The sequence below is a fragment of the Lutjanus erythropterus genome, chromosome 12 (genome assembly GCF_056507025.1).
Source record: "Lutjanus erythropterus isolate fLutEry1 chromosome 12, fLutEry1.hap2, whole genome shotgun sequence".
NCBI lineage: Eukaryota > Metazoa > Chordata > Actinopteri > Lutjaniformes > Lutjanidae > Lutjanus > Lutjanus erythropterus.
The window spans coordinates 39,523,369-39,667,547 of NC_139328.1; the positions used below are offsets into that span (position 1 = coordinate 39,523,369).

Genomic DNA, 144,179 nt, shown 5'->3' on the forward strand with positions numbered 1-144,179 from the left:
ATTAAAAGAACATTAAAATTGCATCATAAAAACAACAGCTAAAAACAAACTAATAAATAGTTAAACATTACAGAAATTGCATTTAAAAGAGATAATATACATATATATATATATATATATATATATATATATATATATATATATATATATATATATATATATATATAAAGCTACAGGTTATCTTAACAAGAAGTTCTGTATGTACTTCACTGGAACAAACAGGCATGTTTTAAGACCTGATTTAAACGAGCTGACAGTTTCAGGTATACAGGAAGTTTGTTCCACAGGTGGGGAGCAGAGTCAAGTTGAGGAGGTCAGGCTCGGTCAAGTCAAGTTCAAGCAATTCAGACAAAGGTACATTCACAGATTTCTTCAACAGACCAGGGCCCCGTTTCCCAGAGCCTTCGTAGCGCTACGTGCGTCGTAAGTTTTTCAGCACCGTGGCGAAGGACAGCTCCAACTTACGATGTGCTCTTAGGAGGAGCTGTTAAGGTACATCTTAAGTTGGAGCTGTCCTTCGCCACGGTGCTGAAAGTGTATTAATCGATGCTGCATGCATCGATTGATCACTTATAAAGGTAAATAAATGATGTTGTAATATTACAAGCCTTGCCACAATAATTTTACCTCCATCAAATATTATATCATAAATGCGGCTATGCCTTCCAGAGATCATCTGCTAAACTATTTGAAACCTAGTCCACACATACACAGGTATATATATATATTTTTTTTTTTTTTTTAAAAACTGCGTTTTAAGACCAAATCTCCGTCCAGCCGAGTGTTTTGGCACCGTTTTATGCAAAATCCCCGTCCTACTTATGTTCTACATCATGTTATCCCCTCTCTCTATATATATATATGTGATAGCTATATATATATATATGGTAAAACTGATAACGGTGGACTTGTTGTGGGGAGAAATGAGGTTGCTTGTGTAGTATAAACATTTTGAAGTTGCGGTAAAAACCATGCCGCTTTTCATTGTTAAAATGAAGGGCAACGTTTGATATGTGATTACATCTTTGCAACTTTTCATTTATTTAAAACTTAACTTTAGAGACTGGGAACAAAGGGGTATGGGGGGTCTCTTGAGCGCGCTTCTGTAGTCTCCCAGAGACAAAGCTGAGCTGCAGAAGCGCACTAAGTGCGCTCAAGAGATTCACTCATGTCCATATGAGGAAAGGTGTCCCTATAAGGAAAGGTCTGTCACACAGCAAGTTTTGGCTATGTTGGCCTATTTATTGGCTAATTGTTTTAAAAATGAATTTGGGTGCCACACTTTATGATAGTGGGCTTATTGTGGGGAGAAATAAAGGGTCATTGTGATGCTTTGGTGACTGTGGGACATGGACCGTTTGCACAGAAAAAGTGGAGGAGAAAAATCAGGAACTTCAGGCAAAAATGTTTATGATGTCTTGTCTTATTTGAAAACCGGCATTGTACAGTGCTGCACGACGTTCGTTCATTCTCCTCCGGAGGAAGACGTGCTCGCGCACGAACAGCAACGCTGTGTGACAACGATGACAGCAGGTAGCTTCAGAGCGGGTAGCCACTATCCCCGAGGAAAAAACAGGAGCATCTTGTCCCACAGGCGAGTCGGCCCAGATTTAACTGTCGTGCGTGCTGCCGGGCCACTTGGCAACAACATCCCCGAAGAGCCCTCTGTGGTCCACCACCACGTGGGTGTTGATGGTGGAATCTCCCTTACGCAGGATGAAAATATGAAGGCCTGGCCGTTAATGGACGGGTTGGACATGAGGATTAGGGTCTCATCCAACAGTCCAATCACCTGGGGAATGCCAGCCATAACGTGGAAGCTCTGGTGTGCCTCTATGATGCCCTCTCTCCTCGCAGGCATCTTGACGTCCCCTTGTGCATGACGCACAAGGACCCTGGTCACAGCCTCCACACTCCATGAAACCGATGCCTTGCTCAGCCCGAATCCGACTCCCACCACCTCCAAGAAACTACCCACTGCGTAAAAACGCAAAGCTGCCAGAAGCTGTTCCTCTGGGCTGAAAGCGAAGTTGCATTTGGTAGCTCTAAATGTACGGTGTAAGCAGATTCAGGATCTCCTCACGTGGAAGCCGGTACTTGGGACAGGATTGCACTGTCCGAGAGGACATCAAGCGGACTGAAGTTTGTCCTTATAAAATGGTTGACATGAACCAAATGACTATGCGGACGGCGACGCCTTTGGTTCATTTGATTGAGCGCAACGATACGCTGTATTACAGCCATAATCTAGTCCACAATGAAGCAAACAGAGGCGATGCGCATGGTCACTTATAGCTGGTGATGCCCGTTTGATTAGTTTCCAGCCGGCCTCATTAGACGAATCAATTTGTCAAAGTGGTGGGGAACAGACTGTAGCCTAGTCAGAAAAAACATATCGTCACTTAGTCAGCTCCATTAAACGAATAATTAAATAAATAAATAAATAAATAATTTTTTTTCTTCATAATATTCATTATTCATTATTATTTTTCATGAGGTTAATTTTAAACTAATTATGTAATTTGCGCAAGGAGTCTAGATGTGAATTATACTGCAACTGTCCATTTAAAAAGCATAATTTTGGCCTAATAAAACTAAAACTCTGTTAGGATGAACAGAGCGCATCACTAAGAGACATCTTACGAGTGGTTCAGACCGCCCTTCTTAAGATATACCTTCAGAAGATATATCTTAGCTAAGGAGACTCTGGGAAACAGCCCGTAAGCTTAAGGGAGACCTTAAGATGCAACTTACGACGCACGTAGCGCTACGAAGGCTCTGGGAAACGGGGCCCAGGTTGATCACAGATTTACTGATGCTGACATGGAGAAGATGCGTACTTTACACCCAGTGAGCAGCAGATACTAATGAAAGAGAGGGAGGACGCAGAGCATATTATATGTATAAAATGAAATGCAGACGCTGTAAGGCAAGGCAACGTTATTTCTATGGCATCATTCAGACACAAGGCAATTTAAAGTGCTTCACAAGAGCATAGAAATACATTAAAATAAAACATTAAAAGAACATTAAAATTGCATCATAAAAACAACAGCTAAAAACAAACTAATAAATAGTTAAACATTACAGAAATTGCATTTAAAAGAGATAATATACATATATATATATATATATATATATATATATATATATATATATATATATATATATATATATATATATAAAGCTACAGGTTATCTTAACAAGAAGTTCTGTATGTACTTCACTGGAACAAACAGGCATGTTTTAAGACCTGATTTAAACGAGCTGACAGTTTCAGGTATACAGGAAGTTTGTTCCACAGGTGGGGAGCAGAGTCAAGTTGAGGAGGTCAGGCTCGGTCAAGTCAAGTTCAAGCAATTCAGACAAAGGTACATTCACAGATTTCTTCAACAGACCAGGGCCCCGTTTCCCAGAGCCTTCGTAGCGCTACGTGCGTCGTAAGTTTTTCAGCACCGTGGCGAAGGACAGCTCCAACTTACGATGTGCTCTTAGGAGGAGCTGTTAAGGTACATCTTAAGTTGGAGCTGTCCTTCGCCACGGTGCTGAAAGTGTATTAATCGATGCTGCATGCATCGATTGATCACTTATAAAGGTAAATAAATGATGTTGTAATATTACAAGCCTTGCCACAATAATTTTACCTCCATCAAATATTATATCATAAATGCGGCTATGCCTTCCAGAGATCATCTGCTAAACTATTTGAAACCTAGTCCACACATACACAGGTATATATATATATTTTTTTTTTTTTTTTAAAAACTGCGTTTTAAGACCAAATCTCCGTCCAGACGAGTGTTTTGGCACCGTTTTATGCAAAATCCCCGTCCTACTTATGTTCTACATCATGTTATCCCCTCTCTCTATATATATATATGTGATAGCTATATATATATATATGGTAAAACTGATAACGGTGGACTTGTTGTGGGGAGAAATGAGGTTGCTTGTGTAGTATAAACATTTTGAAGTTGCGGTAAAAACCATGCCGCTTTTCATTGTTAAAATGAAGGGCAACGTTTGATATGTGATTACATCTTTGCAACTTTTCATTTATTTAAAACTTAACTTTAGAGACTGGGAACAAAGGGGTATGGGGGGTCTCTTGAGCGCGCTTCTGTAGTCTCCCAGAGACAAAGCTGAGCTGCAGAAGCGCACTAAGTGCGCTCAAGAGATTCACTCATGTCCATATGAGGAAAGGTGTCCCTATAAGGAAAGGTCTGTCACACAGCAAGTTTTGGCTATGTTGGCCTATTTATTGGCTAATTGTTTTAAAAATGAATTTGGGTGCCACACTTTATGATAGTGGGCTTATTGTGGGGAGAAATAAAGGGTCATTGTGATGCTTTGGTGACTGTGGGACATGGACCGTTTGCACAGAAAAAGTGGAGGAGAAAAATCAGGAACTTCAGGCAAAAATGTTTATGATGTCTTGTCTTATTTGAAAACCGGCATTGTACAGTGCTGCACGACGTTCGTTCATTCTCCTCCGGAGGAAGACGTGCTCGCGCACGAACAGCAACGCTGTGTGACAACGATGACAGCAGGTAGCTTCAGAGCGGGTAGCCACTATCCCCGAGGAAAAAACAGGAGCATCTTGTCCCACAGGCGAGTCGGCCCAGATTTAACTGTCGTGCGTGCTGCCGGGCCACTTGGCAACAACATCCCCGAAGAGCCCTCTGTGGTCCACCACCACGTGGGTGTTGATGGTGGAATCTCCCTTACGCAGGATGAAAATATGAAGGCCTGGCCGTTAATGGACGGGTTGGACATGAGGATTAGGGTCTCATCCAACAGTCCAATCACCTGGGGAATGCCAGCCATAACGTGGAAGCTCTGGTGTGCCTCTATGATGCCCTCTCTCCTCGCAGGCATCTTGACGTCCCCTTGTGCATGACGCACAAGGACCCTGGTCACAGCCTCCACACTCCATGAAACCGATGCCTTGCTCAGCCCGAATCCGACTCCCACCACCTCCAAGAAACTACCCACTGCGTAAAAACGCAAAGCTGCCAGAAGCTGTTCCTCTGGGCTGAAAGCGAAGTTGCATTTGGTAGCTCTAAATGTACGGTGTAAGCAGATTCAGGATCTCCTCACGTGGAAGCCGGTACTTGGGACAGGATTGCACTGTCCGAGAGGACATCAAGCGGACTGAAGTTTGTCCTTATAAAATGGTTGACATGAACCAAATGACTATGCGGACGGCGACGCCTTTGGTTCATTTGATTGAGCGCAACGATACGCTGTATTACAGCCATAATCTAGTCCACAATGAAGCAAACAGAGGCGATGCGCATGGTCACTTATAGCTGGTGATGCCCGTTTGATTAGTTTCCAGCCGGCCTCATTAGACGAATCAATTTGTCAAAGTGGTGGGGAACAGACTGTAGCCTAGTCAGAAAAAACATATCGTCACTTAGTCAGCTCCATTAAACGAATAATTAAATAAATAAATAAATAAATAATTTTTTTTCTTCATAATATTCATTATTCATTATTATTTTTCATGAGGTTAATTTTAAACTAATTATGTAATTTGCGCAAGGAGTCTAGATGTGAATTATACTGCAACTGTCCATTTAAAAAGCATAATTTTGGCCTAATAAAACTAAAACTCTGTTAGGATGAACAGAGCGCATCACTAAGAGACATCTTACGAGTGGTTCAGACCGCCCTTCTTAAGATATACCTTCAGAAGATATATCTTAGCTAAGGAGACTCTGGGAAACAGCCCGTAAGCTTAAGGGAGACCTTAAGATGCAACTTACGACGCACGTAGCGCTACGAAGGCTCTGGGAAACGGGGCCCAGGTTGATCACAGATTTACTGATGCTGACATGGAGAAGATGCGTACTTTACACCCAGTGAGCAGCAGATACTAATGAAAGAGAGGGAGGACGCAGAGCATATTATATGTATAAAATGAAATGCAGACGCTGTAAGGCAAGGCAACGTTATTTCTATGGCATCATTCAGACACAAGGCAATTTAAAGTGCTTCACAAGAGCATAGAAATACATTAAAATAAAACATTAAAAGAACATTAAAATTGCATCATAAAAACAACAGCTAAAAACAAACTAATAAATAGTTAAACATTACAGAAATTGCATTTAAAAGAGATAATATACATATATATATATATATATATATATATAAAGCTACAGGTTATCTTAACAAGAAGTTCTGTATGTACTTCACTGGAACAAACAGGCATGTTTTAAGACCTGATTTAAACGAGCTGACAGTTTCAGGTATACAGGAAGTTTGTTCCACAGGTGGGGAGCAGAGTCAAGTTGAGGAGGTCAGGCTCGGTCAAGTCAAGTTCAAGCAATTCAGACAAAGGTACATTCACAGATTTCTTCAACAGACCAGGGCCCCGTTTCCCAGAGCCTTCGTAGCGCTACGTGCGTCGTAAGTTTTTCAGCACCGTGGCGAAGGACAGCTCCAACTTACGATGTGCTCTTAGGAGGAGCTGTTAAGGTACATCTTAAGTTGGAGCTGTCCTTCGCCACGGTGCTGAAAGTGTATTAATCGATGCTGCATGCATCGATTGATCACTTATAAAGGTAAATAAATGATGTTGTAATATTACAAGCCTTGCCACAATAATTTTACCTCCATCAAATATTATATCATAAATGCGGCTATGCCTTCCAGAGATCATCTGCTAAACTATTTGAAACCTAGTCCACACATACACAGGTATATATATATATTTTTTTTTTTTTTTTAAAAACTGCGTTTTAAGACCAAATCTCCGTCCAGACGAGTGTTTTGGCACCGTTTTATGCAAAATCCCCGTCCTACTTATGTTCTACATCATGTTATCCCCTCTCTCTATATATATATATGTGATAGCTATATATATATATATGGTAAAACTGATAACGGTGGACTTGTTGTGGGGAGAAATGAGGTTGCTTGTGTAGTATAAACATTTTGAAGTTGCGGTAAAAACCATGCCGCTTTTCATTGTTAAAATGAAGGGCAACGTTTGATATGTGATTACATCTTTGCAACTTTTCATTTATTTAAAACTTAACTTTAGAGACTGGGAACAAAGGGGTATGGGGGGTCTCTTGAGCGCGCTTCTGTAGTCTCCCAGAGACAAAGCTGAGCTGCAGAAGCGCACTAAGTGCGCTCAAGAGATTCACTCATGTCCATATGAGGAAAGGTGTCCCTATAAGGAAAGGTCTGTCACACAGCAAGTTTTGGCTATGTTGGCCTATTTATTGGCTAATTGTTTTAAAAATGAATTTGGGTGCCACACTTTATGATAGTGGGCTTATTGTGGGGAGAAATAAAGGGTCATTGTGATGCTTTGGTGACTGTGGGACATGGACCGTTTGCACAGAAAAAGTGGAGGAGAAAAATCAGGAACTTCAGGCAAAAATGTTTATGATGTCTTGTCTTATTTGAAAACCGGCATTGTACAGTGCTGCACGACGTTCGTTCATTCTCCTCCGGAGGAAGACGTGCTCGCGCACGAACAGCAACGCTGTGTGACAACGATGACAGCAGGTAGCTTCAGAGCGGGTAGCCACTATCCCCGAGGAAAAAACAGGAGCATCTTGTCCCACAGGCGAGTCGGCCCAGATTTAACTGTCGTGCGTGCTGCCGGGCCACTTGGCAACAACATCCCCGAAGAGCCCTCTGTGGTCCACCACCACGTGGGTGTTGATGGTGGAATCTCCCTTACGCAGGATGAAAATATGAAGGCCTGGCCGTTAATGGACGGGTTGGACATGAGGATTAGGGTCTCATCCAACAGTCCAATCACCTGGGGAATGCCAGCCATAACGTGGAAGCTCTGGTGTGCCTCTATGATGCCCTCTCTCCTCGCAGGCATCTTGACGTCCCCTTGTGCATGACGCACAAGGACCCTGGTCACAGCCTCCACACTCCATGAAACCGATGCCTTGCTCAGCCCGAATCCGACTCCCACCACCTCCAAGAAACTACCCACTGCGTAAAAACGCAAAGCTGCCAGAAGCTGTTCCTCTGGGCTGAAAGCGAAGTTGCATTTGGTAGCTCTAAATGTACGGTGTAAGCAGATTCAGGATCTCCTCACGTGGAAGCCGGTACTTGGGACAGGATTGCACTGTCCGAGAGGACATCAAGCGGACTGAAGTTTGTCCTTATAAAATGGTTGACATGAACCAAATGACTATGCGGACGGCGACGCCTTTGGTTCATTTGATTGAGCGCAACGATACGCTGTATTACAGCCATAATCTAGTCCACAATGAAGCAAACAGAGGCGATGCGCATGGTCACTTATAGCTGGTGATGCCCGTTTGATTAGTTTCCAGCCGGCCTCATTAGACGAATCAATTTGTCAAAGTGGTGGGGAACAGACTGTAGCCTAGTCAGAAAAAACATATCGTCACTTAGTCAGCTCCATTAAACGAATAATTAAATAAATAAATAAATAAATAATTTTTTTTCTTCATAATATTCATTATTCATTATTATTTTTCATGAGGTTAATTTTAAACTAATTATGTAATTTGCGCAAGGAGTCTAGATGTGAATTATACTGCAACTGTCCATTTAAAAAGCATAATTTTGGCCTAATAAAACTAAAACTCTGTTAGGATGAACAGAGCGCATCACTAAGAGACATCTTACGAGTGGTTCAGACCGCCCTTCTTAAGATATACCTTCAGAAGATATATCTTAGCTAAGGAGACTCTGGGAAACAGCCCGTAAGCTTAAGGGAGACCTTAAGATGCAACTTACGACGCACGTAGCGCTACGAAGGCTCTGGGAAACGGGGCCCAGGTTGATCACAGATTTACTGATGCTGACATGGAGAAGATGCGTACTTTACACCCAGTGAGCAGCAGATACTAATGAAAGAGAGGGAGGACGCAGAGCATATTATATGTATAAAATGAAATGCAGACGCTGTAAGGCAAGGCAACGTTATTTCTATGGCATCATTCAGACACAAGGCAATTTAAAGTGCTTCACAAGAGCATAGAAATACATTAAAATAAAACATTAAAAGAACATTAAAATTGCATCATAAAAACAACAGCTAAAAACAAACTAATAAATAGTTAAACATTACAGAAATTGCATTTAAAAGAGATAATATACATATATATATATATATATATATATATATATATATATATATATATATATATATATATATATATATATATATATATATATATATATAAGCTACAGGTTATCTTAACAAGAAGTTCTGTATGTACTTCACTGGAACAAACAGGCATGTTTTAAGACCTGATTTAAACGAGCTGACAGTTTCAGGTATACAGGAAGTTTGTTCCACAGGTGGGGAGCAGAGAAACTAAAGTTTGCTTCACCTTGCTTGGTTTTAATTTGGTGAACACTGAGTAAACCTGTTCCAGATGATCTGAAGGGTCTGACTGCTTCATAATGTTCAAGTATATCAGAAATGTATTTAGGCCCAAGACATGTAGTGCTTTATAGATGAGTAATAGGATTTTAAAATCTGAGTTTAGTTTTTTCAGTGCAGTGATTTAAGCACTGGTGTAATGTGCTCCACTCTTTTGGTGTTGGTCTGATTGATTATTTACTCAGACCTGTGAAGACACTGTTACAATAGTCCAGCCTGCTGAAAATGAAAGCATGAACAAGTTTTTCTGTATCTTGTTTAGTAAGAAATCCTTTAATTCTCGCTATGTTTTTAAGGTGGTAGTAGGCTGATTTAGTCATTGTCTTTATGTGACTGTTGAAATTTAGGTCACAGTGGGTCCAGAACTACAAGATTTCTGGCTTGATTTTTTAGATTTTAGTGTGATGGATTTTTTGGGGGGCCAAAAACAAATTTCTAAGTTTTTTCTGTGTTTGGTTTTAGAAAATTCTGGCACATCCACTTATTGATTCCTTCACTTCAATTATTTAGCAAATGTATGGAACTGTACTCATGCGGTGACACTGTTGTGTGGAATGAATTAGTCCACTGTTGTACACGCAGACAACAGTGGACTGGGAAGGCTTAAGTAACCTAAAAATATACATTAACTACTGCTCTTTGCTAATCCATCATCATTATCATAGTCCTACCATTGAATGAGCTCATGGTGGTACGTTTCACAAATTAGAGCTGCACTTGAAAGTGAGTAGTGGAATATGTTGTTACCATGGACTAATAAAGGACTAATTACAACCATTATGACACGTTGGCCTAAAATAAGCTTTTGTGGCTGTGAATATTTATCTTAAATGCTTTTATAAAGTTTTACAGATGTCACTATATGTTCCAACTAAGTTATGAGTTATGAGTTAAGCCTGTAAAGCCTGACACATGAAATAATTGACAGAAAATTCAAATATTCTGAAATTAAAGTGTTTATTGGACCTTTTGACAAAATAAAAAATATATAGATTCTTTTCATTTACATATATATTTTGTTTGTAGCATATTTGATATATCAAGCAGTTCTAAAAAAAAATCTGATTGCAATAAGTTTGATTTTTAGAAACAATGGTTTGTCAATTTGTCAATATAACATGTAATAATTTAATTTTTTCTTCTTTTTTTGTGTGTGAAAATCAGTTAAAAACACAATTACTGGAATGATGACTCAATGAAATATTTGGGTGTATGTTTACCAAAAACGTACCAAAAAGGTTTGCTCCGACATAAACTTCAGACCTCTGAACTTCAAATTAAAGATGGATATAAGGAGATGGAATGTTATCCTATTCCTGAATTAAAGTTCTGGAGTTGAATCAGTTAAAATTAATATTCTGCCATGACTGCTGTAACTCTTTCAAACATTGCCGGTAGAAGTGACAACAGTTTGTGGAATGAGATAAACTCATATGGAGGTATATATGGAATGGCAGAAAGCTGAAAATTAAATATAAAACCTTAAAACTCACAAAAGAGTATGAGAGAATGGGGCTTCCATGCTGATTAGAGTATTCTTATGCAGCCCAGTGGAGGCCATTAATAGGTGGTGCAATCCTGGTTATTTGGCTAGATGGAAGGAGCAAGAGCTATCAATGGCTGATAAGATTCTATCTTTTATCTATTTCTAGATAAATCTGTTTATTAACTTGTCCCTTAAGATTTGGAAGGAGTCTCAAAAACTGTGCAGAATACAGAAAGCAGCTAAATTATTAAGGTGGCATGCTTTTGATAGTGACTTACCCCCTAATATGACTAACAAAAAAGGCAAAAAAAAAAAAAAAAAAGGTACTTCAGCTTATTGTCCTCTGGTACACAAGGGGGGAAAACTAAACTAAACTAAACTAAACTAGACTAAACTAAACTAAATAGTTTTCAGACAATGGGGGAAGAATATAAATTGGAACAGCAGGACGTTTACAGATTCCTCCACATGCAACACTTTTCAAAAATTTTTGAAATGGAATAATGACATTTTTTATATCTGCCCATAACTATGAATCTGAATACTGAAATAATTTCTAGGATATACAACTGTTTTTTTAAACAGAACATCAGAAGAAGTCCAGTATATTAAGGACAAATGGGACAGGGAAGTAGGGTTCTCTCTGGGGAAGAGTGGCACATGGTCTAGAGTACAGTGGAAAACTACAACCTCTCTTATTTGGAGGGAACTTTGTTGGAAGAGTTTGGTTCAATTCTTCATTTCACCTCTGCAGAAGTGGCACAGAGCCAACAACTCTGATTACTGGAGACAATGCCAGGTCAACAATTTGAATCATCATCAAATGCTTTGGTCCTGCCCTGTTCTAGCTGCTTACTGGAAGAATATCACTCAGATGTTAAATGAGGTATTCAGAACAACTATCCCTTTTGGATTCAATGTTTATATCTATGCAATATCACATGAAAGCTTTACTCAAAGAGAGAGCCCTCATGATAATCCTCCTGGCTATGTGTGAAAAAAAAGCTATGACCTGGAAGTGGCTGAAGCCCCAAGCTCCCTTGTTTGAGGACTGGATAAACATAGTTCATCAAATATATACAATGGAGAAACTGACATGTTCCCTCAGACTATGCCAAGATAAATTTACCAGGATATGGTCAAGGTGGATTGAATTTATCCAGCCCTTAAGACAAGACTTTATGTGAGATGTATGTATTACTTTAATATTACCATTCCTCCCACTTGCTTTGTTTTGTGCGATACTTATATTTTGCACCAGAAGCTACCAACTGTATGACTAATCTTTTGCCTCACAATCCAAAACATATAAGGGTAAATATTCATAAATCTGCTATTCTTATTACCTTTTTTATTTATTTATTTTTCCTATTTATTTGCCATCAAATGGCCGCATCTCTCTGAGAGTGTAAAGGAAAGATAAAGACTCTGATACTGAAATGACCCGGTTGATGATGAATCTAATGTAAACCTGGGTGCTCACCCGGGTACACGGCTGCTACATATTCCTCTCCTGTCCACCCCTGTGTCTTCTGGGAAACCCCAACAGTCCATGCTTGGTCCTGTATACGTAGTGTTCATTCTATCAGCTTTTTATTATCTATTGATTTTCTTACTGATGATATCAAGTATCCCCATCACCATGTTGTCTGTTTGTTTTCATGTCAATCCTGCTGAGTACAAACTGCAAGACCTTTGCTGTTTCACTATCAGCTCTAATCTACACATAGAATAGTTAACCCTAACCCTAACAAATACATATTTCATGACATTATCACATTACATTATTATGTTTCATCTTCTACGTGATACACACTTATATGTCTAGAGTCCTCAAACTTAACAGGGCTTTTTCAAGTGTAACCCTTAACTATAAAACAGTGTCCCACATCATGTTAAATTTGATAAATCTCAGTTGAGGACTTGTTTGTATAGTTTGCTCATATTTTATACTTACCCTTTATTTCTGTAGCCCCTTTTTCTATTCTTTATCTTAATTAGTTCTTAATGAGTTGTTTTTTCCCTCCTGTAATTTTAAAGTGTTTATGCCAACATATACCATTCACATACTGTTTCCTGCATTTTCAGATTTGCATACATTTTGATGTTTAATGAAATACCCAGAGAACTTCTTAGCTGTGAATTTAGTTTTACATTCTTTACTAAACATCATTATATACAGGACAAACTATACTGTAACAAACTTATGTTCAGTTGACAAATGACACAGATAAAATACAGCAATCACAAATAAGAAAGGATTCTCAAATTTATTTGATTACTTGTTTCTGGAAAACAGTTTAATACTTTACTACACAGACACTTCAATAGCGTACGTTTTCTGTTAATGCAAAAAAAGTGTTGCACAGGATATATACGTAATGTCTATATGTTTGAATCCAATCATGTGATTAATATTGAAGAGGTGTGTATTCAATATGTGAAACATGAATCAAAATGGAGGTGTGAGGAGCTTGTTTGGGCTCATCAGTATTCTGGTGTGTCTCTACTGCCCTCTAATGGCACAACAGTGCAATGTACTGTGAAATAATGCAGGACAACAGGAGCAGCAGATGTTTCAACACTCTGGAAGCCCTTTATTAGTTCTCCAACCTCCCAGGAAGCTGAAGTCTATGAGAGTCAACAGCTCACAAAAAGAGAAAACACACTTATTTACAGCCATATAAACTCATTTCAAAGTGACAGAGACACTGCTGCAAGCATGCACATGGTCACAACCAAACAGCAAAACAAGAAATGAAAGAAAATTTGCATACAAGTGAAGGCCTATATTAAACTGTGCCTTCAGGTTTCAATAAAAAACATTCAAAAGGTTTCAATTTTTAAATTCACAGAAAACAGTAAAAGGTCCACACATTTAAATCACATCATCAAACCTGACACAGCAATGTTTTCAAGCTCATGTTGGAAAAAGAAAAAAATCTGTAAAAGAACTGGCTGATGTGTTCAGAAGTATAACTACAGTCAGAGTCAGACAAGAAGATGAAACAATCAGTTCATCTCATTCAGGATGTGTTTTCTCTGACCTGAAAGCCCCAGCTGGATCCAAACGTCAAACTCCCCAAAAGGTTTTATTAGCATTTTAGTTCTGAGTGTTTCACACATACACAGAATAGAAGACACTGCAAAAGCCTAAGCACTTATTTTAGCACATATTATGTCATCAGTGTGTGTAACAAAAAAACATCTTGAACTTTTGTTTCCTCTTGCCTCCACTCGCCAGTGTAACCTCATTCGGCATTAGCTGGTGTGTTATACATACACACATACATACATACATACATACATACATACATACTATATATACATATTATCATTATGTAAATATGGTGAAAAGGTTTTGGAGAAAGCATAATTTCTGATCACTGTTCAATGTTTTATCCAGTGAACAAACTACGTTTTAATAACAAAATGTTACAGGAAGGTAGAGATTGAGATCTGTGCCTGAACCTGACGGGACCCAATGAGACCCGACCTGACCTGACAGTTTTGGGTCATGTCAGGTTGGGCCTTATTTCTCACATATTTCACGGGCTCATGTTTGGGTCATGCTAAATTTATTTATTTATTTATTTGTTTTTATTTTTCTCCTCAATTTAGTTGTTGCCAATTCCAATTCCCTGCATATATTGTCCCTGTCACTGAAAACTCCTACTGTTTGGTACATAGAGGGAAGCTTGTTAGGAGAACTGTCCGACTATAATAGGGTTTGGGCTGAAATATGCTAACGAGGGTCGCGTTTTGGTTGGTTTTGAACAGAATTTGTTGCGATTGGGCCTCAATGGGCTCAACTTTTTAGGCCCAATTAGATAGCTACATGGAGGTGAGGCAGTGTGGATGGTGTTTGTACACCTGTCATGTTCTTTGTGCCACATGTGGTTTAGCAACTAAAAGACTGTTTAATGTCAGGTAAAATAAAGTTTATCAGGACAGTTGATGTTTTTTAATATTTAACCAAGCTCTAAATCTTTCTGTAATCTAAACCAGCAAATTAGCATTTTTGCAAAGCTTGGCTCAAGCATGGTTTTGGCCTGATATCCAACTTCTCATCTGACTCTGACAAGCAGATTTCTCACAATGTTCCTTTACTGTTGATGAATTCAGCCTTTCACACTGTCTCAAAGTGTCTGTGAAAATAAACTAACTCAGCAGTGCAAAGAAACTTGACAAAAGACTTGGCAATATTCACTTCAAACAACTCACTACAAGTGGAATTTCACAATAACCAACAGCTATGTTAAAAGAAGCTACATATGTCTAATATGTCTGTGTCATTTCTATATTATATTTCATCTACATAAAAACTATACACTGACAGATTTGACGTTTACAGAATATATAAAAGTTTAGTTTGTCTAGGATGTTTTCATTTAAATTGTTAAATTAAAGCACACGAACTGTATCTCATAATCCAAAACCAACTGTTCTACTGCATCAAATAGGACTGCACATAATCAAACCTGGAAAATGAACTTTGTTCACCAATCAATTAAGATGTATTCATATTACTATACTATATCCTGACCTGTGACATAGTGAAGCAACAATGAAGAAATTCCATGACACACTGTTTCTGATTGTCTACAAACAGTCCCTGTTCAGATCATCTAAAAGCATCCACTCCAAAATATCAAAACACACACCTAAAGGTGCTCTCTGGGTCCACCAGGTGAGACCTCTGAGAAGCTGACAGGGAGATCTTTCACCCTGATAGAGAGGTTCAAAGTTGGTTTGGGGAAGGGTTGTGGAAAGGATTTCTGGGAAATATGTAGGAAAATGTTTAAGTAGAGGCAAACCAAGCAGGTGTGTAACAACAACAACAATAATAATAACAATCACCATCATCATCATCTTCATTATCATCATCATCATCTCAACTGTAGCTCACAAGCCAATGTTTGAATAAATCTGATGTTTGTAAAGGTGGGGCTGTTGGTTATGGAGTTGCTGTCAGCTCACAGCAGGTAGTTAAGGTGTGGCTTCACTAACCTAATGATGGGGAACTAGAGCCCGAGCAGTACTGAGACAGATTGACATTAAATGTTTTGATGACATATCAGCTGATATTCATTATATATTTTTTTTATATAAACACATAAAATACACATTAGGGTTGTCATTTTTTAGAGGCCTAACACATCTGTGTACACCCACACCTGTGTTTTTTTTATTATGCTGCTCAGAGAACAACTCAGGACTGTGTGGGAGTGTACACACTGCATGATCTCCTCGACTTGCTACACCTGTTTAACTGGTTCAGTACAGCCTGCACCTTTATCATTCTTGTTGGTGCATGTAATTTGATGAGCTCACATAATTCCCAGCACCCACCTTTAACCTGAGTACAGCGAGAACATGTGACGGTGTGCAGGGCATTTTCAAAGATGAAATATTCTAATTAACAAGAACTTAAACCAAACTGATTTGAACGTACCCATGTAGCATAATCCTACACTGTTCTTAAGACATGACTTGACTCTGTTTTGGTGGTGCTTCCACTGCCTCACAGAAGCTGTCTTCAGACCTACTGTGATTACTTTTTTTTATTATATTCTTTTTGTTCTTATTTTCATCATCATCTATTCAGTATAACTCACTAGATTGACTGAGACTGAGACTGACTTGAGAACAGTGTGTTTTACAAATGGCTCTTGCTTTAGTGCAAGACACTGCCTGTTGTGCTTTCATTACTATCAATATTGTATTCTGACAGACTGAACACTTCTTTGAATATTCCATTAAAAAAAGCAACAATCCTAATAAAAAATTCCTCAAGGTAGACAAGATAGTTAAAAAAAATCTTTGTGGGGGTTTGTTATGTTTTGACAGACATATAGACTGATAATAGAGAAACATCTGTGATAAGCTAAAACTGGTCAATTATTGCAACCATGCCACTGTATCAGTCGGGCTCTAGATCTCTGTGGTTTGACACTGGCATGATTTGGACTTAAAAGAATATATCAGGCCTCACTTTGTTGTTTCTAAAGTTTAACAAGCCTTCTTTTTGTCCATAACTGATAAAAAATGTTGAAAAGTAAACATCATGCATTATTGCTGTAGGAACACAGTGAAATTTAGCTTTATTCACAAGCACATCAGTTATGCCCTGTACATTTCCATCTGTTACTAAAGCCTGAACGATAGATGAAAACATCATGCCGCGTCCTTTGAGACCGCAGACACTGAGCGTACAAGACGACCAGCTTGGCCACCGCTGCGTTTCTTGCCCCGGCCAAGAGAGCTGGAGCTGGACCCTGATGTTCGGACACTCCTTGGCCCACAGCTGACCATGGTGGGTAGGAGGGAGGAGGACGGGGAGGGAGGGGAGGAAGAAGAGGAGGTAGGGGACAGGGAGGAGGAGGTGGAGGAGGAGGGTGAGGATGAAGAGTAGGATGATGAAGAGTAGTAGCTGTGTTGGGAGGTGGAGGAGGAGGCAAGGACGAGGCGGTGCTGACTTTTGCTGCTGCGAGGCCCGTGGTGGGTGGGGTTGATGTTAGCGTGAGATGGCAACAGGATGTGGCTAGAGGAGGGGAGGAGATGACTCAGATTCAGAGAAGGGATGAAACTGTTCTGAGGGACAGAGGACAGAGAGGGGTCAAGAGGGGCGTCTGACTGACAAACTGAGCAGTTTTTCACCAAGGAAGAAGAGGAATGGGGACACAAGAAAGCCTTGTGTCTGGAGCGCTGGACTGAGGAAGGTGGAGATGAATGGGAAGGAGGAGACAGAAGAGAGTGTTTCCCAGAGGAAGAGGCTGAAGCGGAAAAGGTGGGGAAGGAGGAGGAGAGGTTTTGGAGACTGTCTGAGCAGTGAGGAGTGGACAGAGAGGCAGACAGTTGTTTCCCAGAGCTATGGCACAAGGCTGGGATCTTAGAGGCACGCAAAGCAACGACAGAATGGTTACTATCCCCGGCAGATCTACTGCTTCTGCTGCCAGCCTGCAAACACACACCATGGAATACGGCAAATCAACATGAAAGGAGAGGAACACTCAATCTCAGCACTCATGCATGTTAGTCCTATGACTTTGGCCAGCCAGTCTCTTCCTCAGGACTACAATCGATACAGATAAGTACACTACTCATCTCATCTCATGAAATTCATCTGTGCATCGATACAAAATACATGATGCTCTGTCGCTCAGCTGACAGTAACACCCCATTTACACCTCTCTCAACTTTTGGATTACCTCAATATGTTGATATTGTTGAGCCTAATACAGCTGAAACTAATGATTATTTTCATCATCATCATTAATCAGTCAGTTATTTTTATTATTTTTATTTATTTTATTTTATTATTAGTTTTCTGTCAGAAAGAGTAAAGAAATCAGAGAAATTTTACTTTTTATTACAACATGAAATGAATGAATGAAATGAATCGAGTAATTCATCCTGTCATAATCTTGTCACTTGAAAAATAGGTCCAAACATGTTCCTATTTCCAAGTCTTTCATGTAATCATTATTTTCATTGTCAATTAATCTGTTGACCATTTTCTCCATCAATCAAATAGTTATTAGGCTCATAAAATGACAGAAAATTGTGAAAAATGTTATTCAGTGTTTCCAAAAGCCAAAAAGCTTCAAATGTCTTGTTTTGTCCACAGGGAATTTTTTTATTTAAAAACTACTCAAAACATTTAATCGATTGTCGAATAGATGCAGATTAATTTAATATGGTTAACAGGTATTATTGGCAAAAATGATTTAAAACATCGAAAGTAAACGCAGTTAATTCAGAAAAATGTTCTCTCTGGGTATATGTATTATTATTGGATTCATATTTACAGGGCTGGAAGTAACTAATTATAAATGAGTAATTACTCAATTTACTGTAATTATGTAGCTTTTTTTTTTGCATAGTTTTGCTTTTATGAGTATATTTATTTATTTCAAAATATAATTGTGTACTGAGTACAATTTACAGTACAAATCCAAACCTTTCATCTGCATTTTTGCCATAAGGCTCGCAGACGGGCCAATGAGATTCATGATATGCAGATGAAAAAAAAACAAATGCTGACAGAGATTTAGAGAGATGAGCATCACCACTGAGCAGAACAGAGCAGGATTTGGGAATAATTTACTGAAACAGACAGAAACTCCTTTGATGGAACACTGCTATTGATGATGTATTAAACATCAAAAAGTAACTAATACTTTTTTGTAAATAATCTGACTTGAGTATTTTTAACAGTAGCAGTTTTATTTCTAAGTGAGTAATATTCTAGCGATGTAACAGTACTTGTATTTGAGTACAGATTTTGAGTACTCCTTCCACCACTTGTTATTTGTAATGTGTAACTACTGATGCAATTGTGTGTTAAGCAGCCATTTTACTCTTGTTGGTTTTAGGTGCAGCTAATTTATGTCATATGCACTGCATTTTATGATCTCATTAGATACTTTATATGTAGAATGCATAAAGTAAGTAACAAGTGTAGCACAGTACTGTCTCTTCAGAAGCACTCATAGTGGGGTCCTGAGTTGTTCAAATAAAAAGAGATGAAAATACTTGTATAGCCAATCACTCCATAAAGGGTGTGGTCTCGGAAAGTTACAAAACCTGTTGGACACAGTTCCCTTAAATTCCCCACTAGAGAAAATGGAGTGGAGGGTGGCTTTCAGAAGCTATGTGATGCATTTATTTGCCCCATCAACTCCTGTCTCAGGACAAGCAGCAAACTGTGGTATATTTCTTTTTTCAAACAATCTGGTGGAGTAATGTTATATAAAGCTGCATTACAAAAAAGCTTATAATAGCTTCCTTAATTTTGTATTCTCCTGCTTAGAGCTGCCTCCTAGCTGTAAACTGAGACCCAGCTTCTTCACCCTTGGTTCTGCCCGCTCTGGCAAAGCCATGTCATAAATATGTTGCATGAAGGAAGCTCCTTTTAGATGTGTTGCTTACCTCCTGACTTCCAGGATAAACAGCTTGCATGGCATTAGGCCATGGAGACATTGTGTATTCTGAAAAAGGTCGTAAGGATAATCCACATTTTATTTTTACTGGGGGAGGGTGGCTATATTTCAGTCACTGGCAGTACAAAAACAACATAAGTACTGTCATATTTTCTGTTTTTGAATATCTGAATTGTATTTTTGATTTCCATCACATAAGACAGAAGCACATCTCTGTTTCAGGCTAAATGCTGCAGGTTAATTTATTTAATTTATTTACTGGCCAAAGGCATAGTAGTAACATATATGATTGACATATTCAGTGCTAATCCTCTTAAATTCATCAGAACCGGTTTAGAAAAAGTAAATGTACAAAATAAAGTGACTATGACAGAAAATATTTTTTCTTTTTTCAGAATAACTTGGAATCTTTTAGTAATCACTTCAACATGTCATTAAAGATTGGACATTGTGATTTAATGAATTTCACTGACAGTGGTGCCCTCAACCACAACATACATGCAGTACTTAGAGGATGATGTGCTGTTTAATGACATAAATGTGAAGCTAATCAATGATGGATGTTTCAACTGGACTATTCATATCTCTGAATGATGGCTTCCATGTGTCTTTGTTGCAGCATTTTTGACATCCAAATAACATTTCCACAACTCACTGCCAGATGAAGACCGGTTGTACATAGTTGAACATGCAGGCCACATGCAGGTGAAGACCCACTCTGATCAACAGACTCAACTGTCAACTGTGTGGAAAACAGCTAAGTTTACATATGGGGGCATTAATGGGTTATACCTCAAAATCAAGCAGTGCATATTAAAAAAAAAAGTGTGCCACAGAGAAGAGAAAGGTGAACACAGTCATAAACAGACAGACATAATTTGAGGAAAACCCACATCTCCACAAAATAAGACAGATAAGCACCACCACAGAAACAAGGTCAGTATACTTAAAACTCACTGCAAACACAGTAAAATCGGTAAGACAACAACATTCACTCTTTTGCCAAGCTACTGTCATGTGTTGCATGCAGCACTTTCTGAAAAAATCAACTGTTGCTATTCTATAAAACAAATAATAGATGGAATCTCATTCACTCTCATTTAAGCTCCTCTTTAGTAAACAGTCTTCTAGGTGCTTACCTAAAAATCATGCAGGCTTTTTTCAAATTTAAAATGTTTATTTTTCTAAATTCATTACAACATTCAGCTATAATTTCAGTAGAGTGAATCTGTAGTAGGATATAAGAAGGGAAAAATAATTGATAACTAAAAAAAGAAGTGGGAAGAGGCTTATTTTGGTTCCACCTCTGATCAGCTCAGTGGAGGTACTTAACAAAAAAAGGTGAAATAACTGAAAACATGTTTTATATTCTAGTTTCTTCAAAATAGCCACCCTTTGCTCTGATTACTGCTTTGCACACTCTTGGCATTCTCTCGATGAGCTTGAAGAGGTAGTCACCTGAAATGGTTTTCCAACAGTCTTGAAGGAGTTCCCAGAGGTGTTTAGCACTTGTTGGCCCCTTTGCCTTCACTCTGCGGTCCAGCTCACCCCAAACCATCTCGATTGGGTTCAGTCCCGGTGACTGTGGAGGCCAGGTCATCTGCCGCAGCACTCCATCACTCTCCTTCTTGGTCAAATAGCCCTTACACAGCCTGGAGGTGTGTTTGGGGTCATTGTCCTGTTGAAAAATAAATGATTGTGGGATGGCATGTCGCTGCAGGATGCTGTGGTAGCCATGCTGGTTCAGTGTGCCTTCAATTTTGAATAAATCCCCAACAGTGTCACCAGCAAAACACCCCCACACCATCACACCTCCTCCTCCATGCTTCACTGTGGGAACCAGGCATGTGGAATCCATCCGTTCACCTTTTCTGCGTCTCACAATGACACAGCGGTTGGAACCAAAGATCTCAAATTTGGACTCATCAGACCAAAGCACAGATTTCCACTGGTCTAATGTCCATTCCTTGTGTTTCTTGGCCCAAACAAATCTCTTCTGCTTGTTGCCTCTCCTTAGCAGTGGTTTCCTAGCAGCTATTTGACCATGAAGGCCTGATTCGCGCAGTCTCCTCTTAACAGTTGTTCTAGAGATGGGTCTGCTGCTAGAACTCTGTGTGGCATTCATCTGGTCTCTGATCTGAACTGCTGTTAACTTGCGATTTCTGAGGCTGGTGACTCGGATGAACTTATCCTCAGAAGCAGAGGTGACTCATGGTCTTCCTTTCCTGGGTTGGTCCTCATGTGTGCCAGCGCTTGATGGTTTTTGCGACACCACTTGGGGACACATTTAAAGTTTTTGCAATTTTCCGGACTGACTGACCTTCATTTCTTTAAGTAATGATGGCCACTCGTTTTTCTTTAGTTAGCTGATTGGTTCTTGCCATAATATGAATTTTAACAGTTGTCCAATAGGGCTGTCAGCTGTGTATTAACCTGACTTCTGCACAACACAACTGATGGTCCCAACCCCATTGATAAAGCAAGAAATTCCACTAATTAACCCTGATAAGGCACACCTGTGAAGTGAAAACCATCTCAGGTGACTACCTCTTGAAGCTCATCGAGAGAATGCCAAGAGTGTGCAAAACAGTAATAAGAGCAAAGGGTGGCTATTTTGAAGAAACTAGAATATAAAACATGTTTTCAGTTATTTCACCTTTGTTTGTTACACATAACACATAACTCCACATGTGTTCATTCATAGTTTTGATGCCTTCAGTGAGAATCTACAATGTAAATAGTCATGAAAATAAAGAAAACACATCGAATGAGAAGGTGTGTCCAAACCTTTGGCCTGTACTGTAGATATGTTATATATTAGAAAAGAGCACAGGAACAGAATCACTTGTTTACTGGTACATTGCTAGATTACATCATGCCTCTGGCATTCTGTATAAGGTCACACAGGGGTGTCTTTCTTGTGCCAAGGTTGGGTTTTAGTGTGAAAAAAAGGTGGTGTAGGGGCAAGAATTCATTGGACCAGAAATGTTGTAGATATTGTGCGATTTCTGTGTAAAAATGGCTGGGAACAGAAATGGTGCCCACAGCCAGAATTTTTTCACATCTAACTTGGTGAATTAAGGGTTTATTAAGGGTTCAACCAAACCACAGCTGGTAATTGTTGGAACAGTGGAAAGATGAACCAAGAGGGATTTGGTGAGTTTTATTTTGTTTCTGTCAAGTTTGAATGAAATGTTTTACAATAATAAAAAATGACTATTTTACTTAAAGGGAGTCTGGTTGGTTTGAAAAGAACAAACTGTTTCTGGTTAACAAAGATGATTTCTACTCCTTAACAGAAAAAAGTCTGTTTCTGTAGGGATCATTTTTATAATGCTGTCAGACACTTGGAATAACAATATGTGCCTGTCAGTGGCAAAAGAAACCTTTTTGTGGGTGGACAGTCGCCCAGGAGGATTACATTGCAGCCAAATTCATTGCAGCCCAGCCCAGTACTGGATTAGTTTCAAAAACTTGTTCCCATAGGCACTTGGACACAAAAACAGGGTCCAAGTTGAAAAATACCTAAGTTACCCTGCAATATCAGTTACCATTTGGTGGAGCTTTACTGTAATTCTTTTTCAGTCAGCACTGATTCAGAGCTGATAACGCTGGGATAATTTACCTGGCTGGGCTGCTTCTGGGTAGCCTGCTTCTGGCCCTTAGGTGTCTTCTCTGGTGAGGAAGAGGAGGATGAATGGCGAGACTTGATGTGAGATCGCTGGGCAGAAGAGCTGGGGCTGCTGCTGGAGGTCTAGCAAGGAGATGTAAAGACAAAAGGTCAATTAGTACAGACTGATGGGGGCTACGTGTGGCATTCAAGCAGCAAATTAAGATCAAAGATGAAATTGAACATTGTATTCCAAGTTAGATACCTACAATAGCATATGGATTGAAATGTACATTTGAATAGTCTATGAACAGTATTGTATTGTACTGTATTTCAGACATTAGTGCAGTTAAAATGGGCAAACAGTAAGATAAAGTTGTAAGATACTTTGATGATATCTGACAATATTAATTAATAATATTTAGATTATATTAAACAACATCATCACATGCATGACTGGATGTAAATGGGTGTTAATTTGCACTTTGCAGGGTGAAATGAGGAACTTAAAACAAGAGGAAAGAGAGAGGGATCTAAAGGAAAATCACAGAAACAATTAGACTCCCCAGTATGTTTTCAGAACAGTCCAGAGTCTAAGCTGTGTTTCAGAACACAGAAATGCTCCACACATACACACACCACTCATGAGAATATCACTAAGTGGCTAAAGGCAGCGTTTGTGCAGTTGGTCCACTGTAGCAAATAACCACAGACTGCACAAGCAGTCCAGTGGTCAAATTTTGTGCAGATGACAATGTGTCTCTTGTTCACACATTTACCATGTTTGGCACTTTTTGGTCTAATTTACCATAATCTTTATTGCATTTGTTGTTGAAATACAGCTAGTCTGTTTCGAATGACCAGAGAAAACAAAAAGTAAACCATTCTTTACAGAAAATACCAATATTTTAAACCTTCACACTACACTACCAAATGGCCAGTGAAAGTCAGTTTGTCCTTCCTGCTGGTTATGGGAGAAAGATTCATTCAACACAAAGATTTGGTGAGCAGTCACTCAATGACAGCAGAGAGCCCACCACCAGCCCAGCACAGGCAGAAGAACATCAGACCTGTTTCTTGGTGGAGGTTTTCCCTGTGTCATGTGGAGGCTGTGCTTTGGCCCTCTTATTCTGTGGTGGATTTGGGCCCTTGAGGATCTGAGAGGCTGGCCTCTTAGACGGGCTTCTCTCCTGTTCTTGTTTGACTTTGCCTTTAAGCTGAGCCCTGTCAGAATCAGGAGACTGAGGACGAGATATCTTGTCCACACTGATTTCCAACTGCTTAATGGACTCCTCTAGACTTTCAACTGAGTCAAATGTATTCTTGCAGAGCTCTTTTACCCGGTTATGTGTCTTGTGACCATGTGGGGACACGTTGATGTTTCTGTCACAGATGGTACCTTCACCAAAGCTGAATTGTTTGGTACTGTTGATCTGAAATCTCTCAGTCTGCTTCTTGGTCTCCTTCATTGGCCTGTTATCAGATGTTACCTCCTTCTCTTCCTCAGTGACAACAACCTCAAGAGTCTTCTTTCCTGTTTTTATTGTCCCTGTTCGAATGGCCTGGCTAATTGCAGCCAGTTTGTTTTTGGGGAACTTGAACTTGAATTTCCTTTTAGTCTCTGTGTTTATACACAAGTCTAGTTTACCCTGGTCTTGAACTGAGCTATTATCTGCTGAAGGTCTTTGATTCTGCATATGTAGAGAATTCTGACTATTTCCTAAGACATGTTTAAGGTCAGAGTCCCAATTTATTTGAGTGAAACTAATTTTTCTCACATCCTGTTTCTGCTCTTCCTGCTCTCTCTCTTCTTCATCCACAATATTTTCTGCAGAGAGAATCCCATCAAGATCTTCCTCACATTCAAAGATGGTGGACAGACGCTTGAAGGCTGACTGAATGTCCAAAGGCTCATCCAAGATAACAATAATAGGTTGCTTGTCAGTATCATCCCTGTACTCAAAACCTTGGCTCTCATGTGCCAGGTAAGTGTGTTCACCAGCTCTGTTCCCAGATACAGTCTGCATTTCAGAGCCACTCATTTTGACTTTGGTGTTGGAGATTCTCATGCTGATTTTACCAGTTGGTGGTGGTGGAGGAGGAGGTCCCTCATCGTCCCCAATATCTGGGCTCAGGCTACCTCCTTCTTCTGAGTGCTCACTGGATACCTGCACTGTTGCTTCCTGGTTCTGCTGCTGTCTGCTATGGCTGAAAGTCAAGCTGGGTGAAAGGGTGGAAGGTTTTAGTATCTTAGTCGATGCTGCGCCTTCCTGATCTAAACTCGGGGACTTATCCTGCAGAATCTTTGGAGACAATTCTGAGCAATCCTCCAGGGTGTTTTCTTTTTGTAAAGTTACAACTACCATCACATTTGACTTCTTCTCAAATGGTACCTCCCTGACAGGTTTTTCATTTATCTGGTCCAGACTGATGACGTCAGTTGCTTGCAGGTTTTCTTTTTGTAGAGTGACAATTGTTGTAAACTTGACCCTCTTTTCTGTTGTGGCTGGAGAGCACATCTGTCCAGCAGCATCTTTGTTAATCTGATCAGGAGTGTTTGCAATATGATGATTTTCTTTTTGAGAGGTTTTAACTGTAAGTACCTCCATCTTCTCTGCTTTCTTTTGAGTTGATGTTGTCACCTCCTCATTCTTCTGGACATGCTGAACATCTTGTACAGCTACAGTTGGGTTTACCTCCACTGTCTTTACTGCACAGTTTAAGGAAGGCACTTGTTTAACCATCTTCTCCACTGCTTTCTTCTTCTTCTTATCAGGTTGTACTTTCTGAACTTCACAGTTTTCTTTCAGTCCAACAGCTGTTACAGGTTTATGAGGGCAGCCATCTGTAATTCCCGGCTGAGGAGCAAACTGGTGGTCCGGTGTTTCTAACTCAGAAGAGTTCTGATTGGCCACCTGTGGTGTTGGAGATGTCCTCACCTGTCCTTTCCATTGCTTATTTTCACCTAGCAAATTATTCTTATTTGACAGCTCTGTAGTCACCTACAATTAGAAAAGGTGAGATTAAACAGATCATTAATTGGAGATTAAGAAACAAATATTAGGTTTATAGTACCATTATTGCTAAAAATGCACTCCTTATGGCAGAAATATCACTGTGATATGTCAATTCTGGAGTGAGCATAATTGTAAATTTGTCCAGCTTTTGGTGGTTCTCATACCAAAGGCATTGTGGCAATTACACTCAGAAACACTCAAAAAATGACATTTTATTTTTCTCATTCCCTGGTGTCATTTCTACCACTGCTCCCTCTCGTCATTCACTCTATAGCTCTCTTGTCAACTGCTCTCAAGCATGCTCATCATATATACTGTTTATTATATACATTCAAGTGTATACATCAGCTCTAAATGTAATTATTAGAATGTTTCAATCGATCATTCTTCTTGGATCATTCTTGTAATTATAATATTCAAATTTAGTCTTATTTTTGAAATTTGAGCCATTATAACAATGCTGAAAAGACGTAAAACAGGACAAGAAGTCAGGCAAACAGATATGTTGGGGGAAAAAAACCTTGTGCTTAGTTAAACTTCTGTAGAAAAGAAGGCAAAGGCAAGCATTAAATTGTCCTCCTGGATGTTGTATAAGTTTACTGACCCAGTCCAACGTTGTCTTTAACTGCCCTTACCTCGCCTTTGTGGTGAACACAAGAATGAGCCAACTGGGCAGTTCCAGGGTCACTGAATCTCTGGGACCAAAAGGTTAGTTACACTGCGGTAATTTGATCACTTACAAATGTGCTTGTTACCACTAAAGCATAATTAAAACTGAAATAGTGAGGGCCTAAAGGTGCCTCTCGTATTTGTTCTAATGCCATTATTATTTCCGTTTATATCGTATGTGCATGGTACATATCCCAAGACATATTTGTGTTTAATCAAATTAATACAAGCTAAGTGACATACATCAAACATGGGTAGAGTCCAGTGTTGTTTCCTGAGACTTCTGCAAAAGAAGTAGGGAGAGTGATGAGTTGGTGGGTTAAATAGGGGTCCCTTTGCAGGCTACTTAGGCCCTGTGTGCCCAATTTTCCTGTGCAGAGAGGGTTACCATGTTTCCCACCTATCTGTCTGATTGCTTGTGTTCTGTGACCTATAAAACTTCTCATTAGTGATACAAACATTCCTGGCAGGTACAAAGCCCTCCACCATCCCCATTTTGGTCTATCAGACCATATTTCCCTGTTTCTCCTGCCGACCCTAGTCAAGTGAGGCACCATTTGTGAATGACAATAGTGTGTATGTCGTGAGACACCACACTCTTTAATGTAGAAACAGTGGCATTTTCTGTAACAGGTTTAGTGTTGTAGCTAAAAATGTGTCAATATGTCATAAAAACTGTGGTGATAGCAGCGCATGCAGATGCTGCGACAAGTAGCTCCCATAAAGTCGGCTACATTTTTGTTTTATGTACTTTTTTGCTTTTATTACTGAAAGTGATACAAGGCTCTACAAGTGGTAGAGCGTGCGCCTCATATACTAAGGCTGTTGGTCCTATGCAATAGTTGCTTGTTCGACTCCCGTCTGTGGCCCATTTGCTGCATATTGTCCCCCCTCTCTTTAACTCCCCTTCCTGTCATATCTTCAGCTGTCCTGTCCAAATAAAGGCAATGCCACCACCCAGGAGAACCTGGATGAATGGAGAGGTAAGGCGATGACAAGTACGTTTACAAGTAACTGACAGAGCCAACTGAAATGAGGCAAAGTGGTGACATCAGCAGAGACTAGAGAGAGACCTCACTGACAACTCCAAAGTAGCGCTTTAATCGTGCCTGAAAAGTTGAGCCCGTCGAGGCCCAATGCTGACAAAATTCTGTCCTCATTTGCGTGTTTCAACCCGCACCCAATTACAGCCCGACATTTTCTTAACAAGCTTCCTTCTAATCACTGAACAGGAGGAGTTTTCAGTGACAGGGACAAAACATGCAGGGAATTGCAATTGGCAATAAAAATTTAATATTTGCAGCTCCATACAAATTTTTTTCATTTTTGGGCAAAATGGATCTTTTGATAGTAAAGGTTGCTGACCTTTGATCTAGTTTAAGAGTCAACTGTAAAAACTGTTCTGCTTCCAGGTGACTGGCCACTGTCAGTTTGGTTTAGTGGTTAGCACTTTTCCCTCACAGCAAGGAGGTCTGTGTGGAGTTTGCATGTTCTCCCCATGCCTACTGGGTTTCCATCTTGTGCTCCAGTTTCCTCCACCATCAAATACATGTATGGAGATGGTCCCCACATGATGGTTAAATGCAGAGAATGAATCTGACAATATACTTGTACTTTGTATGGTTGTATATGTCACAATAAAGTTGACTTTCACCTTGAATGATACATTTATTTACCCTGTACCTTGTAAAATAATTATTAAGCAGAGACAGACCAACAGAGAGGTAATTAGTCGATGTAACGGACTCAATAATCTTAATCCAGAAATTCTAGCTGTTGTAAATTAGATGCAGGCGCATATTCATTGCAAATCACAAATCAGGTGAGAAGTCAAAGCAGGACAGTTTCTATAAGTGATTGTAATTGTAATGTATGGGTAATTTAATCAAGTGGCCAAGTTCAAATATGACATATTCTGTAAAAGTGACATTTTGATGGTTAACTTTGCTAGACACAAAAGTGAATGATAAATGAAAAATAAAATGTTTTTTGTAAAGAAACAACATGTTAGTTTAGTTAGAGCTGGGAATTTCATAAAAGTGCATTTAATACTTTGGTGAGTCTGCAAGCAGTGAGCTATTTTGAGGTTTGAGTTCAAAAGTCTTTTGTGGATAGTGATGATTAGTACTGTTAGAATTTCTTCACTTCTCTTTTTACCTTTGGCTCCATCCTTCTGCTCTGGAGTTCAGAGGCTGAGAGTTCAACCACACCTCTGCTCCCTACAACCCTCAAAGTGCATTTCTGAAACACCTGGGTGAGAAGGGCAGAAGGTCAAGGGTTAAGGTCACAGACGTTGGGTCAGAGTCACAGGGATGCAGTGGACTGTGTTAATGATATCAACGTTACCTTGACAGTTCAGTTTGTGGGCACTTGTGAATGAATGGCAGCCACACAGAGACTATGTACTGTATATACAGTATAAGTGCTGATCAGTCCTATAATGAATATATGTTTAAACTGCACATTTTTTATTAAACCAGCAGTGTGTCATACTCACAGGATCCATTTCTAGTAGAAGACCACTATGAGCCTCATTCCTATCAGATCTGGTGTCTGGGTAGTTTCCTTGGTTGAGTATTTGATTTGCTATCGTTTCAAGCAAATTACTACATACCTGCAGTTCTTTAATGAATTTGTTGTCCTCGTCTTCTTCCTCCTCCTCGTCCCTGTGTGCTGATACTGTAGCAGGTGAGGAGCTGGAACCAGCCAGAGGAGCAGAAGCACACATCTGGGGTTTGGGTTTGACCTCTGGTGGCTGTCTTGGGGGTTTGGGCAGAGGAACCACAGGCGGTTCTTTCTCTCCTTCATCCTTAAATACATTTAAGAAGCACAAGCACAGCATAAAAATGAAATACTTGTTGCTACTTTTGTAATTCTAATCCCAAATTATCACAAGTTTGTATTTAATTCAAAGCCTGGGAAACAGGAAATGGTTTGCGTAGGTATCCAAGCTTAAAATACTGATGTGATAGGCAAGCATAAGTTTAATGGGGAGATCCCAGCATACTGTTTTTTTTCAATCAGCAACAAGACCACATGAGAGAAGTGTAAAGAGAGGTATTTCCTACCAACATTTGTTTTGTAAGTATTATTATTATTTGGGCTTTCTTGCATTTATTGGATAGTAACAGCCAATGAGAGACAGGAAAGGGGGGAGTGAGGGGGGATGATATGCAGAAAAATGCACCCAGGCTGCTAAGGTAAGGTCTCCTGACATGAACTCTACCAAGTGAACTACAGGAACGCCCCCTTGTTCTATAATGCTTATTCTTACTCTTAATCTAAACTTTAGCTTGCAGCATTGTTTACAACAAACAAAGAGTGCCATTTTGCACTTTGGGAGTTAATGATAATTAGCTACAACTGCTAAAATATGTCATGTGACAGTTTTCATTTTAGCCAATAAAACTGATAGTTGCTGTCTGAAACTTTCATATGCTTTGATATATTATGTATCGTCAATTGTGTGAGTATAAGCACCATGTTGCACAATATGTGACAGAAGAAATAATAATCATCGCAAAATTTGTGAAGAAGAAATATGAATTAGATTCAATTCTTTTTTCAAATTTAAATATTTTTCTGCCCTTTTCAGACTACTTGAAAGCAGGGCTATTTTTTCACCACAAAGTAACTTTTTGGTAAAGATTGGTGAGATCTCAAATGTATACATAATAGCAGTTGTACCCATGTGTGTGTGTGTGTGCCTACACACATACCTGGGCTCCTATCGGATCTGTCCTGATGGTAAAACTCACCTCTCCTGACCTTCCTGTGGTAAGACCCGAACTGACAGCATGGAACCTGGGAAGAAAATGATAAAAACAAAAAAATGCATCAGAGATTTTAGACTTTATGCCTGGCCTGCAGGTGATCCTCAGTGATAAACTGACCTGCGTGGAGGAGGAGGAGGAGGAGACTTGCCAGCCCTATCTGGACTCTGCTTCATCTCCTTGTCCACACTGGAGCGGCGCGGTTTCTCCACCTGTGGCCGACTGCTGTGCTCTGTGCTGGGAGGAGCTGGAGCAGCTGATGGATGAGGCTCCACAGTGGCTGCAGGGAGCTGCGAGGATGCTGCTGGAGCTAACCACAGCCAGACATTGTAACTTTGTAAGAAAATAGTTGTGGTATGTGCATGATCATATGAAAACTAAACTAAGTCAAATGTCGGCCTAAAAGCCAGAGTCATTTCCCATCCTTCATTTGTAGTAACCTATTGCAGTCTGGGAAGACCATTTCTCAACCCCTGTTGGAAGTGAGTGGACCACATAGTGGTACAATCATCAGATAACAACTACTTCATCTAAAACATCAGTGTGTATCAGCAAGCAGATCTGTTTTGCAGTGCCTATCACAGCGACATTTCTTGGCTGTAAATGCATTTCAGATCTGGTTGTGTCAGTATTTTGTTCATGCTATCAAACACAAGGAAATCTAAATACTGGGATCAGGACTCTCTTCCAACAGAAACTTAATATCATATGATAGACTGGGATTGTGGACATCCTCAGCTCATACGGCTGTGTTTTATTGTCTTTGTTCAAAGTGGAATCATACCTGTGTGTGCAGATTTTAAGTGGGTGGAGTCCACCTCATCACTGTGCCTGGGTGGTGTGTCTTCCTGGGTATCAGACTGAGATGCCTGCTGCTCCTCTGAGGCTGCAGCACAAACATAACACACACCTGTGCTCAGGTTGGCTCAAAGAAAAATGGTCAACTATAAAAGGTTTCCATGGTATTAAGATACCAAAGAGCATGTAAAACATGTTTTAACAAATCTCATCGGTAGAGAAAAACAATATTATTATACTGTATGCAGAGTGTGTAATGTAATGTCTCCTAAGGATATAAACAGTGGCCAGTGTGATCTGATGTTTCATGCAGATAGGATGAATTTGATGAACAAGCTAAGCTAAACAGTTTAATTCATCATCTCTCATGTATCTTTTGTATCTCATATCATCACTGCTCTGTAAAAAACATATGACTCAAAATTTGGTGATTGTGAATTGTTCAGATAAACTGAAAGAGAATATGATCCTAAACAGGTTGAGAAAATTCTTAGGATCGAGAAACTGTTTGAAAAGGATTATTTGAAAAATGCTTTGTCACAAAGCTTAAAACAAGCTTACTTTTCTTACTTCATCAAAAATTTACATTTTGGAGGCACATGGTTTTCAGAAGGTGGTAGCAATGTGTTATAAACTCAGTCCTTGTTACCAGCCATTTTACTACAACTTTATGAGGCTTACAAACACACTGTAATGCACTGTAAAGCTTTGTTAAGGACATGGCTGTTGTCCTTGCTGTGGGTGTTTTCACAACTGTCAAGTTCATAGGTAATCTAATTCAGATTTTAAAAAATCACATTATTTTGTGCTCTCTTTTGGAACACTGACCCTCACACAAGCACTCATACAAACAGATCTCTGTTCTTTTCATTATTGTTTGCCTATTCACTGAGAGTTTTCACAAGGTTTTTATTATTGTTATTTTAGATTTTGTGATTTTGTTGGCATATTTTGGCACTGAAACTTGCACATGTTTGGAGGTTATGGTAAAAAAAATCCTCCATTATAACACCAGACAGTAACACCCACCTCTCATATTGGCCATTCCCTCTTTATTTTTGTCATAGCACAGCACTGCTCTGATTATGTGATGGCTGTATTTACCTGAAGTAATTCTTTCAGGTTCCTTAATATTACTACTGACACTGCAAAATGTGTTCTGGTTGGATTATGCAGTTTTTCAAGAGTATGAACTAAGATCTGAATGAAACATGCCCACATAGTGGCACAGGTAGCCTTAGATATCTCCCTCCTCCTGAGCAGGTGGTATTCATTCAACTTGAAACAAGCAATGTATGGTAAATTTGTGCAATTAAGAGAGATTAAGAACTTGTCTCAGAAGACTTCTCTAAGCAAACCTCACAGAAAACACAAGAGAGGTTATAAGAACAAAAAAAACATTCTTTCATTAGGTCCAATGTGTTTTCTCTGAATGAGATTCTACATGCCAACCTTGCAGTGTCAGGTCCAGAGGTGTGTCCTGCTCTGACATTGATGCAGTGGAAGTCATCTGTCCTGAGGCTGAATCAGGGTGACCCTCTCTGGTATCTGACTCAGACACATCAGGGGTGGACTTCATCAGGCTGGCCGGGGCCTTCTGGAGGACCTGGTCTGTGCTGGTGTTTCGGGGCAGAGGCTGACTGGGGTCAGAGTTGGCGGCTTGGTTGGCTTGGCCGGTGATGGAGTGGTTCAAATTTCTGGTTTCTACACTCAGACTGACCTCTGAAGTGTGTGTGTCTTTAGTCTGTGGAGGACACACACAGCAGAGTCACACAGATAGGTTGGGGAAATCTCACCATTAGATCTCCCTTCCAATGGACACTGATGTGATTTGCAGGTGAAAAAAATATGGTTTATACAACATCTATTTTAGAACTGTTATAATGATAAGTTATATAGTACTGTTGTTCCTCCAGCATTACAAGAAGTACCCCTTCAATGTTGTGCTCAACTGTAGAGGATATTGTAAGTCACTATATCTTATTGAAAACTATGTTGAAGTGAACTCAACCTGACTGAGCCAACTCTAACTCAGTTTAGGCATGTTATGCTCAAACAGTACACTAGATGTCGCTGTGTCTTTAACCAGGATACCTTATCAGATTACCTCCTAAGAAGAAGAGAGAAACAAAAAGTCATTTCAGACAGGTTGGTGTCATTTTCATTGTCATTCGTTGTTTCAGACCTCTCAATGGACAGAATGGCATAACTTGTTAAAACAGCAACAACAACAACAAAAAGGGTCAAATAATTTTCAAAAAATATTCTTTACAAAATGGTTTGTATGTCAGTTTATGGTAACAATAGTAAAGCTAAACTAATGTGAGTAAATTTGACATTTTCTATGAAAAAAAGGACATTTACTGCCCTTAATATGATGAATCTGATGATATACCAACACCTTGATCCACCAAACACATCTTTAATTGTTTTTAATATGATACATTAAAGCTAGCCAGTAGGCAACATTGTTTTGGTATAATTAAGAAATAATTTCATAAAAACCTTTCAGCATATTGTAAATTAGATGTTCTGAGAGAGAACTAGATTTCTGCACCTCCTCTATGGCTCTGTTTTCAGCATTTACAGACTCTGGCCAGTGACGGTAGACTTAAACCAATCACAGGTCTTTTAGGACCTGGGGGACATTCCTTCAGTGAGACCCTGAATCAATGACGAAAACTACTGCAGGAAAAGTCGCTATAATACGAAATTATAATAAAGAGAAAAGAGCCTAATGAGCAACATACTCAACCCAGAAGTTTGTCAGCTCACTCTTCAGTTGTGTTCATTCACGTGATTCGTGGAGCTTTGCTGAGTACCGAGAGGACTGGACTAAGCTGAGACACAGAGCTAACAAACAGCTGCTCAGAGCCGGGGAGCTCTTCAGCAGAGGGTTGGTGGCAGACTGGCACTTCTGAAGGAAAAAAAAACACTGGAGTCGCTGTGATGTCGGCTACTTTACTGGCAGGAGAGGAGCTCAGGGTGTAAGCTTCAAACTTTTGGTATTAAAAAGAGGATTAATCGTCACTCCTGCTTCAACCTTCTGCAGCAACAATAAAGAAATCATAGAGCCGCCAATCGGCCAGAAAAGAGCTCAGCGTTTGTTTTTGAAACATTTGAGATGAAAAAGTGGATTTATTTTTACTCCTGCCTCTCAGCCCCTCTGCAGCAGTGGTTCAGAAAACAATTACGGACGTGCTGACTCAGATCTTGTTTCTTAAACTTTTTGGATTAGAAAGTGGATTTATCTTCATGTTTGCTTGTAAACCTGTGTGCAGCAGCACCATGGAGCAGCCGACTACACTGTTTACATGGTAAGCAAATGACACCGTGATTTTGTACTGACATTTTTGGCTGCTTAAGTCAAACCATGTTGCCGCTGAGTTGCATTTTCATGACTGCCTATATCGTGGCTAGCCTTGCCCGACATGAATCGCAAGCCTGGCCGCTTCCAAGCGGGCTGTGGTCACATCGCTCTGAACACGGCCCAACAGTGGCAAGCCTCCTTTCTGTCTCCCTCCAACAAGTGAGTCTTGTGATAGTGAGTTCATGTGTGTACAAGAGCAGAAGAGAAAGACATTTTTAAAAGTCTCTTTATGTTTAGCTCTCAATACTTCTGTATCTTCACACTGTTTTTAAATGTAGTTTCTCTCCTCTGCGTTTTTTACTGTCAGTATCTGTTTTATTACACACAGTTGATGTCTGATGGTCTGTGCTCGTTCACCATTGCCTCTGTAAACTTGCTTGCGCTCATGAAGCACATGCTGCTCATCTAGTGGGAGGGGCTCAGGACACAGAAAATGAAACCTAACTGAGATGAGACTCAAAAATCAGCTGTTTTTAGGCTTTCTACCTACTGCAGCTTTAAATGTCATTCCATTAGATATCAGCTGAAATAATTAAAGTATTATCTTAAAGATAAAGGCAGTGATGCAAATGTAATACATTTGCAATCTTCATGAAACAATCTAATAACCAAAAAATATTTGTGCTGTACCACCAAACAGATGAGCAAATCTCATTCATTTACTCAGTAAGTTAGCCTTTTATTTGACTTTTTCTACAATTTTTTGGTATTTGAAAATCTACTGTGACCCTTCTTTTTCTGTTGAAACAACTGTAAGTCTAAGGCTTTCACTCAAATTTAGCCAGGTTTTAACTTAGACATCTGGACCTCTTTTGATGTGCAAATTATTCTTTATTATGCAAATTTACTTTAACCTCTGTTGCATGTCCATTGAATTAAGGAACAACACAGTAAATACCAGTTACTACGAGGCAAAGCTTATGAAGGTAATGATCCAAAAATTACTGTCATCTAGATTATTGTGGTAATGTTCTCTGGGATTTGTAAATGTTTTATGTATACAGCTTTCTACCTTTGGTGTATTTTTATTATAAAGAAAAAAAATTAAACCTAACAAAACAAAACAATTTTAGGCATACTGCAATATATCATGTGGGAGAAAATTATTTGAAAATTTCTGCTCCTATTAATGTCTTTGTTAAAAATCACTAAAAATGAAACAAAGGGCCTATTGCGTGTATCAAGTACAGCATACTTCCTGCAATATGTAGGTTGATGAGAGTCTCGGGAGTGAGAAAAAATCACAATCACAATTAAAAGTGACACCACATTTGTCACCACACAAAGTAAGATTTATGAGTTAGTAAGAATTAAACTGAATAACAGAGGATGAGTGTATACTGACCTCAGCATGTGTGTGTATGTGTTTTATGGTGGTCTGGTCGGTGCGGCTCTCTTGTGTTGCTGTTTGACCAGAGTGGCCAGTCTCCCCCTCTGAACTGCAGAGTCCATCAGACTGCAGAGGGCCCACTCTCCTCTGCAAGGAGGGGCTGCCCTCTCTGCTGCGAGGACTTACCTTAATAACAAAACAACATTCGTCATATTATGTACTACAGAAACACCTGTTTATATACATGCACTCACATTTTGTAATTTTAGAATTACCCAGCAAATCATTGGTAGAGTACCTTAGCCACAGAGGGTGAGTCTCTTCCATGGGCGGGTGTTGGTGGGGGGCTGGGGTGGTGATGGGAGGGTTGGTTCACTGTGGCTGCTGTACTCTTCATTTTGCGGGCCATGATGGGAGAGGCTATGGCTGCCAGGCTGACCTCTGTCTGACTCCCAGAGAGAGATGGCATGGGCACAGGGGGTCTGACAGAAGATCGAGGCTGGGGTTTGGGGGAGCTCTGGGGACTCTGGGGCTTTAGGGGTCCCTGGTCTGTTTCCAAGACCTTTAGAGCCTCCACCTGATATGACCTGGAAGGGGATGTTGACTCGGACACACACCTGTTGATAACAGAGAAGACAAAGATTATTTCCCTTCACAACATAACTGTTTTAACTTCTGAATGAAGGTCATAAGTACCTGCGGAGAGAACTGAGAGCCTCAGTCAGGGCTTTAACCCTCTTTAACATGGAGTCCATCTTATGAGGCTCCTCCTTCAGGAATCGCACTGCCTCCACCTCAAGCCTCAGCACTGAGCGCATCTTTGCCTGCAGCTCTGGAAACTCACCTGGAGGATGATCAAACAGAGACACAAAGAAAAAAAACTTTACTCTTTAATGACCTTACTCACCAGTCAGAGTCACCAGATATTGTACAACGAATCCATAGGGTCCTGAAACCCTGAGTATGATAAGCTCTTTAGGAAATCACTTGATATAAAGGAAGTTGAGATCAAGGCTCTGATCAGATCTGTGACGCCATGGACATCCACCTCTAGGGTTTCCTTGAGGATATACTGCCTTTTAAATTAGGCTATGTCGAGCAGTGCTTTCCAGGTGATTTGTTTATTGTGTGTTGGGAACTGGTTCTACTGTGGGGTATTTAAAGGGACTGTTCACAGAAAAATTAAAATTCAGTCATTATTTTCTCACTCCCATGCCAATTGAGGATCAGGTTTATTTTATTATTATTAATTACCACACAGTGACAGTGAACGTGGCTTCAAGCTAATGATCTACAGTGAAGATTTAGGCTTAAAAGCATGGTGTAAATGACCTTGGCATGTTGGGGCTTTAGGAAACGTGAATAACACCAGATGAGCAGTATGGAGGTATTGTATGTTTTTATTCTGTTTTTTTATATCTGAAAACTGGTCCCCATTCATTTCTATTGTTTGGGAGATTCTGCAACATTAAGATTAACCCGGCCTTCAATTGGTATGAGGGCAACTAGATAATGACTGAATTTTCATTTCTGGGTGAACTATCCCTTTAAGGATATCTATCATAGGTGGAGCACAAATAGGTCAGAATGAAGAGAATCAGACATAGATTGGGCTGACTGACACCAAACATTCAAAATTAATTCTGAACAATCACAAAATCTCGATTTGCTCACTATTTCTATGTCAAAATGATATTTCTTATTTCATTTTGACATAGAAAGTATATTATGGTGAACAGCCCAGAAGACCAGTCAGTAAAGAAAAGTGTAACATAAATGTAGCCTGCAGACCTCAGTTTTCTGTCTCTGTATTGAAGAGAAAGTCTGCTGTTAATACCTCGATCATTTCAGTCAACTTAATTGAGTCTTATTTGAATTAGTCAATCGAGAACTACTGAATTCAATTCTGTCTTGTCTACCCAATTCAACTAACCACGGAGGATGGCCACTGCTTCCCCAACTCTCCGCAGGTTGACAGCTGCCTCTTCCACATCTCTCAGAGTAATTGACAGCTGTCCAGGACCAGAAGCGGCACTTCTTTGCCAACGCTCCACATAGTCCTCCAGCTCACTGAGAGGTGAAAAGGAAAATCAAGCCAGGAGTGTTAACAGTCAACACAGGCAGGAAAATCAACTGTGTAATAGCTTAATGTAGACAGAAGATGGCTGTAGAGAGTGCATTTGTTTCGGAATTCTGTTGGCTGTCCTCAAATGAAGATCATGAAGGTTTAGACACAAAAATACAGTGACTGTAATCATTTATAATGAATGGTAATTATTAGGTCCTGTATATGTTAGTCCACAGAATGATGTGTATTAGATTGTCTGCACAGCTCTGAAATGGAATTTTCCTGCCTGTTGACAACTCTTAATACACACCAGGTTGACAAGGTCTGAATTCATGAGAATATTTGTATACTGTATGTTTGCTACATCAGCAAAATGTTGTTTCTGTGTTCACGCATCACTAATAATGGTCCAAAAATATGAACATATTATCATCATATTGATACTTCAAGTGTACAGTGTACTCTATTCCATTATTTCTGTACTACAGTAACATTTTAATTTCAGGACTTTTACTTGTTATGGAGTATTTTTACAGCATGCTTCATTTGGTGTGGCATATAAATGTGTAAAGGGATAGTTCACCCAAAAATTAAAACTCATTATTTACTCACCCTCTTGCCAAATGAAGGTCAGGCTTAGCTTTTTAGTCTGCAAAACACTGCAACACTGCTGGAGTTTCACAGGAAAACAGCTCCCAAACAGCTGAAGTGAATGGTGATCAGTTTTCAGACATAAAAAACAACAGAATAAAAACATAAAATGCCTCCATACTGCTCGATTGGTGTAATCCAAGTCTCCTTAAGTACCAACATGCCAAGTTGTCTTGAGAGAGGTCAGTCACACCATGTTTTTAGCCTGAATCTTAACTGTAGATCCTTAGCTTGGAGCCACGTTCACGTGTGCATGCACACCATCTGAACTGGTCTTGTGTGTGGTGTGACGGTGTGCAAACAGCATGTTGGAACTTTAGGAGACTTGGACTAAACCAGAAATGCAATATAGAGGCATTTTATGTTTTTACTGTTTTTTTCTTTTACGTTTGAAAACTGGTACAGCAGTGTTTTGTGGGCAAAACAAACAAAATAATAAAAAACAAAATAAACTTGACCCTAAATCGGCATGAAGATGAGTAGATAATGACTGAATTTTCATTTCTGGGTGAACTATCCCTTAAGACGTTGAACTGAATATTTAGTACTGAATACTTCCTCCACTAGTGACATTAAGGTTGTTGGTTGTGATTTTTCGGTTTTGTATTATGCTTTGAAGTAATTATACACTGTACCAGACAGGGGACTTGAGTTGTGTAACTTGACTTGAGTCAGACTTAAGTTACAAATATATACACCTTGGAAAGTATATAAGTAAGTTAAATGTGATACATCATTAAAAATAAGCCTTAAAACACTGTATAATGAACATTATGGACAAATAAAAGCTGACAGGTCACAGTATATCAGAGTGTGGATATTTCATATAAGATTCCAATCTTGAAAAATTCTTGAAAGCTGTGAAGCAGGTAGAAGCCTTGATTATCTGTGCATTTCACTATATTCCATATTTTCTGTCCTCATGACGTGCTGTGTAGCGACAGCAGTTTCAGAGACTATGTTTGCTACTTTGCACAGTGCTGTACCGTGACCGAAAACTTTGCCACAAACACAAAATGGAAAAAGATTTTGCTGGAATAAGTGACAGGCAGTCAGGTAGCTTGTGGCATGTGTTTGTTTTGTGCAGTTGCCACATTGATAAAACCCAGCAAATACCACACAGTGACAGCAGAGTAAGTAATGTAATAAGCAATAATGTTATGTTTGACATTAAGAGCTGCAATAATATACCGTTTATGAATGATTGTCAGTTTATTTTTATCATTCATATTTCTCCATTTCAGTACCACACACACAATTACATGTAGCACATATCTCCAGTTCTATTATTTCTGTCTACCAACACAGCTCTGTCTGCTGTGCTGTTGGAAGCAGCGTTAAAAAAGAAGGTTCAAGTGTCAAATTGTTTTCGAACAGACTCAGAGATGAGTGCAATTTCAGTTTCCTAAATAACACAATCCTTTGGTGATGCTCCACTATGCTGTAAAAGTTTGCCTTGAAAAAGGAAGTGCTATCTCAACCAAGCTATCGCTATCCTTCAGGAAGGCCTAAAGGGATGATTTTTGGTCGCACCCACTGAAAATCAAAATGTCAATTTCTAAACAAACACACAGGCTGTGTTCTTCTGTCGCAGTGATGAAGTCCTAACTAATAATTGAATGGGTTCTAACCTGCCTCTGCCTAGAGACTACAACAAAAAATCTGATTGGACAACTCTATTTTGCTGTTTCCTGGACATTAACCCTTTCACTTCTGAAGCAAGTTGATAGAAAATTAGAGGTTAAAATTAGAATTAGAAGAGAATATGCTAACAACTAAATAAAATAAATCAAATATAATCTATTGAAATCTAACAGTTGAAATATGAGGCCTTCTCTGAAGGCATAGAAGGCCCTCAGGGTTCCCCTCTGACTTTGCGCATGTGCAGTGAGAAAAAAAGCTCTAACCTCAGGAAATTGATGGCTTGCTTCAACTCTGTAAGAGCCTGACAGCAGTCGACCAACATTTATCATGTCAGAAATCCATCCGAATGTCCATCGGCTGGTCATTAGCAGTTCATCAGTTCTCCCTCCTCACTGAACATTGCACTACAAAGCTGAAATTTGGTACAACTCTTTGATAAAATTGTCTAAGACTCGGGTCATGAGGCATCATCCATCAGAGGAAGTTTATAGAGTTCATGCCATGGGGTCTAAATGAAGGAGAAATCAAGTTTCCAATTTATGTTTTACCCTCCCAGGTCATTGGTTTCATTCTCAGTCAATTTCCACATTATCATTGAATTTGATTTAAACTCTGTTGGGATGTCTTCAGCTGTGACTGAGAAAACTTTTTACTGTAATTGCATAACTGGATGTATTGCTTTACAATCTGCATCTGTTATTATAACTAAGAAGAGAAGAGGAAATTAGGAAGGAAACTAATTTAGTGGATTTCAGCACATGTGTAAAGCTATCCTATATTTTTCCTCCAGTGGACATGCACATGACGTTTAATAGTGAGTCATATCCAAATATCAACATCCCTGCCATGACAGGCTACAATCTTCTTTCTTTTTCTTCTTCTTCTTTTTTTTTTACAGTTTTCATATCATTACTTTACTCTTGGGTTTTGAGAGCTACATTTGATATATACATACACATGGGTATTTTTACTGATATGAATCTCATTAACATTCACTTACATTCAGGATGACTACACACAATAATGTGGGGAAGCATACATGTAAAAAGCCCACTGTAGATCATACATTGACCCAATTAAAGCTAATTTCACTTTCATGGTTCATCATGACAAAAAAATTCACTCTCACATTGTTCACTGTTCAACTCCTGTTCCAGTTTCAGTATAGTGCTGCTGGTGTTAAAATATCATCATCATCATCATTTTAAGACCATGCTGAGTACATGGTGGAAAGAGTTAATAAATATGATAGAAAAGTTGCAGGAGCATACACGATACCTCCAACAGAATTTCTTAAATCATCAAACTTTGTGGTCTGAGCTCAGCGACCTGGAGGTAGGATAGACATTTGGATGGAATAATGAGAGGACTGAAATGAGTAGTTCTCCACATGCTATTGACAGCCTTGTTCAAACATGGAAAATATTCTGCATTAGAGAACAACAAATGCTGTGCCGCAAAAGATTTTAGTCTACATTGGTAAGCAGTGATGGAAAATAAATATAGCTTAAGCTAAAATATTACTCAATTACAAGTAAAAGTACTGGTGTTAGAAAAATACTTAAAGTATAAACTATTTATTGCAAAAACTACTTAAGAGTATTAGTCACAGTCACAGTCATGTTTCCTTAACCGATAGTTGAAAACACTAACAAGTGATTAATCATCAGTAATTTCTAAAATACTAAACACGTTTATTTCCTCATTTTCAATTTTTTGTTCATTTTTTTCTCATTCAAAGTCTAAGTTTATTTTTTTCATTTAACAAATGACTGTGAGATACAACAGTGTCAAATGAAGTACAATTATTCCCATGACTATTGATTAAATATTCATGAATACATTTTAATTGGTAAAATCCTTATCGCCAATTAATCGATTAATGATTAATCATTAACATCCTTAGTCCACATGTGTGCTGCCGCAGCATTCTGTTTTTCATTTGTATGTCTTTGTTTTCATTGGTCTGTTTGTGATCAGATCACCTTACTGGCTCCTAAAATGCAAGCAAAAGGTTTGCATATTAATTCAAATTGTACTCAGTACTAAACTATGATTTTAAAAGTAACTAAGTAGATTACATAGTGAAATGTAAACTAAAATACGAGTAAAAGTACAAGTACCCAAAAACTACTTAATTACAGCAATTTCAGTATTTGTAATTAGTTACTTCCAGCCCTTTTGATAAGTATAATTTAAGATGTGTGTAATATTTATGCTGTGGAGGTAGCCTTTCATTCATTTATTTATCACTGGCACGTGCAGATCTAGGATTTTTTTCTAGATCAGGGGCCAAAGGACAAGAACTTTACATAGTGGGGCCCAGTATTAGGGTCTGGGGACCCTCCCCATTAAATTTTGACATTTAAACACTTGATTCTGGTGACATTTATGTGTGTTATTAACCACAAACCCTACCTAAAAGCAAACAACTTTGGTAGCTCACTGTTGTCAGGCATCTGACAACAATGTCCTTCAACCACTGTGGGGTGCTGAAGGATTCATACTTGCGAAGTTCACATGTGCTGCGGAAACAAAACATTAAGGGTGCTTTTTATCATGCTGAATTCCCTTGCATATATTAGATGATTTGAAAGAAAGTTGAAATGGTCCACAAATTTAAAACAAATGACAAAATCAAAGACTACTGTGAGTTTTTAGAAATTGTTCATAAGTAAAGGCTTCTTTGGGCATTCAGCTGCAGTCTCTTTGACAGCTAATACAGCTGTGCATCATGTCATCAGTAACTGACGTCGCTTTGGACTGACGCTGTGGAACGAGGATTTTTCATTCCGTAGTTTCGTCTCCTCCATCCTTGCGTCATTTCCTAACATCCCTCTTTCATTTCCTTGCTGAATGGAGCTAGGATGCGAGGAAAGGAAGCGAGTGGAGGAGATGAGGAGACCAATTTATCGAATGAAAAGCACCCTGAGAGATGGCCCTCACGTGCATAATGCCCATGATGCATTGCCGATACAATACAAGTGTTATGTTTGGCGATGTTTTTAATATACACTTGTTACTTTCTGTAGTGTTTGTTTGTTAGTGTTTTATTTTTTCACAAAATGGAGGTTTATGTTGGTAATTGTTATTTTTGTGCTGGTTTAGAGACATTTTAGTTGACACCATGGGTAAGGGGTCTTATTTCACCACTCCAGGAGTTTAATCCCAGTCCATAATAAATGCTGTAAAATGTAAAGATAATGTTTTGATTTCCGTTAAACTTGTATGGTATGTGCAGACCAAAAACACACGCATACAGGCAAGTTTAATGAGTGAGGAAATCAGTAGCAGACTCGAGAAAAAAATTTATTAATGAAGTTGATGGATCTGTAATATTGAAACCACTTCTGAAGTGGGACTGGATCTTGATGCTGACAGGACCAATCTGATGACAGGGATCCATTTAGAGTGATATTCTGACCCTCACCCTACACAGTCTCACTCCCACAATTTCCTGAGGAAAAATGCACTAGTGAAGCCAATGCACATGATGCATGTGATTTCTGAAACTCCTACTCATGATGCTTGATAAATGCCAGACTTCTGTTGCATAGTCATCTGTGCAATGAAGTCAGTGTGTAGCTTGCTAACATGAGAATGAGTTCTGATGTCTCTGGAAACCCATGTCACACCAGATCAAATCACTTCCCATCCCTCGGGTCTATTTTTAACAATATGTTTCTTCAAATTTTCTCTCTGCGTAAAGATGTTGCTGTGCTGTACCTTGCATGCCACCAATGATTTGAGCTTAGTTGCAGTAGAGGGCTGTGATGTATGAGCAAGTGTGTAAATGTTGAAAAGGTTAAATCACTATTTCAGAACTCATGGCTTCTCATGTAAAGTCAAATCTGTGTTTCAACTTTCAGCTGAAGGGTAGCACTTTACAATGAGCATACATTAATTAAAATTATTTAATGCAATAATAAGCATTACCTAACAGTTAACTAATGAGTCTAGTAATTACTTGCTAATAGTGTTCATGTTAACTAAGGTACTAATTAATTCACATTGTACACATTTCACTGAGAGAAGACTGTTCGTTGTCCACTTCTCCATCATCCAACTTAAAACATCTTCCAACTCACCCAGTCAGACCACACAGATAAGCGACACCCAGGAGACGAGGAAGCTGGGAACAGAGCAAGGCTCTAATCTGGATTTAGGGCTGCTTCTGGCAAATGTCGGGTCAGGAAAATGCAATGGATGAAATGGGACCCAACAGGAAACCAGAGATGCAGCCACATCTTTACAGAGATTGGCTCTACTACAGCATGCTGGATCAAGGAGGCAGATTCTGTGTCAACTTCAGTTCATGCACCTCTTGTATATGTTTTGCATCTATGGCATTTAGAGAATGAGTTAGAATACATCTATATATCTAAATATACTTAAACATAGTGGGTTATTTTGTTACAAGACAATGAAGTGAAGACATTCTGATGACTCCTATTTTTAGAGGTTGAATTAGCCAAATCAGAATGAAAGAAGCAGGCTTAGAGGCATCTGCAGGTGGAGGAGAGAGCTACAGCTGTAGTTTCTGAAACTGAAACATTGTAGGCAGCCATGGAAGTGCAAAGTGAGGGCCTCAGCTCCACAATCGATCTTCAAACCCATGATCCAGTGGCATGCATGAAAAAATGTGTATATCAGTCTACACCTGTGTTAGGAGGAACAGTGACACCGATGTACATTGTGCACCCAAATCTACTGTGCAGCCTTTAATTCAGGATGAGAAATTTGTCATGACCATCATCCTCCTTTTTTGAGAAAGAAGACATATTTTTAGTCTTTATTGTGTATTTAAACATCAACACCATTTATTAATGCTCTTTGTTTGTGCTCTTTGTGACCTTTATTGTGGACTCAGTAATCGGATCTCTGTGTGTTGTCAATGTGTCTTGGGTGCACTCACATTTGCAGTTAGAGCTGACTGCTTGTGATTAGACCACCGAAGATGTATTAATGCCGGTCCTAAACAGAACCTAAGACACTGTTTCGGCCAGAGTGTTATGGGTGTAACGGGCAGGTTAGGGTCAACCTATTGTTTTAGACTCTTCAAATACATAATTATCTCAGACAGGCAAGGTACTATCAACATGTCTTTTAAAGCCATATAGGGTGGATTTCTAAAAGATGCTTTATATGAAGATAAGTTAAGTAAGATTTGAATCACTTCTTGAACATAGCATGATCAGAGCAGTTCCCAGGTCTGGTGCTTGGTCCTGAATAGTGAGGACAGAAGGTTGGTCAGAAGGCCTGTGTGGTGGAGACCATGGGTGAGGAAGGAGAGGGCATAGTTATGGAGGGTGTTGAGAGTGATGAAATGGACTATCATCTCAATTTGCTGTAAGACAGAGGGTGGGATCTGAAGTGGGGCACAGAGCCACAGAAAGTATTGATGGAGTAACATACTGTGGGTTTGGGTGTTTGACGGCAAGACAAAAACAGAACATGATTTTTTCCTTTTAAGCAATTACGTCATGTGTGTTTAATAGTCAGTCCTTTCAGAATTTTCGGGGACATAAAATGCCCTGATTTCATAGCAGCTTTTCTAAAAATTTGCAATGCACATTGATATGTGTGTATATATATATATATGTACACACACACACACACACACACACACACACACACACACGTACGTTTCTTTTCGTGCATAAACTCAGTCAAAACAGCACAAAATTATAAAAGAGCACATAGCACTGATAAATATCAATAACAATGGTAAATATTGTTGAGATCACAACATCACAACTTCCTGCAGGGACTGAATAGCAGTCACTGTGTGCACAAGTGCTGATTACATGTTAATGGTCAGTGCTGTATAGTGACACAAATAGAGAATCATTGTTAAGTCATGAATTGATTCGGTAATGTAACACATTAATATCTATCTTAATTTTGCTAACATTAGTCACCATAAGCTACTGATCATACCAGACCAAACCTGCTGCAGCGAAAGCTTATTCTTTCAAAAGTTAGATCATCTTTCTTCAAAAAGATAGATTCCAGAGTAAATTCAAACTCTTACCTCAGCTGTAGGAGTATTCTCCCCTCTGTAGCCATGTAGTGGATCCTCTCCTCTTCCATCTCAGTCCTATGTCTGTATGCTGCCTCCTCAGTCTGAGCCAGACGATCACACATCAACACCACTAGCTCCTGACCCGCCATCCGCAGCATTGAACTCACACTCTCCTGGTTTGACAGCTGAAATACATGGAACTTCAGATGTTAGGATTCAACAACAGTACGTTTTTGCTTTGGTAGTGGTGAGGCCTCAAGAAAGGCAGTCTGTCCCTCCAAAGGTTTGGTCCAAATAAATTATGAGTACTGGCTTAGTAGTGAAAAAATGGTGTGGATATTACTGTCTGCAGAGGATCACAGCAAGACTTTTCACATTCCACTCAATTTGCTAAATATATTTATTAGCCCAAGAGGATAATTCATTTTTGACTGTAATGACCCCTCATGACTTTTCCTATAATGCCATCTCATTGTAAACTTTACATTTTTAACCTTACGGGATTCAAAGAATAACTAAATCATCAGCATGTCCTTAATTCTAACACTTTCGTGTTATTGTCATTTTGTGATGGTGTCCAACAACAACAGGTTTCCTCAAAACAGTGTACAAGGGGCCCTGAGGTACATTTTCTCTTCTTTGGTGGATGTGTCAAACATGTTAACCAATCAGCAATAACATGTATATAAATGCTGTCGTATTAAAAGGCAGTGCAGTGGAGACATTAAAATCAGATTAATCCAGTTTAAAATTCTTCACTCCACTTTTATTGGACCCCCTCCAGGCTGTTCAGACTCATACTGAAGGACAGTGCTGACTGTTGGAAGTGCTGCAGCTCTGAAGGAACTCTTATTCATCTATTCTGGGAATGTCCCATGATTCAAAGCTATTGGCTAAAGGTTCATGATCGCATAAAAAACATTACTCGAACCAATTTTGACTTCTGGCCGAAACTATACGTTCTCAGTGACCCCCAGCTGACATCTCATCATGGAGCCAAGGCCTTTATTCAGACTAGCATAAAATTCTAATGAGAAACTGAAGGAACCCAGGTTAGCTCTCCTTTTAGGAACGGTTCACAGAGTTGGCAAAAGTGGCATCATATGAACAAATTTCTTTCAGCTTTAATAGTAAGACTGAGAAATATATGGCAAAGTGGAGAGACTACTTGGAGTACGAGGTGAATGTGGACAGGTCTTTAAGTAAGAAACACACCATGTAAATACTGACATTCTTACTGGGACAAAAAATTACTCTGTTGAATGTGAATTAGATTATGGTGCATACAAATGTATGAATAATTTGATTTATTTGATATTATTATTATTATTATTATTATTATTATTATTATTATTATTATTATTATTATCATTATTATTATCATTATTATTACTATTATTGTTATTATTATTGTTGTTGTTGTTGTTGTTGTTATTATTATTTTATTTTATTTATTTATTTATTTTTTTGCTTTTTGGATGCTTATGTAAATTTAATTTGATATTAGTGTCTTAGTTTATTATTTAATACATATTGGAGTTGTTTAAACTGTGAAAAATGTGACAATGTTGTGGGCTTTTGTTTTCAAGGTAACGGGCTAACACTCACACATTCACACATTCCAAACACTACTGATGACTCCATCTCCACTCCTCATACATCTGTATACAGTTTTGTTAGTTTATTTCTTATAAATGTGTACATGTTATCTGACTCATCTTCTTTCTCTTTGTCACATACATTGAGCCAGTTTGTGGAAGAGTTATGAACAGTTGATGAACTTGTAGTTGTTGTCAAATCACAATATTACCCTTGTCTGTAGGAAATTGGATTTCAACCTATTTCATAAACTGTCTATGGCTCCAACTCACTATACTAATGTTTAGACTCACAGTTGCTACATATTGCTCCTTTAAAGTCAGTGACACAAAAAAGCATATTCCAAGTTGTAACGCTATGTTGATTGCTCACATAGCTCTTGTTATATACTAAACTGTGTGGAATGTGTTGGGGAAAAAAAACTTTTTTCAATCAAATTCGTCTTTTCTCCTCTCCTGTAAAATGTAAAACTATTCTGACGACTTAAAGTCAAACCTGAGAGCAATATGTGAATAAGAGCTATGTGTTTGAATTTCAGTCGATAAAAAAACTTGTTTACATTTCCAAACAATGTGGTTGGAGTCAGTTAAATTAATTTCACCTCCACCAAGCAGAGCCCACTTTTGAGAAACTGAAAGTTATGCATGTAACTACGCTTCTATGAATCCAAGGTGACAGTCAGAGCACTGAATGACTCCATCTTGTGCATGTGTGGGTCAACCCCGGACAGGCTATATCTTCCGCTGTGGTTAGAGGATCTGTTCCTGCAGAATTGTCTCGCACGGCCACAAGGATTTTGAGTGACTGAACGCTCTAGTGGTCATCCAGGATTCATAGAACCATAGTTACATACATTACTTTTGTTGTATGTCATCCTTCCTGACCACCAGAGGCGGTGCCTTAAGCACTGGATGACCAATGCCAACAAAGTCACGAGGAATCCCAAGTACATACTTCACTGACTGGAAGCAGAAGAACATGATAGGAGGACCACACGCAGTGGGTGAGGAGTGGCAATATTCACTCGATAGAACCTTGCAAATGTGCTTGGTGATGCCCATGAGGCCATGGCACATATTGCCTCCAGGGGCACCCCTCTTATGGCAGCCCACAATGTGGAGAGATTTCTCAGAGTGGTATCTCACACTGGATGGCAGAGGGGGACCATGCCTTAAATGCATGACAGATAATGTCCACAATCATGCTCCGCCTCACACCTCATGCCCCACACCAAAATCAGTCACTTACTCACTAGCTCCGCCTGGCGACCACAAGTTTCCAGTCTCCTGCTATAACACTCTCCCCTTGATAACCTCTATGCCAGCAACTCCTCTATTCAGGATACCTGTCCTATGGAAGCCTCAAACTTATTTGAAATGTTCAAAATGCACTGCAGTTGTCTCAAATTTAATTAGAGTTCCCCTTCAGTCTAATACTGCTACCCCCTCATTGTATGAACTTGGGTCAACTCCACCCTCCTCACTTAATCCACATACTTTTAAAAACAGAAATGGTTTGGGTTTCATCCATTGGAACATTAGAAGTCTGCTTCAACATCAAAAACTTGATCACCTTACGATTCTAGTTTCTCAAACAGACCCTGATATTCTGGTGCTGACTGAAACTTGGTTAAAGAAACAAGTCACTGATTGTGAGGTATCTTTAAATGATTATAATTTATTTAGAATTGACAAAAATGCAAGAGGAGGTGGGGTGGCTATTTTTATTAAATCACGTTATTTGGTTACAGTTCTAAATGCAGTTACCATACAAAAATGTTTTGGATTCATTGCTTTGAAGGTCAATTTAGGGCCTAGTAACTTAGTTGTAATTGGGATTTATAGACCTCCGTCTGCTGAACCTGATGCTATTGATAAATTGTCTGATTTAATCTCTCAATATAGTAATTCAGAGATTATAATTTTGGGTGATTTTAACCTCAATTGGTTAACTAGTGTGTCTGCTTATTGGAGGGAGGTCTGTGATAATCTCAACCTAATTCAGCTGATTTCTGACCCCACTAGACCTAACCTAAAAAACAATTCAAAGTCAACTTTAATAGACATGATTTTGTCTAACAGGAGTGATAAAATAGTTGCTTCTGGTGTCTTTGACCTTGGAATAAGTGACCATTGCCCCATAGCTTGTATTAGGGATATGAGATTGCAGAGAACTAAACCACGAATTGTTCTGAGGAGAAATCACAGAAATTTTAATGAACAGGCCTTCTTACATGATCTTTGTCATAGTAATATTTAAACCACATTAGAAATCCCAGATGTTGAATTAGCATTGGATCATTTTATAAACACCTTCAACTAAGTTGTTAACAAACACGCCCCTAGGAATTGTATTAATCAATTGTAAATTTCTTACTGGCTATTTATTTTATTATTTTTCTGTCTTTTCTTCTTTTGTTTCTATTGTATTTCTGCTTTGTTGCCTAATTGTAATCTCGGCATCATTGAAAATGAGGGCCACCCCTCAATGTATTCCCGAGAAATAAATAAAGGTTGAATGAATGAATGAATGAGACAGACACTGTTTGGAGAGAGCACAACCTTTCTTAGGACCACCATGACACACAAAAAGTGGGTCCAACTGATATATAACCACAGTACTGCTTTCATAGCCTGTTTGGTCATCAGAAATTGCATGAGAGAGAGCTTCAGAATCTATCCAACATGCATGCAACTCCTTCAGGTATTCCTCTGAGGGAGGCACAATGAATGTGGCAAGGGCTGCACTGCACCTGACAAATGCACTCGCTGGAGCTGGTTGGGCTTGTGGCACATCTAGCTGCAGGCAAGCCAAGACCATACAATGATAGCCCCCATGGAGCTACCCTCTGAGAAGCCCCCTGAACTAGGGGCCAAGAAACGAGAGCCCACCTCCGAGGCACGGGAGACAGTGTCACGAGGGACCGTGTCTGCCCCATATTCACCAAATTCAGTGGGTGAAGCTGCCATCGAGAGGATGTCATCCACTGGACCCGACAATGCCACAGGAAGAGCGGAGGTCCACTCTGGAAACAAGCTTACACTACTAGTCTCTGCAGCCCGACGCTTTGAAGCTGCAGTTCATGCAGGGGTCCTCTGAAAGGCCTTCCCTCAGGTGCTCGAAGTCAAGAAATGAGGGGCAAAGGTCAGTGTGACTGTTCACAGGCTGCAGAGGAGCCATACAGCCACTACAACAATTTTAAATTTTGCGGCCACCAATTATGAAGAACAATACTTAAAAAACAATGTATGCTATGAGTGGGAGCGAGAACACCATCTTCACCAACAGAAGCACTGCAAAAACCTAAATCGATCCAAATAAGGAATGCTGTGACTACAAAAACAGCACACACACACACGATTGAGTCTTTAAAAAAATAAACAAATTAGCACAACCAAAGTACTGCTACTAACTGTACAAAAAAATATATGTTCAAATAAGGAATGCTGCAGCTACAAAAATAGCATGGGTATGACCGAGTTGCCACCAAAACAAATCAAATTAGCACAGCAAAGCTTGGAACCATTATATATATACCATATACATACATAAATATATATATACATATACATATATATATACATATATATATATATATATATATATATATATATATATATATATATATATATATATGTACATACATATATATATACATATATATATATATATATATATATATATATATACATATATATATATACATATATATATATATGTATGTATATATATATATATATATATATATATATATATATATATATATATATATATATATATATATATATACATATATATATATATATATATATATATATATATATAAATATATACAGTACTGTGCAAAAGTTTTAGGCAGGTGTGAAGAAATGCTGTAAAGTAAGAATGCTTTCAAAATTTTTTATCAGTTTACAAAATCCAAAGTGAGCCAACAGAAAACAAATCTGAATCAAATCAATATTTGGTGAAACCACCCTTTGCCTTCAAAACAGCATCAATTCTTCTAGGTACACTTGCACACAGTTTTTGAAGGAACTTGGCAGGTAGGCCGTTCCAAACATCTTGAAGAACTAAACACAGATCTTCTGTGGATGTAGGCTGCCTCAAATCCATCTATGTCTTCATGTAATCCCAGACAGACTCGATGATGTTGAGATCAGGGCTCTGTGGGGGTCATACCATCACTTCCAGGACTCCTTGTTCTTCTTTACGCTGAAGATGGTTCCTAATGACATAAGCTCTATGTTTGGGGTCGTTGTCCTGCTGCAGAATAAATTTGGGGCCAATCAGATGCCTCTCTGATGTTATTGCATAATTGATAAGTATCTGCCTGTATGTCTCAGCATCGAGGACACCATTAATCTTGACCAAATCCCCAACTCCATATGCAGAAATGCAGCCCCAAACTTGGAAGGAACCTCCACCATGTTTCACTGTTGCCTGCAGACACTCATTATTGTACTGCTCTCCAGCCCTTCAGTGAACAAACTGCCTTCTGCTACAGACAAATATTTCAGATTTTGACCTATCAGTCAGTTTTCTACACCCCAGTTCCTCTGTTTTTGTGCATAGTTGAGTCACTTGGCCTCATTTCCACATCAGAGGTTTGGCTTTTTGGCCACAATTCTTCCATAAAGACCACTTCTGGACAGACGTCTCCAGAAAGTAGATGGGTGAACCTGGATCCCACTGGTTTCATTAAGTTTCCTTGGCCGACCTCTGTGTCTGCGGTCCTCAACGTTGCCCGTTTCATTGTGCTTGTTCAAAAGAGCTTGAACAGCACATCTTGAAACCCCAGTCTGCTTTGAAATCTTTGCCTGGGAGAGACTTACATATGAAATTAATGACCATTGGTTAATCATACACTATGACTATAGACTATGATCCTACAAAATCCCTGACTGTGTGCAAGTGTATTTCGAAGAATTTATGCTGTTTTGAAGGCAAAGGGTGGTCACACCAAATATTGATTTGATTCAGATTTTTCGTCTGTTCACTCACTTTGCATTTGGTAAATTGATACAAATAAACAATTTCATTTTATATTTTTGAAAGCATACTTTATAGCATTTCTTCACACCTGCCTAAAACCTTTGCACAGTATTGTACATATACATACATACATATATATATACATATATATATATATATATATATATATATATATATATATATATATATATATATATATATATATACATTACAACGGGAAATTCCTTCCATGTTTAAAAATACTTACAATAATATAATATTTTGAAATTATTATCATTAGTGAGTACACAGGATAGTACCTGTAAGTCCCTGAGCTGGTTGAGTTGTAGTCGTAGTTCACACATATTTCTCTTTGCTGACACCAAGCTCTGCTGCATGCTGCTGTCAGAGGGAGGGGCCTGAAGAGCCAGGGGGGTGGGGCTGAAGCTGTCAGTGAAAGCAGCAGTGTTCTGAGGCTCAAATGACTCTCCTTAAGGTCAAAGAACAGTGATTTTAAGGTTATTGTCATGTTCAGAGCATAAAAGGTACTTTGTTTGCATAAAAAAGAAAATGTCTTACCAGGTCTGTTGTGTCCAGCAGTGTCACTGAAAGGACATTGGTTTAGCCAGGATTTATACAGCATTCAGAACTTATTTCATACCCAGAAATGTCCAGTACAGGTATATTCTATTGTGTACAATTATTTTGTGGTTCAGCTTCATAATTTACTTTACATACCATGACTGGGTACACATATTGCAGCTGAGTCTGATGAACATTTGAATAGTTTGAATTGAATTATTGCTGTTATATACGCTGCTGTTGGCTTAAGGGATAAAGGCAGATGTTACTGACCTGACAGTTTCCTTGATTCTTGGAATATCTGCTCCCATAGACAAAGCATGGTGCACCAGACCTGCTAGACTGGCTATCTGCTCCTCCATGGCTTTCATTCTCTCACTGAAAAATATGTATCCATCACTTAACATTTATACAAACCATCAGACCAGCTTCCCATCACATACTTTTGTCATACATTTGATAAATCTGGTAAGTAACTTCACAACATCTAAATGATATGATGCGTTTCATATTCAGCTCTTTGATTCCACTGTATGTAGTTCATCAGACTTAAGTCCCAAAAGTGCTGAAGTGCCTGAAGCCTGTTTTGAAGTACGACTATGTTAAATGGCCATATGTGCACTGAAAACATTTTGAGGTACGTCAAACTGACTTGACGCTCTAACTCTGACTTTGTTTCAGTTTTGGAGCTTCAAATTTGAAACAGAGAGCTAAAAGAAATTGAAAAGAACGTACTGACGCACAAGTGGTGCTGAGACACCACTCACAACCACGTTAAAAAAAAGTGTGCAGACTGGCAGCAGAGAGGAAGGAAGATCATGAATTCATTTGATCATGAATTTTGAATCTGAATACTATATGGGTGGGTGGTTTATATACTGCAGACTGGAGTAAGATTGTTTATAGTGACAGACAGATCTATATTACAATATGTCTGCCATGTCTCCTCTGTGGAATGTCTGTCACTGCAAAGCTGCATTAGCTTATTATAAACTATGATGAACTGTCCAAATGCTCTCTCTTCTTCTTCTCCTCCTTTGTCTTTTTTGCTGTCTGCTACGGATGTTACTGATTTAATCATTAATTGATTAACTGGCGTAAGGAATTTAACTCATTAAAATGCATGGGGGCAGCAGCAGCCCAGTCCCTTAGGACTTACCTTAGGGACTGTAGGGTAGCTGGTTCAAGTCCAACTTGGACCAAAAGTTCATCTCCTGGGCACTGTCAATGTGCCCTTGAGCAAGGCACTGATGCCCCAACTGCTCAGGGTGGATGTTTCTGGGCAGTATCCATCACTCCACTACCTCTCCCACAGAAATTGCATGTGTTGCTGTTTGTGTATGTAAAATAATTAAAAATAGAGTGAAAAGAAAATTTCCCCTGAGAGGGATTCTTCATCTATTAATCAATAGCCTATGAATGTAATATGCACTAATTGCCCTCATTTGAAATTGTTTTGTGTGGTGGAGGCATTTAATCAATAAGAAAATTAAAGAAAATGAAGGAAAAAAGAAAATGAAAATTAATAAAAGAAAAAATGTGTTTGGTTTGTTATTAATTACTAAGGATTAATCAGTTTAATTGATTGTTAGTGTTGTCAACTATGGGATAAGGAAAATGCACAAAGTTTGAAACTCTCCAGTCTGCTGTAGTGTGCAAATTTGTTGTTAAAGGGATATTTCACCCAAAAATAAAAAATCAGTCATTATCTACTCATTCTCTTGTTGACTTAAGCTCTGGTTCAGTTTTTTAGGCCACAAAATGTTGCATGAGTTTTACAGGAAAACAGCATTGCAGAATCTCCCAAACAATGGAAGCGAATGGTGATAAAAAACAAAACAAAACAAACAACAACAACAAAAAAACCCCCCAAAAAAACCAAACTTCTTCCATACTTCTTGTCAGGCGTGATCCAAGTCTCTTAAAGCCCCAGCATTCTGTTCACTCGCTTGCACACACAATCACACCACACATGTGAAAGTGGCTCTAAGTTAAGCATCTACAATCAAGAGTCAGGCTAAAAACATGGTGTAAATGACATCTTTCAAGTCAATGGCATGTAGGGGCTTTAGGAGACTTGGATTACACCAGATGTATTCTGTTGTTTTTTACATCTGAAAACTGGTCACCATTCACTTTCACTGTTTGGGAGATACTGCAACACTGTTTTCCTGTGAAACTCCACCAATGTTTTGTGGACGAAAAACTAAACCCAACCTTCAATTGGCATGAAGGTGAGTAGATGATGGTGATGATGGGTGAACTATCCCTTTAATAAGTAAGTTATACCCAATTAAACTAGAATGACTGCCTTGTAGTTGTATCCCTCAAACAGCCAGTCAAGTTGCAGTTTACATCCATGTCTGTTCAGACTCAAATAATGTGTGTAGTGAAGACTCTGAAGGCATTTAATAAAAGGTGTATTAATATGTAGCCAGGAGCAATTTGTAACCACTGAGCATGCAAAATGAGTAAAGTAGTCCAAATAGCGAATTGGAGCCAAAGATTGTATATTAAATAGGTTGTAATCCTGTTTAAAGTATGATCTATGGTTGAAGTTAATTGTTTCCCCTGACCTCTCCTCTCCTGGCATGGCAGGGCTGCAGGACCTCCACAACCTCGTAAATTGATAATAACATGCAATGACGTGTCCTGCACTGTAAGTTGATCATCTTTTATAACTTAAAATTGTCTGTCTATATAAAGTTCAGCCTGGTGCTGTCGCAGTGAAGTTGACCTTTGACCTTTTGGATATCAAATGCAATCACCTTATCATTTCATCCTATCAGATGTTTGTGTGAAATTTTGTCACAATTAGCACATAATCTTTTGAGTTATGGCCCAAAACATGTTTTGTGAGGTCACTGTGATCTTGCCCTTGAGATATCTCATTCAGAGGAATTAAACAGACATAAGGTCACAGTGACCTTGACCTTTGCCAACCAAATTATACTGTCTTTGCAAGAATGGGAAGGACAGATGGATGGACGAACAGACAAACTGAAAACATTATGCCTCTGGCCATGGCTGTTGCCATTGCAGAACCACAAAAAACATATAACACTATGATATTAACACTGATATTAATAGTGACCATTTCACAAAATACTGCTGGTTCTGTGGTACTGACATTTCAAACCTGATGCCTGCACTGCATCACAGGAGCATCAAGTGACATGCATCAATTATCCCTTTCAGTGCGTTTGGGCCTTTATGAATATAAGATATGCTCTGATTACTGAGTGGTATTTATCTGACTAAAACAAAACTATGAGGTTGTTTATACACTTTGTACTGACACACACACCAATTATAATTCTAAGTATAAGGAATTATCTTTGTCTTTATTGCTGAAAGATTTTCTTGTGATAAAGACAACAGGAGCCACAGCACATCACACTCCTAGTTAATTTGTCAGCAGATGTTATTATTTTTTATGTTAAATATAAAATAACACAATAAAATAACAATAAAATAATGGACTGTCATAAAGACACTTCATAATGAGCATTCAGTATACTAAGATAATTAATCTGACTCTCCTCTCACCTCTGGATGTTGCTGGCAGTCACCTGACCCTGAAGCAGTCTTTCCGGTTGTCCCAGAGGGCTGTCACCAAAAACAGATGAGGTGGTGGACGACGAGCCACTTCCTCTGCTTCTGTTTACAATCTCCACAGTGGCCCCATTACTGTCCTGCCGTAGGGACTGGAGAATTGGTGACATCCTCTCTGGAGATACCAAACCCACCCCTCCATCAATCATCTTGACTTCATTGACTCTGTGGGGGGAGGGGGGAGGCGTTGTGGTTCCCAGTGGCGGCATCTGGCTATCTCCATACTTCCTGCTCTTCTGCCTGAATGATGGAAAAACAATGGAAGGATTCATGCACACCTGGTTACATGAACACTGTCCTCATGGTCACATGAGGCTCACATGTCACATATTTCACAGGCTCACGCCAGGTTTGGGCTAGGGATGCGTGCGATTAGTCGACTATACAATTAAATGTCCCCACCCATGTTAGTCAGCACCAGAAATACTACTCGTTTAAAATATTTATCAGTATTTCGTTCATGCATGATGCCAGTTATCTGTTGCCTCTAAGATTTTATGCAGCCGCACGCCACTACTCGGGGCTGCGTCACTGTCAGACGGCAGCCCCTCTCGCCCAGCGCGTATGAACCGATCGCCCTGGCAACACCGGATATTTACATCAGCAAAGTTGGACAGATGAACGTAGACTGTGACAGAATAAGCTGATATATATTCACTCAACTGGAGAAACATGCCCACATTAAGCACAGACACAGACATAAACCTGCAGGCAGAGCTGCTGCTGCTAACACTGCTAACATTAGCCACACTGAGTGTCAGGCTGGCAGCTAACGTTAGCTCTGTGTCCTTTACCCACAGACACTGTGACCCTCTTCAGTCTGAAAAGTTGAAGCGTTTATTGAGTTGTTGTCATGTTTTGTACATTAATGTGTAAGGTTTGTATTGCACAGCACAAAGTAGCGCGCATTTCAACGGCATTTAAAGTACGATTTGGCGATTGTAGACTGTGACTAACGGCTTCAAATGGCTCTTAATACACACAGTATTTTTTTCAGACAGTGTTTAACATTATGAATTAATAAATTCTGCTAAATTTTAACTGGTTTCTGAGAGTTTTCTTAGTATTAGAGTAGTCGACTAGTCTAAAAAAACACCCTTAGTTTGGGCTGTCCTATATTTATTTATTTATTTATTTATTTATTTATTTATTTATTACTGTTTGGTACATAGAGGGAAGCTTGTTAAGAGCCTCGAGAGGCTTAACTTTTCAGGCATGATTTAGTAAGCACTAGTTTGGAGTAAGGATGTTAATAATTAATGATTAATCATATAATTGATTAATCACAGTTAAGAAATTAACCAACCAAAAATGTATTCATGGACATTTAATCAATAGTAATGGCAGTAATTGCACCTCATTTGAAGAAACTAGGGGTGTAATGATTCACCCATGCATCCGATGCATCAGACTTTAATGTGTAAGATACAAGCGTATCTGTTCAGACGGCTTGTATCAGTAAAAAGCTGAACATTAATTTGAAACAAATCAACGCAGCATATCAATACATCTCATTAGGATATGCATATGTTTCATTTTTGGCATCTGGGAGCTGCCACTGTAACTTTCCTCCACTTTCTCTCCTCTTGCCTCTGCCTGCACTGCTCTCGCTGGATGCCTGCTGCCGTGCTCACACAAAACAAGCACTCCCCCACCCTCTCCTGTGTTTCCTCTTCATTTACTTAAAACAGACAGTGCTGAAAACAGTGACAGAAGTGACATTGTACCACGTCGCACCACCAAACTTTCATAACATGCAAGTGTAGAATAAGTTTGGGTTTTATAAGAAAGATGAGAAACACTGCTGCAAATCATTTATGGAAAACATGTCTGACAGCAGAGTACAGAACCACAGTCTGACCCACAGAGACGTCATGTCACTGTGAGAGCAGGTAACACTTCACTGTTCCTCCACACCAACCAAACCCACAGCACTCTTCATATGAAACACAGCAGCACATCATCTTACTGCAGAAATACTGATATTTTAAACAGTTTTTCACAGATTCTCATTTAGGCTACAGGATCTCATTTGCACATGAGACTCATAATAAGATGTTAACACCACTGTAATGTCTCCTTCTCTCTGTCTCTACTGTTACTATATTTAGTAAAACTATCAGGATTTCTTTTTGCAATGAACAGCACTCTACAGATGTAGCATTAATTTAATCAAAATGTAAAGATTCACATACTGTTTTGTATTGCATCATATCATATCGTGTTGTGACAGAGCTGAATTGAATCAAACTAAATTGTTGACTATGTAAACATTTTAAGATATATCATATCGTTGAACATGTATCGAGATGCATATCGAATCAGTCTCAGTCGGTGAGATGCACTCCCCTAGAAGAAACATATCAAATTTAAAATGAGAAAAAAAGTGATACCCCATTTTTACAAAAGAGTTAATCTAATCTAATCTAATCTTGTAATCTTATAAATGATTGATGACAAATCAAAGTAACTGAACTCAAATATGGGTTAAGGAAAATGCACTGTTTGTAGAGGTGAGCGTGAGCACTGAGCAGAACAGAGAGGAAGTTTGGAAGAATTTAGAGTGAAGATTTGGAGAAACAGAAACTTCTATTCATAATGCATTAAATATCCACCTATAAAAAGTAAATAACACTTTGAGTAGTTTTTGAGACAATTACTTTGTACTTTTACTTAAGTATTTTTGTAACATCAGTACTTTAACTCGTAATTGAGTAATATTTTAGTAAAGTACCAGTACTTGTACTTGAGTAAACAAGTACTCTTTCCACTACTGGTGAATACAGTTTTTTATTTATTGCGGCCTGCCACATTAAAAACATCATCCACCATAAAACGATTTTTGGATTTTTTTTGGAGCTGTGCACCTCTCCTTGTCATGTCTAGAAGAGAACACTTGATTTGCAAAACTCTCACGAGTTACCCAAATATATTTTATGACCCATTTTGGCATTTTAATGTTGTTGTTGTTTTTTTAAATCAAACTTGAATCAATCTGCCTTCTTACTGCTCCATCACCTTTTCACTCTGCTGTGTAACAACCTCTGACAATTAATGACAGAGAAACATACACACAGTCTCCTGTTTAATGTATAGGCCTACTTAAATACAGTACAGGGAGTATAGAAGGCTGGTGTCAATCTCATTTAGTACCAAATCATTTCGATAGACTCCATTATAAACAGCAAGCCTCCTCACCATGCAGCTCTCCTGCTGCTGAGCAAATAGAATCACGGGTGACTATATCTATGGAAAATACACAAAACACGACTTGTGTTTTAGGGAGACTTTATAAAACATCATGGTGATGAAAAAAGCCAATAGATCAGCCACAGACAGGGACAGAGAAGTGGAGGGAGGTGGGACGAAGGCAAGGTGAGAGCCTAGATGTGGCAGTGTGAGGAGAAGAGAAATGAGGAGAGAAGAAGGTGAGCGGATTAACAGTTTGTGACTAAAGAGGATATTACAGTCAAGAATTGCAGTGAGATGCTGGCCACTGTCTCTTACTCTGCTCTGTGTTGGACTGTTACAGTGTTACAGTGACCATCATCAGGGTTCATATTGTTTTCCAGTTGATTTATTAACTAGTAACTAAAGTTATCAAATGAATGTAATAGGGTAAAAAATACACCATGTGTCTTCAAAATAAAGTATAAAGTAGAAGAAATTGGAAGAGTAAATACAGAGTAAATTCAAAATTTTACAATACATTCAATTTTTACTGTATATTAGTTTCAAATATTGTTTATCAGACTCCTTGAGTTCTAATAATCGGTATTGGCCTTGAAAAAAATGTATAGGTCAACCCTAGCAGTACACACTTGAATGAAACAGGAAAGTCCACCTTCAGCTGTACTGGATTAGGTTTCCATGTTTGTGTCACTGTTTCCAAAGGAAAACAGTGTATGTGTGTGTGTTGGGTTTAAATCACTGTGTGTACCTGTGGAGGGAGCGGGTCTGGTGTTCCATGCCCTCTCCGTAGCCCATCAGGGGTTTAACAGAGGCCCGGTACTGCTGCAACCCCCCTGGGATCCCTGAGACTCCAGCATCCACCACATGAGCAGTGAGAGAGGGAGGAGCACTGCACTGAGAGGAGGCGATGCTGAGGCGACCTCCTCCTCCGTCCTGCAGGGAGGAGCAGTAGGAGTCTGGATAATGTGGTCCTCCTTCACCACGCACTACCAAGGCCATGCTCTTACTGCTGGCAGCATCTTCATCTGAGACACACACACACAGAGTCACATCAGATTTACAGCTAAACAACTACAGAAAGTTCAAATATTAGTTTTTCTGTAAATTTGAAAGCTGGATTAGATAGAGGCAAAAACCTCTACAGCTGAATGACTGCTGATTATCCTCCTTGTTTGAGTTACCTTTTAAAAAACCTTTTGAAAAAGGGGCACCACCCACAACAGGAGAAGAAGAGTAAAATCTTGGTTGGATATTAGCTCCAACACCTGGGAGCTATCTAATGTTACTAATGTTACCACTTTTATGTACAGTCAGTTATTGCTTTAAATAATGGGCTTCATGCTTGGATCATTTTTCATGCAGATCTGGCTGCACCTTCTGCACACCTCACAGAGAAGCCTGTCATCAATCATTGTAATGATTCTGAGATCTGCTCTGTCATGTCTGTCTCTTTTTTTTATTTTTGCTATCTTTGTGTCATTTCCTTTCCCTTTCTTTCCTTCTTTTTTCTGACCTTAGGATAATCCGTCAAATGTCAGTGGCTTGTTACTTTGTGGTTCGCACATGACACTTAACTCTGTTGCCCTTATACTGGGATTTAGATTTAGACATAGATAGATAGATAGATCGATAGATCAATAGACAGACAGACACACAGATAGGTAGGTAGGTAGGTAGGTAATTTTTCTAATCCCCACTTACATGTGTAGTATTTAAGTTTCTTCTTCATGTCGCTCTTGTCTAAGAGCTAATTAGTTCCTACTTGTCATTGTTTAGGGGGGGTTAGGGTGTGGTGCCATGTGTGCAACAGTTTTGTTGACCCTGCTGTGAACCTCAAAGAGTGAAGTTGTGTGTCCTGTGCTGTCATGCCATTCTGGTGAAGAATAAGGACACAAAGTGAAGTTGTAGCATCTTATTACTAGGAAAACGAGGTTACAGACCGGTGGCGGCAGTGTTTTTCCTTCGTCTTTGGATTAATTTGTCAAGGCATTCAACTAGTTTACACCTGCCAGGACTTATTGGACATTGGCTGGCTGCAGTCTATAGGTGGACTCTATTAGGTGACCTATTTCAGTTTTACATGGACTTGCATTGAATTTTATGGACAGTTTCCAAAGTCACTGCGGTCTTTAATGGATGATGTTGAGGACAGTGAGTCCCTCATCTTTTGGTCTGGTTTCTCACGGTTGGATAAAAAAGAGAGGTTGCTTGGTGGAATTCCAGAGTTGCTGTTGAATGTGAAATCAGTCTCCATTGAGGAATCTGTGTGGCTGTCATGTTCTCTCCAATAGCTGAGTGCTTGCTGGTGCACCCACCCGGTCTTCTACACACCCGTGCACAATTGTGTCCTTGAAGGCGTCTGGGAAGAAGACGCTTGTTCCTTAGATTCCCAATGATATATCTCTTTTCTTTGGTAATCTTCAGTGCTGCCCCTCTATTTTTTCAGCTTAATGCTCAGCAGCTTCTCTTTATATTTGCTTGTTTTTTATAGAGCTCTCAATGGAAGGGAAGGTAGACCCAAACTTTTCTCTGAGATTATTTTCTTGTTTTTGAATCTCAGCTTTAACAATGTTTGCTTCAGTGGAGACTTGGTCAATGATGAGTAACATTAAATCCAGAGAGAATTTGTTTAAAATCTCTCTCCATTGTTTCTTATCAGATTTCCCTATTGTTGTAGCCTTTTGGATGCGTAAGCCCCTAGGGATTTTCTTGTTTCTCCAGCACTTGCTCAAAGTTGAGCCATGTATGACAAGGCGTACCTCCTTTATATACAGTCTTTCCAGCCTATCATCGGTTCGTCTAGTGACCTGCTGATTATGTCCATTTATATATATGTATCCCTGCTGCATGATTTTTGAGTCCCTGTCAATTACTCTAGAGCAGGGGTGTCAAATGTACGGCCTGCGGGCCAAAACCTGCCCGCCAGAGGGTCCAGTCCAGCCCGTGGGATGACTTTGCAAAGTGTGAAAATTACAGAGAAGAAATTAATTTTAGGGTTGAAACAATTCCTTGAGCAATTTGATTACTAAAATCTGTTTAAATCCGAACAACTGTACATCACACTGTGTTTTACATGTGGGGGTTATTAAAGACCAGAGTATTGATGAGCGCCAACATTTAATTAATTTTGATATAATTTATTATCACACGGCTGCAGCATCTCTCCTCTCTGCATCAATGCAGCTCCTCCATACACACACGTACAGTACAGACACACACACACACAGAGGAGGTCAGTGTGATTCTCTGACCCTGTCTGTATCTGATCTGTTGACTTTCTTCATCAGCAGGATGTTTATAATAAAGACAAAAAGACTAAACATAACTCGCATTCTGTATTTTTCCCTACATATTAATCCACCCGCGATTCAGTTTTCACAGCAGCAGAGAAGCTGCGTGTGGAGGAGACTGTTGTTAATGACAGAGTTTATTACAACAGAAACTAACGTGATGGTTAATGACATCGACACCAACCAGATGCACTTATAAAATTAAACAACTGTATAAAGAGGCCTATACATAAAACAGGAGAGTCTGTGTTTCTCTGTGAGAAACTTTCAGACCTTCTCACAGCAGAGTGAACAGGTGAGGGAGGAGAGGAGGGCAGACTGATCACTAATCAATCATTGATACCGTCGTCCTCTAATAAAGTCTTTGTGTGAAACACTGCAGAGTGTAACATCATGCTGTTTACAGACAGTCTGCTGTCTGTAGTTTGACAGAGAGACAGAGAGGGTCATGTCTAGAAGGGAACCCTAGACCCGTGACAGATCGCTTGAGTTTGATTATTTTAGTAGAAATAACAAACACAAATCTGGCGAGAGTTGTACAAATAAAGAGTTACCTTCTAGACACGACCGAAAAAGGTGCGCAGCTTAAAAAATAGAAAATCATGTCATGGTGTCGATGTTTTTAATGTGGCGGGCCGCCATAAATAAAACACTATTCACTGATCCACAGAGAGTCACTGAAACACTGATCACTGACCTGCTGTGATGGAAAAAATACTCACATTCTTTATTTAAGTAAAAGCACTAATACCACGATGTAACAATACCTAATTACAGTTTAAAAACTTTGCATGTTGTTGTTTCCTTTTTTGAAAAATCAACATTAATATTGCTGTTGTTGTACTTTAATGGTATTCTTATCAGTATTTTTTGATGACTAAACACAGACCTACAGGAGAAAAAGGTGTCATGTTGGTAAACCAGTCCTCTGTCCTCTGGGGGTCTGGGAGCGTCTGTCCTGCTCCAGAAGAAAAATGTTGTGATTTTAACATGTGAACAAAACATTCTGGTGACTGTTTCAGTTTAAAGAGTTAGTTCCATCTTCTGTTTGTGGTTTCTGCAGACATTACTACCTTTACTTTTACCTTTGTACTTGAAAAAAAAAGTAGAAAGTAAAGTAAAAACAGTGAAAATAAATCTACAGTAAAAGTAAAGTTACTTTACTGAGTATTTTTACTTTAGTAATTTATAGTTCATTTAATAGACCTGTCTTATCTTCTCTTTTGTATATTACCATTGTTCTAAAATAAAAAAGTAATGTAATAGAAAACAATGCAGAACACGCAATATTTCTTATCTGATTACTCGATTAATCACCAGAATAATCGATAGATTATGCTTTAATTTTACTGGTCCAGCCCACTTGAGATCAAATTGGGCTGTATGTGGCCCCTGACCAAAATGAGTTTGATGCCCCTGCTCTAGAGGGTTTTATATCATTGCAATTTAGGATGATATTGATATTTTTAGATGCCATATTTCTGGAAATGAGGTCCAGCCACAAATGTTGCAATCCGAATGAGTTTACTTAATTAAATGCAGTTTGGATAAGGCAAAGGTACTTGGATCATTCTTGCATGTATATTTTGATGAATTATTTGCCTTGTTGTATCTGATAAGAGCTTCTGTTTATTCAATATTGCTGTCTTTACTTACAATATAGCCCTGTCAGGCCACTTCTAAACAAAATCGGTAATATTTGTGTATGGATTCTTATTCAGGCCTGTTGTGGACACATTTGATTGTTTTTATACAGAGTGCTCCTTATTTTAGATGGCTTCTCATGGACAAAATGAAGGTCTGGTAACAAAACATCACAAATAAAAGATATATATTGCAAGTTAGACAGCTAACATTTCATGAAAGTAAGAAAAGACTCATGTAGGGCTGCACAGTATACACGGTATGACGGTACAAAACGGTATAAATTTGGCCACGGTAGAGATTTCTGCTCTACCGTCATACCGTCGATGACGTCATCGCACCTGCCTCCGTGTGAAAATGGCCGCAAGCACGGTAACAGTGGAGAAGGAGGGGCTGGTTTAAAAAAAAAAAAAACGGTGCTACATCCGTGATTTGGACGTGGTTCGGGTTTAAAAAGTCAGATGCTGAGCATAAAAATGTCATCTGCAAGATGTAACTGTGACCACTAACAAAGACCCAGACGCCGTCGAACGTACCTGGACCTATAACCAATAAATTATTTATAGATTTTATTTTTTTACGGGACGCTTCTATTTTAACTGGCGCAACTTTTCTAGTCTTTCTGGCGCTGGTTTAGCTGATCAGGAAACGCACAGACCAACTGCAGAGAAGCTGCGTGTGGAGGAGACTGTTGTTAATGACGGAGTTTATTACAACAGAAACTAACGTGATGGTTAATGACATCGACACCAACCAGATGCGCTTATAAAATTAAACAACTGTATAAGGAGGCCTATATGTAAAACAGGAGAGTCTGTGTTTCTCTGTGAGAAACTTTCAGACCTTCTCACAGCAGAGTGAACAGGTGAGGGAGGAGAGGAGGGCAGACTGATCACTAATCAATCACTGATACCGTCGTCCTCTAATAGTGTTAAAAAAGTGTTTGTGTGAAACACTGCAGAGTGTAACATCGTGCTGTTTACAGACAGTCTGCTGTCTGTAGTCTGACAGAGATACAGAGAGGGTCGTGTCTAGAAGGGAACTCTAGACCCGTGAAAGATCGTGCGAGTTTGATTATTTTAGTAGAAATAACAAACACAAATCTCACGAGAGTTGTGCAAATAAAGAGTTACCTTCTAAAAAAAGGTGCGCAGCTCCAAAAATAGAAAATCATGTCATGGTGCCGATGTTTTTAATGTGTCACTGAAACACTGATCACTGACTTGCTGTAATGGAAAAAATACTCACATTCTATACTTAGGTGGTTTTTTACAGATTTTTACAGGATTACAGAACCTTTTCACTGTTTTTGCCATTTGACTTACAGAAAACCTCTCTTACTTGAAGTACTGTTTATAATATCCACTTTATTTTTGTAAGAATTTTTGTACTTCTGAGGCACTATCCTTACTTCTGTTGTTCTTCTGCACAATAAATACTCAAAAAATTACATTATATCTTTGCCTTTTTTGTTGTTGTTGTTTAAATCAATTTAGTTTTGCTAAGGGACTACAAAACCCCTTCAGAAACACTTCCATTATAAGTTTTACACCGCAACATTTATACCGCGATAAATACCGTTACCGTGAAGGGATTCAATTTATACCGTAATATGAATTTTGGGTCATACCGCCCAGCCCTAGACTCATGCATCAGGCTTTGTCTATCCTCCCCTTGAGTTTGCATGGAGCCACACCTTTCTCCAGCACTGAGCACTGTGGAGAGAAGTCTGGCTATTCTAAACAACGCAAATTACCAATCACTTGTAATGACAAAGCAATGTGTCTCTTAATTTAATGTATTTGATGTATTATATACAGTCAGACTCCAGCACTGTATCATCCACCAAGGAAATTCAAGTCAGGTGAATGATGATGACCAGGGACTACCAGGAAAATAAAAGTAACAGTGTGAACACTTGTAACTCTTTTCTCTAAATCAGGTTCTTCCACTGCTGCTGATGTATATTTATGTGTAGTCTACACTGAATCCACTGGATTAAAACACGTGTCTTCACTTACTCTGGCAGATTAGACATTAGTTAAAGTTGGGTGGAACTCTGTGTGCAAACAATGATAAAGGTATTGGGCTGTTCTGCCCAAACTGGCACACATACAATTCTCTATCCACACACACACAAACACACACACACACACACACACACACACACACACACACACACACACACGCAGTCCAAATAAATATTTGTAGATCATTAAGTCTGCATACAACAAGCTGAGCAGCTCCGCCGCAGCCAGCTCTCAGAAATGTCACTCCTCTAGTCTCCTCCTGTACCTGCATTTAGTTATACAATTCAGCTACTGGATGTTTTTGACATGCATTCATGCTCATTAAATGTTGTGTTGTTTCTGTGTATATTTTATCTGAATCCATGGTCCCAAGATAGAGAATTCATGCAGTATGTTGTACAGATTATAAACACCCTATGGAAATAAATTAATTCTGCATGATTCATTTTTACTTTTTCTGCACTTTTGTCATGGAAAACCTTGCATGTAGCATTTTGTAAGCTTGTAATAACTGTGTAAATAAGTAATCTCACCAGGCTTGACATCTCTCCTCTCTAATATGGCACTGCTGTTAGTGCAGAGGGTGTTGGATCGTCTTGCCCCAGACAGGCGTTCCCGTGGTAACGTGGCACTGCCTGGATCCACCAGCCCCACCCCCCCTCCTGTGCTTCCCCCACCACAAACCATCCTGGAGGGAGAAGAGGGCATGGAGCGGACCATGGGTGGGGACATGGAGCCCTGCAGGCTGTGCAGGGTGCTGCGGCAGGATGACGAAAGGGTATGAACCGGACTGTGACTGCCGTATAACACCTCTTTGGAGATCTGCAAAGAAACAAATAAATAAATGCTCAAAAAGTACACTCTGGGGGCCTCCTTATAGGTCAGTTGATAGGGCATGTGCACCATGTGTTGAGGCTATCAGTCCTCTGCAGCAGCTGCCAGTTCGATTCCTGCCTGCAGCACATTTGCTGCATGTCATCCCCTCTCTCTCTCCCTTTCCTGTCATATCTTCAGCTGTCCTATCTGAATAAAGGCAAAAAGCCCAAAAAATTATCTTAAAAAAAAAAAAAAAAAAAACTACACTCTGTAAAACATGCTTTTACATACACTCACAGCACAGCATGCGTGCGTGCGTGCGTGCGTGCGTGCGTGTATGAAAGCTATGCAGGCACCATGGGAGGAACTCCAAGTGTCAACATGAAGCCTGTGAATCAATATGTGTAAAACAAGGTCAACTACATTGCTCTCCACATCAGGTGGTTGGTTGCTTGGCAAGTTGGTCTTAACCACACTGACAAACAAACTGTCCAGGGCCCCGTTTCCCAGAGCCTTCGTAGCACTACGTGCGTCGTAAGTTGTATTTTAAGGTCTCCTTTAAGGTTGTCCCAACTCTGGGAAACAGTCTGTAACCTGGGAAAGGCTCTGGGAAACGGGGCCCAGACTGTTTTCTCTGCTGCATGTTTATGTGTAAAACAATCACTGTTCTGTGGAACAAGGCTCTGAGTGCCACGCTGATTCAGGAACAACCAGTGTGTACTGCATATACTGTATAGTCTCTACATGCAATGTTGTGTAGCCATGAATTACTGAAATTCAATCAACCTTTACTTGAAATTCTTTTGTGGAGCTTTACCTCCAACAATCTCACTGTCTGTTTCTTTCTCTTGTGTTTCCACCATTAATCATTTTAACAAGAATTTTTTCTCACTGTGCTACACAAAGCAGCATCGCTACACATATGTGACTCAGCAGCACAAAATGACTGAGCCTAATCTTATCTGACACTCACTCTGCTTCACTTAAATCAAGCTTAACATGCTGTGTGCTCTGCTCTACTACTTGTCAAGACGATTCTAATGAAGATCTGATCTGATTAAACTGATATTTTAATGTGGGTTAAAGCTTACTGACAATTTGAAAAACACTAAGCATTGCCGATTAATTGATTAGCTTTTAAATTAAGTAGCAACGATTTTGATACTATATTTTATATTATTCATTTAGGATCTTTTTTTGTAAAGAAAACTGTCCAAACTCTCTGATTTCATCTTCTTAACATGAATATTTCCTGGTTTCTTTATTCCTCTCTGACAGCAAACTGAATATCTTTGAGTTGTGATCAAAACAAGACATTTTTAGACATCATTTTGGACTCTGGGAAACACTGATCAAGCATGTTCCGATGTCACCTAGTGTTCTGGATATTCACATTACAAACCCTGTCTCAAAAGTGACTTAATGATGAACTTCTGCTTAATGTAATGTTATAAACTGTCCAATGTGTATTTTTTTTCTATCTTTCTATATTCTCTAATATTTGCTAGTTATTTGGAAGACTTGATTTATTAGATATTAGATATACATTAGTTGGGCATTTACAAAATGTCTTGCATTAAGGTCTTTCCTTTTTTTGTAACTGCCTTTGATTAACAGAATTTTTACATAAATGATTTTTAAACAAAAGATTTTGATCAGAATTTCTGATATAATTGCTAAAAAAATGTTTAAAAAAATATGTTATGACTTAACTAGTCATTAGACTCTATTTCTGGTCCTTAATTCCTTTAATTTTTTTTTTCCTTGTCAAAAAATGCTTTCCTCTCTAATATTTATTTAAATGACAGGGATGTGGGCCTACATATTGATAAATCTCTGTTTTTTGGAGAAGGATATACTTTGTAGTAAGATGCACAAGATGATATTGATATTTGCCTGTTTGATTTTTTATTTTTCAACCTGTGGGGTTTATATGAGAAAATACATATCGTGATTTTTGTGGGGTTTATATGATAAACACATATTGTGATTTAATGAATTTTCCAGACCTATTGTCTGGCTGATGACACCCAAATCTCTTTCAAGTGATAATCAATCTCAGCAGTCCTCTGATTGGATGTTTGTAAATGTAGGCAGTCTCTTTGGTTTTTTATATATGTGTAAAAATTTTTGTATGCTGCCAGTATACCTGATGAAGGTTGTCCAGGCTGAAACGTAGGATATTTAATAAATCAGCAGAAAGCGAGACAATGTGCGAGAGTCTTTCTAGTTTTCTTCTAGCTTACAGCTGTATGCAATCACACTGTTCAGGAATACACATCTGTATGCTCAACCTGACAGGCCTCAGCAGCTGACACCAACTGTTCATACTCACTGCCCTTAACAAGGAAGACAAGGAAGCTCCTCCTTAACTTTGCATTTTTCTTGTTTAATTTTGTTATTTATTTTTGTCTTTTTCAAACACAGAAGCAAGCACCAAGACTTATGACAGCTAACTAGCTGGCTCAGTTTCACAACACACCCCTCTAGACTTCTAGAGTGTCCTGCTGTGGACTGCTGTAGATGCAGTCAGCAGCAGGACCCAAAAAACATTAAAAAAATCAGTATCGGTCTGAATGTACACTATATTTAGAACATGTCCGCAGATTTATTTCATCGCCAGGCAGCATTTTCCAACAGGGAAATGAAGCCGCCATGTATGTTGTCTTTACAACCACCATAGACAGAAACATAGGACACTGGAGTTATAGGAGGTTGCCTTTGTGTTTATTGGTTAGTTTGTGTTATTGTTTGACTTTGGTGTGACTTCGGTGTTCTGGTCCGAACTAACATTATAATAACATACATAACTAACATTACTTGCTGCAGGTCAAGGCAGTAGCAGACCAGCAATTCCCATGTCCTTAATGGAGTTTTGTGGCTGTTAAGTGAAGAAAGATGGCAAAGATGCTGACTTGCTTCTTTCCTTAATCAGAAGACGATGAACATCACAATGATGCATTGTAGTCATTTTTTCTGATCAACAAATGTATCGCATTTGAGCAGCATAATATTCTTTGAGATCTGTCCCCCATGTTCTTTGTCAGTTTGTGTGAGTGTCTTAAATTTTACCCTTGGTCCTGCTCCAGCCCAGATAAACCGAGATATCCATTTATCCCACAATGCAAACTGAGACTCAGAGATTCTAAATGGAAGAGATAAAAAGAGGTACAACAACCTTGGCAGCACAATTATTTTCACTACCTTAATTCTTGAACTAAAGTCCAGTATTAGTGTTGACCATTTTGTTATAGCTTTCTGTAGCCTATTATTAATTGTGTTGTGATTTATTTCATATATTTTGTTCAGTTCCTGAGTGCTTCAGATGCCCAGGTGTTTTATTGATTTTGCTTCCCACTTCAGTTTATATTTCTGCCTGATTACCTTGCTTGTAATGTAGTTAAATGAAAGTGCCTGTGTTTCTGTGATGTTTAAATGATAACCCAAGATCAGACTGTAGTCTTCCACAACTTTCATACGTTTGGGAAATGCTGAGTCTGGATTCGGGAGATAGGTGATAATATCATCCACAAATAGTCCTATGATGTGTTCCTCTTTCGCTATACCAATTCCTTTCAGCTGTTTGTTTTGTCTGATGGCTTGAGCCAAAGGCTCTACGAATATTGCAAAAGGGGCTGGGGCAGAACCCCTGGTGAGTGCCTTGAAACAACTTTGTTTGTAAGATGGCCATTGATCTTAATTGTAGTGGTAGGGTCTCTATATAAAGACTGTATGCACCTAACAAATTGATTATTAAAGCCCAGTTTCTCAAGCACTCTACCGTACACAGAAAATGCTGTTTCCGCGTTGAAACTGACCAGAGCTGCACTTCAGCCCATCTTCTATAATGTGTAGGGTTCATCTAATGTAATCCTGTGTTTGCCGCACCTTTATAAACCCTACCTGGTCTTCATTTATTAATATTCATTATAGAAATTACAGACTAGAGTTGGGTGATATGTTAAAATTTTCCAAATGATCATCGTCAGCTCATCCATCAGCGATTGGCGATATCATCGTCCCCACTCCCACCTCCCCCATCCTCTCCAGCCTCAGCTGGGAGATCTGTGCAAGCGGCAAATTCAGTATGTTACACATGTTGTGTATGTCCAATAGACAAAATAAACTCACTTAGTGTCTAGAAATTACGTTTTCACATTTATTTTTCTTTTTAAACAGAGAAATACAACCGTTTCTCTCTTTTACCAAACTAAGATGAGCTTAATTGGCTTGTTAACTCCTCAGACAACACACTTAATTCAAACTCAACAGTAAAACGTAAAACTCACTAAAACTGTCTTTGTTAGTCTGTCCACTCTTCCAACAATCACCAACTCTGGTTTGGTCAAAATAAATCTTGAATTCACTGCGTGAAAACAGTGTAAAGAGTCTGACTCTGCAGGCTGTTTTCCTCTGTACTGCCCTGCTGGATGAGAGCGTGGTGCAGAGCAGAGGCTGTCACTCCACAGACTATTACATTAGCAAAATAAAATGACAAAAATTGGCCAAAAACAGCAATCTGCGATGGATTCAACCCATCGTTGATAGATGGTATAGTCGTCCAATCACCCAACCCTATTATAGATGTAAACAGTTTATAATCTATGTTTAATATAGAAATTGATTCACAGTATTCTTTATTTTTACCTTCTTTAGGGATGACTGATATCACAGCCTCTTTCCATGGTGGTGGAATCTGCTTTGTTGAGTGTCCAATTAAAAGATTCTAGAAGTATAGGGACAAGGTCTTTAAAGATTCTGTAACACTCATTCAGAAAACCATCACTCCCTGGGCATGTCTTTGCTTTCAGTTTACTAATTGCTATGTCTAATTCCTTTCTTGTAATGGGTGCAGTTACTTTGTTAGTTTGTATAACTCCTATGGAGAGAAGATGTAATGATGGCAAATACCATTTAATGTTGTCTTCATCAATGATCTGTGGCTGAGAGTATACGATTTCATAATAATCTTTAAAAATGTTTTGAATTTCCCCTGCCATGTTCTTTTATTAATTACAAGGTTTCTGATCTTGTGTATTGAGTTTATTATTTGTTGTGTCCTGAGGCATCTTGCTAAAATTTCATAAAATGTTTGTTTTGTGTATCTCAGTTTCTTTTCCAATTGCTCATTCACGATTGATTTTTAGGTTATTTTGTCTGCTTTGTCAATCCTTTGTACTCTTTCTGTTGTTGTTTTTCTAGTTTTTTCAGTGTATTCTCTAATTCATCATGTTTTCCCCTCTACATCTTCTTTAAGTATGTCAAAATGAATCGCTCTCTCACTACTGCCTTAACTGTGTGCCAAACAATAGTTGGATCTACATAGCAATTGTAATCATCTTTCACACAGGCACTTATTTCTTTCTTAATATCCTTTACAACAGACCTACTGTTTAAGATACCAATCTTTAAACACCATACTGTAATGTAGTCTTTGGATTGTTATTCAGGTGTATAGTGAAATAATATGGGTCTATCCATAGTGTTCATTAGAGAATAGTTTATTCTGGAGTGCACCTGATGAGTAGCTGAGTAGCGAGTAATGTCTTTCTCTAAAGCATGGAGGTTCCTCCAGACATTATACATTCCAGTCTCTTTAATCAACATGTTAGGTTCTTTGACCTAAGGGATTTCTGCCTTTTTGTACTTTTTGTATTGATAGAGTAGTTCAGAATTGTGTTTCAATCTCCAGAGAACTTTCACTTTCAGAGATTATTATACAGGGATTTAAAGAATTTTCTATCACTCTGGTGGGGCATATATATTAACAAATGACCAGGACATTATCTATCCTACATTTAATAATTATATGTCTGCCCTTTTTGCTTCCCTTTTCTTTAATTAGTTCAAAGTTAAGAGAATTGGAAATCAGAGTAGCGACTCCTCTTTTTCGGCTGTTTTGACAGGAACTGAAAAAAGAGTTAAAGTATCCAAACATGTTCTTGTTTAGACGTGGGTTTCTTGTGAAAAAATATAACTTGTACCTTGTCCTTTTTCATTTCACTTTACTTCTTTTAACTGGATTACTAAGGCCATTCATATTTAAGGAAGCAATTCTCAAGTTATGTGATCCTATCATATATGTTCCGCAGAATAACTGAGTTAGGAGACACCATGAACACAATCTGAACAAGAACAACAACTATAACTCACTGAAAAAGAGAGGGCCCAGTGTCAAGTGCATCCAAAAGCTGTAACTGTGCCATCTTGTCTGTAAAAAAAGTGACAACAAAAGACAGTAGCACCACAAATTTGTTTCTTCACCTGAAACATCACCATAAGCCAGAATACGACAAAAAGCAAAGGATGCACCAAGAGGCTGCAACAACATCGGCAACAGTGAAATCTCCTCCAGCTAATGTTAGAAAGAATCCTACTCTGCTGAGAATCTACAATGCGTTTAGTCATTTGGTCCCTTACAACTGGCAAAGCAAATGTTGGAAGGTGTGCCCTCATTAAGATCAAAGATAAGAGCTACTTTATTGTCATCTATCTATCTACAGTGCACTAAAGTACACAAGTATACAAATACACATTGTGCAATATGCAGGACAACTATTTAAGATTCTAAACAGAAAATATAAATGTAAGGGAGTGTACAAGCGTAAAGTTAAGTAGTGTAGTAGCAGCAGTGAAAGCAGTTTGCGGGCCCCTAAGGGCATTTATATAAACAGGATATGGGGCTGTGACAGTAACCGCATTAACAAGGTCATGTGACTCCTACTGCAGGGTTGACCTCATTACTGCCATCATTGCAAAGTTTATCTTGAAGGGTCAATCTAATTGATGCATCTAGGAATCAGTGCTGTATTGTTTTAATCTGCCATTTGCCAAGCCAGCGTGCTGCACTTGTAGATAAAATTTTGACATTCCATCTCATATTTATGACTTGCAATGGGGATACTTTTTATTTCAGTGGCAGAAATAGGTTTCCATATGCAAGAGCATAGAACTGTAATGGATAGAATGTGCACTGAAGCACAATACAACAATCTCTGTAATGGCAGATCATGGACACATTCTAATCCTTCACAATCTAATATCAACATATCACACACCCCTAATACCATGTCAAGGTAGAAAGCACTCTAACATCATCACAGATGGAATATCTATATTGTCATCATGACAAGATCACCTAGTGGGGGAGCACTGCTTTAACTGTAACGCGTCACAGTTGTTACATGCCCATTTGCCCGGAAGTTTCAGGAGGATTCAACCACGCGGTGCTGCAGGAGGAGGAGGAGACCTGTTTTGTTCCAAGTAAGTAAAAATACAGCCCCTAAGGTATTTTTCAAATATAAAGTTTTCTATAAATGTTTTGAACAAAAAACACACGGTTGTCTTCACTGATCTGTTTGTAATTAGTTTGCATTGTTTTAATGTGTCATGAATGTCAGTTTGGGTTGGCAAGCAACGAAATATCACGGCTGCGACAAGTGGCATAAACGCCGGTCTAGATTAGCATGTAGAATGCAGGCCCATCGTTTAATTTATTACATTTTTTATTAACTGTTTGTTTTCTCGTTTGTTTGTTTGTTTTGTCCGGTTTCTTGTGTTTGTTTGTTTATTTTCCAGAATGCCATCCGTTAGGGAGAGGAAGAGAGGGTTAGTGCCGAGGGAAATGCTAGAAAAGGCTTCAGAAGAGGTCCTTAGTAGGGATGGGAATTGATAAGATTTTTACGATTACGATTCCATTTTCGATTCTGCTTAACGATTCGGTGCTTTATCAATTCTCTTATCGATTCTCATTTAGAAAAAAGGAGAACAAACAGGAAGCTAGACGTGAACTGGAGCGAGTACTGCCAGCCTCTGAGCCAGTCAGACTCTGTCTCTCGTCATGGTCATCTAAATGTAATGCATGAGAAGGCATTCATTTAACCTTAACAGTTAGTAATAGCAGGTTTTACAATGAGGCAAATTGCACCAACATGATAGGCAGTGTTAGTTAGTTATCTGCAGTATTAACTAGGGGTGCAACGGATCAAAAAACTCACGGTTCGGATCGTATCAGTTTTGAGTCACGGATCGGATCATTTTTTGGCTCAGCAAAAAAGAAAAAAGTGGTGGGATTAGGGTTAAATTATTTTAAAATTGCACTTGTCTTTGATCTTTCTCTGTCTGTAATTATCACCATAGTTATGTAATGTAATAATAATGATAATAGTAATGATAATGGTAATAATAATAATAAAAAACTTCAAACTTCAGTGCTTTACTATGTATATACTATACATATATTAGATCATTATACACTGTACAGTCTAATATACAACTACACTCTGTTGTCTGTCTCAATGTCCCGCCTACAGCACAGCACATCTGATTGGTTAGAAGTCATGATCAATCAGCAGACACACTGTGTGACAGACGGTGTGAGACAGAGCTGCACCGGTGAGCAGAGAGGAGCTGTGTAGAAGTTAAGACAGCTGATATCGCCAAAGTTTCAATGAACATCACAGTTTTATGATCTGTTTCTTTGGTGATAGCATAGTTTACATCAGTGAAAAAAGTTATGGACTGGATTTCACTCAAGGCGATGTGACGGCTTTTAAATCAGAGATGTGCTGCACACAGCAGCATCTGTTCTGTCTTTTCACTGCAACAATACAAAAATAACTGACAGTAAAACTATGATGCTCACATGTGGTCCGCGGATCACATGCATGCCGAACCGTAGAGGACGATCCGTACGGGACATGGGTCAACTGCGATCCGTTGCGCCCCTAGTATTAACAGCAGAGGACGTGCTAATGTTGCCGCTGCTGCTGCGTTGAGATTCACTCCAGAGCGGATCGAAAATACGACATTCATCCAAAGTTATTGCATGCTGCATGTGAAAATGTTTCTACATACTGGTAGTATTTGCATCATCCGTGGTGACGTCATTTGCGCCCACTGGAATTGATAAGGGAATCGTTTGCAAAATTGGCAAACGATTCCAAGGAATTGAAACACTGGGTTTTCGATTCCCATCCCTAGTCCTTAGACATGGACTCTCAGTAAGAGGTGCAGCCAAAGAGTACGAAATATGTCATGTCATCTTGTATAGGTTTTGTAATCAGAAAAAGACCATGGAGCAGGCAGGGAGTCCGGAGCTTCCTAAGACAGGTTATCGGTGCCACAAAAGAGTGTTCACTGAGGAACAAGAGGAAAATTTAATTATCTACTTAATGAGGGCAGTGCAAGTTTATTTTGGATTGTGCCCCAAAGAGGTGAGGTGAGCTATTAGGCTACTGAAACACCTGTAGGTTGGTCATCACACATAAAAATAGAATGCAATAAAATAGAAGGTTTTATGGTTATTTATTTTATTTATTTATTTATTTATTTATTTATTTGGCATTTCTATTTTATTAGATAGTGACAGTAGAGATGGACAGGAAGGGGGGAGGGAGGGCAATTTATTTTATTTTTATTCATTTAATTTAAAAAAATCATAATTTGGATTTGTTAGACATAGTAAACATGGTAGGTGGAAAATGATAGACACCTGTAGTCTTAAATTCATAATAAATGTAATTGATAAGACTTGATAGCTGAAAATAAATTATAAGGAAATACAAATAAATACATATGAATACTAGCCTACTTTTTACTGTAACCAATGTAACCACTTTTTTCAGGTACGCAGATTTGCATTCCAGCTGGCGAAAACCTATGGATGCAAGTATCCAGATGCATGGAAGGAGGGGGAAATCGCAGGAAAGGACTGGTTCACCAGCTTTATGAGGAGGCACCCTCGCTTATATCACTACGGCAGCCGCAGGCCACTAGCCTGTCACGTGCCACAAGCTTCAACAGGTTCAGTGTGGTGTTGTGTATAGTTGTGTGTGTAGTCTCAAGGTAACTGAATCATTCAATTACCTTGAGATGCCTATGACCTGGACGAATGAGAGTATGCACAGACATATTGTGTGTGTAGGTTGGTTGAGTGTTACTGTGTAATTCATCCTCTGTATGTGCATGTGTCTTTCTCTCTGTTTCTCTTTCATCCAGGTTCAACGTAGAAAGGTTCTTTGACAATCTGCTGGAGGTCCTGGGGCACTACCCGTTTGAACCCAAAGACATATGGAATACAGATGAGACGGGACTGACCACAGTCCAGACTCCAGAGAGAGAAATTTGGAAATTTATGAAAAAAAAAAAAAATCAGAAAACTTTCATCATAATGACATGCCAGGGTTAAAAGTGGCTAAGGTGATTAATTGATTAATTGTTCAAATGAACAGTATGCTAGGCTAGAATGATTTTGGTCAGTGATGGGCATCCCTAACCACCTACCATTCCTCTTGTCAGGACGGGACAGATGAAGGTCCATCTACCAGCTTCTCTACTGCTGTGAGTGCTGTCTTTGCTGTTTATGAAGGTTTTATTAATCCTACTGGCTCTCCTACCATCCCTGTTTCTCAGTATTCTGGTGCTCGGTTTCAGGAGTGGACAGATAAAAGTCCATTCACATCAGCTTTTGATCCTGCTGCTGTTCGGCCTTTCCCAAAGGCTGAACCCCGAACAACCACCAACAAGGGGAGAAAAAAGAGGAAGACAGCTATACTGACAGATACACCCACTAAACAGGCCTTGGAGGAGGAGAGAGACAAGAGTTGCACCACGCCGTTCAAAGAAGCACGCTACTAAGAAGAAGCAGGCAGCAACTCCCATGGAAAGGGAAAATCCAGAGTGTCTGGTTTGTGGGGAGGAATTTAGTTCTTCAAAGCCTGGAGAATTTTGGGTGCCGTGTGTGAGCTGCCAGGGGTGGGTCCATGAATTATGCACAGAAGGGGGCCCTACTTATACTTGCCATGATTGTTGTCATACAAGTTGTGAGCCTTCTATTCTCAGGAGCTGGATGGAGGCTCTGTTGTCTTGACTGAGTAAGTAGGCAAAGTTAGGGTTAGAGTGGCAAAATTATAATTAATTGGCAAGCTACTGTAATCTAAATTGAGAAAAGGAAAACACGGTTCATAGTTCAAACATAGTTGCCAATACTGACTACTGACTGTCCAGTCAGAAGTCGCTCAGTTAGCTATATTTTACATGAGAGTGGGTTTGTATAGTATTTTTACATCTTCCTTCAGTCAAATTCAGTAGCTATGTGGATGTTAGCAATGTATTTTGCCAATAAGGAATTGATGCAACTGTGCCAACTAGTACATCAGGTAGGTTTTATGTTTTTATACATTGCCTTATCACAACTTTTGTTCAAATTCAATGTCAAACAGCTGCTTTCATGAAATATTCTTGGTTTGCCGTGAAAACAACCTGTTAAATAGTTGGGGTTTTTTTTATTGTGTTACAACTGTGACTCACACTGTTACAAATAAGCCTCACAGGCGCATAAATTGTAACATCAGACAGTGCCAACTTTCGGTTTAATTACTCTCCACCTGTTTTCTCTATTGAAAAACATAAGCCGTTTTATGAAAGCAGAGAAGTGTAGGTACTTTGCCTGAAAAAATTATCCATATAGGTGAAAGAATTGCTGAGTAAAAGAGAGAAATGTGAAAACTGTTACATCCTTAGCGGTGCTCCCCTACATCAACAACCTAATCCGAAAAGCCCTCCCTTTGCAGTTCTCTTCACTCATAGCACAGGGTTAGAGACAACTTTGTTATTGAGGCACTGTTTCAAAACATGATCACAATATTTACCCAAATTAAATTAATAATTTTATTTAATTAATTATTTTATTTAATTAATTTTCATCCTTCTGATATTCTTATCAGATGTATCTGTATTTGTCCCAATATGACTCTCAACTAATTTTCTCCATTTGACAAAAACAGACCAGCTTGTCAAATGCACAAGCTACTGTCTCAGGGTTAACTTAACAAAACTCAATAAAATGATAACTCAGTCTGACCAGAGTTGGTGCCATTCCTTTTCAATACCTGACGGATTACCACACAGAGACAATTTCGTAAGTACTCATTACAGAGGTTCCAACCCAGGTCTAACCACAGTGTACTTAAGAGGGTTTTTTGGTCACATATCTGATCTGTTTCTCCTGTATAACCCATTAAGTTCATGCAGCTCCTATTTCAAACTATAGAAAAATACACAGCTTGATGAAATGTGGTAATATAGTTTGTACTGTTTGTGACTTACCTCAGCATGAACACAGACAATAATCCTGTATCTGTGTAGATGAGAGGTGCACAAAAGCCAGTACAACTGAGTGGATAACACCATTCAAAACCATCTCTTTATTTCAAAAGGGCGTTGTTCTCTGAACCTACACAGAGTCAACATGTCATAACACATAAAATGGCAGGAGTGTGAAAATCTAACATGAAATAAAGCCTGCAGTGTAACGTCCAGACCAGTTATACAAGGAGAGCAGGCTGTCAATCAAATGATTGTTCCAGCACAAATTGAGTTGACACATATTCCCCACAACTTAATCTTTTTCCCACTGTGACTCAGCTTTCACTTAAGGTTTTAGGCAGCAACTCCTCCCTCAGCATACAAACTCTCTGCAATCTCCAGAAAAGTTCAACAGCAAGAAAACCTCATCCACAACTGTACACACACAAATGTCCACATGTCCTCAGCCCACAACAGTAATAATTATAATTGCATTTTTGGAATACTCATGTGGGATGTAGGCAGTAGTAGGCAGTGGGAAGTAGGCATGTGCCATACCATCTGAAATACATGATATGACTTATTATCCTTAATGTTATTGTGTTGACATATTTAAGTGATGATTATTACATGTATAGTATAGTGCACAGCTGCCATTGGCTCAAAGTAAATATAAAATTGCTGCTGGTTCAGCTGTGGAGGAGTTCATTCCAAAAGTTAGTTATTGTCAAGAAAAGCAGACTTCCCATAGAATTGTAAATATTCTTTTATTGAGAATAATGCAGTTTAATGTCTCGTTATACTCTGAAATGAAAGCATAGAACAAATAAACAACTGAAATAAAAAAAGAAAATCATGGAATCAATTTAAAAATCAAAATGAATCCTTTTGACTCATCAAAGTAGCCACTTTTGGCAGATATAACGCCTGAACGCCTGAAATATTCTTCAGAAAGTTCTTCCCAGCTCTGTTGCAGAAGTTCCCATAAATGTGTGGCACTTGTAGGTTGCTTTGCTTTCACTCTTCTGTCCAGTTCATCCCAAACCAGCTCGATGGGGTTTAAGTCTGGAGAGTAAGGTAGTTCTGGTATAGCTTGGACTTATGTTTTGGGTCATTATCTTGCTGTAGGATGAACCCCTGACCAACTAGGTTCATACCAGAGGTTACTGCATGGTGCTGCAGAATGCTGTGGTAGCTGTTTTGGTTCAGGGTGCCTCTCACTCTGTACAAGTCACTGACCCTGGATCCAGCAAAACAGCCCCAGACCACCACACTTCCTCCTCCATGTTTGACAGCTGACGTCACACACTGAGGAACCATTCTTTCGCCTACTCGACGGTGTACAAAATTCCTGTGTGATGAACTGAAGATTTCAAATTTTGATTCATCAGTCCATAACACCTTCCAGTCTTCAGTAGTCCATTGGCAGTGTTTCATGGCCCAGGCAAGCCTCTTTTTCTTATTCTGATGTCTTCTTGCTGCAACTCGACCTGTCAAACCTGCAACTCAAAGTCTTCTCTTCACAGTTGAAACTGAGACTTGCTTACTACGACCACTATTCAGCTGTGCTTGAAGCTGTTGTCCTGTGAGCCGCCTATCACACCGGCTGTTGACTCTCAGAAACTTGTCTTCTGTTAATTTTGTTGTGGCTTTGGGTCTGCCAGACCTCTTCCTGTCAGAGGTTCCCCCAGTTTCTGAGTGCCTTTTGATGGTGAAGAAAACTGTACTCACTGACAGAGGGAACATGATCTTGCGAGATATCATGTAATCTCACAGGATCTGGCAAGATGCAATTTCACATGATCTCATGTGGAAGCAACAGTAAAGAAACTGGAGACTGATGCAGTGCAACACTTTTCTGCAGTAAAACTTTGCAGTGAGACAAACAGAAGCAGGGGTTAAAAGAGTCTGAGTGAGAACATGTTTGAGAAGACGCATCAACACAGGTTGTTTATTCTTCAGCTAGGAGATTTTTTTTTGGAACTTATTTTTTATTTGACACATACATACATACAAACACACTCAACAACACAGGATATGTATATTACATACAGTTACACTTGTTTAAAGGTCTTTTCCTTTCCCTATCCTCCTCTCGTTGACTAGATCTTTGTAATTATCAGTCAGTATTCTTGTACTTAATAAGTCATACTTCCATAGTCCAATCCACATCCACATTCCATTATTCTTTACCATTATTCAACCTTAGTACAAATCCTTTCCAAGTGAGAAAAACAACAATACAAAATATGTGTACTTTACAAGTGAGGGGAAAAAAACAACAATTCAAAAGGAAAGAAAGAAAAAGGAAAGGAAAGCAAATACACTGCTATATTAATAGAATAAAATAAATAAAATAAAATAAAATAAAAATGGAGGTGATTAGAGTTCTGGCATAGCCTGCACTATTAATGACCATCTCTTATCAAACAAGTTTGTTTTCAGCTGTAGTCTTGCTGTGATTTCCTCCATGATAAACACATTTTTTACCCTCTCTCTCCATTGCGTTACGCTTGGAGGCTGCGGTTTCAACCAGGAAGCTGTTATTATCTTTTTTGCTATCAGCAGCAGGATTCTCAGCAAATATTTAGAGCTCTTATCTGTCATATTGTCAGGAACTATACCCAAAATGTAAAGTGCTGGTTCCAGAGGGAACTCAGTACCCAAAATCAGTTTAATCTCCTTTTGAATATTCTTCCAGAAGTCCTGTATTTTTGGGCAATCCCAGAATATATGGGTGAAGTCACCCACCGCTCCACACTTCCTCCAGCATAGATCAGTTATATTGCTGTATTTCGATGTAATGAATGGTGTGTAAAAGTAACGCATCTTCACTTTCCACTCAAATTCCCTCCATGTTGGGCTACTAGTTAGTTTATGTCCCTCTTTAAAGGTTTCCTCCCATTCTTCTTCTCTTATTATGATGTTTGCTTCCAGCTTTTCTTTAATATCCAAGTTGTTATCCTCGGATTCGTGTTGTAATGCTTTACAGATTTTTGATATAACCCCTTTTTTTGACTTGTCCCCTGAGAATGACCAGAACACTTCCTCTAATTTAGATGGTGTCTTACAAATGTTGTCCCATTCCTGGTGTTTCTGTAGATAATCTCTTAGCTGTAGGAATTTATAGAAGTCATGAGCTGGTAAGTTAAATTCCTTTTGAAGTTGTGTGAATGATTTCATTGTTTGTCCCTGAAACATTTGGTCAATATATATTCGTCCTTTGTTGGCCCATTTGTTAAATCCTGAATCCATGATAGACGGTACAAAGTCTGGGTTCTTTGCTATTTTAGTAGCCCTGCTTACAGAATTCGACAATTTCAGGTTCTTTCGTACCAAGTTTTCATTTTTCCCCTGATCCATTCGTTACCCATCTGGAGTCTCCTCCAAGCCCTTTCGTTCAAAAACGGCAGTGATTCTAAAGATACATTATGACATGCATTTTGCTCCATCTCCACCCATATCGACCCTTCTCTTTAGTGATCCACATAATTAAGGCTCTGAGTTGTGCTGTCCAATAGTAATTTCGTAAGTTAGGTAAATTCAACCATCCCTTCTCTTTTTTTGCTGAGAAGCATCTTGTATTTAATTCTCACTTTTTTATTTTGCCATAAGAATTTTGATATGATTTTGTCCAGTTTTTTAAAAAAGCTCCAGAGATCACAATGGGCAACGACTGGAACCAAAAAAAAAACAATCTTGGCAGTATATATATTCTAACTGCTTCTACTCTTCCCAGCAGAGTCAATGGTAAAATGTCCCATCTAGCCAAATCATTCTTTATCTCAGTCATCAGTTTCCCATAGTTAGCTTCAAATAGCTGAGCTGTATCAGGAGTGATAATTATCCCCAGGTATCTAAACCCTCTTTCGGTCCATTTAAAGTGGACCTTTTCTTTAAGTTCCCTTGGACAATTTCCTGAGAGCATCATAGCTATTGATTTGGCTTCATTCGTTTCACCATATTCTTTCAAGTTGGGCTGGTATAGACATGGAGGGCTCACTTACATATGTTAATAAATCGTCCGCAAATAACGATGTTTTGTGTTCTATGCCCCCTTCATCTTTTATTCCTTTTATGTTTTTATTTTGTCTTATTGATTCCGCTAACGGTTCAATACTTATAGCACACAGCTCCTACCTCTTTTGAGGTAGAAAAATTCTGAGCAACAGCCACTGACTCTGATCCGTGATTTGGGATTTTTATAAACAATTTTTACCCAGTTTATAAATGTTGAATGAAAACCAAAAACCTCCAATGTTTGATACAAGAAGTTCCACTTCACACGGTCAAACGCCTTTTGTGCGTCTAAGCTAAGCAGCATTGTAGGTTGGCGATTGTTTTTAGTGCACAATATAAGATTTAATGTTCTCCTGATATTATTAGCTCCTCGTCTCCCCGGGATAAACCCAGTTTGATCTGGTTTGATTAATTTAATTATATGTTGTTGCATTCTCTGTGCTAGTAGGCTTGTTAATATTTTTAAATCATTACAGAGCAAGCTGACAGGTCTATAGCCCTCACATGAAGTCGGGTCTTTGCCCTCCTTATGTAGCACGGAAATTATGGCTTCTGACCAAGTACCTGGAGGGTTTCCTGTTGACAGAGCATAGTTAAAAACCTTCCACAATACTGGTGTAATCTCTTCTGCAAAATATTTATAAAATTCTCCAGGGAAGCCATCTGTACCTGGCGATTTGTTATTTTTAAGGGTTTTTATAGTGTGAGTTATTTCTTGTGGTGAATTTGGTTTTATCATTTCAGATGCTTCCTCTGCCGTTAATGTTGGTAACCGTAGTTTTTTGAAGAATTCTTGCGTTTTGGTCTCAGTGAGATTAGACTCTGAGTCACTGTATAAGTTTTTATGATATTCTGCAAAGGCCTCCGCTATCTCTGTTGGCTTAGCTGTGATTAGATTGGAGCTGGGATGTCTTATTTTTGTAATTATTCTATTTGTTTGAGCTTTTCGCAGTTGAAATGCCAGTAACCTGCTTGCTGTTACCCATCTCATAATATCTTTGCTTTGTAAAACGAAGAGCTCCTTCTGCTTTATATGTTAAGAGTTCATCTAACTCACGCCTAATTTTTTTTAATTCGAGGAGAATGGAACTGTTAGATGTCCTTTTATGTTCTAACTCCAACTCTCTGATTTTGCTTTCTAGTTTTCCTTGCTGTTTCAATCGAGCTTTTTAACAATCTGGATGTTATTTCTATTATTTTCCCTCTTATGACTGCTTTTCCTCCCTCCCACAAAATTGATGGTGAGACCTCGCCATTGTCATTCATTTGAAAATATTCCTTTAAATGATGCTTTAGTTCTTTGATTACCTTTTCATCAGATAGGATCGACACATTGAGTCTCCAGTACCTAAAGAAGGATTCCCTGCCCAGCTCAAGAGATAGTGTGATGGGGGCGTGGTCACTTATAGTTATAGACTCTATACTACAATTCCTGACTTTGTGTATCTGTCGTCATGACACACAGAAAAAGTCTATTCTCGAGTAACTACCATGTGAGTTAGAAAAGAAGGTAAAGTCCTTTCCTTTAGGTTTATTATGTCTCCATGGATCAATAAGGCCTAATTCTTTTATAACATTATTTAGTGCTCTGGACTTTTTTGTATTTGGTCCCTTCTCTGATGGCAACCTGTCTAATTTACCATCCTGTATAGTATTAAAATCCCCCGCCATATTTATCATCCCTTGACCATTACTGGAAATTATATTAGCTATGTTTTTGAAGAATGTTTCATTTTCCTCATTTGGTGCATAGATGTTCAATATTGAAATAGTCATTTCTCCTATTGTGCCAACCACCATGATATATCTTCCCATATCATCTTTAATCACTTTCTCTGCAGAAGGTAGAGATTTATTAATTAGTATGGCCACCCCCCTTTTCTTGCCATATGAAGCATGGAAAACTTGGTTTACCCATTCCCTTCTCAGTTTTTTATGTTCATTCTCACTCAGGTGAGTTTCTTGTATTAGTGCAATTTCACATTGTAGTTTCTTCAACTGACTCAATATTTTCTTCCTCTTAATGGGATGGTTTAAACCATGCACATTATAAGAAACAAGGTTCAACCTATTCATGATACTTTAAGTTGTAGGCCATCAGTTCTGTTGCTCCTATAAATGAAAACAACTGTGCAAAATAGTACACAGCAAAAAAACAAACAAATAATACACATCTCCCTTTGAACTAATATACAACAACAATAAACTCCCAAAAGTCCCATCATCATAGAGATGTGGTGAAGTCTCTGGGGAAATAGCACAATGTGCACCTGCAACTTCTCAGATGTAATTAAGTTGCTACTTACTCAAATTGAGCTCCAGTTTCACTCATTCAACCAATTTTGACATTAATATGTATAGGCAGTACTTAAATCCCATAACTAGCTCTTTTTATAGTCTTTAAGCATTCTATTAGCCAGATATTCAAATTGTCTGTATTATATATACTTCAGGATTGTTTTCACTTTTAGATCCAGACTATTGTCTATTCCTTACCACTGTGAACCTCAGAGTTCACTGAATGAGGCCTTGTAGGTCTGCCTCTGTGATGCGTGGCTGTCTCCTCTTCCCCTTCTGTCCTGCTGCAGCGGTCCAGCTGCCCCGCATCCTCATTCTCTGTAGTTTCTCCCACTCGTCCTCCTCCACATGAATCCCCATGTTCTTCAGCATGGATACAGCCTCCATCAGTGTGGTGAATGTCTTAGTCCCTGTTTCCAGAAACACCTTCAGTTGTGCAGGATATGGAGACTGTGCCTTTATGTTTTTCTCCTTCAATTTTTTTATTACATCCCGCACTTGTTTCCTCTTCTTCTGTATCTCAGTAGTGTAGTCTTGGTTGAAGTAGATGGTCCGTCCCATCTGTTATTTTTTGTTTCCATGCTTGCTTTATGATGCGGTCTTTCACCTGGTGGTCAATGAAGCGGGCGATGATGGCTTGCGGGGGGGCCGCGCTCTCTTTTGGTTTGGCAATTAGCGAGCGGCGCGCTCTTTCTATGCGGATGTCCACGGCCGCGGGGATTTTTAGTGATGAGCGGATGAAGTCAGTCACAAATCCTATAGTGTCGTCTTTCTCAGATCCCTCCAGGATCCCTTGTATCCTTATGTTGTTACGTCTCGACCTTGATTCCAAGTCGTCACATTTTGCAGTTAACATGGCCTCTCAGTGAAGAAGAAAGGCGACTGATCTTTCCAGCTGCACTGCCCTGTCTTCAGTCTCCCCCAACCTTTCTTCCATGTCCACAGTTCGCTGCTCCAGCGAGACAGTTCTCTCCACAAGCTCCTTTATATTATTTTCTAGTCTCACCAGAGCTTTCTTGTTGTCATTTGCCGCTTCTGTGTGTTCTTGTCTTAACTTGCGTAGCTCCGCCAGTATTACCGAGTCCTGTTCCCCGCCGACAGGTCCCTTCTCCGGCATGTCTCCCCTCGCCGAGTTCGTATCTTCAATATTCGCGCTTTCTTGTTAAACCTAGTCTCTATCTTTTTTTGTTGTTGTTGACTTTCGTTGTCAAGTTTCCTTGACTTTGGCCTGCTTTCCGTTGTTAATGATGTTTAAAAGAGCTAGTTTTAATTGGTTTCTTTGAGAGCTAACTTTTTATGCTGTGTTATCCAACATGGCGCCACCAGAAGTCCTAGGAGATGAGATTTGAACTGTCTGTGAACAGCAGTGTGCTGCTGGCTAACATTAGGCTCAAGGGTTAGAGTTCAGTGACACTGTCAGCCCCTCAGCTGCCTTGTCTCCTTGTAGACTGTCTGTCCTCTCTTTATACTGTTCTTGGAATTTGTTGCTAACACCGACTTCATGTATCTGGGTGTTTGCTGCTGTGATCAGCTCTGTTGTAGCTGTGATGTTATGGTCAGTGTGTCTGCTGTGTGCATGACGTGATCATCATACAGAGCATGTATGTGACTATGACGGGCACAGATTTGGACATTTGACACTGACTGGCCAGTAGGGTTGTGCAATTGGATGAATCTATCACCTACCAACAATGGGCTGAATCCATTGCTGGTTGGGTTTTTTTTTTTTTGGCTGATTTTTGGGACAATATTTGTCATTTTATTTCCCTAATGTAATGGTCTACAGAGTGACAGCTGTTACTCTGCTGCTAGGAAAATACTGCACCATTGACTTTAGACAGGGTTTCTGTGGTCAATGGCACAATCGTTTTGTCTAGATAACCATGTACCAAAAATGCTCCTGACTACAGCTCATATTAAAATCAACACACCAAAGGGTGCACAGAACAAAACAGAACAAACAAAACTGCATTGGTAATAATATAGAAATGACAGTTGTGCTGTGCACCACTTTGCGGCAGGCGGAAGAGAGTTTTCAGGTAATCCTGTTCTTGTGAATGCAATATCTTAGGAAGGCCATAATGGAATTTCTTTAAACTCAATACAAATGGTCAATTAGAATTTCTTCAAACTTCTAGATTGGGGTACCATAAGAATGTCTTTAAAAAGGTGCCACGATGCCTACACCACCCTTCTTCCATCATCATTGTATTTTACAGGGAGGCCAAAATACATGCGACTTAAATAATGCAGGAGGTTTTTCAAGTTCCTCTGCTTCTCTACTAGCCATGACTACTGCTGCACTTGACTAGTACAACTAGCACAACTTTTTTTTTCATCAAACAATCTGTGGACCACGTGCGTGCCAAGCCATGGAGAGGGATCCATATTGATCACAGATCAGCGATGATCCATTCAACCACTAATATTAAATCATCATGATTTAATAGTTGTTTTTTTTTCAGTGAATGCGAAAATTTAATGAAAACTTCTTTGACGGCTTGAGATTCCTCTCAAGTCAAGAGGATGGTAATTTTTTTCCTATGAGTAAAAATGATCATTCTGTCTAATATTGCAAGTCACATCACAATTGCAATATCAGTCAAAATAATTGCAGAGTTTTTCAAAATCATTCAGCCCTAGTGTATAGAAAAAGAAATGTAAAAAGGACAACAAGCTGGGGCACTTTCTTTTTTCCAAAGCCACTTACATTATTTTCACATACATCAACATCAGGTGCATTCTGGTTGTCATGCTCAAAAAACTTTGACATGTTGACAGAAGGCTCTGGGGACTGATCCACCCACCACTAGGATTGACAGCCAACACTCACTACAACCTGAGCTACCAGTTAAATATTTAAAACCATGAAAGTGGCCTTAGGCATATTCTGTCTGCACAAACACATTCCTCTGTGGCTTGTTGATGGAAAACGTCTCACTTGAAAATGAATGAAGGGATAATCCAAGAAAAAATGGGAGAAGGTGAAATAGATGAAGAGAAGTGAAAAAATGTTAACTGTATACTTTAACTTGTACATTCCACATGCACTAAGCTTTTTGTAAATCATTTTATGCATGTGAGAGGAAAACATTTACGAAAGTAGTGAAACCCAGGATAGATAGCAATCCCTGCCATGGATGGAGTTTGCAGACAACACCACCATCATAAGTCAAATTTAAACAACAGCAAGAATTCATGTCAGGATGAAACAAACAATTTCCTGGGAATCAACACCACAGAAACAGAGAACCAATAACTATAAATACTAGCAGGTAGTTTAAGTGAGCCAAAAAGTTGCAAACTGCAACTCCTGCACACTATCTAACAGCAGGTCTAGGCAGCTGGGTTGAGCAGGCATGACGAGAGAGATTGGTTAGGGTGGGTAAGAATATCAGGGTATGCAGAGTACGGCAGGTCATGTCTTTGCCATCCTAGGAAAAAAACATATCACTTTGCTGCCGAGCCTCACTGATCCCTGTACGAAAACACAACTTCATGACTTGAGAAAAAGCACTTTAGAAATTTATTCACCGTTAGCTAACCGCTAACTGTAGCTGTTGTTAGCAGACAATGGGACCAGACAGCTGCTGGTAACAGTAGTGTTGTTAGCTAGGTCAGCGAACTCCATGCCAGTGTGAATATTTGCCCTGATTAACAGATAAAAAGCTATTATAACTGCTGTGCTTATACTGTACTCCGTCTCTTTTGTCCATTCAAAAACTGTGACCATTATCCCACAGTAATAAATCATGAATTATTACTGAACAAGACACCTCCTTTTAGTCCTGCCTCTACCTCATCAGGTGCAACAAGTGCTGCATAAACTTCTGTCACTTCATTTAGGGACCATCAATAAACAACTGTTTGAATAAGGCAAAGCCACTTATTTTCGATAGCTTCACACTGACTTACTAAAGTGTAATTTGTAGTTAATCGCAATTAATTGCAAATTAGTCACACATTTTTTATTTGTTCAAAATGTAACTTAAAGGTATATTTTTAAACTGTTTAAAGTGTAATTTAAATGTAACTTTATTAAATAAAACAAATTAACCAAAAACAATGGCAAGTATTGTCCAGAAACTCTCAAAGGCACTGCATTTGGAATAAAACACTAACAACTATGAACTAACAATATGACAAAGCCATCAGTGCATCAGGCACAGATCAGCTTATTGGTCAGTTGTAGGTTCTATGGTGCACTGCAGACTTTAGATTTAAAATTGAACACAGAAACCAGTGGTGTTTTAAGAAAAGGTCACTATTTATATGTATCTGTTTATTTATTTAGTATTATTATTGTTAATAATAGTTCATTTCTTTAATAAAATATTGTCCTCTGAGGATAAAAATCCTCACCTTTATTTAGCTCAGTCTATATAATGATGAAACGGTGCATAATATTCATTTTTTTGTATTAAGGCAGCAGGATCATTTACATCTGTGTCATTCTGACAGTTTACATCAGTGAGGATGTTTTAGAACACAGCAGACAGAAAACTGTACACTGACACACACAGAGGAGATGAAGAAGAGAGACAGAATCTGGACACTTCATCATGACTTACAATAATGCGTATTGTGTCTGTCAGTTTGGTCTTTACAGAGACAGATATTTTAATCTGCTTAATCTGAGTTTAAACCACAGAACTGTACAATAATAAGGATTCATGATCAATAAAGTTTTTATAATGGTCAGCACTTCACACGCACGCTGTCCTCCCTCCTCTCTGCAGCTTGTCTCTCCTCCCTTGCTATTATGATTGATCGGCATGAAGTAATTAAGTACTTAAAAGTACACAAATCGGATTTGGGATTAGGATTATGATTCATGATCATAAAAAGTTTTTATATCAAGTCCACACATCTGTCCATATTCACACACTCTCTCCCTCTCTTTGCTGTGGGTCAGTCTTATTTTTACTTTCACCTGGTTTCAGGTGGAGCTGCAGCTCGATCAGCATTCGCTCAGCTCCCTCACAGTAGTGTTAAAAGGAATCGGGGTGAACATGTTATTATTGCATCTTGTTGCAACTTTGATAGCCCCAGTAATTAATTTATTTTACACAAGCTTTTGAACAGAAAACAACTACAGTTTTTAACAGCTTCAATGTCATTTGACCCAGTGACTCCAAATCAATACTGAATTGTATTACTACATTGGGCAAATAGGATACACCTCTTTTTTACTTCATTTTAGTGCCTCTATCTTATATTAACAGGGAAAATGCATTATTTTATTTCAATATCATGTTCTATACCCCTTTTCTCTCTAGTTTCTTTGTCTACCCTCAATTTGCTAAGAAAGAAGATATTTTTTGTCACATATGTGCTGAAACTGTATACTGTGTATGCCCCAAACATCCAGCCTTTGCCTCCTTGTCTCAGAAAAAAGGAAAAAAAATCCAGGGAAAACCCTGACTGCACACATTGAATTATGTAGGTCCCTATAAACAAACCCAACAGGTCCTAAGACATAAATGTTTTAATGCAAGTTAGACAGTGTGCTGAAGTTCACAGTGTGGTGTTTTAGAGAAAATATGTTTATCAAGGTATATGCCATATATCATGACATAGCCCCTAGGTTCTCAAACTGGTTGTATGCTCCCTCCCTCTAGTGGTACATAAGAGAATGTAAGAAATAATTTTTTTTAAAGTGAAATAAACTAATTTAAAAACAAATAATGCTATAAACATAGTAATGAAAATGAATACAACATCAGATCACTGAAATGTTTCAATATCAGCCTGTTTATCAGCCTTACTTTAAGACCGACCTCAATATTTTCTGAGGTGGTGCCTAGTATAATAAGTTTGAGAATCCCTGGCATAGCCTTTAACTATACAGACACAGTCACATGCAGCTGCAAACATGCTTCATGAAGAGATTTGGAGTCATGCTTTTTTTTCAATGTGATAAGTGCAGTTCTCTGCAAAAATACACAATGATAATGATCGATCAATCAGCTGTGTAGTTCCCAGTCAGTCCCTCAGCTATGAAGCAGCATTAGCATTAAGTAAGGTTAATATTAACCTTCTAGGTAAGAATACAATAACTGTAATAAAACCACGAGTAACTATGATTTTATTAAGCACTGCAATGATATTTCAAGACCCCTAATTCTTGTTAATGTCAGAATTTCAAACTATTAAATTACAGAGATCATGGAATTCCTTTCTCTCTTACAATTTCATCATACATTAAATTATGAATTTACTGAAATTCGGCGTTAAACAACTGAATTATTAAAGACCATAGTATTGATAAGCTCAGATGTTCAAGTTTTGATGCAAGTTATTATCACACTGCTGCAGCACTTCTCTCTGTGTCAATGATGCTCCTCCATACGCACACATACAGTACACACACAGCGAGGTCAGTGTGTTTTTCTTATCCTGTCTGTGTCTGATCTCTTGACTGTCATCAGGTTTTATAAGGTCGCCCAAAAAGAAAACATTTTCCACATACAAATTCACCTGCGATTCAGTTCAGTTTCTGTCAGACCTTCTCAGAGCAGCACAAACAGGTGAGGGAGGGCACATTGATCACTAACCAGTTTGATTATCGAGTTTGATAATTATACCAGGATCAACGGACTCAAATCTCACGAGAGCTGCAAATCAACAGTTCCCTTCTAGACACGACCGAGAAAGGTGTGTGGCTCCAAAAACAGAAAATCGTGTCATGGTGCCAATGTCTGTAATGTGGCAAGCCGACATAACTGTAGCAACACCTGCGAGCTAGTTGAGATAGTCAACTCGAGCATCAGCTGTAGTACATACCAAATGCACCCTTCCAATCTGGCTGTCTATTTAAACTGCTAAAACTTCCCATCTCTCCCTCTGCCTGTCAAAGAGTTGCTGCCCTGCAACAGTGTCACTGCCTGCTCATTCAGCCTCACCACTACCCCACTGACCTGCAGGCTCCCACTGGGGGTCCAAGATATGTGTCCTTCACTCCCTATATCTCTATGTAAATACACTCTGCAAGGAGTGATGAGGTCGGAGCTTTGATGCCAAACTCTACCTATGTTCTGCTGCTGCAATAAACATTCTTAAATGTTAGTTGTCTGACTGAAGTAAAGCACTGTATCACTGAGCCACAGAGAGTCTGCTGAAACACTGTTCATTGACCTGCAGTGATGGAAAAAGCACTCAGGTCCTTTACTTCAGTAAAAACATTAATACCACAATGTAAAAATACCAAATTACAATTTAAAAATCTTGCCTGTAATTGTTTCCTTTTTTGAAAAATGACATTTTTTATTGGTTTTGTTGTACTTTAATGGCACTCTTATTGGCATTTTTTTATATAAATAAAAATACAGACCTGCAACACAATACCCTGTAAGTGATCTGGGGGCGTCCTGCTCCAGAAGGAAAATGTCGGGATTTAAACATGTTAACAAAGCATTCTGTTGACTGTTTCAGTTAAAAGAGTGACCTACATCTTCTGTTTGTGGGTTCTGCAGACATTACTACCTTTATTTTTATTTTTGTACTTCATTAAAGAGTACTAAGCAAGGTACTACAGTAAAAATAAAGTTACTTTACTTAGTACTTTTACTTTAGCAATTCATAGTTGTTCATTTAAGAAACCTTAAATGTCTTATTTTCTCATTCATACACTACCGGTCAAAAGTTTTATAACACCACAATTTTTCCAGTTTTTTATTGAAATTCAAGCAGTTCAGGTCCAATGAATAGCTTAAAATGGTACAAAGGTAAGTGGTGAACTGCCAGAGGTTAAAAAAAAGTAAGGCTACCCAAAACTGAAAAATAATGTACATTTCAGAATTATATAAAAAGGCCTTTTTCAGGGAACAAGAAATGGGTTAACACCTTAAAGGTGTTCTGCAGCAATGGAGGTTGATCAAGCCTCGAAAGTTGGTGCTACCAGTTCTTCTTTTCTTGATTCCTTACAACCCCCTCTGTCTGCATAAAAGTAGTGCTGGAACACACTATGGTACCATACCCTCATGAGCATTATTTGAACAGTATTGTACTGCAGAAAGTAGTGTGTTGCTATAAAAATGGCAAGAAAAGGCAATTAACAATGGAAGACAGACAGACCATCATAACACTCAAAAATGTAGGTCTTTCCTACAGAGAAAAAGCGAAGAAAGTCAAGGTGTCAATAAGTACAGTTTCCATCAAAAGGCACATTTAGAAACTGAGGGAACCTCTGACAGGAAGAGGTCTGGCAGACCCAAAGCCACAACAGAATAAGAAGACAAGTTTCTGAGTCAACAGCCGGTGTGATAGGCGGCTCACAGGACAACAGCTTCAAGCACAGCTGAATACTGGTCATAGTAAGCAAGTCTTAATTTCAACTGTGAAGAGAAGACTTTGAGTTGCAGGTTTGACAGGTCGAGTTGCAGCAAGAAGACGTCAGAATAAGAAAAAGAGGCTTGCCTGGGCCATGAAACACTGCCAATGGACTACTCAAGACTGGAAGGTGTTATGGACTGATGAATCAAAATTTGAAATCTTCAGTTCATCACACAGGAATTTTGTACACCGTCGAGTAGGCGAAAGGATGGTTCCTCAGTGTGTGACGTCAGCTGTCAAACATGGAGGAGGAAGTGTGGTGGTCTGGGGCTGTTTTGCTGGATCCAGGGTCAGTGACTTGTACAGAGTGAGAGGCACCCTGAACCAAAACAGCTACCACAGCATTCTGCAGCGCCATGCAGTAACCTCTGGTATGAACCTAGTTGGTCAGGGGTTCATCCTACAGCAAGATAATGACCCAAAACCTAAGTCCAAGCTATACCAGAACTACCTTACTCTCCAGACTTAAACCCCATCGAGCTGGTTTGGGATGAACTGGACAGAAGAGTGAAAGCAAAGCAACCTACAAGTGCCACACATTTATAGGAACTTCTGCAACAGAGCTGGGAAGAACTTTCTGAAGAATATTTCATTTCCATTGTAGAAAAAATGCCCAGAGTGTGTTCAGCTGTTATATCTGCCAAAAGTGGCTACTTTGATAAGTCAAAAGTTTAAAATACATTTTGGTTTATAAATTGATTCCATGATTTATTTTTAAACTTCAATTGTTAATTTGTTCTACGCTTTCATTTCAGAGTACAATGAGACACTAAACTGCATAATTCTCAATAAAAAACTGGAAGAATTGGGGTGTTCTAAAACTTTTGACTGGTAGTGTATATTACCATTGCTCTTAAATAAAGCAAGAGTAATGAAATAGAAAAAAATGCAGAACATACAATATTTCTTATTAGATTAATCACCAAAATAATGGATAGATTACTTGATTACTAAAAGTGATAGCTGCAGCCCTAGTGTAAAAGCATTATTGAAATAGTTTAAACATTTATGTGATATATAATTACAGCACACAAACATACAGGGAAGTCTGCAAGAAGTCAGATAACAAACTGTTGCATATGGAGTTCCTGTTACAAAGTACCATCCTGAAACATGTCATTCCTTAAAGTCACAGTGGAATTTATCAGTCACAGTTTATCTGGTCACTGTGTTAACACTGTAGGAGACAATGAAAAATATGGAGGGTGAAGATGGAAGCAGAGTTTAGGCTGACTCACCCTTCCCTCTGTGCTGGCAGGCCTGGCATGGCGGTTGAACACATGTGCTGGGTCTTTGTGATAAACCTTGAGACAGCAGTGGGATGTAATGTTTCTAGGAGCAAAGGGAACACACACCGTGACAGTTTGATGTACAGTGTGTGTGAAGTCCTAAAGTGCTATGCAGAATCACTGTTCACATATGTAAAATAATGATTCAAGCTTTAGATTCAGTTTGTCTTCAGTTGTGTTGAAATCAGTGAGTGATCAGAAGGAGGGTGGGTGGATGATATGTTCTTTATAAAAGGAGCAGACTAGTAGTTAAATCTGTTCAGATCTTATAGCTATGCAGCATCTAATAAAATGTAAGAAAAGCTCACTGTAATCAGATTTAAAATGATAGATGTTATTGTTGTAAATTCTAATCTTGAGGGTTTTACATTGTCAATTCTTGTTTTTTTATGTTTAAAAATCCATTTGGTAATATTTTACTGGCTCTATGTTTAATATCGGTGATGTTTACATCTGCGCAAGATCTTCATCACATTAGAAAATGAATAAAGTAAATGTGAAGGGCTTGCCATTAACTTTTTGAGGCACTTGTACTTTAGACAGAAAAATCTACCTGCACAGAAGTTATTTACCCCAGAAACCCCAGAAAGTACATTTACCTTTTTTGCAAAGCCAGATGAGCAAACAGCTGAAAGCATTCAGTGTCAGCACGTGATGATTCAATATATGAATTTTACTGAAAGATCTATATGTAGCAACTAGTGCTGTCAGTCGATTAAAATGTTTAATCACATGGCTGTCTGTAGTTAATTGCGATTAATCCCAAATTAATTACACTTTTTTTGTTCAAAATGTTGCTTAAAGGGATAGTTTTCAAGTATTTAAAATGTAATTCAAAAGTAACTTTATTAAATTACATACATTAAGCAAAAACAGTAACAAATATTATCCAGAAACCCTCAAAGCCAACATGACAAACCTAAGTCCATCAGGTACAGGTCAGTATATTGACCTGCTCAATTTAACATTTAACATAAAAAAAAAGTCAACTGAAGCTTCTATGGAACTGCAGGCTTCAGATTTAAAATTCCACCACACCACAGAATCAGAATTAATTAAGGAAAAGGTCGCTATTTATATGCATTTATTTATTTATTTATTTAGTATCATTATTGTTAATAATAGTTCCAATAGTTTAATTTAATAGTTTAATAAAATATTGTCCTCCGAAGGCAAAAATCCTCACCTTTATTCAGCTGTCTACATAATGAAATGATGCACAATATTCATGTTTTAAATGCATTAAAAGGAATTTGCATTAATGCGTTATTAATGCGTTAACTTTGACTATGACAATAATTTGTTGCTACTAGGGCTGTCAATTAGATTGTATAATATTAAAAGAGGAAATGCAGAGTGATTGAACATTGTTTAGGATGTCTGCAGTCTCAGTGTTGTGTAATAAGCCACTAAAATGTGTATTTATAAACTTATTTATGAGTGATGACTCTTTCTTTGCTTAAATTGTGAAGAAGTTTGGAAAGTCTGTTCCAGTATGACCTCTATATATTAATCATTGAACATCTTTCTCTAATAATGTTGATTGAGATATCTCCACAGTGATGATTTACAGAAATATGTGATGAATTGTTGGTATGGGTGCTATAAATAACCATAGCCATGTGTAACAGTTGCATGTAATGACAGCTGTTCTGATGCTGTGGGAGAACCTCCGAACTGACTTTTTTATTTTTTTTTATTTTTCAATCATTCAGTCGATGGAATAATCAGTAGAATATTTGATTTTACTAATAATCGACAGCTTTACCCACACCTGTTGTGGTGGGTAAAGTTTATTAGTTAGATTGCTTGGTGGATTTTTTTGAGGTGAGATGCACCTCACTGTCTTATTTTATGCTATTTTACACGTTTTTTTGACTGCTGCCTCTGACTGATGCCTGCTTGTTCCCAACCAGTCAGCTGTGTAGTTCCCAGTTAGTCAGTCAATCAGTTGACTAATTTTGGTTATGTCACAATCAGGGGCAAAATAATCATGGTTATCAGACGTGGTGGAAAGAATACGGAAAATCTGTATTCAAGTACAAATGCTGTTACATTGCTAAAATACACTGCCTGGCCAAAAAAGCCACCCTTTGGATTTAACTAAGCAAATAGGTAAGAACCTTCCACTGGATAATTACTGCAATTATTAATGTGCTTCAGCTGGGAACAAATTATTGAACCCTAACTGATGCAGAGAGTCAGAAGACAAGATGTTACTCTGTTTCAGAAGGCTCAAATTATTGGCCTGCATCAAGCGAAGAAAACAACTAAGGGATTGACGAAAGTACTAAAACTGGGTTAAGAACTGTCTAACACATTATTAAAACCTGGAAGGATAGTGGTGAACCATCATCTTCAGAAAAAATCATCATCTGAGATCACTTTAATATTGAACAGTGAAATCAAATCATAAATAATCAACAGTAGAACTCACAGCTATGTTTAATAGTGAAAGTAAGAACATTTCCACACACAATGTGAAGAGATCTTGAGGGATTGGGACTAAACAGCTGTGCAGCCTTAAGAAAACCACTTATCAGTGAGGATAATCAGAAAAAAAGGTTTCAGTTTGCTTTGGAGCATAAAGATTGGACTGTGGATCAATGGAAAAAGGTCCTGTGATCTGAGTCCAGATTTACCCTGTTCCAGAGTGATGGGGGCATCAGGGTAAGAAGAGAGGTGGATGCAGTGACGCTCCCATCATGCCTTGTACCTACTCTACAAGCCTGTGGGGGCAGTGTTATGATCTGTGGTTGCTTCAGTTGCTCAGGTCAAGGTTCAGAAACGTTATGTGTCCAAAAAATTATGTCAGCTCACTACCTGAATATACTGAATGATCAGGTTTTTACATCAATGGACTTTTCCAGTGTGTGACGGAAAAACTACTCAGAGTATTAGTTACTTTTAACCGTTGATGTCACAGTTACTTCTCCCAAAAAGGGCTGCAAATTTTGTGCATTTTCTTTAACCAATTGTCAAAAATGCTAACGATCGATAAATCAATAATAATTTATTTTAATATACTAAACATGTTTTTTTTCCTTATTTTCATTTTTTTTTTCTCCAGCAAATGGCTCTGCCAGATAATCACTGGCCCGCTTACGATCAGATCCTTACTGGCTACAAAATTGCAGATGAAAGATGTGGACATTATTTGAATTGTTCTCAGTATTTAATTATGATTTTAAAAGTAACTAAGTAGATTACAGCTTGTAATCCATACTTAGATATTCAAAAAAGTAAGACTTGAAAATTTACTCATAAAAGTACAAGTACCACAAAAAACTACTTAATTACAGGAATCGGAGTATTTGTGATTGGTTACTTCCACCCCTGGCTATCAGTATTATCATGTTATTGTTAAAATGTGCTGAAAATGTCCAAGAAGTAGCCTCCTGATATGCACAATGAAATCTCTTCAACAAGTTATTTATTGATAAGCTCTCGACAATTTGAAATGACATCATGTCATTTGTGATGTTTTCACTGACTCTGGCAAACCAGCATTGCTGCTGCGCCTGCGTATGGAAGACTGTTGCCTACTTCGCTTGATGCTGGATATTGTTTTTGTTTTTAAAACACAGAGATCAAACATGGTTTTAATGATAATTAAAAATTAAAACACTGATACTAACCATCTGGAATTTTATCATAAAATTGATAATCATTTCATCCTTTCCTCACAACATTTGTCTGTGTCAAAACAAAGACATGAAATGGAGTCAATACTTTATTGCACTTTATTGCTGAAGACTTATTTAGACTTAAACTTATTTATTTATTAAACATTTACTGTTTAATTGGCCACATGTGGAAAATAGTGCTCAAACCTCTCTTTTGTCTGCCGGTGTTCAGCAAATACAGCACCCTCCTTAAAATTCTTAAATCTGATTCTTGTTTGGCTTGTGTTTGTTTTTGTTTTTTTGCTATACTTATGTTTCTCTTTGCAGGTAATATTTGATTGTTGTTGTTTATAATTAATACAATTTCTGATCATTTTATAAAGCAAAACTAAATCAAACACCATTATATAATAATCTGATCTGTTAAAAGCAATTTTTAAAAAGTGGATTTTTTGAAAAAAAAAAAAGAAGCCATTTCAAAACCTAGCAGCCCTGACAGCAAAGGCTCTGTCACCTTTTTGCTCCAGTCTAGAGCTTAGAACAACAAGAAGAGAAGTATCTGAGGATCTCAGGGAGCAACAGGGGAACATAAGGCACAAAAAGGTCAGACATAATTTGGGGAGGGGGCCCTCAGGGCCTAAAAGTAATCAGTAAGATTTTATAATCAATTCTGACAACAAGCTGATAAAACTAAGTCAGTCATGACCTCAAGAGGAGCACTTTCTGTGCTTTTACCTAAGACCAGATTAAAACTGTTAAGCTCAGTGCAGTCAAGTGATGGCTTCACAGTGGCTGAACAAGAGCAGTTTTTTTTTTTAATCAGAAATGGGACCTTTTTAAAGAAGGATGACATCTTCTAAGGGAAGAAATTTATTTATTTATCTCTATGCAGCAGTTTTTTCCTAAAGTGGTGAAGATGTTTTCTTAATGTCTTAAGTTCTCTTAAGTTGAAATGCATTGAGCTCTCAGGGCCAGGCCCTCACCTGATGTCCTCCAGGTCGTAGTAGACATTGCGGCTAGTGTCTTTGATGTAGATAGCCATACTGGGAGACTGTAGCATCTTCATGGTGAGCTGATGGGGGAAGGCAGTGACAAACAGAGCCTGCAGAGTGTCCTGACTGCTGATCTCAGCAGGCATCCTGACCTGTTTTGTCTCGTCCCCATACTGCAGATACAGCACACCTGACACAGCACACACAGGCAGGGATAATGTTATCATTTGTTAAGTAACAACTTCATACACCACAATAACCCACAGAGTTGAGACAACACGTCTCTGCAGTGTAAATGAAAACTTAACCATTGTAACCTTCATAGAGGGTTCCTTGTTACAGGGTCTTTAGTTAGTAAACAATGTGGTAAGTAAATAAGGAAAATGACAATTATGTCCACACACCCTTAAGAGTTTTGAGGAGAAGTCTGTTAAAGGGCTAGTTTAGAGTATTTGATGTGGGGTTGTATGAAGTACTTATTGAGAGTCAGTGTTAAAAGTATAAATTGGTGATAAATATTAAAACTGAATATTGGAAATGCTTTCAGTATTGTTTTTTCGTAGTATCAATACCATGGTACCAGCTGACTTTCTCACTCTCTCTTCTCATCGACAGTGAGTTGACACACACCGCTGCAGTGCCCACATAGTCCCTCCACTTACTTGCTGTGCTGTCTGCTTCTCGTCACCTATCTCATTTGCTGTATCTGTTGTCATTTTACACCCTTATTATATTTATCTTTTTTTAAAAATCAAAGATTTTTTTTTATGCCCTCAGTGTTGTGTCAGTTTTTCCCTGTGGCATTGAAAATGGTACTGAACATTGATATTTTTCAAGGTATTGTATTGAAATCAGAAATTCCAGTATCCTGACAACACTAGTTAGTGTATTACTATAATTTGGAGAAGCAGAGAGGGGCACCAGCACAGAAGCTAAGCAATGAACTTTTATGGACAGGATCAGCAGCAAAATGCATTTTGGCCACTTAAAATAAGGTCCACTGAAAGAAAAAAATCTGTTTAAGTGTATGCTCTACTAATATTTTCACCACTTTACTTTGCTGTCAGACAGCCTTTTACGACATATAAGCCAGATATCGCTGTCTCCAAACCAATCAATTTCAATTATGTTACACTGGATGTCTCTAGCCAGACAGCTCTATATAAGCTGTTGGTGTTGTTGAGTGGTGAGTGTTGGAAGAACCCGAGCTCATATTAAACATTGTTTTCGGGCACACTGGTGTCATCTCTTCTTTCAGTATCTCACAATAATTATCATTGTTTCAAACGTGTACAAAATTTGCAACCCTAAAAGGAAGTCAAGTCTACTAACAGACAGGTGGCACATTTTGAAACATGAAACTTTGTTGTGTTTTCCTTTAATCTGTCACCTGTAGAATTTCATCACAAAACAGAATTCTGGTTTATAACAGCACAATAAAATCTGATTTAATGCAATGAAGAGGTGAAATCATCACTTGGTGTATAAACATGTCATATACCACAGCTTTAAGGTGTCAGAAAAGCATGAAAATACACCTAGAAAATCCTTGAAGAGTGCTTGAATTTGGCTTTGAAAAAGATGCACAAACTATAAAATTCTGATTTTAGTTGACATGTCCAAATCATATTTGAGGACCTCAGAGCAGAAGAAGTCTTGGAGACCCACTGTGATTTTTGGCACCCCCGCTAAGGGGGGCCCAGACCCCACATTGGGAACCAATGCTCTAGAGGATATCCATGCCATATGTGTTGTCAAAAATAGCAAGTAGGTATAGTCCTTTCATACATTGCAGTGTTATTGCACATATTTATTTTAAGATATAACCGAAGTTAAAAGCAAAGCAGCTTGTTTCCCTCTGCCTTCTACTCAGATTTGTCTGCTGTAGTAGTTCTTGATTGTATGGGTCTGGGCCTTGTGCATGTCTGTTCGTGCTCCTACTTACCAAGTGGCCTCTCTCTTGTCTGACCACTCGACCGCCCCACTGGTAGACTTGCTCTGGCTTTACAGCCCCTTGTAAAAGGGGCTATAGGGGGAAGAACCTCTCTATCAGACATGGCCTCTGAAGCCAGAAGGTCCTGCTGCTCCGCCAAGCCTAGTACACCAGTATAAGGGGGGCTTTCAGACGGCCGGGGGCTCCCCGCCTAAATGGAATGAAATAGAAGAAAAGATCTGATGGAATTCTGTTCCTGTAGGGGGTATAGTGGCGCAGAATCTACATCAGGACAGTGGGCTTGCGTGATGATTACAGTTCCAAACTTCCAGTCTTTTCAATGGGATAATGCTTACAAGAGGACATTTTCAGAGGTCATCACAGGAACAATTGGAATGGAATAACATCCTCATTTTTTGTCTTTACACACCACTAACAATCCCCAACACACATGGGTGTCAAGTAAAGGTCTAGGTCAGCGACCACTAATAAATGCTGTGTTAAGTTACTGCAAATGCAAACTAACCATTTCATTCTCCTGCAGCTTCATATTAACTCTCTCCCCACCACTGCTGAGATATCTAATCATTTAAGACACAACACCTCCCCACCAATGATGAGATATCTCATCCATTGCTGTTTCACTGTGAGGCAGTAAGGGATGCTGTGAGGGAACATCTGAAGAAAGAAATTATCACTCCAAGAAGAAGAGTACACTGGAATTGAGCAGCAGCAGAAGACAATAATGTTATCTAGCATCCAGATAACACCACACCTAATCACTTGTGTGATTTTGATTCTGTTTCTATTGGTGACGGTGAGCATAGAGAAGTAGCATGTGGAACAGTAGAAAAGGATGGGTTCTACGATACTCCTGTACAGGAGGAGCAGAAGGTGGGGTGCGACTGAGAGTGCCTTGAGTTTACGGATGGTGGAGAGTTTCTGTTGGGAGCATGTTTGGGTGTCAGTATTGTGATTATCAAAACTGTGTTTATTATCAAGGGTGATATCAAGGTATTTGAAGTTCTTGACCATCTCTACTGGCTCACCATTGATGGAGATGTGGCTGTGGGGGGTGAAGGGTATGTTTCAGTTGTCAATGAGCAGTTCCTTGGTTTTGGTGACATTCAGAAGAAGGTGGTTTTCTGTGCACAACTGAGTGAAGTGGGAGATGGAGTGCTGATAGGTTGTGATGGAGTTACTGTCCTTGAGGAGTGCAAGTATGGCTGTGTCTTTGGAATATTTGAAGTACTGTGTGATGCGGGAAGGACTGAGGCAATCATTCGTGTAGAGGGTGTACAGGAGGGGGCTCAGAACACAACTCTGGGGGGCTCTGGTGTTGGTTATGAAGGTGGTGGTGTAGTGGTGCCTACTCTCATGGCCTGGGGTCTATTAGTGACAGAACTGTGGACCCAGTGGATGAGAGGAGGGGGGACCATTGAGATGGTGGAGCTTGTTGATCATCTGGTAGCGTTGGATGGTGTTGAAGGATTTGAACAGACAGAACATGTCCATCAAATTCAAATTCACTCATCTTGGCAGTTGACATATACCTATTAGACTCAAAATAGAGAAGCTTCTTTCTATTAAACTGATACTGTATTGTAGTCTGGAATTTATGTCACCAGGGGTTAGTCTCTGTGTGGCATCGCAGCTGAGAAGACAAACATAGCTTTCATAAGAAGAAACATGGCGTCTTGATGATAATATTAAGTACAGTGGCGTACAGTGTAGTTGAACCAATTTACAAATACCATCATAATACTGTATACCCTCGTAAAATGTCAGGAGGGTATGAAGGTATAAAAAAATGGATACCGCCCAAGCCTATTACCCATTCATTTAAAGCATCATCATACAGTGCTAGTTGACGGTCAGTCATGAATATTTTGTGCTCATGTTGCTCCCCATCTTCCCATCCCCCCATCCCCATCATCTGTCATTTCCATACAAACCTATCATCACCATTTTTTCTTGTTTTCCACAGTTGATGCCACCCTAAATTTAGGAATTTAGGAAATTCTTCAGTTGGGACAATTTTGTATTAGCTACAATCCTATCCTAAGATAAGACAGAATGTTCTCCTAAATGCAGGTGGGAAACAGGTTTCTGTAATACTAAAAATCTTAAATATCATCCTAAACTGAGATAAGCAGTTTTCAGACAGGAAGTTACGGACTATAATGAGGCCAGACATTGAAATATTGCATACAAGAAGCAGTAGCCAGTGACGAAGAGCTACAGGTGCGAACTTGCTTCACACATGACACAAACAACTTCTCACAGCCAGGAAACCAATTCCTTTCACTAATCTGCTGTTCGCAGATTCATAACATCAGATCACAGCTGCTCAGGATAATGAAAAAATTATTGCATGGTGTCTGAATTTTGTGACATGTAAACCACATCTGCATTTACCACCAGTGACTATAGGTGAGACATAAACAATAACTATGCAACTGCCTGATAGCATCAAAACCTGCTAAAGTTGATTCATATTACCAATCATGTTTTTAGGTGTCTGTTCACACTAATACAGGCTCATAAAAACATTTTTGGACAATAGTTTGAAAATCTGGCCCCTACAGTGTCTGCTTTGAAAAATTCTGGTCCTTGGACAAATGCTGTTGATAATAATGTTAATTTTAATAGTAATATTAATGTATTACCAGGGTATTGAGAAATCTCAGTATGATATGATTTTCATACTGTCATAATACAGATGCTCCACTTTCCATTAAACTAATAGGGAGATGCTGTATGGGGTCAGTCTGTGCTGCACTGCAGCTCAGCAGACTAACATGGCGTCTAAGGGATAAAAAGTAACAAGGAACAGAACTAACTAGTAACAAAAGAAGAGAAAAAAAAACTCTTTTGGGGAGTATTTTGGATTTACTCCTGATCATAAAGGTAAGCCTGTAAACACTGTACACTAATGACTGATCAGAATATTGTATCGTACCAGGCATGTAACTTTAATAAATGGAGGGGACAAGTGGCAGATTAATTACTGGCAGAGTGATGGCAAATATGAGCTGAGTGGAAAACATGAGCAGTAGGGCTGCATGATATAGGAAAAAACTGACATTGCGATTTTTTTTTAACCCTGCGATATATATTGCGATATGAAAAAATACAGGAATTTTCACCAGATGACTTGAATAGCACTTTATGTTACTGCTGCCATCTTGTGGACAATTAACCTGCACTGATCTTGCGACTCACTGCATATACAGGGGCGTGGTCTGCTTTGGCAAACTGATTAAGAACGATTGTCATTGGTGGATCGCTGCACGCAGTGTGTGTCAGGTACCCTTGAAATTAGATGATTTCATTTGCCTCCTACGTTGCAAGAGCTGCGATGTGACTATTGCGCACACGTACATTGCGATGACGATGCTCAAACGATATATTGTGCAGCTCTAGTGAGCAGTGAAGTTTTCAGTCTGGCAAAAAATGTACAGCACCAGTGTAATGTAGAGTTAAGTTAGGTTTATCAGGAAATAATACTTCTAAGACCAAAGCAAAGATACTGCATGTGTTGTTACACAGCTTTGGGAACATCGTGGCTATGTCGATCAGCTAAGGGAGTGCGTTTTGGGACTACTACAGTACAGTGCAGTATAGTCGAGTTGAGGTGTTTTACACGTTTTACACAAATACCGCCATAATACTGTATACCCCTGTAAACTGTCCAGAGGATATGAAGCTATGAAAAAAACAGATGCAGTCCAAGCCTACCCTGAAGTGTTGTCACCAAAATTATGACTTTAATACGTTACCTGCCTTAAATATCTTGATACCAATACTGCAACGATACCACAGCAAAAACCTAAAACAGTCCCTCCAGGATTTTGTTGGATGTTTTTGGGATTGTGGCAGCCTAAAATGCCAAACTGTGTGAGCAAGTGGAAACTGCAAAGGAAAGTTGCACTTAATAATTCAATAATTCCAGGGAGAATACAACCACACTCTGTTCTGAGTGTTCTAAATAACATTACCAAAAAGGCTCGTGAGTACAAAAATTTCTAACAAAATGTGCTTTATTTGTAAATAAAGAAAGGCACTTAGGGACAATTCCACAAAAAGCTAATTTTTTTTGGAGCTCAAACTATAAAACTAAAAATAAAAGTGCACTGAGCATTGATAAATGTAAATCACAATGAACGCTTGTGTTCTTTTCAGTAATTAAATAAAAAATACAAAACAAAACATCAGTGAATAATAAAACAAAACATACGTCGGTTCACTGAGATGTACGTGTACAATGTTTCTGCAGGAGACTGCTATGCTGTGGGAACTCACAGGAAGTAACGGCAATTTGCCAGTTTGACCTAAACGCCACACCAAAGTCACAGCAATTGGTTGAATTTGTGTGAATTGTTACAACTTCCTAGAGGGACTACCTAAAACACCAGGAAACATAATGTTATAACATATAAGATGACAGTCACAAATAAATGGCTTTAAAAATGGACAACAGAGGATAGGTATTTACACTAAGTTTGAACTCTTGAAAGAGAATCTGGGATTTAACCATCACTTTTGTCTTGCCTTGAATATGGACTTAAATATTTCAGTTTGCTCACCTACAAAAACAATGAACATAAATAACAATAACTGTAAGTAACTGTAAAATAAAAAATACAAAAGAAGAAGTGAAAATGGAAATGAAAGACGTTTCAGTCTCCATAACCAGGGCAACATTGACGTTACCTGTAATTCTGATGTGACGTTGCTTCACTATTTCTCATGAAACTTGTTGGTCTCGTGTCATTCCATGTAAGTGAAAACGTAGTGTTATGCATTAGAGTAGCATCAAAATGACAACTCGCATCCTATACTGATTCAGTAGCAAGGGACTGCACTTTCTGTGTCAGTGCAGAACTAACTTGTAAAATGCAGGACAGGTAGCAAACCTAAATTTGCAAGTGCACCTTTAAAATAACTTGTGTGTGGTAACGCCGAACGGAAGTGTGTGGTGTAGTGCTTCATTCAGTGTTTCTTGGTTCACTTCGGCCGATGTGGATTAATTGTTATTACGTGACGAAAGAGAAAATTGTCAGATGTTAAAGGGAGTTTGGCGCCACAGGCCCCTCCATAAAGCACAGCTGTATATGCTGCAGCTGAGCAAACCGTATAGTACTATGTTGATATAGTAAGTAAGCTCGCCAGTTCGGCTATGGACTCGAGTTTAGCTAGATGGACACAGTGTTACTAATAATTAACTAATAATCTACACGCTGCTGGTTCATGTCGCTGTCAGTAACTTTCTTTCAGCAGCACAACAGAGCTCGGTCGTTGGAGATGTTTCGTTCACGTTCAGTTCAAAATGAAACAAGCTTACCTGGAGGGAGAGGCTTGCGGCGTGCGAACTTGGAGCTAACGACAGCTGGCTCACGTTGTGTGGGGTCAAGTCCCAGCGCTTCAAGATAATTTACAGGTTATTTTCTTCGTCTATAAAACTTTTTTTGGTTCTGTCTGCAGGATGATCTCATCAGGATCAGGTGGACTGAAAACCTCCGCCTCGCTGTGACTGCGTCTCTCTGTCTGTCGCTGGTGTAGCCTACTATTACAACAAACTCCACCTCAGCAAATAATGCTGGCTTTACCAGTCTGACTAGCAGAACAGTCCAACTTGTCAACTTAATGACATCACACACGTCGCCTACTATAGTGAGCCAGAGTATCTGAAGTCAGCTTCGCTTTTCTCACTGTAGTGAGAACCCCCGCCCCTCACTACACACACAGACACTACATTAACATAAGTCAACAAAATAGTAGCCTATGTCACAGCTTCATTGAAATAATAGTTTGAAAGGTATTATTTCTCATGTCTTCACATTGACAGACACCCAATTACTCACCACTGCAGCTCCCCAAAAAAAAAAATTTAGATGCAAAAAGCTGTCCCTTCCATCCATGTTATTGATAATTCAATTCAAATTCCATTTCAAGATAATGATTAATTGGGAATAAGTGACATAAATTATTCATCAAACATTCCTACTCACTGTATACAATTAAAGGAACAGTTCACCCAAAAATGAAAATTCAGTCCTTGTCTACTCACCCTTATTCCAGTTGTAGGTCAGGTTTAGTTTTTGAGACCACAAAACATTTCCGGAGTTTCACAGGAAAACAGAATCTCCTAAACAAGTGAATGATGCCCAGTTTTCAAACACAAAAAACAAAAGAATAAAAATATTAAATACCTCCATACTGCTCATCTGGTATAATCCAACTCTCCTAAAGCCCCAAATTAACTAAATATTGTTATTTACACCATGTTTTTAACCCAAATCTTGACTGTAGATCCTGTTTGTAGCCATGTTCACGTGCACATGCACACTGTCTGTGTATGCATGCTGTGATGGTGTGCAAATGGCATGTCAAGACTTCAGGAGACTAAAGTTATGCCAGACAAGCAGCACAGAGGCATTTTGTTTTCTTTTTTTGTTGTTTTTGTTCCAGTTGTTTTTTACATTTGAAAACTGGTTACCATTCACTTCAATTGTTTGAGAGATTCTGCAACGTTGTTTTCCTGTGAAACTCCAACAGTCTTTTGTGGACTAACAAAATAAACCTGACCTTAATCAGCATGAGGGTGAATAGCTAATGACTGAATGTTCATTTTTGGGTGAACTGTCCCTTTAAAGGAGCAAAATGTAACAATTTCATGTCCAAAAATGAATATAGTTGTCCCCTTAACAAATTGGATCAGATTGAAATCCTCTTTGATACACCATGCGGGAGCAATAGATGAGTGCAACATTGTAATTTTACAATAACAAGTGATGATGAGCCCTTGTGATGACTCAACTTGACTCTTCTCACTTTTTTTTCCTTTTTTGGGGGGGGATTTTCCATGAGTACCTGGTACCTGGTGCTTTTTTGGTATTATCTCTGGCAAGGTTCCAAGTGAGGTTCCAAGTTAGCTGAGCCAATACTAAAGTGTGACGTCAAAACACTCACTGATTGGTCAGAGAGTATAATCTCTAGAAGCGTCATGAGTATAACATCCGGCACAGGAATTACACCCTCCATATTTAAATAGTGAAGCCACTGACACCAGCGACCATTGTTTTGTTTATTTATTAATTCATTTTGGGGGTGGGGGGTTAGGAGGGCATCTTGTCGAGATGGCTGCCCGCAAAACTATGCCATGTTCATTCGCTGAAGTGCAGACATTTCTGTGCATGGTGGCCAATGAGAGAAACCAGCAAGAGCTGGACAGAGCAACTCAAAATGACAAGATGTACCAAGAAGTTGCACAGCTGTTAATCGTGCACACAGTGGTGGACAAAGTACTCAACCCCAGTACTTGAGTCAAAGTATAGATACTCCTGGTCAAATATTACTCAACTACAAGTGAAAGTTGCTCAGTCAAAATTTTACTTGAGTTAAAGTACTAGAGTACTTGGTTTTAAAAATACTTAAGTATTCAAAAGTACATGTTTTTAAAAATACTTAAGTATTCAAAAATACAAATTACAAAGTACATTTTCTAATATCAATACATGCTGTATTGTTTTCATGATGCATTAACAGAACCTTGTAACTCTCTGAAACCATCTAATGATGCACTGATTTGCTTGTAGATCCACTCTGCTACACAAAGCCTATAGAAACACCTATAAACACTTCAGCATAGAAATACAATCAAAAACAAAACGGACAGCTGTTGTCATTTTCTGATGTAACTGTATTAAAATTACATCATAACATTAGATTGAAGATAACTCTAAGGAGTTCTCCAAGTCTGTTAAATAACTGAGATTTCTTTCTGTCTTCAGAGGCAGTATATATACATGAATTATGTGGTATTTTTCACCCCGATAAAAACAATCCAACTTTAAAAGCTACCTGGAATAATGAATAATTATAATAACATCTTGAGACTAATTTTGTCTTTCTCCTGCCATCACCATTACTGCTTTTTGTTTGAATGAAAGAGGGAGAGTTTGCTTGTTCTTGTTACAGAGCGCCTGGATGATGTATTTCCACTTTTACATCAGTCCCATTTGAGAGGAGCTACTGTGATTGGTTTCCTTTTGTGAGGAACACAGCATGTGACCAACTGCATTTTAGAAAAGAAAAAAACACCAACAGCTGACTTCAAAGCTCAGTCAAAAAGTAACAACAACCTTCCTAGAAATGTAGTGAAGTCAAAAGTACAATATTGGTCTTTGAAATGTAGTGGAGTGAAAGTAATAAGTTTCCAAAAAAACAAATACTCAAGTAAAGTACAGATACTCAAAAAATGTACTTAAGTACAGTACTCAAGTAAATGTACTTCACTACTGTCCACCACTGCGTGCACAGTTACCACTGAACTCTCCAGTAGTGCAGGGAAAAGTTGAAAAAGGTAAAATGTGACTAAAGGACCAAAAAGGACCATAATGGGTGGAGTGGATTGAACTCCCAGCACTGGAAGTGGTTCAACCAGATGGATACAATTTATGGACACAGACTGGTGAGCAGTGGCCAAGAAGAAGAAGTTAATGTAGTCAACTGAAGCAATACATTTCTCAGTGCTGTTATATTGACCAAGTAACCTGGGTTTTTCCTGCTGTGGAGCCGTGGGAGCAATGCTCACATTTAAAAGAATGCATTGTGCACAAGCTTCTGATGTCCACACCCATGTTGCTATGTACCACCACCCCAGCCTATAGCTGTTACTCTGTTGACTTTTTTCTCAGAAGTCTCAGAGTCTTGACTCAGACTCATCTCCTGCCCCTGATGTCTTGTCACCTCCATTTGACCTCTGTCCTGAGTTGTGCCCTCTCCATCTTGTGGCTGGCTCCTTTCATCCTGAATGAGTCTTTGGGCCTGAGTTCCTAGTCGTTTTGTTGTGGGCTTGAAGAGTGGAGCTTGTGGGTTAAGGTGAGTATTTTGACTCAGTCCTGGCATCCACACAGCATATTCTTCCTTGCTTAAACTCTCAGAGTCTCCATGGGAAGTCTGAGCCTTTAGTCTTGGTTTTGGTGTGTTATTCTTTGCTTTCTCATGCTACACTAACTCATGACTCTAATGATGGCAGGGACCTTAACAACTCTCATTCACACTTCCCCCCTGGTGGCCTTAACAGTTCACACAATGGAAGGGCGGGCTTATGGGTCACATGCTGTAAGGTGCAGGGAAGAACTTCATAGGCGTTGAAAGCTTTATATCTCTTTATTTATTTATTACTATATTAAAAAACATAACTTTGGGGAAAGGGGAATGGGAACAAAGGAGGTTGAGAGTCTCTTGAGTGCGATTCGTGCACTTCTGCCACTCTGCCTTGTCTTCAAGGGGCATCCTCCTCCGGGATTCACTCATACCATATTTGGAGAAATGCGTCACTCAACAGGTGGAGGTGATTCCCTTCGTTAAACTAACAACGGGCGCAACATACTCTGGCCCGATGAACTTGTCTTCTCCGGAGTCAGTGTTCATCCACTTCCACAGGATACAGTAGTTGAACAGGCCTCTTCAGAATAAGTTGAGATGGAAGTCGAACAGCACATGACCGGATTTTACCATCCCTTCCCACAAATGTTTCCTCAGTCCGTCCCATTTTCCACGTGTTTTGGTTGTTTATCTTCATACAACGATACAACATCTCCAACCTTAAATGGCACAGATCTGCTCAAATTACTCACGCAGTGAGCAGAACAAAGCTCCATCAAATAATCCTTCCTCCAGCGATTCCGGAAGTGGTTTACTAATCTCTGGCGGTACTGCCATCGCTTATTGAACTGGGTGGCGTTCATTTTAGCCAAACTGGAATCCTGGACAGGATAATGATGGGAGAGTGGTAATCCTTCATCCAGTAATGAAATGAGCAGGTGTGAAAAGTGAGGGTTCACTGCTATCTGTATGAGGATAGGTAAGGGGGAAAGAGTTTATTACAGCCTCCATTTCACAGATGAGTGTTTGGAGCTCCTCAAACCCGAGGTAAGACCTCCCAAGTTCCGGAGGCATGTCTTGACGGTCTCAAGCGCTGCCACATGCCACCCCATCAGGCGGCTCGCTCCACAATGTATTTCCAAGAAATCCTCTTTTCCGCAGAAAAGTTCTGTACTTCCTTTCCTTCCACAGGAGTTTTAGATCCTGCTCAGCTCTTTTAAAGGTCTTTTAAAGCTTCTGAAGGCCAACAGGAATGCATCAGTGGACAAATCTGACACTACTTCTAAATGTACAGCTTATGTAACAGCATATGTGAATAAAGCTATATAAGGTTTTATATATAATGGCCCAGCAAAATCCACACCAGTTGTTTCAAAAGCTTGTGTCATATTAATACATTCCTTTGGTAATGGGGCACCGACTTGTCGTCCTGCTTTAACATGAGCTTGTTTACAGATTAAACATCGAACACACTTCTTCGTCATCTGTCTCCCTCTTAATATCCAAAATGTTTCTCTTACTTGATTAAGAGTAGCTTGTAAGCCTGAATGCATTACCTCTCTGTGTGCTCTTCTGATCAAAAGTTCTGAAAATGTATCATTACCTGGTAGGATATATGGGTGCTTCTGGGAGTAGGACCAGTTTGCTTCTTGTAATCTCCCTCCCACACATAGAAGACCAGCCTCATCCAAAAAAGGTCTCAGGGTAATGATTTTTGATTGTTTGTCCAGTCCAGTATTTTTCAACAAGTTATCCATTTCCTTTGAGAAACTGATACTTTGTGTCAGCTTTATCCAATAATTTTCTGCTTGTTGTATCTCCTCTGTGCACAGTTCTCCAGTGCATCTCTCTTTCCTTTGTGCATTGTGTACAAAGTGCTGTATCCAGGCTGATTCTCAAAGGTTTGTTAAATCCACTGTACCTGCTCAGATCGAAGAGGGGTCGAGCAGTACAATCTGGTTCGGTCACTGCATTCTGGACGACGTATTCATGAATATCATCCTCAATTTCCGCCATCACTTCAGTTTCATCACTTAAATCCTTCAGCCACTCCGGCCCATGCCACCACAGAACATCCTCCCTTAAGGCTTGTGCATTTATCCCTCGGGTCTCATGGTCGGCGGGATTTTCTTTTCCAGCACAATGATTCCAGTTTTCAGGTAAGGTCAAGCATTTCACTGACTGTATTTGCCACAAATTGTTTCCACTGTTTGGAACTGCTTCTGATCCAGTAGAATGTAATCATAGAATCAGTCCAAAAATACATCTCATTTTCCCTCAGTTTTAGATTAGTAATGATGAACTTTCCAAGCCTAGCTCCAATCAGTGCTCCCATTAATTCCAATCTAGGGAGCGTAATTTTTTTTAGTGGGGCAACTTTAGTTTTGGAAGCAACTAGACTTGTTGTACAGTGTCCATTTGATTTTACACAGCGCAAATATGCTGCAGCACAATTGGCCTTTTCGCTGGCATCAGTATCATGCATTATGTGAGTTTAAGTCATCAGAGTCATTTTTAACATCATAACAGCAATTAATGGAGATGGTTTTCAAACATGGAACTTCTGAGCACCACTGATGCCATTCTTCCGCTAGATCCTCAGGAAGATCTTGGTCCCATGCAATTCCTCTCCCCCACATCTCCTGAAAGAGACATTTCACTCAAATCGTGAATGAAGACAGGAACCCAGTAGGATCAAAAATGCGTGCAGCAGCCTGAAGCACACCTCGTTTTGTGTCTTGTTTGTCTTGCAAATATTCAATTAATTCATTCATTTCATACAGGAATTAATCTGTTTTCCATGTTAATCCCAGAACCTTGAGAAGATTTTGACCTTTAATTTCCACTTGTTCCATCTCTTGTTCCTGTTTCCATACATTTTGCATAATTTCATACTTGCGCTTGACAGAATCTCTTTGGCTCTGAGAGAAAGTTTTATAGCACTATCAACATTTTCGGTTCCAGTGATAAAATCATCCACATACAAACACTCATCCAAAACTTTGACTTCCTCTGGGTACAGGTGTTTATATTTTTTGAGATGATGTCTGATTGTTGCAGCTAACAAAAAGGGGCTGGCGGATGTGCCAAATGGTACGCGCGTCATTCTCATACTCACCACCTTTAACTCTTCAGAGGGGAAGGGTTTTTCCTTTAGCCACAAAAATCTCAGCACATCTCTCTCTCTCTCTCATTAAAACTGATTTGCAGAGAAGCCTTATTTATGTCTGCCATCATAGCAATTTGATCAGAATGCTGAGCAGATCGGGATTTAAATTTGGTTCGTTTAACAAACAGTCATTCAGAGAGCGACTTTCTCTCTCATGAGAAGAAGCATCAAACACAATTCGTAAGTTAGTTGTAGTTCCACTTTCTCTGATTACTGGATGGTGTGGTAGTTAGTACACTGGATTTTCTGTCTCAAATTACCTTTTCTATCATTCCTTCTGATAGATATTCTTGAAACACTTTACTATATCTTTCATACAGCTGATTGTTATTCTGAAAATTTCTGGTAAGACAATTCAAGCGATTTATTGCAGTATAGTAATCGGTGGCCAGTTTTGAATTATCTTCCCTCCAAGGCAAACAAACTTCATATCTACCTTATTTGTATTTTACTGACTCGAACTTCGACACTGCATCTGTCTCCGGGCTCTTTTCCATGTCCATGCAAATTCCCAGTGACTCCATCTCCCAGAGACTGCTCCTCGCCAACCAACATCCACATCTACAGGTTTGGTGGTAACATTCAGGACAGGGATGGACACAACACCTTGAATAGGCCATCCAAATTTACTCTCCACAGCAACTAGTCCATTGTCCAGTCGCTCCATGCATCCTGAGACTACATTCCAGTAGTGGTCTCCCCCAATTAAAATCCAGAGGCCTTCCATTTCTATGCCTCTCACAGGAGTGTCGGCGACCTGTAGACCTTTAGCTTCAAGGGATCGTCTTATTTTCTCATCTACCATTTGCAGTTTTGAGGAGCATGCAGTTGGTGTTTCCAGTAATTCCACATCAACAGCTTAATTTGTTTTTAAGTTTCTCAAGCTCACTCTCACTTTTCTCGCAGTTACTCTTTTGTGAGTTACAGAGCCAAATGTGTGCAACTTCATTATTTCTGTTCCTACAACTGGCAGGTTTAAAGCTCTAGATATATCTTCATGAATAAAACTGCGTTGACTTCCCCCATCTAATAAACACTTAGCGAGTTGGCTTTGTTTAGGGGTATATATCCAGTTTGTAACAATACAGTGAGTTACCTGGAAAAACTACAGTACACTACAGTATCTGTGGGGGATGTCTCATTACTTTTATCATCTTTAGCATATTGTGATTGGTGGCTACAAACAGTTTTATAATGCCTTTTACTGCATACTTCCAACACATCCAATCCCTTGCACTCTACAGTAATATGTCTGGGGCCAAGACACATAAAACACCTGCCAAATCGTTTCAGCTTTTCTCTTCTGATGTCAACAGTGAATTCTGTACATTCGGGTGATTTGTGATCAGTTTTTCCACAAAACAAACACTCACTGTTATCATTTGGACATGTATGGAAAGCTGCAGCAGACGCTGTGGGCCCAGTGTACGGCCTTCTCATTCTGAGCTCCTTCTCACGGCCAACATTTTTTTCCTCCTGCTTATCATTTTCTCTCCTTTGAGTGAGATTTGCCGTTCTCTTTCTGCTCATGTGTCCCAGTCCATCAATTTTTTTTCCGTGAGCACATCATCAGCTTTTAGTTGGGTGAACTCAAGAGCAATTTCTTCAGGAATCATTTTTAACAGTATGGGACATTATAGGCTTCCATAAGAGTCAGACACAATGCCCATGGCATCAAGGCTGCGCACCTGTACTTCACAATCATTATACAATTTGCGCAAAGACATGTGTGGCCTTTCTTACAGGAGTCATGTTCAGTAACTTGTTCATGTGTGCATTTATCACCAGGTCTTTGCGGCCAAATCGACTAGTGAACATGTTGATTGCACTATCATAATTATTACCAGCTAATGCAAGACCTGCAACTGCACTCACTGCTGTACCCATTAAAAATGACTTAAAGTAACTGAATTTCTCTCTCTTGCTCAAACTTTGGTTAGTATGTATGGCCGTTTCATACTGACTCCAAAATCCCTGCCATTCACTTATCTCCCCAGAAAACTTCTGTATGACTAATTTGGGGAGTTTGAAGTGTTGACTCTTTGTCCATTGTTCATCTGACTGTATGAGCTTGTGCAACTTGAATCTCCTCCATCGACGCGCATTGCTCGTCTAATCCTTGTTTTTTTGTGCACTTATGCCATCCATATATTCCAAAGCAGAATTTATTTCTTCATCTAGATCCTCTTCTTTAGTCTCTGCTTCAATGTCTCTGTCATAATCGACCAGACATTGTTCCTTATTTGTCAACTGCTTAAAATATTCTTCCAAAGTACGCAGATCTGGATTCCCATTAAACAGTTCCCCATCAATCTTGTTTAAAAGCTTAGTTGTAGAAGACTGTATGGTTCCTCTTATCTTTTTCAATCGTGCACTACTTTCTGCCATGACTTCTCTTTGTCTTTTCCCTGCAGCTTCAGTCAAATCCACAAATCTTCACAATCTTGTTCATTTTCTCTTGGAGAATCCTGGGTTTCAGCACCAATTTGTAAGGTGCAGGGAAGAACTTCATAGGCGTTGAAAGCTTTATATCTCTTTATTTATTTATTACTATATTAAAAAAATAAATTTTGGGGAAAGGGGAATGGGAACAAAGGAAGTTGAGAGTCTCTTAAGCGTGATTCACGTGCTTCCACTGCTCTGCCTTGTCTTCAAGGGGCATCCTCCATCCATTGGAGAAGTGCATCACTCAACAGGTGGAGGTGATTCCCCTCGTTAAACTAACAATGGGTGCAACACACGCCCCTCTAGGTGTTAAGAACCCCACAGAGGTTTAATGCCAGTCAGTCAGAACTGAAGAAGTTTCTTGGATGAGAGGTAAAACATCTTCAAAAACTATCAAGTCCAGTTGCCATAGAAGATTTCTGTGTAGGGTTTTTTCTCTATCTTCTCCATCCAGAGGTTTCACAACAAACACTGGGCTGTTTGCTGCTCTTCTTTCTTTGACCACATGCACCTTGTTTTCCAAATTAGTACATATCTGTCTTGGTCCTCCTCTCTCTGAGACATTGTCAGACTTGGTCTTTCTGTGGGAATATGAGGTATATTTCTGGTAAAATGGTTGAGTTTATGTGTAGTATAGGCCTATAGATCATACAGTCTCTAACCTTCTCTAACAATTAAGCATTTCCTTGCTCTCTGTGGCCTGAGAGTCATGTATTTCTATTTTTGGATATCATTAAGATACAGCTCCTTGCATCGGTCCATGTTAGGGGATGTGCAGAGACTTCAGCAGGCATAATCTAAACAATGTGCATTCCGTCTCCTTTTAAAGTGTAACTTGCAGGTTAAATGTCTTAATGAAATTTATGCATAATCTTGTGTAAAATGACATTTTTAAAACTTACTCAGGCAGTCAGACCTCTGTTTTAGTTACAGAGGCAGCAGTGAAGTCCCACTTCTTCAGCTGCACGATACGCACCCAGGAGCGAGAGGCAGCACCTGCTCTTCTCCTATCAGGAAAACCACGGACTCGATTTCCTGACAGGCAGGAGTTTGTGTCCCTGTAGCAGACATGATTCTGCATGGTCACCAGAAGTGAAATGCAATCTAAAACTAGCTAAAAAACACCAACCCAGTGAAAGATAACCACTCAGACTCAAGACAAACTACTTCTGCCCGTAGGTCAGAGGCAGACTCTGGCACAGAGTACCTCTTCTTACATCATAGACGCGACATTGAAAAAAAGCGTTTTTTAAGAGCCTTGCTCCAACAGACCAAATTTTCCTATCATTTTTTGTCTTTATGTCAAAAAATCTTAAATTAAGTTAAAAATGTTATTTTACACAAGATTATGCATAAATCTCATTAGGACATTTAACCTGCAAGTTGCACTTTAAGGGTTCAAAATGTATACATTGAAGAACGACATGGGATGAGCTCATGTCTCGTAGTCTTATTGAATATTAATTAAGTTTATTGGATAATAATGAGGTTGGGAACGGCCTATGGTCACAAATGCTTTAAAAACCGTAGACAGATTTGCAGGGCTTGGCGATCTTCATAGCTGTGGTCATCATTGGATTGAAGATTCCCCACTGTACTGCAGACAGTTGTTTTTTGATGCCTGTTCAATAAATTCATTGAAAGAGCATCGGCACTGTTTTTGACTTTTTCCTCTCAAACCAATATTCAACAAAATATCAGGTCAATAGGAAAAGTAGGCTCTCTTCCAAATAGCAGGAAAAGGGGGAAAATCCTGTTGATTCATGTTTGCCTTTTTCTGTTTCAAACAACAGGACACTTTTGTCACATAATGTTTAATTTCCTCCTTCGTTTATGTCCAAAAGAACCTCTCTCTGGCTAAAGATATAATCCTGTCAGTTCCTAAATGGCCCATTTTCTCATGTAGTTGCTGATAAATCAGTGATTTGAACTTCTCAGGAACTACAAGCTGTGTTCAGGAGTTTGTCTTTTGTCGCAGAATTCCATCGTCATCCAAATAAAATCGAGACTATTCCGTCAGGAGGCACTTAAATGCCATTGGCTCTTTGATCTTACCTTTGTATCTCAGGTGTTTGTTCTGTTGTTTTCTCCTGAATGGAGCCTGTAGTTCTTCTCTGTGGGAGTGAGTGTTCATGATCCATATCCTCTCACTCTCAATGCTCCTTGATCCTGATACAAGATGGCTCCAAGACCTTCCTCAAATGCATCAACATGTAGCACAAATGGTTTCTAAAGATCAGGATATGTCATTAGTGGAGGATCTGACAGTGTGTCAACCAGTCTGTCCAACACTTGCTGGTGTAGCGCCGCCAACTCCACAGCTAGAGATGGGGGTAGCTGGGGAGAACGACAGCTTTGACCCTTCCTTGCCTATGTTTTCTCTGCCCTTGGGCAGGACAGAAGCTCATAAAGGGGCCTGGCAATCCTGGAAAAATCAGCAATGAATGACCTGTAGTAGCCAAAGAAGCTGTAACAGTCAGACTGTATATCTTTGGGGTGCCAGTTAGGTCAGCGCCTAACCATACTTCGTCAGGGTGTGAGTCAGTATTTTTTTTTATGTTGTCAACCGCACATAAGTTCAAGAACAAAAACTCTTTTTACCTTAAAGGAAATACAACCCTTCTCCAGCAAGGCCACAAACAACACAAAACCACTGCATTAAGATCGAGAGCAACAGTGTATTGAAGCAACACAAGCAACAACAAATGAAGTAGTCCCTTCTGTAAACTCAAAGCAATCCAGTCTGGATTTTTCCTTTCAAATAACACAAAACAAAACAAAACAAAAGGCACCCTTTTCCCACAGTTCAGTTCAGTTGGTGAACAAAACAAAACAAATCATGTCATTCTAAAAACAGACTTCAGTTCAGTCTTTTTCCCAAAAATAAACAGCAAGAAGGAACAAAAAAGAAGAACAAAAAATAAACTCACGGCTACCTGGAGTCACCTTTCATTAGTTCAGTCCACGTCAGTCCAGTCCACGTCTCCGTCAAGTCAATCGGGAGTCACTCCACAGATGCTGCAGCTTCAGGAGATCAAGAAGGGTATAATCCACTGGTACGTCTCTCCGGTGATTAAACAACCAGACTTTAATCCATACAGATTCCTGCCACACGGCCTCCAGCAATATACGCGAACTATTGAGCACAAAAAGAAAGATCACACAGCAAAGTTTTCTTCCTCTGCAGGACAGCCTCACCACTCCCTCGTAGGACTGGGCGCGCTATCTTGGTGAATCATCATCAGTATAAGACATAGAGGTTGGCGGCCATTGGCTCTGGAGCGGGGGTGTGTAGGTGACGTGGAAGGGTGTGTGTGTGTGTGGGGATGAACTCCAGTAACCTCCGGTGGTAGCACTAGCTGATCGTAGCGATAGCTAAGTAGAGATCTCACTTGTCTAACTGGGTTTACATATTTGGGTATCCTGATGGATAACAATTTGAAGAACTTGTTCAAACTGAATTACCCTCCATTGATCCAGAAAATAGAAGATGATCTAAACAGGTGGACAGACCTACCCCTTACCTTATTTGGCAGAGTCAGCTGTGTAGAAATGAAACTGAAACTGTCAGCACTGTCAGCTTCCTTGGTTTTGGCGGTGAAGTTGTCAACGGTTTGTCTTTGCTTTCTTACTTGAGAGAGGTAGGACATTTTTTATCCATACCTACTGTAGTATTTTCATATTGAGCATGATTTGATTGTGTATTTGTGCTACAACACTTCTTCTATATTTCCGAAGTGTTTGTGTTTCAGAGAGCAGTAACTTGTTGGTTAAGGACGTCAGGGAGAGGGGGACCAAGAGTTTGCACGTACATTAGCAACTAAAATAAAGCACCAGTGGCATTTGCCAAGGGTAAATTGTTACCAACAACGGGAGCCTCTAGTGTTATGGAGTAAGGAGCAGTAGAGCCGTTGTGTTGAGCTAGGAAGCGGGTGTTGGCGGCGGATGCTAACCGCTACCGCTAGCCGAAGTTAGCATCGAGCAAGCTCATGACAACAGCTCTCATACTTGTTACCAGTCGAGGCGAAGTTGTCAGTGACGGCCGTATATTGGTATGCGGCTCCAGGGCTTCACTGAGCCTGTTCATCACGAGAGCCCCCTGTACAGGGGGCAGTGTCCGATGTACAGACGTACAGATGATCGATGGGCACGCTAGGAAGCACCAATCCTAACATGTAGCATACCAAAATGATGGGGAGAAACACACTTTCTCTGATGTTTTACTATGCTTTGTACAGATAAAGTCAGTAGATCTTTTGTCAAAAGAAGTTTGTTCATATTCTTTCAAAGAAGAATAAACAAATTGAAGCCATCTAGCTGCATTTAATACAGAAAAAACACATGGGAAAGTTACCAATTTGTGGACCCGAGGCATGGTAAGCTGTGACGCTGCATGGCACTGATCAGTTTCAAAGCAGTACGGCAGGACTGATCCACTTTGTGATGAATTTGAAAGTTTACTTTGCATATTTATGTACACTTTGTAATCTTTTGGGGTGCCCCCTAGTGTTGTTTTGTTTTTTATGTTTTTTACTTGGATTGAGTGCATGTAAGTCATGGTGAGGACTGACATGAAAGTAGGTTTAAAGGAAATGTATCTATTGTAGGACCCTGTACAAAGTGCACAAATAATTAATCTGTTAACATTTTTATAATTTTTTTCTCTTTCTTTTTTTTGTAATAATCATGTTGCAATATTTCAGGTCCTGATTAGAGAGTGAGTCCTGATTAATGTGTCTTCCTGTCTGCCCATAGCACAGTACTCATAACAGGTATGATTACAAATAGCTACTTTAATAACTGTGAATTGAGTTGCCAGTATTTTTATTTTAAGAAACATTTATCAGGTGACAGATTAATTCTCTTGCTCTCGTTCTGAATATGTTTTTATTTTTTAGATTTCTAGTTATCTTTAAAACAAGTAATGAACTACATTAATTTATAGATCCTATTAACATGATGAATTTCAGATCCTGCGTGTGATAGCTGTTTCCTAATTCACTGATGTGGTGTAGACGGCACTGCTGAGCTTGCCCGTGGTATGTTAACAGTCAGACTTTTCTTTCTTAAAACTGTTTTACAAATTGAGTTTCCTTTACCAATATATCCTTTTTGTTTTTTGCCCCCTCCCCTTCCCCTCCCAGATTTGAATGTGGCAGTGTAAAGGTTGCAGTTCAAAGATCTCAACTAGAGGCCAGTTGCTTAAACATTACAGATTAAAACATCCACATTATGGGCGCATGCACCCATATCCTTGCCCATATAGTAGTTGTCCATGTACATCTAAGTCATGGAATGCGCTCAGGTCACATTTGTGTAGAGTCCACACTAGAGAAACATCACGGCAAACATTGACATCGGCGACATTCGGCTGTCATGTCTGTGGGTTCTCTGAAGTTGCCTCTGAAAAGGAGTATTTCACTCATATAAATTTGCATCTCAAAGCCAATGAAACAGTCCCCTGCATGTTCAAGGGTTGTACATTTAGAACAAATATTTATGGGACATTTAAATCACATAAAAATAGAAAGCACCTTGGTTATTCTTACTATGACTTTAAACCTGGAATAGTTGCAGAAAGAGACATTTTTGAAAGCTCAAGTGTTTCAGGTGAACATGGAGACAATGACGAATCAGAAGAAGCCCAGCTTGAAGTGCAGTCTAGTTTTCAGAGAGACTGCTCAGAAAATCTTGAGAAGATGATAGAAGAGAAACTTGCAGCAGTGTTGCTTAAGCTGGAAAACATACTCCATGTTCCCAGTAATGCAGTCGATGAGCTTTAACAGGGCTTGCACTTCCTAATGAGTTCCGCATCCCAGACTACATTAAATGCCATTGTTTCAGATTTTTGTACTAAGCATAATCTTGCCCTTGATGCAAAAGAAACTGAGGAATTGGCCTCTGCCTTCTGTCTTGCTAATCCCTTGTCCAAAGCAATTGGAGATCAGGGCCCACTTGGCACTGCCTTTAAGCGGAAACAGTACTTCAAAGACAAGTTCCAAGTAGTTGAACCAGTTGAATATGTTTTGGATAGGGAGCGCAACCATACCTACCAATATGTACCATTACTGCAGTCATTGCAGCAGCTCCTTAGCAAAGATGGTATAATTGATGATGTAGTGGAAAACTACAGTGCTCACCAAAATGAAACTGCACAACAAGAATACAAGTCATTTTAGGATGGAGAGTTTTTCAAACAAAATGAGTTCCTATCTTCAGGGGAATTGAGAATAAGTGTGACCCTTTATATTGATGAGTTTGAAGTGTGCAACCCTCTGGGCACTTCCAGAAAGAAGCATAAACTTTGCGCTATGTATTGTATTTTGAGCAACTTACCGCCAGGCCAGCACTCCTCTTTGTCATCCATCTACTTGGCAGTAATGTGTAAAAGTAACTACATCAAGGAATACGGATATGGAAAAGTGCTTGAACCTCTTTTGCGTGATCTGGTTGTCTTGGAAGAGCATGGCGTGTTTGTCCCACAGATTTGAAAAAATATTAAAGGCACAGTACAATATGTAGCTGCAGATAATCTGGGTGCCCATGGTATTGCAGGCTTTGTGGAAAGTTTTTCAGTAGACTATGTTTGTCGATTTTGCACGGGGCGTTTCAGTGATTTTCAGACCAAGCAGGTTCTGTCGGGTGAGTTTAATCTTAGATCCAAAGACGAACACAAAGAACATGTCAAACATGCAGCGGAAAGTGGAAAGCCTTGTGTTGGAGTGAAAAGGCCATGTGTGCTGGCAGAAAATCTTTCTCATTTTGATGTAACAACTGGATATCCACCTGATGTACTCCACGATCTGTTGGAGGGTATTGTTCCAGTGAAACTTGCACAGTGCCTGGGTGTGTTGATATCCAAACAATACCTCTCTTTGGACACTTTAAATAAGGTCATTCTCAGTTTCCCCTACAAAGGAGAAGATAAAACAAACCGGCCCCATGTTGTGCCACAAAAACTTTTAAGCAAAAAGACAATAGGTGGCAACGCAGCTGAAAATTGGACCCTCATAAGATTGCTGCCTTTCATGATTGGAGATGTTATACCTGACGGTGAACCAGTGTGGGAGATAATTTTGGATTTAAAAGAGATAGTGGAACTTGCTGTTTCTCATATCCATACAGAAGAATCCATTGGATATCTTCAGTTCAAAATATCTGATCACAGACAAGAAATATCAAGAAGCATTTCCCAACCAAAAACTCCTCCCAAAGCATCACTTCTTAGAGCATTACCCTCACATGACCCGATGTTTTGGTCCTCTAGTTGGGGTCTGGACCATGAGATTTGAGGGCAAACACAGTTTTTTTAAGGAAGTTGCCCATCACACCAAGTGTTTCAAGAATGTTGCTCTAACATTGTCGAGAAAACACCAGATGATGATTGCGTATCACTTACACTCATCACGTCCACAGAAACCTGGAGTTGAAGTATCAAGTGTATCGAAAGTCCCTGTTGAGGTGCTGAAAGATGATGTATCATTGCCTCTTCAGCATATGTACCCAAACATGGCAGAAGTAAACATGGCTAACAGTGCATATTCCAAGGGGATCAACTATAGAAAGGGAATGATAGTCATTCGTGGATTTACTGATGGGCTACCTGAATTCGGAGAGATAATAAGGATATGTGTACTTCAGGATACACTGAAATTCATAGTCAAGATGTTCTCAGCTTGGTTTAGGGAGCACTACCGGGCCTTTGAACTGCAACCATGTCCAACTGGCACAATGTCCCTGATAACACATGACGAACTGGCAGAGAAGTACCCATTACATGACTACTTTGTTGGACCCCTTCGACTGGTTACATTTAAAAGATATCCATATATTAAAAGCACATGTTGAATATGTGAGTAAATGGCTTTAATTGTTAGCTTACTAAATGTGCACTTTATTCTCACTAGCATGAGCACCTAATACGAACCCGTCACCTCTTTCCACTCGGCTGTTTACTAACCTGTTCTGTGCATGCACTAACTCCATGTCACTGGTAGGGCTGGGCAATATTTTGATATCATATTGATACTGTGATATGAGACTTGATATCATCTGGGATTTTGGATATTGAAATATCAGAATATGGCATAAGTGCTGTCTCTTCCTAGGTTTAAAAGCCACATTCATTCATTCATTCATTCATTCATTCATTCATTCATTCATTCTTTACATTGAAGTGATGACATTTTCTGAACTAGCAATTATTTACTTTTACCCACATAGTTATTATAAATGATGATTCTTAGCAAAAATCTAGTTGTGTAAATATTTTGTGGAAGCACCATAGTCATCCCCACTATATCATCACAATATCAATATTGAGGTATTTGGTCAAAAATGTCATATTGCCTACTCCAACCTAAAGCAACTAATTTGAGCACTGTTAACCATAGTATGACACTTCATTTTCCATGCTACTATCATTATGTCACTGGCTTCTGTCTGTGGATTGCTCAACGTTTGCTTCAGTGTCCTGTTTGATTTACGTTTGACCAAAGTCAGTTGTATTCTTTCTAATTTGAATGCTTTTAATTTATACAAATTTAATGACTTAATACTTGTGTTTTCAGCTTCTCTAGACTGACGCATTTGGATGATGGCTACACCAGTAAAACTGCGGATTATCCTTGGTTCCAACAATGCTGAAAAACTGACCATAGAATCAGGCATGCCAACGTCTGTTGAGGATCTTGCAAATGAGATCAAACGTCAGTTTGATATAGAGGGGGACATTAGACTCCAGTACATGGACAGTGACTTTGATAACGAGTTTGTTAACCTTAACCAAATTTGCGACATTCAAGACAAGAGCACAGTGAAAATCATCCTCTTGTCAGATGCTCTAGACCTCAGCCGAGGCAGCATGAACCAGAGTGGGGAAGAAGCATCCTTGTCATCTTCTGACACATTAATATTGTCCTCTGATTCAGAATCTTCTCGAACACATTGGCCCACAGAATTCCAAATTCCAAAGTTTTCATATGATGTGGAGATGCAACTTCGAAGTGCAAACCAGGACTTTGTATCAAATGGAGTTCTTCTGACCCCCGGTCATAAACTTAAATCAGACAGCTTGGAAAGTCTTGCTCAGGAAATCATCAAGTTCAAGGCCTATCCCTCATACTTGGAAATCGAATCTGTTGCTGAAGCTTTAATCAAAGCACATCCATGTTTGAAAGAACAGGGATCCTTCAGTGGTTTCTACGGCTGGAAAATAAGCCTTAAGTATAATGGCAAACTACAGGACAAAACTTAGAAACTTAGGGTGCCCAGAACTGAGCATCAATTCCCTCAAGCACAAACCTGCAGATAGATGTCAGCCTGCCTACGATGTCAAAAAAACGAGGAAAGCCGAAGTAAATTTTTGACCTCCCTATCCTGCTGGAGAGACCAAGGACAGCCTTGAAGGGGAAAGATTGGCGTTGTTATCTGAGGTCAAGAAGAGACATAATGATAAAGTTGTCAAAGAAAAGATGGCTAAGACCTTCGCATACAGAAGGCAGGAGGTTGTCAGAGACAAGCCCATGATCGCGGAGTTCAAGATCAGATGGCCAGGACTGTTCACTGTGGCAGAGGTATGAAATGCTTTTTAAATCAGCTATAGTCAACAATTTATTTATTTATTTTTTCACATGGGAATGTTAATCATTTTGTGTAAAATGTAACACTGCAGTTATATTACAGCACAGCCTGTTTTTTTGTACATTCTTGTGAGAGTATTTCTGTTTTAAATGTTAAATGTTTTAATAGGTACCAATAATAAGTTGTTTGTGGACATTGTGTTTTCAGGTGGAAGCAGAATTTGTGAGGATCACTACTGGTCCCCTTGTCTCAAAGTTCCATGCACAGCTTGACCAACACACTGCCCAGTTCATCAAAGTGTTCAGGAAGAAAGGAGGCTCTGCAGGGACTAACATCAGCAGGATTTTGGTCCCAATCGCACAGGTATGTTTTGCTAGCGGTAGTGAACAATATGGAATTATAAATTGATGTTGACTAGTCAGGATTGACAAGTTAACAGTCAGAATAATATTTCAGTATTTTTTCCTCTCTCTTTAGAATGAAACTGTTGAAAAGAGGAGGGAGTGCATCCTCAGGGCGCTTTGTATCTACCTGAACGAAGACCCGAACATCCTCTTCAAAGGATACCTGGTTGGTAACTTTAATAGTTTAGTTTCTACCTGTAATAAATCAATTTCAATTTTAACCTCTGTGGGAGTGTTCCCAAGGCCACTGACGTTGATGGCTCGTTGGTGCCCTGGGTGTGGCTTTGTTAGTGTTCCATTCTGTTGTAACGACAACCAACTCGAAGAGATATATTAGATGAAATAACTCAGCTGACAAATTCATTCTCTAAAACTTTGATGGAAATCACGGCACTGCTTTAACTTATTTTTACACAAATACCACTTTTTGAAGTATCATGCGATTTTCATTAGAAGGAAACCTGAAAGGCAAAAATTAATCTTTGGAATTCTACAAAATCTGTGATTTCATAGATTGGTTGTGTCCTTTCTTTCTCCCCTATGTAAAGGATACTGATGGTACTGCTGCACAGACGGAGCTTGAGCAACTTACCCTTGGCATCTACATCATCAAAGTCGAGGGAGGTGATGCCACCACTCCTCCAGCTGATGTTGGAATAGTGATCGAGGGTGTTGAAGTTCTACATGACCTGGGAGATGTCGCCTCTGCATGTGCACTCTTAATGGGTGTAATTTATGCACTGAACTTCAGTTATCCTAAGGAACTGAAGACCTTCTTTGAAGTACTTCAAAAGCTCTTCCTTCAGCTTGATGCTGGCAAACTCTCAACCAAGGTACAGATGCTCAAGAACAAACTGTATCAATGAACCAAACATTGATTTGGATGCTGAATGTGAATAAAATGATTATCTGTTAGAAAATAGAAGAGGAAGAAAAAAATCACTGCAGAAAAATAAACAAACATTTGGAAAAGTTTTGGAAAACTACTACCATAAGTGAAAATTCTAGTGGAATGGGGTTCCCACACTTGAAAATCCTGGAAAAGTTAGGGAATTTGAATTTCTTTGGTAAAAATGAGTGGGAACCCTGGTTGTATGACTAAGTGACAAGTGAATTGAGAGACCATACAGCACCAAAATTGTTGACAACTGAATGGATATCTTGCAGACTTTTTAAAAATCAGCTGCACCCAAAACAACTTCAGAGAAGTTGAACAAAACCATCTTTCATACTGACAACTTAAAGCCAACACAAGGAACCTTCGTTTGGCAGTTCCAGTGGACAAAAGGCACCATACTAGACACCGTATCATACTAACTTACTGTCAAACTTTGCCTGAGAAAATGTAAACATAGGCTCTTCTGCTCTGCCTACCATAAATTGTTTTGTCTGGTTTTGCCCGCCTCCAATCCAGTGGCAACCATTTAGAATGGAAAATCACAGAAATAGAAATAGCAAATCTACTAGCTGAAGTTCTTGTTTGTTTATGTAGATATTGAAAATCTTTCGTAACCAGTTAAGAACTCCTTGTAGTGGCTACAACACGAGCTGACATGTTTGTAAAAATGTTAATAGCATTTTTTTTTTTCCCTCCACACTACTAACTTAAAGGCTGACAGCAGCACGTGTGTTGTTAGAGTTTGACTATTATGCTGTTTCAAAAAAATTGAGAACTACAAGCTTGTTATATTGTTATACAATAATATTGACAAATCAGGGATGTTTTGTTGGACGTTTCATTTGTTTATGCTGCTTCAAGGTGGTTTATAATTGTTAATGTTGGGTAACAATGCTGCAACACAAGTTGACATGTTAGTTAATATAATTACATTTCAGGGTATTCCCTCCACAATATTAAAATGAAAGTTGACAGCAGCACGTGTGTTGTTATGGTTAGATTATTATGCTGCTGTTACAAAAAAAAGAAAAAAGAACTCCAAGCCTGTTGTATTGTTGGACTGCATAAAAGCAGTTTACAACTGTTGGTGGTGATCCATGCTGCACCCTAATGTCTGTTAAAGGTTTTATTTTGGACCTAGTGGCAACAAAATGTTAAATGAATATGGGTGAATAAAGGAAATAACAAAAATATATTGGGTGTACGAAATTCATTTGTGTGGAACCTGTTGACAAACTAGAATTAGGTCACACTAATTAGTATAAAATAAATTGGATGAAAACCTATTTTAATAAATTGAACTTAAATTTATTATTTTACTTCTATGAATAAAATATATGTTTAAAGGACAAATGTAAAATATATAGCCTGAAAATATATTATTTATGTCCATATAACATAACTGAATTTGATTGGATAAGCTTAAATATCTTTTGTTGAACAGAAGTAATTTTATCTAGTTGGGTCAATTCACATTGTGTTAATGTAATACAAGTTCATTAAGTTAGATGACCTTAACATTTTTGCTTTTAACTAACATAATACACTTTCGTAGAACCTGTTGACAAAATAAATTTTATTAACAACAATCAACATTCTTTACAGCATCTACAGCATATAACCAGCTATGTACGGTTCTGTTCTGTAGTCTGATGTCATTATCTGTGTTGTTTTCAACCACAACCGAGATGTTGGCTTTATCTGCACTGGGGAACAGTACTAACTACTGCTTTACATGCAGTCCAGCAGGCCACAGTGTGTTTTTATTGGGTTCCAGTATTACATACTGGTCCTTTAAAACGCTTTTATTGAGTTTGCCACAGACCACCTTTACCATCTTTTGCTTTGGGATGACAACATCCTGTCTTCCTGGTCTTGCTATTGGACTCTCTGAGATGCCTTTGTGCAGTACTGAATATACTGCTCTTGCATTTGTGTCTGATATCAAGGGGTGATCCAAGACTGTGCACAAATTTGCTTGCTTTGCTAATTTGTCAATGGCATTGGTTTTACAAGTGGGTCGGTGTTCACCAATAGGGGCACTAGCAGTTCACTCTCCTTATTTGCTGGTAAGGTGAACTCCACTCCTATCCAGCCTTCATAGGATATTTCTGTCCAAGTTGCAGCAGTAAGATCTTGTATACCCTAACAGATTACTTTGTTACCAGCATCAAGCTTCTCAAATATAGGGTTGGACTTAGCTGTGTGGATTTTATTTTTCTTGACACCACAAACCTGGTCAAGTATACTGCTCTCCTCTTCCTGAACTATGGCTACTTTTACTTTTTTTTTTCATTTGGTGACAGATGACAGTTTAGTTTTCCTCTCCTGTTCCATACTGTAAGTGGCATAAATTTTTTCAAGTAACACTTCATCCTGTATGGTGGGTCCTGGAGGCAAGGCTTAATGGCACATACAGCATCATCTTGTAGTCTTGTCAACATTGTTTGCAAGAACTGGGTCTGTATCAGTTCAGAATTATACTTCAGGCTTGTAGCACCCAATAATGTAATAATTTACTGAAAATGTAATAACACCTGAAAATGTAATAAAATTTGCACTTAACTCAACCGAAAATGTAATAAAACCCAATAATGTAATAACTTGACCAATAATGTAATAAAATATTCTTACTGATATTGTAATAATATTTTTACCAATAATGTAATACCTTATTACATTATTGGAGATTTATTACATTTTCAGGTGGGTCTTTTAAAAAAAAAAAAAAAAGATAATGTAAAACTTGACAGATAATGTAATATAGAGGTCTATATTTTGTGTTTTGAGAATCTAAGACTGTTAAATACACTGACTTTGAAACAAGAGAATAACTATTGCTTCCCTAAACATACTTCGCTCTCCACAGTTTTCCAACGAATCACTACCTCGTGAAAATAACCACAAACCAACAAAACAAATTTAAGTAACACTTCATTTGACGAGGGTATGCATAAGTATTCATAACACCAACACATTATTTAAAATTTGACATAAATATATCCTCTCATAAATGGTTATTATATCACTTTGAATGACGGGGCGGCATGGCTCAGTGGGTAGAGTGGCCGTCTTGTAATCGTTACTGGTTCGATCCTGGCCTCCAGAGCTCATGTTGAGGTGTCCCTGAGCAAGACACCGAACCCCTAACCGCTCCTGATGGGTCGTGGTTAACGTCTTGCATGGCAGCTCTTCCGCCATCAGTGTGTGACAGCTGACATACCGTGAGATTTACCTCTATAAGTACAGGTTTAATAAAAATGTAAGCATAAAAATGACAAAACATAATGACAAGTGACTTGGTTATCTTTGGGATTTCTATATATTTTTGGGGTTTACATATATATATGTATATATATAGATATAGATATAGATAGATATATAGATAGATAGATAGATAGATAGATAGATAGATAGATAGATAGATAGATAGATAGATAGATATATGGTTATTATACATTATTATATAACATTATTAAAACTATATGACCAGAGAGGGACACAAAATAAACACAGAAGGACACTAAATGTTCACAAAAGGACTATTAATATGGGTCTTGCTCCAGTCTATCATTTGTCCTGTGGCTTGTTGTGTCAGACACTCTCTGTGGTCAGGACAATGGCAACCCACTGAAGCCGTTAAGATGTTGGAATATTTGACTGTTGTGATGTTTCATCCGTCTCTTTCTCTGTCTCTGGTCAGTTTTTTTTTTTTTTTTTTTTTTTTTTTTTTTGTGAAGCTGCACTTTAATCTTTTCTTGGGTCCTTTGATGGAAACACCCTGTTAAATGACTGTTTCAGGATTGGTTATATGTTATATGTTATAGGCTATTATATTCACTGTTGTTTACATCATTAACATGTTTGTTAATAAATGGAGATTGCCTGAAAAAAGATATCTTGGTTCGATTTTTTGAATTTCATACTATGGGTCTGTGAGCAGGGCACTTAAGAAATCTGTTCACCTTAGTATGTTACTAGACTATTTCTAGAATTGTTTGTTCTGTGCAATCACCTGTTGACTTTACACTTAATATAGCAGTGCCCGCTCAGTTTTCAAAATAATTTAATCTTTATTTAAAGCCTACAGGTAAATCTCATAATATACTTTATGATTGACCACTTTGTCACTTGACATCTTACTGATTAAAAGTGAGACCATTCATGAGACCATTAATGAGTGAGGCCTATATTTATGTCAGGTGTGTATGTGGGTGTTAGGAATGCTTATGTTATATCTTTACAAATGAAGTGTCACTGACTTGTTTTCATGAGGTAATGATATGTTGGAAAACTGTGAAGTGAAGAGGTATGTTTAGGGAAGTTACCTGGGGTCTCCAGTGCTGCTCAAAATCTATAAAAGGAGGTAAGTCCATCACACACTCAGCAGGACCAGGATGTCCCTGAGTATCTGCATGCGCATATAGCTGTATGGTATAGGTCTGCAATTCAGTCATTCTGTTGTTTCAAATCCAGTGTAGGCTATATAACAGTCTTAGATTCTCAAAACACAAAATGTAGAACTCTATATTACATTATCTGTCAAGTTTTACATTATCATTTTTTTTTTTAAAGACCCACCTGAAAATGTAATAAATCTCCAATAATGTAATAAGGTATTACATTATCGGTAAAAATGTTATTACAAATTCAGTTACATATCATATTACATTATTGGTCAAGTTATTACAATATTGGGTTTTATTACATTTTCGATTGAGTTAAGTGCAATTTTTATTACATTTTCAGGCATTATTACATTTTCAGTAAATTATTACATTATTGGGTGCTACAAGGACTCTCTCAGGTGCAAACCGAACTTTCTGTCTGAGGGACATGGCATGGATTAGAAACTGTACAAAGGTGTCTTTTGGCTCTTGGACAGCATGTGCCAATGAATGATAAGGTTCTGTAGCATCTTTCTCTATGAAGTGAGTCCTCAGGACTTGTCTTAAAAAGCTCAATGATAGTTTTTGTATGGTAGTTTTTATCTCTTTCTAAGCCTCTTATGTTGATTGGCTTCTATGGTGACAAAACTGGTTGAGGTGTAGTACCATCTTTTGTCGACAGGGGGCTTCCACAACAGTCTCCGGCTGCCCACTCCTCCAGTGTCATCAGTCTCTTCTCAAATTGTCAATGAAATCATTAGTGGCTAAAAGCACTGGCAGTCCTACATGCTCTAAACCAGTAACCACTTCACTCTAATAATAATAATAATAATAATAATAATAATAATAATAATAATAATAATAATAATAATAATAATAACAATAATGCATTTTATTTATAGGCCGGAGAACCGGAGTCAGCAGTAAGGAGGAGGTCATTAGTGACTTTAAGGAGTGCTGTTTCAGTGCTATGGAAGGGACGGAAACCAGATTGGAATTGTTCATATAAATTATTGCAGGATAGATGGGTGTGGAGTTAAGCAGCAACTGTTTTTCAAGAATTTTGGAAATGAATGGAAGATTTGAGATTGGGCGGAAGTTATTGAGGTTGTTTTCTTGAGTATTGGGGTTACAGCAGCTGTTTTGAGGGCAGAAGGAACAACACCAGTGATAAGGGAAGAGTGTATGATGTCTGTGATGAGAGGGGACAGAGAGGGGAGGGTGGCTTTTACAAGGACAGTGGGAAGAGGGTCTAATTGGCAGGTTAACGATTTGGATTTCTTAATGAATTTGGAGACTTCATTGACTGAAGGTAGGGTGAATACTGAGAGTGAATGAGTGGGGGCAAATGAAACTGGGGCAGGTGAAGTTGAAGCAGAGGTGGATGTAAGTTGTTGGTGAATATGTTCGATTTTTGAAGAGAAAAATGATACCAAAGTGTTACAGAAATCAGAAGAGTACAGGTGAGGAGGAAGTGAATCCGGCGATTTGTAATATTTGTGAGTAGTGCTGTCGCTGGATGATGGACTAAGGACAGGACAGTCCAGGCCAGCACAAGCCACACACAACTAGCCCACATAGTTGCCGAGGCTGTGGCAGCAGTGGAGGCAGCAGGTAGGCTAATCTTAGTCCAAACACACACAGACATGAATGTCAGCTAACTTACGAGATAGGAGGACTGGGTTAACGAATGCTCATCATATAGATAACAACTGCAGAGTCCACAGGCGATAAAATTACAAAAAAGTTTCAAGAAAGCCGGGAACAGTGGCAGCTAAAGCCAGTGTTCACTCAACACCAGAAGCTCTCCAGGTAACCTAGGATCAGCCTTCTCAGTAACTGACATGAAGATTTTATCTCCTCGCTGGGCTGAAGTCTTAGCTCCTCACTTACTGCACTGAGATCAGTGACTGATAAAGTTACAAGTTTCTTCTCAACATCAGCCAGAAGAGATTCCCACTCACTGTCCATACTTATTCAGTCTTTGATTTACTCATAACTTGAAGAAAACAAGTCTGCTTTGTTTGTCGATGAAATGGTTGCTGCTGCTAGCCAACATGACAAGCTTGCTTGCCTGCCCTCATTATCCACAGGAATGCAATCTTTTCTAGATTTTGTGGAAAAGTAATTCTGTCCATATTTTGAACATCGCTCACGCTATTTATCCAGTCAGTCTTTACTGGAGGTTAAGTCTGTTACAGCTTTCTTGCTGGCTGCTAATAGTGTGATATTGCCCAAATTAACTGTAGAGAAAGAACAGTCAAAGCCATCTACAAAAATATTCCTTATGACTTGTATTACCTCTTGCCAGTATGACTGAATGGCTGGGCAGCTCCAGATTATATGGAAATGATCTGCCAGCTGTTCTCTGCATTTCTTCCAACATAGACTCCTTTCCATATCACATGCCTGTTCATTTTAACACATTAATATTTTAACTTGAAATGTCTAATCAAATTTGACCAACAGAATTCTATCCAAAGATCTGAACTGGTGGAAGCAGACTGTACAGAGCACATATTCAACCCGTCTTTCTCTGAAATTCATACTTAATAACTTTCAATAATGTTTTGGTTTCACATGGGACATGAACCTCAGTCTCCTGGATTAAAGTTCTGTGTTTGTTTGATCCATCTACCAACACCACTTCCTCCATGTGTGAACATTCTCCTTCTTTATACCTTGTCAGCAGCCCACGGCATCTTTTACACAAACATGGATGGGTTTATGTTTAAGTCACTTGAACACCCAGTGCATTGATTTCAGACATGAACGAGTGCTTTCCTTCCAGTTAAAAAACAACCAATACTCTGAGTAGAATACGTGTACTTTTACTTAAGTATTTTTCTAAATCCAGTATTTTTACTTGTAATTGAGTAAAATTTTAGTAATGTAATAGTACTTTAGTAAATTCTTTCAGTAATCTTTTCACCACTGCCTATATCAGTGCAGCTGAGGTGGAGCCAGTGAACAGTTTTAGATTGCTAGGAATCAGCATATACATAACGTATCTCCACTCTGGTAAAGAATGCTTAGATGTGGCTGTATTTCTTAAAAACTCAAAACTCCTGTGCTTGAGCTCTTTTACAGAGGAGCAATGTAAGGCATCCTGGAAATATCACAAACTGGCATGGGATGTGCACAGCCCAGAGCGTGAAGTGGGTGGACTCTTCAGTGGGTGATTAAAATTGTCCAAAACATCATTGATCATGATAAGACAATACTCACCTTAGCCATTGTCTGTTCACCCTTGAAACTGTCTGACAAGAGATACAGACGATCTCCTACTGTGCCTCTAGACTACAGGGAAGCTTCTTCCCTCTGGCTATGAGATCCCTCAGTTCATCCTCAGCACTTCACTATGCAATATAGACTAGTTTATTTTATTTCTATGACATAATATTTAGTTAACCAACATGCATAAGATGTAATTTTTGTATATAACATTTGTTTCTATGTGCAGCAGGATGTGTACTGCAACTTAACCTTGTTAAACAACCCTGTGCTGAAATTAACCGTTTACCTTTAAGCCTTCATTTGTGAAGGTCAAGTGAGGTCAGCAGCACCCTGCTCCCCACTCTTTGTGTTCAGCACTTGTATGCATACCATGCAGTAATGGAGACGGAGTACTAAAAGTCTGTACTCAAGTACAAGTACTGTTACGTTACTAAAATATTTCTCAATTTCAAGGAAAATTACTGCCGTTAAAAAAATTCTTAAGTAAAAGTAGACACTACTCATCTCAAAAACTACTCAGAGTATTTGTTACTTTTTAAGCACTGATAGCATGCTGATTCAGCATTCAACTAAAGAGGTTTCTGTTTCACCAATTCTTCAGTCTAAATTTACTTCCTCACTGTTCTACTCAGTGGTCACACTCACCACTCCAAAGGGTTTTCCTCTCCAAAATGCTAACAATCAATTAATCATTAATAATGTATAAGAAAGAAAACAAGTTTTGTTTTTTTGTTTTTTCTTTTTCTTTTTACTTTTTTCTAATTTTCAAATTTTTTCTGTTTTTTTTTTTTGTTGTTGTTGTTTTTTTGTATTTTCTCCCCCCCATTTTAAAGTTTTAGTTTCCTTACTCAACAAATGGCTCTGTCATGGTTACAGTTTTAAATGGGTAAATTCTTGAAACTGATTACTTGATTAATCATAAATCATCAACAATTACTCCAAACCTGTGCTGCTGCAGTGTTTAGTTTTAGTCCTGTTTTTCATTGGCTGGTTTGCAATCAGATCATGTATTGGAGACAAATGCAAATGCAAAAGTACAAGTACCCAAAAAACTACTTAATTACAGTAAGTAATATTATATAAGAGCATTTGTAGTTAGTTACTTCCACTCCTCCCCTGATACCATCGAATACCATGTAATGCATACCAACACTGCTTTAAATCTCACCTGTTTCCTCAAGTGCTCCTGGTGTCCCATGATAATGGCAGCATGGTGAGGATACTTCTGCCTCAGGTGTTCCAGGAACACTTCCTTCTTTCTTTCCACATCACAGTGCTGCATGAACAGGCTGTCCAGCTGGGAGTCTCTGCTGCTGGCTTCAGCAGCGATGGTAATGCCTCGAGGTGAAGTGCTGGGAGAGTGTGGAGCTGAACCAGAAGAAGGGAAGTCTGGGTTACAGAGCAGGCTGCTGTTGGTGTGTTGTTTCTTCCGCAGCAGACGCTCAATGCTGCTGTCCACAGCAACGGAAGAAGAGACACTGGATGATGAGTTCCCCAGATCTGAGAGGGGGTGGATGAGGGAAGAAAGGAGTCAGGAAACAAGATGAGAACAGAGAGGGAAAAAAACGAATAGAGAATAATGAAAAGAAGAAAATATGGGGCAGGACAACGAAAACAGTCAGCGAGGACAGAAAAAAATGCTATACCAGGATTTGTCACAGGCTGTAACTGCTACAGTGTGTCATACTTTTTCATTTTGAGAAGGGAAAACTGTTGTAGTATTGGGGGTGATAAATACATTATGAAATGTGATGTCTCTCTTGTTCACTCAGTCTCACTTTAATTCAGACTGCATATAAAGTTTGGAGGGTTTTATGTGACCCAATGTACATGTATTGATTTTTGATATTGCTGTTTTTTCACTGATTTTATATGCTATTAAGTTATGCTTCACACACATACTCATAAAGATGTACTTGCAATTGTCACACATTTGAAAAATAAGGGCTCAGAATTTTAGAAACATTGGTCCAATTCCCCCCAACACTCATTTTATGTATGAACAAATTGTGCACAACACCCATGTCAAAACCTGCTTCACAATACAAATACAATTCAAGTAGCTGAATACTGAATACTTTATTTATTTTATTTTAAATTGGCTCAAAAATGTGGATGGGCTTGTCAAGTGTTAACAATTAACCTCTATTAGAAAACGTGTAAATAAACAAGACTGAATACATTAAAAAAAAAAAACCCACTCTGTCTGTCAACAATCAAAATTTTGCATGCAGGTGAAATGATCAGGGGTGGAAATGAAGTAATTTTTGTGGGTACTTGTACTTTAATGAGTAGATTTTCAAGTCTGTACTTTTACTTGTACTTAAGTATTTATTACATCATGTAATCTACTTACTTTCTTTTTCAATACTGGTTGAGCTGAGTACAATTTGAATTAATATCCAAACCTTTCATTTGCCATAATAGCCAGTAAAGTGATGTGATCACAAACAGGCCTATAAAAACCAGGACATAAGGATGAAAAATGAGTAGCACTCATTTGGAGTGGGGATGTTAAGGATTAATAATTAATTGATTAATTGACATTAAGAATTTAACCAATTAAAAATGTATTCTAAATATTTAATGAATAGTCATGGCAGTAATTTACAAATCATTTGACATTGTTTTGTTTGGTGGAGCCATTTGTTGAATAATGAGACAGACTTAAAAGGGGGGTGTGACAAGAAAAAAAAAAGAAAGAAAATGAGGGAAAAAACTTGTTTTGTATCTTTTAAATTAATGATTGATGGCCTGTTAGCATTTTCAAGTACTGGTAAAGGAAAATACACAAAATTGTCAACCCCCAAGTTGACAGCTACTCATAGTAGTTTTTGGGATGAATATGTTGTACTCTTACTTAAGTATTTTCTGACAGCAGTACTTTTACTTGTAGTTTATTTTAGCACTGTAACAGTATTTGCACTTGATTACTGTGTCTGTTCAGGATGTTACCAGTGAATTATTTTATTGAGGCATTAGTACATAGCACCAACAATACTCAAGAAAATTGCAAGAACCTCCAAACATCTCTCAAGTACATGTGTAAATGTACTGAGTATGTGTGAATTCACACACACAATGTTGGCCTACCTTCAGCTGTCAAATTATACAGGATGACAATAACCAATCAACCAATCGATTTTACAGTTTTTCTCAATCATTTTTCGAAACTGTCTTAACATCCTCTAAACCAGGGGTATTCAATTAAAATTCAAAGAGGTCCAGTTAGAGAAAATTTCCTAAAGCAAAGGTCCGGAATATCATAATGTCTAACTTTCTCAAGTGGGCCGAACCAGTAAAATTTAAGTATAATCTATTGATTATTCTGCCGATTAATCGAGTAATCAGATAAGAAATATTGCGTGTTCTGCATTTTTTTCTATTACATTACTTTTGCTTTATTTAAGAACAATGGAAATATACAAAAGAAAAGATAAGACAGGTCTATTAAATGAACAACTATAAATTACTAAAGTAAAAATACTCAGCAAAGTAACTTTACTTTTAATGTAGATTTACTTTTACTGTTTTCACTTTACTTTTTACTTTTTTTTCCAAGTACAAAGGTAAAAGTAAAGGTAGTAATATCTGCAGAAACCACAAACAGAAGATGGAACTCACTCTTTAAACTGAAACAGTCACCAGAATGTTTTGTTCACATGTTAAAATCAAACATTTTTCTTCTGGAGCAGGACAGACGCTCCCAGACCCCCAGAGGACAGAGGACTGGTTTACCAACATGACACCTTTTTCTCCTCTTATGAGTTTGCACGTCTGTATTTAGTAATAAAAAAAATAGCGATAAGAATACCATTAAAGTACAACAACAGCAATAAAAATGTTGATTTTTCAAAAAAGGAAACAATACCATGCACAAATTTTAAATTGTAATTAAGTAAAAACACTAATACCACAATGTAAAAATACCTAAGTAAAGAATGTGAGTATTTTTTCCATCACAGCAGGTCAGTGATCAGTGTTTCAGTGACTCTGTGGTTCAGTGAATAGTGTTTTATTTATGGCGGCCCGCCACATTAAAAACATCGACACCACAACATGATTTTCTATTTTTGGAGCTGCGCATCTTTTCCGGTTGTGTCTAGAAGGTAACGCTTTATTTGCACAACTCTCACGAGATTTGTGTTCGTTATTTCTACTAAAATAATCAAACTCACGCGATCTTTCGCGGGTCTAGTGTTCCCTTCTCGACACGACCCTCTCTGTCTCTCACTCTGTTGTCATCAGTCTGTAAACAGCATGATGTTACACTCTGCAGTGTTTCACACAAAGACTTTATTTGTGTGGACACCCAGGTTTGGTTTGTGACCTGTTTTGGTATTTTTATTTTTTTAATCAGTCTGAGAGGACGACAGTATCAGTGATTGATTAGTGATCAGTCTGCCCTCCTCTCCTCCCTCACCTGTTCACTCTGCTGTGAGAAGGTCTGAAAGTTTCTCACAGAGAAAAATAGACTCTCCTGTTTTACGTATAGGCCTCCTTATACAGTTGTTTAATTTTGTAAGTGCATCTGGTTGGTGTTGATGTCATTAACCATCACGTTAGTTTCGACTGTTGTAATTGCGACAAATGTGCTTAAAACATTGCAACTTACATCACAATTTTTTAGAAAGGCTGCCGCGAAATTCAGGGATTTTAGGCCGCAACAATCTTGAAATAAGCCCGCGAAATCCTGGAGGGACTGATTTACATGCAAAAAGTAAATTTTAAATCACCAGATGGCATTTAAAAAAAAAAAAAATTTATTTAACTTTTTATTGACTTTTCATTACAAATGCAAATGCACAACCAATGTGTAAATATAAGCATTGCAAACAAGATGAAGTCAACATTTTAAGAAAAATAAACAAACCTGACAGTAACAAGCAAAAGAAGAAGAAGAAAAAAAACTTAAAAGTAACAAAATAAAATACATTTAAAGATAAATAATATGGTGCCCATTCTTGACAGTTAAATTCATCACAAAACAATGTTACATGACATAGCTATTCCTTGAACCTACATAGATATAAGGTACATGGGAGAGTGCACAGATATTAGCCATTATCATCACTTTCCAATCATTTCCAAATAAGGAGCCCATACCTTCAAGAACAAATCCAGATTATTATTAATCTTATAAACAAGTTGTTCAAAAGAAGCTATCTTGGTTAGTTCATCTCTCCATTCCTTAAAACTGATCTTTTCTTTTGACTTCCAGTGTCTCAAGACTACCCTGTTTCCTGTTGCGAGAGCTAGTTTCACCCATGTGTGTATTTGTGTGGATAGGCCAGATTTCCTTGGCAAAATACCCAGAATACATAAAGCTGGCCCCTCCCTGAACTCTATCTTCAGTACTTTATTGATACATTGAATAACAGCCACCCAGAGGTTATGCACCATCCCACATTCATAGAACATATGTACCAGTGTACCCCTTTCCTTCTCACATCTTCCTAAGTCCCAACGTAGACATTTTTGCTGGAGTCCAGTAGTTCCTATTCAATATTCTAAATTAAATAAGCCGTGTCTGCATGTCTCAGGCTATAGTGTACCAGGACATAATTGTTTCCTCCTCCTTCCAATAGGTGCCCCAAGGTCTTTTTCCCATGCAAACTTAATACCTTCGTAGTTTGGGGTTTGATGTCTTCTAAACATGTCATACAACCTAGATGTCCCTCCTCTAAGCTTCCAGCCTGATCACCATAGCTCTTGAATACAAGAGACAGGTGCAAATTTGACCTTTCTATCTGCTGTTGTAATACAGCTCCTTAACTGAAGGAGCTTCCAAAAATCTTTGCTGGGGATGTCATATTTAGATATACATTGTTCAAAGGAGATTAAGTGTTTCCTGTCAAATAAATCTTCCAGTAACATTACCCCTGCCTTCACCCAATTTTCCCACATGACTGTTTTTTGTTAATTTTCAATGATTTATTATACCATATTGATGATCCCATAGTGTGGTAATAGTTCAAATTGCACGCCTGGTGGGCCCATCTCCAACTTTCTTGAGAAAATGCCAACACATGGTTTCTGTAAGGTACATCACCTCCTGCCTGGGTGAGGAAAGCTTGCACTGAGAAGGGCTCTATCAGCTCTTTCTCTATTGCCACCCAGGCAGGAGCACAGACCTCCGACATATTTGACTTAGAGAGCTGACTGAGACTGAAGGCATGGTGATGCCAATCTATTCTTGGGCATCCTAGACCTCCCTCCTCTACTGATGCATATAATTTCTTTTTGTTAAAAGCAGGCTTCTTCCCCATTCACAAGAAGCCACTTATGGCCCTATTAAATCTAAACAGAAGGGGGAGTGGGAAGTCCAGAGGCAGTATGCTTGTTATATAATTAATCTGTGGTATTGTAATCATCTTCACTAAATTTATCTTTCCAATTAATGATCAACTTAATTTTGACCAGTTTTGTAAATTACTTTCAGTGTTTTGGATAAGGGGCAGTAGATTTAAATTCATTACATCTTTTAATCCTGGGGTAATCATGATCCCCAAGTAGACCAGTCCAGATGGGAGCCATTTAAATTGCCAATTATTGCGAATACTGGGAGGGCATATTTTAGACAAAGGCATCGCTTCAGATTTTGACCAGTTGATCTTGTAACCTGATATACGAGAAAAATAACTAATCATGGATAAAATATGAGGTACTGCAATTTCAGGGTTACTTGACAGTAATAGGATGTCATCTGCATATAATAAAAGTTTATGTTCTTTTTGCCCTGAAACAATTCTTTTAATATCGATATAGTTGCTAATTGCTGAGGCCAAGGGTTCCAAAGCCAAGGCAAAGATCAAGGGAGAAAGGGGACAACCCTGTTGAGTCCCGCGTGATAGTCTAAAAGGGACAGAAATATTCCCATTCGTGAAGACAGCTGCCTTTGGACAACAATTTCACCCATTTAATATATACATCACCCACATTAAACTTCTCAAGAATTGCAAATAAATACTCCCATTCCACTCTATCAAAAGCTTTCTCTGTGTCCAGAGAGAAAGCCACCACCGGATCCATGTTGTTCCTCGTTTGCCATACCAAATGTAGCAGTCTGCGCAAATAATCTGCTGAGGACCGTCCCTTAATAAATCCCACCTGATCAGGGTGGATCATTGTAGGGAGGCACAGTTCTAGTCTTAACACCAATATCTTGGCCAAAATCTTGGTGTCCACGTTAATTAAGGATACTGGTCTATAGCTCCCACAATGCTGTGGGTCTTTGCCCTTCTTATGTATCAATGTTATTATTGCATTCTGCATTCTCTCCAGCAGGCTTCCCCTGTGAAACACATCCTGAACAACAGTGAGAAGTCTCGGGGCCAACAGGTCAGAAAATGACTTATAAATGTCTGTGGGAAATCCACCCCCCCCCCAGGAGACTTCCCAGTACTGAGACATCTAAGCGCTTGTTGAACCTTCCCCAGTGTGATGCATGCCCCCAGCCTCTCTCTAGCCAATTCAGTCAGCCTCCATACATCAACAAGACTAAGTTCCTCTGAAATAGTATCGATAGCTATCTGGGATTTCTGAATATTCCTAGATCTACCCACATTGCCTGATCTATCTAATGTATTATGCCTTACTTGATTGAAATCGCCTCCAATTATAATTTCAGTATTTTCCATACTCTGTATTACTGCATGTAGGTTATAGAAAAACTCTGGAGAGTCTGTGTTAGGGGCGTATATATTTACTAATGAACATCTCCTGCCCATTAGGTCCACATCAATTGCAACCCATCTTCCCTCTGTATCTGATTTCTGGTCATACATTTTAATGGTCACAGTTTTGCGAATCAAAATAACAACCCCTCGCTACTGGATGAGAATGTACTGTAAAAAATCTGACCAACCCAGTCCGTCTGTAGCTTTTTTGATATAAATGCAAAATCTGCCCTCTTTTGCTTAAGATATAACATAAGTTTTATCATAAGCTACCTCTTTTCCTTCTTTCTTCTCCCCCCGTGCAGTTGGTTTCCTATCAGCCATGTTCCCGAGTTGTTCCAGTTAGTGTTAGACTTCTATTTGGGTATTTTATGACAA

At 38.9% G+C, this 144,179-nt stretch overlaps 2 protein-coding genes across 2 annotated transcripts; one reads left to right on the top strand and one right to left on the bottom strand.

The window, feature by feature from the left end:
• Nucleotides 1-15,771: 15,771 nt before the first annotated feature.
• LOC146318490 (sickle tail protein-like) lies at nt 15,772-108,806 on the bottom strand. The gene is made up of 24 exons (XM_084733228.1): nt 108,452-108,806; nt 103,117-103,315; nt 101,163-101,361; nt 96,503-96,596; nt 68,243-68,531; nt 61,494-61,770; nt 57,488-57,793; nt 54,212-54,316; nt 53,936-53,961; nt 53,677-53,846; nt 46,796-46,971; nt 38,332-38,468; nt 37,095-37,242; nt 36,697-37,015; nt 36,414-36,584; nt 33,151-33,442; nt 31,685-31,786; nt 31,021-31,210; nt 30,847-30,931; nt 29,742-29,936; nt 29,285-29,377; nt 24,512-26,443; nt 23,457-23,585; nt 15,772-17,430 (listed from the first exon to the last, which is right to left on the bottom strand). Exons 2-24 carry the CDS (start codon nt 103,226-103,228, stop codon nt 17,404-17,406), a joined length of 5,574 nt encoding a protein of 1,857 aa, XP_084589354.1. The 5' UTR covers nt 103,229-103,315; nt 108,452-108,806; the 3' UTR covers nt 15,772-17,403.
• Nucleotides 108,807-126,749: 17,943 nt separating this feature from the next.
• Nucleotides 126,750-128,465, top strand: LOC146318491 (uncharacterized). Its single transcript, XM_084732707.1, has 4 exons — nt 126,750-127,188; nt 127,403-127,558; nt 127,673-127,765; nt 128,148-128,465. The coding sequence occupies exons 1-4, from the start codon at nt 127,087-127,089 to the stop codon at nt 128,463-128,465; spliced, it is 669 nt and encodes a 222-aa protein (XP_084588833.1). The 5' UTR covers nt 126,750-127,086.
• The last annotated feature ends 15,714 nt before the right edge of the window (nt 128,466-144,179 follow it).

Coding starts and splice junctions, on each gene's coding strand:
- LOC146318491 (XM_084732707.1), top strand. CDS start 127,087: ATGGCTAAGACCTTCGCATACAGAAGGCAGGAGGTTGTCAGAGACAAG. Junction 127,189..127,402: donor GACTGTTCACTGTGGCAGAG/GTATGAAATGCT, acceptor TTGTGTTTTCAG/GTGGAAGCAGAATTTGTGAG. Junction 127,766..128,147: donor TCCTCTTCAAAGGATACCTG/GTTGGTAACTTT, acceptor CCCTATGTAAAG/GATACTGATGGTACTGCTGC.
- LOC146318490 (XM_084733228.1), bottom strand. CDS start 103,228: ATGTCTGATAGAGAGGTTCTTCCCCCTATAGCCCCTTTTACAAGGGGC. Junction 61,771..68,242: donor GAGGAGAGATGTCAAGCCTG/GTGAGATTACTT, acceptor TGTGTGTCTCAG/ATGAAGATGCTGCCAGCAGT. Junction 38,469..46,795: donor AGAATACTCCTACAGCTGAG/GTAAGAGTTTGA, acceptor TTCACCTCTCAG/TGAGCTGGAGGACTATGTGG.